This window comes from Cetorhinus maximus, chromosome 27 (genome assembly GCF_964194155.1).
Source record: "Cetorhinus maximus chromosome 27, sCetMax3.hap1.1, whole genome shotgun sequence".
In the NCBI taxonomy this organism is placed as follows: Eukaryota; Metazoa; Chordata; class Chondrichthyes; order Lamniformes; family Cetorhinidae; genus Cetorhinus; species Cetorhinus maximus.
This window is the reverse complement of record NC_135905.1, coordinates 31,376,709-31,486,221: the sequence shown is the minus strand read 5'-3', so window position 1 is coordinate 31,486,221 and position 109,513 is coordinate 31,376,709. Positions and strand designations below refer to the sequence as shown.

The window sequence follows — 109,513 nt, the reverse complement described above, 5'->3', positions numbered from 1 at the left end:
TGCTCTGTTTAGCTCAGTTTGGCTCTGTTTGGCTCTATTTTGCTCTGTTTGGCTCTATTTGGCTATGTTTTGCTCTGTCTGGCTCTGTTCAGCTCCGTTTGGCTCTGTTTTGCTCTGTTTGGCTCTGTTTGCTCTGATTGGCTCCATTTGGCTCTGTTTGGATCTGTTTCGCTCTGTATCACTCTGTTTTGCTCTGTTTGGCTCCGTTTGACTCTGTTTCGCTCTGTTTGCTCTGCTTGGCTCTGTTTTGCTCTGTTTTGCTCTGTTGGGCTCTGTTTGTCTCTGTTTGGCTCTGTTTGGCACTGTTTTACTCTGTAGCACTCTGTTTTGCTCTGTTTGGCTCTGTTCGGCTCTGTTTGGCTCTGTTTGGATCTGTTGTGTGCTCCGTTTTGCTTAGTTTGGCTCTGTTTGGCTCTGTGCGACTCTGTATGGCTCTGTTTGGCTCGGTTTTGCTCTGCTTGGCTCTGTTTGGCTCTGGTTTGCTCTGTTTGGCTCTGTCTGGCTTTGTTTGGCTCGGTTTGGCTCTGTTTTGCTCTGTTTGGTTCTCTTTGGCTCTGTTAGGCTCTGTTTGGCTCTGCTTGGCTCTGTTTTGCTCTGTTTCGCTCTGTTTCGCTCTGGTTGGCTCTGTTCTGCTCTGTTTGGCTCTGTTTGGCTCTGTTTTGTTCTGTCTGGCTCTGTTCGGCTCTGTTTGGCTCTGTTTTGCTCTGTTTGGCTCTCTTTGGCTCTGTTTGGCTCTGTTCTGCTGTGTTTGTCTCTCTTTGGCTCTGTTTGGCTCTGTTTTGCTCTGTTTCGCTCTGTTTTGCTCTGTTTGGCTCTGTTTGGCTCTGTTTGACTCTGTTTGGCTCAGTTTTGCTCTGCTTGGCTCTGTTTCGCTCTGTTTTTGCTCTGTTTGGCTCTGTTCGGCTCTGTTCAGCTCTGTTTTGGCGCTGTTTTGTTCTTTTTGGCTCTGTTTGGCTCTGTTTGGCTCTGTTTGGATCTGTTTCACTCTGTTTAGCTCTGTTTGACTCAGTTTTACTCTGTTCGGCTCTGTTTGGCTCTGTTTTGCTCTCTTTTGCTTTGTTGGCTTTGTTTTGCTCTGTTTCACTCTGTTCGGCTCTGTTTGGCTCTGTTTGGCTCTGATTTGCTCTGTTTGGCTGTATTCGGCTCTGTTTGGCTGTATTCGGCTCTGTTTGACTCTGTTTGGCTCTGTTTGGCTCTGTTCAGCTCTGTTTTGCTCAGTTTTGCTCTGTTTGGCTCTGTTTTGCTCTGTTTGGCTCTGTTTTGCTCTGTTTGTCTCTGTTCGGCTCTGTTTTGCTCTGTTTGGCTCTGTTTGGATCTGTTGTGCTCCGTTTTGCTCAATTTGGCTCTGTTTGGCTCTGTTCGGCTCTGTTTGGCTTTGTTTGGCTCTGATTTGCTCTGTTTGGCTCTGTTTGACTCTGTTGGCTCCGTTTTGCTCTGCTTGGCTCTGTTTGGCTCTGTTTTGCTATGTTTGGCTCTGTTTGGCTAGGTTTGGCTCTGTTTTGCTCAGTTTGGTTCTCTTTGGCTCTGTTAGGCTCTGCTTGGCTCTGTTTTGCTCTGTTTCGCTCTGTTTAGCTCTGTTTGGCTCTGTTTTGCTCTGTTTGGGCTCTGTTGGCTCTGTTTTGCTCTGTCTGGCTCTGTTCGGCTCTGTTTGGCTCTCTTTGGCTCTGTTTGGCTCTGTTCTGCTGTGTTTGTCTCTCTTTGGCTCTGTTTGGCTCTGTTTTGCTCTGTTTCGCTCTGTTTTGCTCTGTTTGGCTCTGTTTGGCTCTGTTTGACTCTGTTTGGCTCAGTTTGCTCTGCTTGGCTCTGTTTCGCTCTGTTTTGCTCTGTTTGGCTCTGTTCGGCTCTGTTCGGCCTCTGTTTTGCTCTGTTTTGCTCTGTTTGGTTCTCTTTGGCTCTGTTTGGCTCTGTTCTGCTGTGTTTGTCTCTCTTTGGCTCTGTCTTGCTCTGTTTCGCTCTGTTTTGCTCTGTTTGGCTCTGTTTGGCTCTGTTTGACTCTGTTTGGCTCAGTTTTGCTCTGCTTGGCTCTGTTTCACTCTGTTTTGCTCTGTTTGGCTCTGTTCAGCTCTGTTCGGCTCTGTTTGGCGCTGTTTGCTCTTTTTGGCTCTGTTTGGCTCTGTTTGGCTCTGTTTGGCTCTGTTTGGATCTGTTTTGCTCTGTTTCGCTCTGTTTTGCTCTGTTTGGACTCAGTTTGACTCTGTTCGGCTCTGTTTGGCTCCGTTTTGCTCTGTTTGGCTCTGTTTTGCTCTGTTTCGCTCTGATTGGCTCTGTTTGGCTCTGATTGGCTCTGTTCGGCTCTGTTTGGCTCTGTTTGGCTCTGATTTGCTCTGTTTGGCTGTATTCAGCTCTGTTTGGCTGTATTCGGCTCTGTTTGGCTCTGTTTGGCTCTGTTTGGCTCTGTTTAGCTCTGTTTTGCTCAGTTTTGCTCTGTTTGGCTCTGTTTTGCTCTGTTTGGCTCTATTTTGCTCTGTTTGGCTCTGTTTGGCTCTGTTTGCTCTGTTTGGCTCTGTTTGGCTCTGTTTTGCTCTGTTGTGCTCTGTTTCGCTCTGTTTGGCTCTGTTTGGCTCTGTTTGGCTCTGTTTTGCTCTGTTTCGCTCTGTTTGGCTCTGTTTGGCTCTGTTCGGCTCAGTTTGGCTCTGTTTCACGCTGTTTTGCTCTGTTTGGCTCTGTTTGGCTCTGTTTGGCTCTGTTTTACTCTGTTTCGCTCTGCTTTGCTCTGTTTGGCTCTGTTCAGCTCTGTTTGGCTCTGTTTGACTCTGTTTTGCTCTGTTTTGCTCTGTTTGGCTCTGTTTTGCTCTGTTTGGCTCTGTTTGGCTCTGTTTTGCTCAGTCTTGCTCTGTTTGGCTCTGTTTTGCTCTGTTTGGCTCTGTTTTGGTCTGTTGGGCTCTGTTTGGCTCTGTTTGGCTTGTGAGTATGAGTTTAAAGCAATGATATGGTTGCCTTACCCTGGCGGCACAGATAAGATCATTCATCTGTTTTCTGCACTGGATGGTCGACGTCTTATGTGCAGCATTGGCACTGACCGTCACTGCCAGCACCTCCCAAGCTGGAGTAGTGAAAGTGATGTGCCTCCTGCAGCCAGAGCAGAAGGAGAGGACATTGCAACAGGCTCCCTTGGCATCCAGAAGGCATCCCAGGGATGCGTCACTGAACCGGAGGGCTGCACTGTTTTGGGGCCATGACTTCACTGGTGCCCTCCTGGGCAGCGAGCATTGAGAAGTGTTCATGCTGCTGCAGTTTAAATATGCTGCCCTGCATGAGGGAGTAGCAAAGTGACGGTGTGGTGGGTAAACCAGAGGCTGCCTGCCGGCAAGACAGCATATTTCCTGTGGCTGCATCATTAATGAGGCAGACATGGGACAAAACAGTGTGAAAACACACCATTGCAGCCAGTGGGCAAAATGACTTTCTCCCCACAAGCTACTGCACTCTGTGCAAATCTGGGTCGATTCTGCCCTTAGCTTTTTTAGTAACCTCCAGGGCAAGGGTGTGAAAAACAAATTTACCTTTTTTCCCTTTTTAAAAATGGCTTGGTGTTGGCTTATTTAAAACTGGCACTTGCAAATATAAATGAGCAATAAAAGTTAACACCTCCAAATTGTCTATGACAGGGTTAATATTCTTGCTTAATGCACTGGTAGAGTTCGCACACTTGGGGCAGAATCTCTGGCTTGGTGAGTGGCGGCGGGGCCCGAACGCCAAGGCGTAAAATGACACACGGTGGCATCGGGCGGGCGTCCAGATGTCACCCCGTGTTATTTGGGTTTTCAGTTCGGCGGGCATGCAGCTGAGTCAGGCCATTTAAAAAGCCAATAAAGCAGTTAGCTGAGCTGCCCGTCCAAGCTTAAGGTTGGCAGGCAGGCGAAGAGCCCAGGCGGCCTTCACATTTTTTATGGAACCTCATCAATGGGCTGGATGAGGCTTCATGAAAGTTTTTAAACTGCTGGAAAAATTTTTAATAAAATTAATGGACATGTCCCAGCTCATGGGACAGATTCATGTGAGGGGACATGTCCCTAAATTTTGTTTATCTTTAATCAATGTCTTATAAGTGAAAGTAATCTGCCTGAGGAACCTCTGTGCCTCAGTGAGATTTCTGCAAGGCACTGTTTGGCTCTGTTTGGCTCTATTTGGCTCTGTTTGGCTCTGTTTGGCTCTGCTAGGCTCTGATTGGCTCTGCCAATCACTGTATGGTTCTGTTTGGCACTGTTTAACTCTGTTTGGCTCTGCCAGGCTCTGTTTGGCTCTTTTTGGTTCCGCCAAGCTCTGTTTGGCTCTGCCAAGCTCTGTTTGGCTCTGTTTGGCTCTGTTTGGCTTCGTCTGGCTCTGTCAGGCTCTGTTTGGCTCTGACAGGCTCTGTTTGGCTCTGTATGTATCTGCCAGGCTGTTTCACTCTATTTGGCTCTGCCAGCCTTTGTTTGCCTTTGTTTGGCTCTGCGTGTATCTGCCAGGCTCTGCTTGGTACTATTTCGCAATGTTTGGCACTGCCAGGCTCTATTTGGCTTTGCCAAGCTCTGTTTAGCACTGTTTGGCTCTGTTTGGCTCTGCCAGGATCTGTTTGGATCTGCCAGACTCTGTTTGGCTTTGCCAAGCTCTGTTTAGCACTGTTTGGCTCTGTTTGGCTCTGTCTGGCTCTTTTTGGCTCTGTTTGGCCCTGCCAGGCTCTGTTTGGCTCTGCCAGCCTCTGTCTGGCTCTGTTTGGATCTGTTTGGCTCTGCCAATCTCTGTTTGGCACAGTTTAGATTGGTTGGGCTCCAGCAGGATCTGTTTGGCTCTGCCAGGCTCTGTTTGGCTCTTTTCGGCTTTGCCAGGCTCTGTTTGGCCCTGCCAGGCTCTTTTTGGCTTTGCCAGGCTCTGTATGGCTCTGTTTGGCTCTGCCAGGCTCGGGTTCACACTGTTTGGCTCTGTTTGGCTCTGCCTGGCTCTGTTTGGTTCTGTTTGGCTCTGTTTGGCTCTGTTTGGCTCAGCCAGGCTCTGTTTTGCTCTGCCAGGCACTGTTTGACTCTGCCAGGACCTGTTTGCCTCTGTTTGGCTCTGCCAGGATCTGCTTGGATCTGCCAGACTCTGTTTGGTGCTGTTTGGCTCTGCCAGGCTCTGTTTGGCTCTGCCAGGTTCTGCAAAACACTGGTTGGCTCCATGTGGCTCTGCCAGGCTCCGGTTGGCTCTGTTTGGCTCTGCCAGGCTCTACTTGGCTCTGTTTGGCTCTGCAAGGATCTGTTTAACTCAGTGTGGCTCAGTCTGGCTCTGGCAGCTTCTGTTAGGCTCTGTCAGTCTATCTCTGACTCTGTTTAGCTCTGCCAGGCTCTACTTTGCTCTGTTTGGCGCTGCAATGATCTGTTTGGCTTAGTTTGGCTCAGCCAGGTTCTGTCATGACCTGTCAGTCTGTCTTTGGTTCTGCATGGTTCTGTTGGCTCTGCCAGGCTCCCATTGGCTCTGTTTTGATCTCCAAGGCTCTGTTTGGCTCTGCCAGGCTCTGTTTGGCTCTGTTTGGCTCTGCAAGGCTCCCTTTGGCTCTGCCAGGCTCTGTTTGGCACTATTTTGCTCTGCCAGGCTCTGTTGGGCTCTGTTTGGTACTGTTTGGCTTTGTTTGGCTCAGTTTGGCTCACCTTGGTTCTGCCATATTCTGTTACGCTCTGTCAGTCTATCTTTGGCTCTGCCAGGCTCTCTTTGGCCCTGCAAGGCTCTGTTTGGCTCTGTTTGGCATTTCCAGGCTCTGTTTGGCTCTGTTTGGCTCTGCCAATCTCTGTGTGGCTCTGCCAGGCTCTGTTTGGATCTGTTTGGCTCAGTTTGTCTCTGTTTGGCTCTGTATGTATCTGCCAGGCTGTTTCACTCTGTTTGGCTCTGCCAGCCTTTGTTTAAAGAGAGCCAAACAGAGCAAAACAGAGCCAAACAGAGCTGAACAGAGCCAGACAGAGCAAAACAGAGCCAAACAGAGCCAAACAGAGCAGAACAGAGCCAAACAGAGCCGAACAGAGCTAAACAGAGCAAAACAGAGCCAAACAGAGCCAAACAGAGCAGAACAGAGCCAAACAGAGCAAAACAGAGCCAAACAGAGCAAAGCAGAGCCAAACTGAGTGAAACAGAGTGAAACAGAGCAAAACAGAGCCAAATAGAGCCAAAGAGAACCAAACAGAGCAAAACAGAGCCAAACAGAAACAAACAGAGCCAAACAGAGCCGAAGAGAGCCAAACAGAGCAAATCACGCACTCACTAGCATCTCACTCACTGCCAGCTCAGGGGACATCACCACTCACTCTCTCACACACACCCTCACATCCCCATCTGGCCTCATATCCTCTGGAGACTGACTCCTCCGCCCTCACCATCTTGAGGCCACTTGCACAGATCAACATGTGACCCCCTGGGATTCTCACCTCTTCCAGAGTCCAGCCCTCACCCTGCAGCCTCTCCCCTTTCCTGAGGACACTTCTCCCCCTCCCTCAAGCAAGCCCTAGCCCTGCAGCCATTGAAAAGTGACTCCCCGCCATACGGCTGGTCTGGTGGATAGAGACATGCCAATGAACCCCTCTGAAAGTGATGTGGTGCTGCCTGCGAAGCCTGGCGCTGATGCCCACAAGTGCTACCCGAAGCAAGGTGGGCAAACAAACCATGAAGTCCCGAGAAAAGTGCAGCCCACCAGGCACACGACGCTTATGTACAGTTTTGAAACATGTCGGTGTGTGTGCCTGGTTGATCCAGCGTTGTGGGGTGATTCTGGTGAGCAGGGCTTATAATGAGATGCTAAAGTATTGAAATTAGACTCCTGACGTGAGGCAGCAGGAAACAGAGTCCGCCATTGGAGGAAACAGTCGCAAACTGGCTTCACAATTTTTGAAACCGATTTTTGGCCTCCTCACATATTGTTCCCCCCTACCCCCACCCGCTATGATGCCCGACACTAATGGGGCCAGAAAATTCTGGCCATGTCTCGCTCACTCTCTCACTTGCACTCTCACATAGACACCAAAACTAGATGAAGATAAAAACAATAATTCTAAAAATGGAATAGACCTCAGTCTTTATTTCAATGCAGGCTTGTTGTTTTTCATAGTCACTTTGTTACATTGTCTGAAGTGAAGGCTTTGAAATTGCAGAGATGGCTTAGCAGTTGCGATGGCTCCCATAGTCAACCTGCAGGAGGTTGGTTTCTCAGGTAAGCTTAAAAATGGAACCAAGTAAGGGGGTGGGGGAGAAGAGGTTTGTTTTTCATCTTTCAAGGAACAGCAATGTGGCCCTTTTTTTAGCATGGCTGATTACAGCAGTTCGATGGCTGTGCTTGTTAGTCCCCCTCTCCCTGTGTGATAAAGTCCTGTCATGGAGTTCTACCTACTTGTAGCAGTTAGCCATATTTTTAACAGGGTAAAGATGGCCACTGTATCATGTGACCCTGTAGCAAATGCCAAACCATCTTCTAAATAAGGCATTCTGATAATTTTAATATAAAAGCAAAATACTGCGGATGCTGGAAATCTAGAACAAAAACAAAAATACCTGGAGAAACTCAGCAGGTCTGACAGCATCTGCAAAGAGGGATACAGTTGACATTTCGAGTCCGTATGACTCTTCATCAGAACTAAAAAATATAGAAATGATAATTTTAATTACAGTCTGAATCCTCCTCCCATTTATGGTGACTATGGTGGCTTTTTACACTTTGAAGTTTCTTATCAGTCAAGGTCTTTGTGTTTGAAGGGAAACCATCAAAGTTAATGGTGTCTATTTACCAGTTTGTCAAGCAGTCATTGAATTCTTGAACAAAAATAAAAATAAAAATACCTGGAAAAACTTAGCAGATCTGACAGCATCTGCGGAGAGGAACACAGTTAATGTTTCGAGTCCATATGACACTTCAACAGAACTAAGTAAAAATAGAAGAGAGATGAAATATAAGCTGGTTATAAGCTGTAGAGAAGTTGCTCGAGTATGTATCACTGCATTTCCTCACACTGAAGACCCCCAAACTGAATGTAATGACTCTCCAACCAAATTGCAGGTGCTTCTTTTAGTTTCAACATCTTGTTACAAGTTGAAATCCAGCACAATGTTTAATTCTCTAAACCAAATTGCTGTGAAATCCAAATGTGTGGAGTTTTTGTTTGCTTGGTGCACATGTCCCCTGTAAGGGAGCGGTTAACTGTTCCTACCTATCTTCGTGTTATCAGAAAATTTAGCTACCATACCTTCAGTTCCTTCATCTAAGTCATTTATATGAATTGTAAAAAGTTGAGAACCCAGCACTGAACCCTGTGGCACACCACTTGTTACATCTTGCCAACCAGAAAAAGACCCTTTTATGCCTACACCCTGTTTCCTGTTAGCTAGCCAATATGCTACCCCGTACACCATGAGCTTTTAGTTTTCACAATAACCTTTGATGTGGTACCTTATCAAATGTATTCTGGAAATCTAAGGACAGAACATCCACCAGTTCCCCTTTATCCACAGCACATGCCACTTCTTCAAAGAACTCCAATAAATTGGTTAAACATGATTTCCCTTTCACAAAACAATGTTGACTCTGCCTGATTACCTTGAATTTTTTCAAGTGCCCTGCTATAACATCTTTAACAATAGCTTCTAACATTTTCCCTATGATATATGTTAAGCCTGTAGTTTCCTGCTTTCTGTCTCCCTCCCTTTTTGAACAAAGCAGTTACATTCGCTATTTTCTAATCTAATAGAACCTTCCCCAAATCTGGGGAATTTTTGAAAATTAAAACCAATGCATCAGCTATCTCACTAGCCACTTCTTTTAAGACCCTCAGATGAAGTCCATCAGGACCCGAGGACTCGTCAGCCCACAGCTCCATCAGTTTGCTCAGTATCACTTCCCTGGTGATTGTAATTTTTTTGAGTTCCTCCCTACCTTTTCCTGATTTACAGCTATTTCTGGGATGTCACTTGTATCCTCTATAGTGAAGACTGATGCAAAATACCTGTTCAATTCATCCACCATCTCCTTATTTTTCATTATCCATTCACCAGACTCACTTTCTATAGGACAATGCTCACTTTGTTAACTCTTTTCTTTTTAAAATATCTATAGAAACTCTTACTATCTGTCTTTATAATTCTAGCTAACTTTCCCTCATATTCTAATTCTTCATTCTTTATCAACCTTTTAGTCATTCTTTGCTGTTTTTTATATTGTGTCCAATCTTCTGACCTGCCACCCACCTTTGTGTAATTATATGTTTCTTCTTTAAGTTTGATACTGTCTTTAACTTATTATTTAACCACAGGTGATGGGTCCTCGATATTCTCATTGGAATATATCTATTCTGTGTAATCTGAAATATCCCCTTAATTGTCTGCCACTGCATCTCTTTTGACCTATCCCTTAACCTAATTTGCCAGTTCGATTTAGCTAGCTTTGCTTTCATGTCCTCATAATTGCCCTTATTTAAGTTTAAAATACTAATCTTGGACCCATTCTTCTCTCCCTCAAGCTGATGTACAATTCAATCATATTATGATCGTTGCTGCCTAGGGATGCCTTCACTATGAGGTAATTAATTAATCCTATCTTGTTGCACAATAGCAGGCCTAGTTTAGCCTGCTCACTGGTTAGCGCTAGAACTTACTGTTCTAAGAAACTATCCCGAAAACATTCTATGAGTTCCTCATCTAGGCTACCGCTGCTCATCTGGTTTTCCCAATCTATATGTAGATTAAAATCCTCCATGATTATTGCTGTACTTTTCTGACAAGGTCTATTATTTTCTCCTTTATACCCTGTCTTATCATATGGTTACTGTTAGTGGGTCTGTACACCACGCCCACAAGTGGCTTCTTGCCTTTTTCATTTCTCATCTCTACCCAAACCACTTCTACATCCTGGCTTCCTGAACTTAGGTCATCTCTCTCTATTGTGCTAATACAGTCCTTAATTAAGAGTGCCACCCCTCCACCTTTTCCTAGCTTCCTGTCCTTCCTAAATTTCATGTGCCCTTCAATATTCAGGCCTAAATCTATGTCATCCTGCAGCCATGTCTCTGGAATGGCTATCAGATCATACCTATGTATTTCTATTAGCACTATCAGTTCATTTGTTTTGTTTTGAATGCTATGTGCATTCAGATACAGAGCCTTTAGTTTTATCCTTTTATTATTTTTGTACCTCTAGCATTATCTGCTGATTTACTCTTAGATTTGTGCTCTCTGTCCCTTCATGGCCTGTTTATCATTTCCCACATCAATACCTTTCTCTGTTGCCTTGTCTCTACTCTTTGAACACATCTTCCCAAATTTGACCCCTTGCCCGCACTATTTAGCTTAAAGCCCTCTACACTTCCCTAGTTATCTGTCTTGCTAGAACACCGGCCCCAGCATGGTTCAGGTGTAGACTATCCCAATGGTACAGCCCCCACATGCCCCAGTACTGGTACCAGTGCTCCACAAACTGGAACCCATTTCTCACATGCCAGTCTTTGAGCCACACACTCAGCTCCCTGATTTTATGTACCCTATGCCAATTTGCACGTGCCTGAGGTAATAATCCATAGATTATTGTGGTTCTGCTTTTTAATTTAGTGTCTAGCTCCTCATACTGGCTATGCAGAGCCTCTTTCCTAATTCTACCTGTGTTGTTGGTGATTACATGGACCACGATGACTGGATCCTCCCCCCCCCTCCCACTGCAAGTTCCTCTCCAGCCCAGAGCAGATGTCCCAAACCCTGTCACCAGGCAGGCAACACAGTTGTCTGGACTCTCACTCTTTGCTACAGAGAACAGTGTCAATCCCCTTCACTATACCATCCTACCACCACATTCCTTTTGCTTCCCCCACTTAAATGGCTTCCTTTACTACAGTGCAGTTGTCAGCCAGCACATCCATCCTGCAGGCCCCACTCTCATCCAAACAAGATGAGACAACCTCCAACCTATCAGACAATTGCAAAGGCTGAGGCTCCTGCACCCCTGCCCTCTGGGTTCCCTTACCTGCCTCACTCACAGTCACACCCTCCTGGCCCTGACAACTGACCAAATCAGAAGACTCTATCCACAGGGGTTTGACTGCCTTCTGGTAGAAAGCATCCAGGTAACTTTCCCCCTTCCTGATGTGTCACAGTGTCTGCAGCTCAGCCTCCAGCTCAATGACCCTGAGCTGAAGCTCCTCAAGCCAGAAACACTTACTACAGATGTGTTTGCCTTGGGTCACACTGGCATCCAGGAGCACCCACATGCTGCATCTGTGACATATCACCCATCTTGCCATCCTTAATGTGTTTTAATTACTTAATTATATTATTCAATTATTTATTTTCCTTTTTTATATATTTTATTAAACTTACCACCAGTTCCTGTATTATCTTAAACCTTAGGAATGGAATAGACCTTAACCACTCACCAGATACTAACCAGATTGCCCTGTAGTAGAATAAGAAGCAATTCACCAGACACTCCCTGTAGTAGAGTAAGAACTAATTCCTTCAGGATGACAAAATTAGAAAAAGCAAAAGGAAAGGAACATCTCCCTCCCCTCCTCACTTAACTTCCCCATTCATCACTCATCAAACTCCCAGGTGTACACTCAGTTCCAAACTGCACTCATTTGCTTCCATAGCACAACCTGGAAAAGTTCAGATACCAGCCGTGGAATTAACTCTGCAAATGGAGCCTAGGATTCAGGTTTGAGTCACCTTCTGACTCCAAATATTTCTGTCTCAGATGCCACACCTGGCAAGTTGAAGTCAGTGCAGCACTCTGTGTTTCCAGATGCACAAGTGAAGCTGCTACAATGTGAAACTAATGAAGGTTCTGGTGCTGAGTATAAAAATTGACACTGACCCTCCAGTGCAGTACTGAGGGAGTGCTGCAGTGTCGGAGGTGCCATTCTTCAGTTGAAATGTTAAACAAAGGCCCCATCTGCCTGCTTGGATGGATGTATCAGATCTCATGGCACTATTTTGAAGAGCAGGGGAGCTCTCTCTGGTGTCCTGGCCAATATTCATCCCTCCACCAACATCACTAAAAACAGGTTATCTGATCATTATCACATCGCTATTTGTGGGAGCTTGCCGTGCACAAATTGGCTGTCATGTTTCCTACATTACAACAGTAATTACACTTTAAACATACTTTGTTGGCTAAAAGTTCTTTGAGACGCTCGGTCTCTACGCAAGGTGCAGTACAAGTGCAAGTCTTTTTTTCCAAAACCAGTTTGGCTTCACTGACCTAAACAATGACGCTCTGAATCCTTCACTATTGATCCAAGTTTGGATTCAAATTCACCCAATCCATGCTCGAACTCCCATAAGTCAGCAGCAAGCTAAGGTAATCAATTGGAAACAAATATCTTTTATGAAGTTTTTTGTGTATCTTTTTGATATATCTGTGTTGTGGATTTGCAACATTGACACTGCTTTGCACAAAATAAGCTACTGGGTATCTACTGCATTGTGTTTTCTGTGACCTGGGGTCACTTGGTAAAATATTTCTAAACAAGTTAGGTGTCCTGTCAAGCGAGGCATAAATGTTAGGAAGCGGGGACGGTCTTTCTGGTGAAGTTGTCAGGTTTGAGGTTATTGTCAGCAATAACCACTAGGGGATGCTGTAGCACTTTGACACTGTTTGAAACATCATGGGCAGAATCTTCTGTTTGGCGAGCGGGGGCGGGGCCTGCACGCCGACACATTAAATGACACGGGGTGAGGTTGGGTGTGTGTCCCAACGTCACCCCACATCATTTAGATTTTCGAGTTGGCTGCGTGCCCTGTCAACAGCCTATTAAGGCCATTAAAAACAAATTGAAACCATTAATGGACCTACCCATTTAACCTTAAGGTTGGCGGGCAGGCCGGGAGCCCTGGCGGGCTTCAGAAAAAGCATCAAACCTCATCCACGGGCGGGACGAGGTTTCATGAGTGATTAAAAAATCTCAGAATATTTCAAAATAAAAGTTATGGACATGTCCCAACTCATGTGACAAAGTCCCATGAGGGGACATGGCAGCAAAAGTTTTCTCTCACCTTTATTTAAAATTTCAATCGGAGATGATCTCCCTGAGGCAGCACATAGCCTCAGGGAGATCTGTGCACTCTTTTGCGCACCTTAATTGGCTCGTCCATGTAAAATGGCGCCGATCAGGGACCCGCCCGCTCCTGCACATCCTCCCCTCCCCCCAGACCGGAGAAACATTTTGCCCATGAAATATGAAACATTTGGTTATCTGATAAATGACCATAATATAACTTTCACTTTTCAATACAAGTACAGTTTTACCCACATATGCAAAATATTCAGTGTCAACAAGTTACCTTTCTGCAGCAGCTGTCAGTTTTTCTGCAATTGATTTTAGTCTTGCATCTGTTGTGATTCCAATCACATATGGGCCCTAACTTCCAAACTCCAGGGAAGAGCATCTGGGGAACACCCCAACAGAAGCCCCCAGATAAGGATTGCACAGGAAGTTCAAACTTCCGACAGGCAATTGCCCTGCAGCAGGAACCATCCAATAATGCAATTTAAATTGCAAACTTCAGATGGTTCCAATTGTCTTAGAGCAATAGTTACCAGATAAAGTTAGAAGAATTAAAACCACTTCTAGATTCTGGGTAACTATAGCAATGATCCACCCCTACCTGCCATGGTCCCCACTAAAAATTCTGTAATCTTGTCCTTGATTCCCTCCCCCTACCCTTGTCTAAGGTTGAACCAGAATGTCTGCAATCCCAACATCAACCCCAAGCTGAACATCTGACTCCATAGCCTCTCCATAACAAAGACCATTTGCTTTCATCTCCATATCATTGCCCACACCAAATTTAGCCAACCTGTGGCTGAAACCCTTACCCATGACTTTGTCACCTATGGACAAGACTATTTACAGTGCTCTTCTGGCTGGGCTCCCAGCTCCCTGTGTAAACTTGAGCCCATCAACTGCATAGTGCCCCTCGAGTCTCATTCATCCATAAGCCATCCCTGCTGGCCTACAATATCTCCTCAAATCAAAAATTCCCATCCTTGTGTTTAAAAACCACCATGGCCTTGCCTCTCAGTTACTCCGTACTTTGTTCAAGCTTTATCCCCTCTCTCCACCCACCACCCACTGCCCAGTCCTCCTCTGACTCAGGCTTGTGCATCCCCTCTGTCCACCGCCCGGTGGGCAGTACCCCATATCCTGCAATCACCTTCCTACAACCTCTCTGCTTCTACATCGCCCTCTCCTGCTTTAAGACTCCTCTTAAAATGTACTTCTTCAATTTGGACACCATTTTGGACACCGTGTTTATTATTTGACTGATTACCCCTCTGTGATATGGCTTGGGACTTTTCTTCTGGATTAAAGATGCTAAAGGTTTATGTGTAACATACTGTCAACTTGAACATCTAAATCAATGTTAACACAATGCGCATTATAATAGTGGCCCGTAACTTCTGGTGGTGTGGCAACCGAGTCAGATTTCCACTCTGCTCCTAGTTTCTTACCTTAAAACGAAGCTGCTCCTACCTTGCCCACCTCAGGCTGGGCAAGACTACTCCAGCCAGTGGGTTCCCATGGGCCACTGTTGAGTACAGGAGAGTCGAAATAAGTAACCCAAACCCCACTTTTTACGCACTAACTATTGTAAACAGGTAAGTTTACAAGTGCAGCCACTTTGACAGGCCAGGGAGAAGGAAAGTGTATTAGGTAAATGGATAGGATTGGGGGCTGCGGGGTGGGGAGGTTGGGGTGGTCTGGCTGCTCCTGAGGTTGGGGCGGAGGTGTGTGGGGGGAACCTGAGAGTTTTGGCGGGCCAGGGGGTAGGGTCAGGGTGGTCAGGTGGGGTTGGGCCTGGGGGAGTCCCATAGGCATTTGGGGGAAGTCCTGTGGGAGTGGGTCAGTTACCCAGAATCTAGAAGTAGTTTTAATTCTTCTAACTTTATCTGGGTAACTATTGCTGTAAGACAGTTGGAACCATCTGAAGTTTGCAATTTAAATTGTTTAATAAATGTTTTATTCTTTGTGTTAAAGGCACACTAGCAGAGCCCTGTGAATGTGTTCAGTAACTGCCCTCTATGGATTCTAAAAAAAAAGAAAAGTCAGGACCTACCAAGCCAGGTTTCAGACTGACTCAGACTTATCCTGTTTTAACATCAGCTGGGATCATAACAACAGCAATTGCACTTGGGAGGCATTGATTGTAAATGCTGTGCTTTGGGACATGATGGCAATATGACAAGGAGTGATTGTATATGAATGAAAACTGCTTCTTCAATGCACCGTGGCTTCACACATTTCGGCACGGTTTCCTTAGGTCTCACCAAGCCACTGGAGGTTGCAGTCTGCGCCACTCTCAGGAGGGGGGGAGGGTGAGTGGGGAGGCAGTGTTTAGGGGGAGGGAGGGGAGTTTTGGAGGGAAGAGGTACAGCGTGGAGGGAAGTGAGGCCGAACAGGATGGAGGGAGAAGACAGCAAAAGCCTTATAGCACCATTGAGTAAGTGAGTAAGCATTTAATCCTGTATCAGCTCCCATCTGAAGGGATGTTGTACAGAGGTGAATAATTGAATATGCCTGTTCTTGGGGGGCCATGAGGGATAATTATCCCCCCATCGGGGGGGTTGTGAAGGGATGGGCGGGAGCGGGCACGAACCCAATCGGCACTCCCGATCGGGTCCGCACCACCATTTGACGTAGGCGGGCCAGTTAAGGCCCACCCAGCGTGACGCTCGCCCAGAAGCGCTGAGCACGCCCTGTGCGGGTGGGGTGGGGGTTGCCTGAGTCAGGACCTGTGCTCTTTCACACACACCTCCCTGAGACACAGATTAGTTTAAATTTTAATCATCTAAATAAAGAAATGTAAACATTTTAAGGCAAGTCCCCTCATGTGACAGTCTCACTTGAGCTGGGACATGTCAATGAATTTTCGATAAAATTTTTATTCAATTTTAAGCACTTCATGAAACCTCATCCCACCCGTGGGTGAGGTTCCATGAAAAATGCGAAGGCCGCCTGGGCTCTTCGCCTGCCCCACCACCAACCTTAAGGTTGGACGGGCAGCTCAGTTTATTTGTTTAATTAGATTTTAACAGGTCTTAATAGGCCCTTGACAGTTCGGCGGGTGCACAGCTGGCTTGGCTGCACACCCACTGAACTGAAAATCTAAATGACGCGCAGTGACATCGGGACGCACGTCCAATATCACCCCAAATCATTTAACGCCTCAGCGAGTGGGTCCGGGGCCTGCTCGCCGAGCCGAAAATTCTGGTCATTGTCTTACATCTGTACTCCTTAACAGCCAAAGAGCATGGTAACAGCGATTTGGGATCAAGCTAATTCTCAATTACCTTTATTATAGAGTGTAAACAGTGATACCTCGAGATACAAACAGGTGAAAACATTGAGGTGTGGCCTTAAAGCAACCAGGGGTAGTTTTATATCTTGGGTAAATGAGTTCGTTGGCCAACTGAATTCTAACTGCACTCCTTCCTATGTTCTCATTAATTGCTGCTTCAATCAATAATGGATGTAAGAATAAACAGTGATGGTTTATTGCGACATAGGGCAGAGCACCAGATCATACGTGCTCACTCAGAAACCTCCAGAACTAGACTTACAGTTCCCAGTTGTACAGTGATTCGTCAGTGCTGTCACATGATCAGTACACTTGCACTCTCTTAAAGGGACAGGGTACCTCACTTTGCCACAAATAGAAACTCTGCACACCCAGCAAATGTAAGTTTTATTTGTGGACACATGTCTATTCCAGATAGATTCTAGGATTCTTCTGTCATTTGCATACACTTCCTGCATTCTCGCTACACTGAATGGTTAACAGAAAACTGCATTCGAGGAAACATCTGTGCCACTAGGAAAGCAAACAACATTTTCTCATGGGCAAAAAGCTTAACTTCATATTTACAGCACAGGAGCAGACCATTCTGCCCAACGGGTCTACGTGCAGTATTTATGTGCTTCATGAGCCTCCTTCCACCTTCATTCATCTCAACTTATCAAATGTCCTAGAATCGTAGGATCTCATGACCCTTCATGTCTGTGCTGACTCTTTGAAAGACTGATAGGATGTTAGCTTTTACCTTGAGGGGGCTGAAGTACAAGATACAGCAGTTGTATAAGATTCTGGTTGGATCTTGTCTGGACGTTCAGTTCTGAGCACCGCACCACCGGAAGCATAAACTGCCCTTGGAGCAGATGCAGTACAGATTCACCATAATGATACCTGGGCTGAAAGGGTTACATTATAATGGCAGATGCAATGCCTGCACTTGTATTCCCTCATATAGAAAATCAGGTGGCAGCAATCTACTTGAGGTGTTTAAGGTGACTAAACAATTTGATAAGGTAAATAGAGAGAAACTAGTTCGAGTGGTCAGGAACAAAAGGGCATAACTTTAAAATGAGAGCCAGGCCATTCAGGGGTGATGTCAGGAAGCACTTTTTCACACAAAGGCTAGTGGAACTCTCTCTGCCAAAATGCTGTTGAGGCTGGGGGTCAATTGAAAAATTAAAAACTGAGACAGATTTTTCTTAGGTAGGATATTAAAAGATATGGAGCAAGGTTGGGTAAATGGAGTTGAGGTACAAATCAGCCTCCATCATCCAATTAAATGGTGGAAAAAGCTCAAGGGGCTGAATGACCTACTCCTGTTGCTATGTCCTTTCCAATGCTCCACAAGTATGTTTCACAATAACACACTAGCATGGTTTAGATCGGGCATTTTTATGCTACTTTTCTGCTTCAGCTTGGTGATGAGTTATTTCGGAGAAAGAATGCAGAGTCCTTCTGCACATTTGTGGCAACTTCCTCATGGCAACTTGTATTTATATGGCACCATTAACATTGTAAAATGTCCCTAGGCGCTTCACAGCTGTCAGTCAGGTGATAGTCTGCACATGCAGAAAAGTTATCATTAAATAAACTACATTTCTGGCCTTTGGACCTCTTTTGGCCTGAAACCATTTGAAGGTTCTCAGTTTTCCTTTACACCAAAAGAAAATAACATGTACATTGTACTTGATATTTTTCTAATCACTGGCACCTTTGTGACCTTGCACTGTTTGTTTCAGATGTTGAAATATAGTTAGATAGCACAAAATAAGGTTACAATTTGACAAGTCGAAGTGCCTTTGAAATATTTTTGCCCCTTCCATTTCCTCACTTTGTGAACAAGCCATAATGTCGGTCAGTGTGCAAAGCCATAATGTCGGTCAGTGTGCAAAGTGACCCAACAAATTCTTGACCTCAAACGAGCGTCTGCCTGAAATGAGGCACTGCCCTGTGATATCAGACACCACTGAGTGCAATCTAAATATAACCTATGTACTAATCAGTTGCTGAAATGTTCCCTACCAAGCACAGTTCATCAATACTGATGCTCCTGGGAATCCTATGAGTATTCGGGAAAATTCCCTCGAAAAGGTAAGACTTTAATCCGCAAGTAAAATTCATGCTTGCATAAAATATATTGCATACAATAATATTTATAACAAATCTTACATCGGCATGCACATATCTCATATTTTATCCCATTACAAGTTCCTATACCTGCCTTACAACAGAAACTGGATTTGTACAATTGTCATGCTGTAAATATACTCTTAAGAAACTGGAGCCTCTACCATCACTATCCAAAGCTCCAGGCTACAACATGCATGTAAGAGTGTATGTTGCCACAGAAACTCAGGCCCCTTGGGGGGCTTGGAGGGGGTGCCAGTTGGCTCAGTTGGTTGGATGGCCGGTATGGCTCAGATAGGTGCCAATAGCATGGAATACAATTCCTGTTCCGGTTAGGGTGGATTCGGGACCTGCTTCCTTGCCCTACCCATGGTGGAGGTTGTGGCACTGTGGGTCAGACCTGTGGTCAGGCAGAGAGACCTCGAGAAGAATAAATGTACTCCTCCACTGATCCTATTAGAAATGTGGATATAAGGGTTAATAATGGGAATATGAAAATATGGAGTGCCAACTGCTGTTCAGTGAGACAGCAGGCTTGCCTCTGAGTTGCAAGATTCCATGTTCAAGACCCACTCCAGAGCTTGAGCAGGAAACTCAAGGCTGACGTTTCTGTGCAGTGCCGAAGGAGTGTTGTACTGTTGGAGGTGCCACCTTTCAGATGAAATGTTAAACTGAGGTCCCATCTGCCTGCTTGGCTGGATGAAAAAGATCTGATGGCAGAAGCTCATTCCTGCATCATCTCATTTCTTCAGCTGCAGCAGGAGAAAGTTATTGAAAACAATTCCTTTTGGAAAGGCCACACCAAGACGCTGTGAAATGTGAAATATTATTAAATTAGTTGCATCTTGAGATCTTTTAAATTGGTTATTTGGAAAGCTAGTCATGTGTTGTACAAACTGGAATTGGCAGCTTGCCGTTTGGTTTTGAGTTGAAATACCAAACATTTGTTGTCATGCAAACCAGATGATAACAAGATCTGGAGAATTATGTCGATGAGACCTGCAGAAATATTCGGATTCTGGCACATGAAATAGCAGCACTGACTATACACTTATACAAAATCCTGGAAAACAGCTTTCACACCAGGACAGCACACTTTGTATAGAGCCATCAAGAGGCTACCACTCACACCTCTCAGTTATAACACTGAGTTCAGAGACTCAAGATTATTCCCTTTGGAAAACATGGAACTGGAAAATGATTTGAGGTTTTGAAAATGATCGAACAATTGAATTTGCATAAGATGACTAAAATGAATAGTGGCAGTCGGAGGTGAGGACATCTGTAACAGACATTCATGACAAGTCAGATTAGATGATAATAGACAATTCGTTCCTCAGAAACTTGCTGCCCTCTGGAACAGACTTCTGATGGGTTTGATAAAAGCTACCGCTTTTTAAAAAGTTTCTGGGGAAGCAAATATTGGGAGGCATTGGTGCTGTATATTTTTCCTTTTTTATTATTTGATGGGATGTGGGCTTCCCTGGCAAGGTCAGCATTTGTTGTCCATCCCTAATTGCCCTTGAACTGAGTGGCTTACTAGATCATTTTAGAGGGCAGTTAAGAGTCAGCCACATTGCTGTGGGTCTGGAGTCACATGTAGGCCAGACCGGGTAAGGATGGCAGATTTCCTTCCCTAAAGGACATTAGTGAACCAGGTGGGTTTTTATGACAATTGATGATAGTTTTAGGTTCACTATTACCAAGACCAGCTTTATATTCCAAATTTATTAATTGAATTCATATTCCACCAGCTGCCATGGTGGGATTTGAACTCAAGTCCCCTTGGCCTCTGGACTATGCCACCACCTCCCCTTATTATTGATTGATGATGTGTCCAGAAAGAGAAGGCTATGGGATAACCTGACAGAGATCTTCAAAATTCTGAAAGGGCGGGAAGAGGTTTCATGAAGGTTTTATTGAATAAATAAAAATTTTTCAAACATGTCATATGTCCCAGTTCATATGACACTGTCACACGAGGGGACATGTGTAAATGATATTTAACTTTCTTTATTTAAAACTTTAAATCTGAACTTAATCTCCCTGAGGCACAGAGCTGCCTCAGGAAGATATCTGCGCTCTTTCACGCGTATACGCAAAAGAGCGCAGACCCTGACTCTCCCTCCTCCCCCCGCCCGCACAGGTAGCACTGAGCGCTACCAGGCGCTCATCACTCTGGGCAGGCCTTAATTGGCCCAACTATGTAAAATGGCGGCGCGCAGCCAATCGTGGGCAGCAATCAGCTCCATGCCCACCCATGCCTGCTTCCGACTGGCCTGCCCAATGGGCAGAAGATTCTGCCCAAGGGCAGCAAATGCATGGGAACGCCACCACCTGGAAGTTCCCCTCCAAGCCACTCACCACCCTGACTTGGAAATATATCGTCATTCCTTCGCTGTCGCTGGGTCAAAATCCTGGAACTTCCTCCCTAACAGCACTGTGGGTGCAGCTAACCCACATGGTCTGCAGCAGTTTAAGAAGGCAGCTTACCACCACCTTCTTGAGAGCAACTAGGGATGGGCAATAAATGTTGACATTGCCAGCGATGCCCACATCTAAAGAATGAATAAAATGCTGTTAGTAAAAGCTACTGAAAGAGAAATAATTACATTCTAAATATAGTGAGTGGGGGAAGACACAAATATTGCTACAGTTGAGTGCTACTAAATATCAGTTCCATTTCTTATATATTGACATGGAAGTGGAAATTTAGTACGAATGGAAAATGATGCAAATTCCACATCCTGAAGTCATTGACCACCAAGAACAGGTTCACTATACACAGCTGAATGGAACATCTGACTAGGCACAGCAGGTATCTAATCCAAAAATCAACACTTTCAATTCTACAATGTGCTCTTTGGAGTCTCTGATCTCTAAGGAAAAGCAAGCTTGGAAATTCGCTGGAGAATAAATGTGGGGTTAGTGGTGTACAAGAGGCAATAGCTAGCAGTATTTCTGCAACACAGAGAAAGGAGGATGCAGCAGAAGATTAAACCACACGAGCAGGGGTTTAAAACATCAATGATTTTAAAAAATTAACATGGTGGGACAATAAAACACCAACAATATAAATGCGGGTGTTTATCTTGAGTTAAGGGCCATATATTTTTACTTACATGTTTCCATAACTTAACATTGATTGCAAAGCTTCAGTGCTATCTAAATGATCTCTTTAATGTATATTCTTTTAATCAATTTAAATAAAACCTCTGTAGACTGACAAATGATAATCTTACTCAGTTTAATTACGTTGTGCACTTGTTGATAAAAGAACACCATATGTGACCTTTATATGAAAACTACTGAACAAGGGTAAATTTATGCCTCGCAAATATTTGTTTATCAATTTATTGCACTTATTCATAGCCAACTTTTGGGGACTGGAAACCTGGAGTTGGGATTGGAAGGAAGCAGATAGCAAGGTCTTGGCATCAATCGTCATTTTTCGAAGAGAGGTCCCGTCTTCTGCCACCCTCTGCATCAAGAAGTATTTCAGAGTCTGGCTCGAATTGTTAGACTATTCTCGCTAGTCCTGGACTCCCCAGCCAGCGCAAGTAGTTTCTCTTCCTCTGTCCTATCTGTTCCCCTTAATAGGAGGGACTTGATCAGATTGTAAGTGATTCCAAACACTCTGCATGATTCCAGATTTTTCTTGCAGTGTGAAGTTGTGAAGGTTTTTTTGAAGTAGTCAGGGTAAGAAAGGGCGTATAACTTGTTTTTATCTCTGTGTATAACTTCGGAAGGCAGGGTACAAGGTAATAAGACAGAATGGAAAGCCAGTAACAGAAGGTTCCTTCAGAATTCAGTCCCACTGAGCATCAGCGCAGTTCCAGAGTGCAGTTCCAATTTAACTGCAGAATGGAGTGATGTGAGGAGGGCATTGCTATTGCTTGGATTTCATATACTGTGGAGTACAACTCCACTATCAGGGCAGATGTAAAAACGTGCTTCAATTAGATTAAAAGTAAATATCATTATCTTTTGCCAGGCCTTCTGTTTCAGACCTTCCCACGCACTCAGTTGTGAATCTTTGGAATTCTCCACCCCAGAGAGTTGTGGATGCTCCATCATTGGATACATTTAAGGTTGGAATAGACAGATTTTTGGTTTCTCAGAGAATCAAGGGGTATGGGGAGTGGGCAGGAAAGTGGAGTTGAAACCCAAGGTCAGCCATGATTGTGTTGAATGGCAGAGCAAGCTCGAATGGTCATATAGTCCACTTCCGCTCCTATTTCTTGTGTTCTTGTGTGCCCCTTCTGATAAATTGGACTGACTGGGACTGGGCAAATTTGATCAAAAATGTAACTACCACTGCTACTGTATAAGTGGGTCTGAATTTATATGATGCAAGTTTCTAATCTCTATTTCCAGCCTAAAATGCCACAGTGGAAGACTTATCCCACCTGGGTTGTCAGGTAACCTCATGAGTGAAATCAAAGGAGATGAAATGAGTTACAGTGGCTTCGGATTCAGAGTGAACAACTAGAGAATCATGCACCTGGAATTTTGAAAGGTAGAAGTGCAATTCCTTTAATGTTTTCCTAATTTTCTTCCATTCAGCTCACCTCATTCATCACTCTTGGCGGGGAGGAAAAATTATCATGTATGTTGTTTATATATAGATTTTTTTTATTCATTCAGGGGATGCAGGCATCATTGGCTAGGCCAGCATTTATTGCCCATCCCTAATTGCCCTTGCTCTGAGGGCATTTAAGAGTCAACCACATTGCTGTGGGTCTGGAGTCACATGTAGGCCAGGTAAGGGTGACAGACTTCCTTTCGTAAAGGACATTAGTGAACCAGGTGGGTTTTTACAACAATGGTTTCATGGTCATCAGACTTTTAATTCCAGATTTTTATTGAATTCAAATCCCACCATCAGCTGTGGCAGGATTTGAACCCAGGTCCGCAGCACATTACCTGGGGTTTACTAGATTACTAGTCCAGCGACAATACCGCTATGCCATTGCCACCCCTAATATATTGATGCTTAATTAATATGACAGGAAGGTGCATTTGAGAATACAGGGAAAAGTTGCCTCTCCACTCTTCTCCTTTTGAGCCAAGGCGACATAAATACAGCCATTGATACTTTGAATGCTATAAAGTGTGGGCTATCAGTGTCTTGGATTCAAACTCTGGCTCCTGGAGGGAGTGTGGTTTTCCAGTGTTGTAGTTAATAGGCCTCATGCTTTAACATAGCCCAAGCCGCCCCTGCCCCAGCAAACAGCCTCTGTGTTCAAGCCTGGGGAGGAAGAACAGTGAAAGTTATTCCATCATTATGACTCATTTCAATACAGTTCAGTACGTATCAAATTGGCAAATGGAAAAAGCTTTGATAGTGTTTATTTTTGGGGTATTTGAGTGGTGATTCAATCATGTTGAAATCCTGTTGAGGGAAAGGTTTACAAGTTGAGCTCTATGAATTAAAGGTGTGATTATGAAGGTCTGAAGAATACTACTTCGTTAGTGAAGGGCCTAGGTTGACAGGTTGGGGGCTGTATCCATGGAAATTCTCATTTGGGAACAGAATCAGTTGGACCATCATTCTCATAGAGTGGAGATCATCATGGAATGAGAAGACTTCAAGTTAAAAAATAAATACATACAAACATAGAAACTAGGAGCAGGAGTAGGCCATTCGGCCCTTCGAACCTGCTCCGCCATTCATTATGATCATGGCTGATCATCTAACTCAATAGCCTGATCCCGCTTTCTCCCCATACCCTTTGATCCCTTTTGCCCCAAGAGCTATATCTAACTCCTTCTTCAAAGCATACAATGTTTTGGTCTCAACTACTTTCTGTGGTAACGAATTCCACAGGCTCACCACTCTCTGGGTGAAGAAATTTCTCCTCATCTCAGTCCTAAATGGTCTACCCCATACCCTCAGACTGTGACCCCTGATTCTGGACTCTCCCACCATCGGGAACATCCTTCCTGCATCTACCCTGTCTAGTCCTGTTAGAATTTTATACGTTTCTATGAGATCCCCCTCATTCTTCTGAACTCCAGCGAATATAATCCTAATCGACTCAATCTCTCCTCATATGTCAGTCCCACCATCCCAGGAATCAGTCGGGTAAACCTTCGCTGTACTCCCTCCATAGCAAGAACATCCTTCCTCAGATAAGGAGACCAAAACTGCACACAATATTGCAGGTGTGGTCTCACCAAGACCCTGTACAATTGCAGGAAGACATCCCTGTTCCTGTACTCGAATCCTCTGGCAATGAAGGCCAACATACTATTTGCCTTCTGTACCGCCTGCTGCACCTGCATGTTTACCTTCAGCGACTGGTGTACGAGGACACCCAGGTCTCGTTGCACATTCACCTCTCTCAATTTATAGCCATTCAGATAATAATCTGCCTTCCTCTTTCTGCTACCAAAATGGATAACCTCACATTTATCCACATTATACTGCATCTGCCATGCATTTGCCCACTCACTCAGCTTGTCCAAATCACACTGAAGCATCTCTGCATCCTCCTCACAGCTCACCCTCCCACCCAGCTTTGTGTCATCTGCAAATTTGGAGATATTACATTTAATTCCCTCATCTAAATCATTAATTTATATTGTGAATAACTGGGGTCCCAGCACCGATCCCTGCGGTACCCCACTAGTCACTGCCTGCCATTCGGAAAAAGACCTGTTTATTCCTACTCTTTGTTTCCTGTCTGCCAACCAGTTTTCTATCCATCTCAATACACTACCCCCAATCCCATGCGCTTTAATTTTACACTCTAATCTCTTATGTGGGACTTTATCGAAAGCCTTCTGAAAGTCCAAATAAACCATATCCACTGGCTCCCCCCATCAACTCTACTAGTTACATCCTTTAAATTTATTTTACAGTAAGTTCTGAAAATTCCTGGAATTTGACACATCACTGGTAATATTTCAGTTAATGCAGCATTTTCCAGTATTCCTATCATGTATTGGGATTCTTCCTGCGTTGCAGGCAGACAAACATTAATTAATATATGAGATAGAAAATTATTTCACTCAGGCACCAGTGGACAATGTGTTAGCAATATCTGATCATTCAGCCAGACACTTCACCATGGTGTTGGTGAAGCTTTGTGTTCACCATTGACCTGTCAGAGAGAATTATAAAAATGAGAACATGGACAGCAAGAGGCAATGGAGCAACAGTAGGTTAGAGAAAGAGACCCCTTTTATGGTTGCCATGTGCCCTACATTACAACAGTGGCTACGCTTTAGAAACTTCATTGGCTGTAAAGCATATTGGGACATCCTGAGATCAGGAAAGGCACTATATAAATGCAAATTCTTCCTTTTGATTTCTCCTTCTATTGCCATTGACAATTATCTTTCATGCCCTTATGTCTGTGACATTTCATTCTATGGATCTGTGTCATAGGCAGGAAGTCAGAGTATCTCATAACATTGTAAAATTGGTGCGAGGTTATAAGTGATAGGCAATGGCTTAACAGATTTTACTGCCATGATAACACTGAAATAGCACTAACAATACACACACAACAGTCAGGATGATGCACCCCTGGTGCTTATGAATGAAAGATCAACAGGGAATATGAGGTGGGGTCACTGAATATACATGGATTGGCAATACTTTCCGACACTCATTGCAAAATGGTTTCCATAAATAACTGAGGGTGTGGCTGCTTTGTCATGTGGAAAGAGATCTGAAAAATTTTGAAGGAGCAATATTTTTGTGAAAAAAAGTTTCAATTGTTTGGCAATATGAAGATCTGTGCGTCATTTTCTTTACAATAATATCCAATGCAAGTAATAGATTCCAGCACTCCTTGTGACATGCGCTATTGCAGAATAGGTCTTGTGGCATCACTCTGTTTCAATCCGGATTCATCGCAGCCTCTTAGAGACTGAGTCATCATGCTGCCCTCCTCTAATCCATAGTTTTTTAACTTCCAATCCTGACATTAAATAATCCTATTCTCTGGTTCCTCCAGTCTTCTCCCCTGTTCTTTTCAACAACAGATTTGTGTTAAGCAAGGGTATTAAGGATTCATAGACAATTACAGCACAAAAGGAGGCCATTCAGCCCATCATGCTAGTGCCTGCTCTTTGAGAGAGCAATCAGGTTTACCCCTCAGTCCCGTAACATTGTTTGTTCCTCATCCTCACATATCTGTCCAACTCTTTTTTGGAATTATTTATGCAATTAGCTTCCATCACCTTTGCAGGTAGAGCACTCCAGATCCCAAGAACTCACTAAGTGAAAAAAATTATCCTCACCTTCCCTCTAGATCATTTGCAAATTATTTTCTTTATTTATTCTTTCACAGGATGTGGGGTGTCACTGGCAAGGCCAACATTTATTGCCCATCCCTAATTGCCCTTGAACTGTGTGGCTTGCCACACCATTTCAGAGGGCAGTTAAGAGTCAACCACATTGCTGTGGGTCTGGAGTCACATATAGTTGAGACCATGTAAGGATAGCAGATTTCCTTCTCTTAAGGACATTAGCAAACCAGATGGTTTTTTACAACAACAGTTTCCTGGTCACCATTACTGAGAAAGATTGTCAATTCCAGATTATTTACAGTTGCTGTGGTGGGATTTGAACCTGTGCCCTCAGAACATTAGCCTGGGTCTCTGGATTACTAGTCCAATTATATTACCATTATGCCACCATCTCCCAGTGACTGCTAGTCGTTGACCAGCAGGAATTGTTTTCTCTATTTGCTCCAAGGAAAGCTCTCATCCTTTTATTCCAGAGCCAAGTTAGGTAGATGGAGTTAACACATAATTTAACTGAATGGCAGAACAGGGTGGAAGGGCTGCATCAACTACTTATATAAATAAAAGCAAAAAACTGCGGATGCTGGAAATCCAAAACAAAAATAAAAATGCCTGGAAAAACTCAGCAGGTCTGACAGCATCTGCGGAGAGGAACACAGTTAACGTTTCAAGTCCCGCATTGGCTACTTCTTTGGTTCTCTGCATGAAGGCAGGTCCTCAGCGATTAGTTGCCAAACCGCAGCAAACTTGCTGTGATTTGTTTTACTACAGTTAGGGGAAGGAGGCCCAAGTCTACCTCAGCTGGAACATGGATCAAATCCCATGCTGTTGGCATTAATCTGAGTCGCACACTAACTGTCCAGCCAACTGTGCAACTGACCCCTCCATCAGGCTGCTCCTGTTCTTATTTGTTATGCTTTTATACCATTACATGCATGAAGTTGAAGACTAATCCCAAAAAATTTCAAATTATGGATTGTTTTTGTCTGTTATGGGAAATTCACTTCAGTGAGAGGCTCCCTTGTGTTTAACCCGGTGATATTTAAATGGAGAGTTTGAGGGAAAGTGGGGATCAGAACTCAACATTTTTGTTAAACACTGGTTTAAGCAAATTGTATCCAGGAGAATGGATGTTCACACGTGATTATGTTATCATTGTGTTGTAGAAATACATTAAAATTAGCATGGCTGTGAAGCAAATAGACACATTGGTTTACAAAACAATGACAAAGGCCCATTGTGTGCTACAAAAATATAAACAGAAAACTGATGATGGAAAAAGTTCACAGGTAAATGATTAAACTAGCGGCGGTTGTTTATTGACTTATGATCGGGTCTCATCCCTATTTTAATTTTCTTGACAGATAATACTTAAGAAGCAGCCCATATACCAAACGATGTAATATACTGTTATGTTCTTTTACTTTAGAAGAGGTAGATTTGGAATAAGGGTGGGAGTGAGAAGGAATTCTTCCCTAGCAGAATATGGGCCTATTTTTAGTCGCAGTTGTAAGAGCTTAACTTAGTTTCACTCTTTTTAACTCCTCGCTCTGGATTTGTTGAACATTGGGGTTATTTATAGGTGATATTTTTGGAATGGGTGTTGGAAACTGTTATAGTCTATGTGCCTTTCAGTGATGCCACAAGTCAACTCTCTACAAAGCTTCTCATTCACAAGACCCATGAGCACATCTTTCTATGGCTGTGTCTGTACTTGAGACATCAGACTGCATAACTTGTACTGCATGGCCCCAACTGAATTCTTGCCCCTCTGCAGAGAGCATCTCACTTCAACATAGACTGAGCTCTGTCATTAGGCAGCACTGTTAGGAGAGCCACACTCTAAAAATATTACAAAAACTGGATAAGCTATAAAGTACCCAGAGGGTTCACAGTTCTTGTTAAGCACATCTTAAACTTAGTTTGACACCAGAAGTTATAAATCATAATGGGACTTTCTCCCTCAACAAGCCCTGCACTGCTCTGTTCTGAAGTCAAATTAAGATATAGTTCTGGAATTAAACAATCATTTTTGCATTGCAATGGATTATACAGGGTAACAGTAGCAATAGATCTCCACCCTTTGTATATTGTATTCTTTTGTTGCTTCCACAGAACAAATAATGTGAACAATAAAGTAATTCCTCGTGGATGAATAAGGTATTTTTTTAAATTAATATTACTTTCAGTGCAGCCAAATCCCATGTTGTGACATGTACAAATCTTTGAAGTTAATGTAAGCAACTCAAACCCGTGGAGGCAATTCCTAAAATGAATTATTTTGCTAACAATAAGACCACTCCTTCAGGAAGAAAATGAAGGATACATGAGTAAGGTTACTTTTACATTATTCAGTCTCTTGCAAAATTGATCCCTGTTCCAGCCATTAATATAATAAATATACAGGGTTAAATAGAAAATGCTGCAATTTCTCAGGCAGCATCTTTGGAGAGAGAAACAGAGTTAACTTTTCAGGTCTGTAACCTTTCATCAGAGCTGGAAATTGTAACATGTTTTAAGTAAATAGAGAGGCAAAGAAAGTGGAGAGAGAGGAAAGGAAGGGGGGAAGGCAGGAGTAATTTAATGAACAGCAGAATCATTACCAGTGAGGTCAGTCGTTATGATCTGAAATTGTTGAATTCATTGTTGAGCCTGGAAGGCTGTAAAAAGCCTAGAGATGGGGTGCCATTCCTCCAGCTTATGTTAAGCTTCATTGAAACAGTGTAGCAGGCCAAGGACAGAGAGGTCAGAGTGGGAGTGAGGTGGAGAGTAAAAATGAGCAGAATCTCGTGGTAACACTTGTGGATTCAACAGAGGTGTTCAGCAAAGTGATCATCCAACCTACATTTGGTCTCCCTATCGTAGAGGATCTTGCATCATGAACAGTGAATATATTAAATTGAAAGAAGTACCTCCTGTACAAGTAAATCACTGTTTTACCTGGACAGTGAGAAGGAAGGAGGTAGGGGCAGGTACTACAAGTCCTGCACTTGCATGAGAAGGTGCCATGGGAAGGGAGGGGATGTTAGACTGAATATAAAAGTGGATCAAGAATAAAACATTCCTTATGAAGACTAAGCGTGATGACTTTTGTGAATTTGTACTGTACATTTTGTGAATTTGTACTATATGTTCCATTTTGCGCATGAATCATGCTTATAGCTCTCTGGATTAACTTTTTCAATTTAGTGTCAATTGAGAGTTTTATGCTGGTTCATCCCATATCCACTCCAATAGGAATAAGGTGGTTACTGTCTAAATGAATCTCACTCAGAAAACTTTACAGACTGGATGCTGTGAGGAAACCCTTTCCTCCCAAAAGTCTGGACTAATTTAAAGTCAGATTCAAAAGTTGGAAGAAGCATATTCTTCTCCTGTCCCGACTATTTCCTTTCCTCAAAAGAAAAGTGTCACTGCTCAGTCTAAATCAGATGCTGCACTGCTTGATTATGGTGGGTGTGTTGTAACACAAAATTCAAGTCCAACCGCTAAGGATGAATTTGTGTTTAACATGACCTGTCCCTTTACTGACACACCATCTCATTGCTGTAAATATGCAGCAGTCATTTACAACTTGCAGATGGTAGGTGCTTATGACTTTGCAAGAGTAGATCAGAAGTAACAACTGACATCCTTTTTTTTTTAACTTTTTAATGTCTGAGGTGTAAAACTTGCAAAAGCATGTTATTCTCTATCTCTAGTTGTCCTGTGATGATGATGGTGGACTTTCTTAACTGCTGTAGTCCTTCTGCTATTGCTACCAGTGGTGGTAAGGAGGGCATTTTTGACCCAGCAACAAGGAAGAAGAGGTGGTATGTGTCCAATTCAGGATGATGTGCTATTTAAAGGGAAACGTGAATGTAATAATGTTCCCATGATCTTTCTGCTGTTACTGTCCTTGTGGTAGAGACTGCAAGGCTGGGAAAAATTACCAAAGCGAGCTCGGTGAGTTGCAGTGCATTCTGCATACTGCAACCAGAGTGTGCCTCTGAAGGAGTCCAATGGTAAGGGAACTAATCCCTCTGGACAAGTGAGGGAATATTCTGCTGGTGATGAGGAAAGTTCGCTGGTAGTCTTTGAAACGTAATTTGGTTTGATCATTGGAGTTATGGTGTGAAAATGACATGTCCCTATACTCCAAAAGCCCAGGATGCACATAGACCCATTTTTTTTATTGGGATCAGTTTTCACATATGCCTGAATTTAAGGGTTCCTGAAACTTGAATTTGAACATCCACCCATGACTGGAAGGGCAATTAATTGCTCCCTGCTTTCATTTTTGATTATATTTTGAACCAATACACCAGGTTATAGTGAGTCATGGATCTGGAGACCCGAATCCCTCTGTCCCCTCCATAGATTCTAGCTTCTTGCTATTTAGATGATATTCCAATTTGTCTTTCTTGGATCCAAAGTGGATGACCTCTCGGTTTCCCACCTCGAACTCCAACTGCCACAATTTTGCTCACTCACTTAAACTATGCCCTTATGTAACTTGTGCAGTACTGAACTATTGGAGGTGCTATCTTCCAGATGAGATAGTAAACCGAGCAAGCAGCGCCCCTTCTACTCCCCCTTTTCGAAGATAAGCAGGGGTGTTCTGTCCTGGGCAAGATTTATCCCTCAATCAACATCAAAAACAATCTTGTGGTTATCACATTGCTGTTTGTGGGAGCTTGCTGTGAGCAAATTGACTGCCCCGTTTCCGACATTACAACACCGGTTACACTTTAAAAAGGAACTAAATTGGCTGTAAGGCGCTCCGGGAAATCCTGTCTTTCCTTTTCCCGCCTATGAAGGATATTATGAATGTATTATCCTGGGCAGCAGGAGGAGGTAATAAGGTGTAGCATCCATAATGCAGCAACTTTTCCATCGAAGTTTCAAAGCATGGAGGCGGCCTCAAGGCAAAAGCAGTATTGTCGTCAAGTGAGTTTAGTCATTTTTTTCCCTCTATAATGACACAATTTCTCTAAGATGACTCAATTCTCTTGGACTTTCAGAACAAGGTCGCTGAACGTCCTTGCGGCACTTTACAGAGTAACAAATACCACAACTAGAACTGAACAGATCCCATGTAAACTTTCCCAATTTGTAGTTTGGTATGTTTGCATTGACGTTGCGGAGGGCGGGTTGTAGCTCAGCAGGAAGGTCAGCTGAACAGATCCACGCCTACCTTGAGAGAGGAGAGAAAAACAGGGCGGATTAAGGAGAAGGAGGAAGGAGATTGCTCACATTTATTTCAGGACAGGGGACGTTTGGCGGGACATTTTGCAGGTAGGTGAAAATGTTCTTGGGATCAGAGTCTGATCTTCTTTAGAAGCCGTGTCCGGCTGGCGCCTGGGTTAAAATGCGCTGAGCTCGGATTCCCTTCTCTCTCTCTCTCTCTGCCTTAAACCTTTTAGCGGAACCGCACAAGCTCTTGCAGATTGTGTTTCTACTGCGGTGGCACTGGGTGGGGTGGCACTGGGTGGGGAGTGGGGGTGGATCTGCGCTGGCCCGGGCCGTTGGTTACAAAGTATCCCAGAGACTGAAACAAACATGAAACTCACAAGGAGCAGAGGACGGGCAAGTTGCCAGATCGCCCCTCGCTGTTGTTTCTTGTTTTGTGTGCACATTGTTTATGTCAAGGGTTTCTTCAAATGCAGAGTCGCTGCACTTTTCTCCTGTGGTGGATTGTCTTTCACTGAATTCTGGATTTCTGGACAGTGTAGTTGAAAGTCCTGTCATGTGCCTGAGTAATCCATTGCATGCGAGTCTGCCTGCTGTGAAAATCGCTGATCTTTTATCATCTGGCCGCAGTCTGGCCCACCTTGAGAACTGATACAAGGCCTGCTGGACGGATGAGAAGTGACCAGTGGGTTTTAGATAAAAGGGAGAGAGAGGGAGGGCTGGAGAGGGGAGTGGGGGGGTGGGGGGGTGCTGTGTACTGGGTACTGGGTAGCTCAGGTACCCTGCAGGTTATCAAAAAGTTATGTCCTTCCTTGAATTATCATCTCCATCTCACATGGGAGATTATGAACCTTTTATAAAACACAAGTCCGGCCTCAAGTGTCCAATTCTAGGCACTATACTTTAGGAAGGATGTGTGAGGCCTTTGGAGAGGGTGCAGAAAAGATTGATGAGAGAGGTTGCAGGGATAACAGACAGAGTTGGATGGATAGATTGGTGAAACTGCGTCTGGTCCCCTTGGAGAAGGGAAGGTCAAGAGGAGATTTGTTAGAGGTGTTCAAAATCACGAGGCATCTAGAGAGGGAGAAACTGGCAGTTCATTGGCAGAAGGCTCAAGACTAGATGACACTGGTTCTTTCACCAATTACGTTAAATCTAAGGTGACATGAGGAAAACCCATTATGTAGCAAGTGTTTACAACCTGGGATGCGCAGCCTGAAGGGGTGGGGGAGGCAGATTCAGTAGTGGCTTTCAAAAGGGAATGAATAGTACCAGAACGGGAAAAATCTGGAGGGTTACGGGGAAAGGATCAGGGAGCAGGACTAGCTAAATGGCTCTTGCAGTTTGCTGACACAGGCTGGATGGGCCAAATAAGCTCCTCATATGTTGTTGCCATTCTATGATGACCTCTGACCTCACATGAGATATCATTATATTTCAAGAGGTGGTTTGTAATATTTTTTAATGCTTTCAATAAGTCTTGGGTTTGACCTTTAAAGGTTTGAAGTAGGTTGTTTCACACAATCTGTTCAAAAGACTGGTTGGGACTAGTGCAGCTTACCCTCGCCTCTGTTCAGAGCAGGTATGAACGAGTTCAAAGCCAAGCTGCAGTCATTAAATTAATGAATCAAGAACCACTTGCCAGGTAGGCAATTCAGCATTTTATAAAATGAGTTTTGAAAAGTGTCAGTTTCAGTGTTGGGTTTAAAAGTTTGGCTCCCTTATAAAATGCACAGCTGAGCTAAGCCATTAGAGGTCTTCCTTCTTAGAAGCTATTATTTACATAGAGCGCTGGTGTGAAGTCCTGTAGCAGCATGCGTGGGAGTTCAAACCTCATGAGGAACAGTTTGGTACAATTTATTTTATAGTTCCCTACAAATTATGGACACTAGACTCTGTGAGCAGCTCAGTATCTCACAACATGGCGATGATTGATAATTCCCTCCTCTCAGGCTCATGATTCATAGCACAAACTGCTTAGTGTTTCTACATGGGATCAGATTTTCCCTTTAGATTTTAATTTTTGTCTGCCCTTGTAGGTTGAACAAAACTATATGAACTGGAACGGCTCTGTTATTGTCCTGAGTTTCTGAAGCAGCCTCACTTAGTTAAACAGGCATGTCTCTTGCGAAGTTACGAGGGCCTTTTTTAAACTCCAGACCCTATGGATTGAATGTTGCTAGTTTGGTTGGCTCTCTTCCCCACCCGCTCACTCCCATCTTTCAGGGAGCAGATGAGCTGTATAGACTCCAGGTGAAATTCCCAATCTGGAATTTCCTGATCTCTGCTAAAGTGAGAATAGGGACGTTACCAATCTTTGGCCTCAACATCGTTGAGAGGGAGGAAATTCAGTCAGGTTTCCTGCTTTTCGATTGATATCCTGCTGCGAAGTATGGATATTTGGATAAGGACAGAGTCTGCTTCAAGTATGACTCCCCTGTACAGTTGATCAACTGTCAACACTCGCTTTGTAATAGTACAGCCACTTGTGTAACATACCAAAGGCTTCCTAATGCCTATCGTGCCATTCTCATTGTAGGTTGATGTGTGTAGGAAGGGAAGAAGATTGGTAGTTTGATGCCTGGTTACATACCCAAAAAGGTAGGGGTTCCTCACTCCCCTAAAATATACTTTATTCATAAAATTTGTAGAAGTCCACTACATAACAGTTCAAATTTTATATTATTTAAATTCCAAACAGATCAGTTTCTATCAATATACAGTAGTACATCAGGTGCCTCACAATACTACCAAGTACAGTTTATATTTATAATGTACATTTACATTTCATGCCAAACATTCTCTGGTGTATACAGCCTGAGGGGTTTTACATGGTTTCCTGCCCCTCAATATACTATGGCAGGAGGGGCCTTTCCATTATATGTTTCATCACACAACTTGCCCACACGTTCCAACCAGCCATCTGTCAACACGTCCATCCTTGTGACGTCCGGCTTTCCTACACCAACTGGAAAGCAAAAAGACTCATTACCCAATTGGATGATGCTTGACTGTCTGCCAAACAGCCTTTTTTTCCCATTTTCGACATTTTTATGTCTTGTCAAGAGAAATGTTCAAAGGAAATTTTAAAGAAACATCTTTTTGAATAGGCCGATGATTTTTTTTCTCCAGGGTCACACACAGCAGTGTCCTGGAGATTGATCTTCAATTCCTGGAGACTCCAGGCCAATCCTGGAGGGTTGGCAACCTTGCCTTTGCAGCGGCTGTCCCAAGCTTTAGTACGTCCCTTAACACATAGAGATCGCATAATGAGCATGCGTTCTAGTCCCTTTAGTGGTCTGACCTAATAACTCCTGTTTTAAATTATGGTCAGCATGAGCATTTAGTTGTATCTTTTACCATTGCCCCTTTTTAATACTCTGATTGTGGCAGTCTTTTTTAAGTAAGTGAAGGTTGGATGTAAATATTAATTTAAAATGCAAATTATAGGTTCCAGCGACGTCACTGGGAATCCTGCCAACTCTTGATTGTAGTGTCCGTGTCAAAAGATATGAAAATTGGCTGTTCAGAAAAGGCTGCAGATGTATTTCCAAGCATTCTGCGTCATGCATCTTGTAATGTGTATTCTCAAATCACTTGCTAGCTGTTTTCTTTACTTTCCCACTGCTTTCTGCATTTCTCCTGAGGCCTACCACTTGCAGAGATACGGTTGATCCCCATACAGAAAGTTGATTATTGATGTAGGGTTCGAAACTGGGGCCTGACCTTTATAGCACATGTATTAACTGGAATAATTCCCGGAGCTACAAATTAGCTTTCGTCACCACCCAGTCTAAGTATATTATACCTGATGGTCACCGACCCACCAGGATAGTCCCTGAGTCCCCTGAAATTAAAGATTAATCTCTGAACACTATCATAGGGGCATTAAAAAAGTTGTTTAATTTTCCATTCTCTTTGAACACTTTAATTAATTATTTAAAAAATTGGAGAAGGGGAAAGGCTGTTTCAGATCTCGTAAAAATGCAAAATCATTTTTGCATTTAAAATGTTTGAAAATGAGCCTCATAATTCACATTTTGATTTGTAATTAAATAAAATGAAACCTGTCTGCAAAGCCACCTCAGTGGAGGGACCTGCAGTCAAACTCCATCAGGATAAGGAGTGATCTGTATTTGTGTTTAAAGTATCATTAGAAGGGAGTTAAGTTAAATGGCACGTTTAATGGAATTGTGATTTGTGCTTTAAATGGTGATGTTTTGGGTCCAGAAGAGTAACAAAATCATAAGAATCTTCCTGTGTTTAGATTTGTTAATGCATAAGAAGGTAAAATAGAAACATTGAAAATAGGAGCAGGAGTAGGCCATTCGGCCCTTCGAGCCTGCTCCACCATTCACTATGATCATGGCTGATCCTCAATCTCAATGCCATACTCACGCTCTCTCTCCATATCCCTTAAGGCCTTTAGAGTCTAGAAATCTATCTATTTCCTTCTTAAATATATTCAGTGACTTGGCCTCCACATTCCTCTGTGGTAGAGAATTCCACAGGTTCACCACCCTCTGAGTGAAGAAATTTCTCCTCATCTCAGTCCTAAATGTATCCTGAGACTGTGACCCCTTGCTCTAGATTCACCAGCCAAAGAAAACATCACCCTTGCATCCAGTCTGTCCAGCCCTGTTAGAATTTTATATGTTTCAATGAGATCCCCTCTCATTCTTTTAAACTCCAGTGAATACAGACCTAGTCAGCCCAATCTCTCCTCATACAACAATCCTGCCATCCCAGGAATTAGCCTGGTGAACCTTCGCTGCACTCCATCTATGGCAAGTATATCCTTTCTGAGGTAAGGAGACCAAAAACACTGCACACGATACTCAAGGCGTAGTCTCACCAAGGCCCTATACAGCTGCAGTAAGACATCCTTACTGCTGAACTCAAATCTGCTTACAATGAAGGCCAACATACCATTTGCCTTCCTAACTGCTTGCTGCACCTGCACGCTTGCTTTTGGTGACTGGTGGACAAGTATATCAATATTTCCCAATCTATCAATAATGAAATTTTTCCACTCAATTAATAATTGTAAAAATAAAATAAGAGACCTTTTTTAAGAAAAAAATTCAGCATTGGTTTTATGTTTTAACTTAAATGATTGACTTTGATCCACAGAATTTAAAACCTTGACCGATATACACAAAGATTGACATCAGCCCAATCTGTAAAATGGCAACGACACTATGTGGGGTACACATAATCCCAATAACTTGCAACTGTATCCCTTACTCCCATTCTAAATAGTTCAGTAAATGGAGAAGGAAGTAGCAATGAAAATAGAAAAAGAACTGAAGGAGCAAATGAGGAGAAAGGATGGCTGATGTGATCTATGCCAGCATTCCCACCAAAAATATCCCAGCTTCCTGAAGTGACTTATTTTTCCCTCTGGTGAAATTCTTTCCTCATGAGCCTTTGATCTGCAGGGATATGGGAATGGCAGTAAAAAAAGATGCTTAAAAAATGAAATGTTTCCTTGCTTGTAATAAGATGAGTAGGAGCTGACTCCTTTGAAAAGTACTTGTGTAAAAATACAGTTTTTCTTTGTTCTCTCTGGCACTGCCTAAGAACAAAATATTTCTGAAAGCCTGTTACTAACGGCCTGGGCCTTAGTTGTGGCTCACACGGGCCTTAACTACGGCTTCTGGCAGAATTGGGAAAGCTGAGAAGCATATTTCAGTGGAAAGAATTCATGTACTTACCACTGACCGACGAACTTGCTAGAAAGCGAGTGGACAGTGAGAGCTCGTATCTGCTAAGAGGCCTTCAAAGCCAACCAATCAGCTGGTCCAGTCAATTTTTCTCTCAATACTTGTTCATGTCTCTTGGTGTTCAGGGGAAGGTGGAGTGTATCCTTATTTAGGAGCACCGGGTGGGGGTTATACTATGTGATTCATCGGTGGATCGTTTTCACCTTCTTCACTCCGGTGGAAGGGATTGCGGGCTTGGAATAGAAGCTGCCTAATGTTCATTTCCATTAAGTTATCTTTCTTCTTAGCAGTGTGGAAATTTCATATCAGAAAATAGTCACCATTCCAAATATGCTTTGGGACGTTAGATAAATTGTGGAAGAATGTTGGGTTTAGTCCCAAATCTCCCTCCGTTCTGAAATACCATTTCTGTCCTGCTTATTTCCATTATGCAAGTAGCTGGTTAAAATGATTTTGTACTTTTATTTTTGGTATATTATCCAGTCAATGGACTGGGCAATGTTTTCATGGAACACAATGATCAAGTAAGTTCCAGGTTTGCCCTGGGCAGCGCTGGTCTCAGCTGGGAAAGAAATTGGCTGCATCACAACTGACCTTGATGTCTCTGAGCAGGGGAAGGGAGAAATATTAGCCAGGGCTCCACCATGGGCCTGGAATCAAAGGGAATTTTAGCCTTTTCATTGCATCTTATGTGATTCTTGTATTATGTGAGCTTTGTGGAGAAGCAGGATATTTTCCAGCCTCCGTACCTCTGGCGTCTTGTCCTTTTCAATCCTCCATTGCTGGCAATACCTTTGGTCATCTGGGTCCCCACCCTGGAATTTGCTCACCCTTTGAGATCCTCTTTGGCCAAGTTTTAGGTCACCTGGGCTAATGTTCCATCCATTGATTTTAGGGTCCTGTTTTCTAGCTGTAAGCAGCTTTACAGTGAAGAACATTTTTTGATGTTGGCGTGACCTTCCTAGTGGCTACTGACTTTGCCATGGTCAAATGTTGGCACAACATCATAGAGTTTAGCTAGAGTAATATCAGAAAGTGCTTTGTGTAGAGATCTGGAACGCCATCCCCCCAAAAAAGCTGAGGCTGGGTGGAAAAATTGAAAATGTCAATACTGAGATTGATCGATGTTTTGTTAGGCAAATGTATTAACGGCTGTGGAATCAAGGCAGGCGAATGGAATTAAGACACAGATCAGCCACAGTCTAATGGAATAGCAGAATAAATGACCTACAGCAGTTCCTATATTTCTTTGCCTGATACAATGAGTGAGATTAATATGTACAAGATGTGTGTGCCAAAGGCAGGAATTTTAATGTATTAAGTATAGATTCCATCCTTCCTTCCTTCCTTCCTTCCTTCCTTCCTTTATGTGTGCTCTGCCTGAAGGTAGCTCCTTGGCTCTTTGTCTGCTGATGCTTCATCCCGAGCTATTTTCCATGGTCAGTGCTGGTTTGTCATTGCCGTCTCCTCTCCGGGGCAGAGCGAGGAGACAGATCCCAAGACTACCTCAGCCAGAATGGAAACAAACCCATGCTGTTGGTGCTAATCAGAACCACACTCTAGTCATCTAGCCAACTGAGCTAACCACCCCCTCCCCATAATGAATAGGTTAACTTGCTTTTTTTTAATAGAGGAGTGATCCCCATTTTCATTGAGTGTGTAGAGAATGCTTCACATAGACTGGAACTCTGCAGTCAAGACTGAATTTAGATGTTGCATTAGCAGCAGCTCATGTGCCTTACATTGACCAAGTGTTGAGTATTAGTGAGGCGGTCAATATAATATATAGTTTAAGAAAAAACAGACCAAAATTAAACCACTGCAAACATGCCAGAATGTTCTGACCTTTGCCACAAGCTTGCAAGAGTGAGTGGAAACTTTAACAGATTGAGTCACTGAAGGAGCCAAGCCATATTTGTCAGACAATTACACATTCAGTCAACTAACCATTGAGCACTGGAGTAATCCCTTGTATGTTTATTTTAATATTGCAAGTATGACTCCTGGCCAGTATCCCACCCCAAGTTTAAAAGTAATTCGACTTCTGCATGAGAAATCCACTCTTTAACACTTTCCCTGGAAAGTTTCATGCATTTTCTCAAAGTTGTGAACAGCATTTGCTTCATTTTTACCTTCTATTGTGGAACCAAACTATTTTTTTTGAGCCTGACACAGTTTTTTTGCCTCTGGGTCAGAAGGATTTGGGAATCTTCAACACTTGATCTAGGTCAGTGGCTTTCAAGTCTTCCGGTGCTGGCGATCGCCTGGAATTACAAGGCTACTCTCCTGGATCCCTGTCCCAACTCTGAAAGATGCTGGCAGCTGCGCAAATGGAAGCCTTGTTAACAATGCAGACAGTGTCTTTTGTTGGTATGCAGGAAAAGAGAGAACTCAACAAATACAGGGGGAAAAAAATTGAGCACCGAATTCTAGTCACTCTCCTTTTGGTGTGTTTTACCCAATTCCTGATTGGTGGAAGTTTAATGGCATTGTTGACATGTTGGAATCCCCTCAGGAACCTGCAAAGGTCTGCACACCATTATTTTGAAAGCCTATGATCCAAGCTGATGTTTCATTGCAGTACTGAAGAAGACATTGTGGTGCAGTACTAGGGGAATGCTGCACTGTCCTCTTGAATGCGCTGGTAGCTGAAGATTCTTCAACATTGTCTGGTAGTTCAAATGAACATTACGGATCTCCTGGCATTACTTTGGAATTCTCAGTGTCCTGGACAACATTCTTCTTTCAACCAATATCATTGACAGATGAACTGGTCATCTATTTTGTGTTTATTTGTGGGATGAATGTTGGCCTTGGTTCAGTGTGTTGCATAAATAAAAGTATAAAGTGATGGAAATACTCAGGAGGTCAGACAGCATCTGTGGAGAAAGAAACGGAGCAATGCCTCAGGTCGATGACCTTTCATTAGAATATTTTGTTCTTGTATTATTCTGTACATGTTTGCCTTTGAGTCAGAAGTTCGTGAGTTCAAATCCCATTCCAGAGACCAGAGTGCAGAAGCAAATTTGGTTAAATTTTCCAGTTCGGGACGAAAGCAGGAAATGACATGGATACAGTCATCAGTGCCTTGGAAAAGAGTTTTTTTCTAAAAAATGTTTTCATGAGGTGTGGGCATCGCTGGCAAAGCCAGTATTTATTGCCATCCCTAATTGCCCTTGAGAAGGTGGTGGTGAGCTGCCCTCTTGAACTGCTGCAGTCCACTTGGTGTAGGTACACCCACAGTGCTGTAAGGAAGGGAGTTCCAGGATTTTTGACCCAGTGAAGGAACGGTGATATAGTTCCAAGTCAGATAGTGTGTGGCTTGAAGAGGAACTTGGAGGTGCTGGTGTTTCCAAACATCTGCTGCCCTTGTCCTTCTAGGTGGTAGAGGTCGTGGGTTTAGAAGGTACTGTTGAAGGATGCTTGGTGAGTTGCCGCAGTGCATCTTGTAGATGGTACACACTGTTGCCACTGTGCATCGGTGGTTGAAAGAGTGAATGTTTAAGGTGGTAGATGGGGTGCCAATTAAATGACCTGCTTTGTCCTGGATGGTGTCGAGCTTCTTGAGTACTGTAGGAGCTGCACTCATCCAGGAAGTGGAGAATATCCCATCACACTCCTGACAGGTGCATTGAGGTTAGGGAGGAAGACCTAAGTAGCAGTGGAAGAAAATGTTCCACGTATCTCTCAAAAAGGCAGTCATAGCCACATCCCATATGGGTTCCCATAGCAACACCATTTATTTGTTAGAAGTGAGGGGCGTCAAAAGAGAAGTTGTTCAATGTGCGAACAAGTTCAGCCAGGATAAGGAGGGTGGTGGTGGACAGGGACTGCTTGGGATCTCCTTGCAGAAGCGGCAGAGAGTTCTCAGTCCATCTGGGTGAAGGATTAGAGAGACTGGGTGACTGGTGAAAAGGAAACCGTTGGAGTCAGGAAATTGTTAAAGTGGCGGACAGCTTGGGAAGGGTAATGGATGTAGATGGGAAGAGATTAGTGTTGAAATTGGAAGAAAAATATTTTGTTGGGCAAGAACTCGGCTGAAAGGATAGGTCAACCAGGGCAATCCTGTTTGGAGGTGGAAGTGGGCTGTGCATGACTGGGGGACATTGAAATTGGAGACGATGGCAGGAGCGATCTCCAGTGAAGATGAAGTCAGTAACAGCCTGGGAAACTATGATTTGATGTTCAGCGGTGGGGGTCATGGTCCAAGTGGAGGGAGGAAGAATTGCAGAGTTAGTGTTCAGTCCATGAAAGGTGGAGGTTGGTTCCACAAACAATAGCATCAGCATTTCATGATAATGTCAGGGTTGGACCTGATAGAATGGACTGCAGCAACTTCAGAGTTTTTCTTTTGATGTACGAAATGGCTGCCACATTAGTCTGCATGAGTAACTCCATTTCAAACTCATTCATTGTGTGGGGGCTCGATATTTTAACAAGTTCAGACGTTACTAAAAGCAAGTGCTTGTAATATTAACCCTTACATGGTGCCGCATGATTTATATTGAGTGAACCTTACACATGAAGCCAGAACTGCCATTTCCAGCACAATGCGTGGCAATGACAATATTTTGACAACAGCTTCCATTTCCTGGCAGCCTGCCCTGTGGTGTGAGGTTTCTCAATGTAAGTAAGGAATCAGGTTACCTAGGAGGACTGCACCTTTTTCAAAGGAGCACTCCTGCACAACTTGGCCTCTGGGTACTTGTATTGCTAGCCTAAGGATTCTAGCAACAAACCATCAGCATAATACAGCTGCATCTATGTAAATGGCAGTTGCTACATTTGCATCTAAATTTGATATAATATTGTTTATCTCCACTTTTTCCTTTTCAGATAAGTGCACCTGCCATTTATACGCAGCAATACATGTTGGTCATTATGTCCTTAATGTTAATACTGTATACTGTATAATCACCAGTTTATGATTCAGTAGTTAATGCCTTCTGGTTAACCTAAGATTGATTAAATGGCAGTTTGTATTGGAGGGAAAATAGAAAGGCTTGCATTTATATAGTGCCTTTCACAACCTTAGGACATCTCATTTTGTAATGTGGTGTTGTTATATGGTAGCACAGCAAGCTCCCACAAACAGTAGTACCGTAGCGGCAAGATAATCAGTTTTTAGCTGTTAGTTGAGCGATAAAGAAAAATACATTTTCATTGAAATTCTGGATCATTCCAGGGATTTTTTTCAAGTTGGGGGCTGAAATCAAGTCTGTTTCTCTCTCCCAAATTGCTGCACGTTTTCTTATTTACCTTGACACAATATGTTTTTTTAATTAGGAAAATGATTTCAAAATGGGGTTGAATTGTTTGTCTTTATTATCCCACACTCTCCCATTTCGCCTACAATCGATCTTTACTGCCCATGTGCAAAGCCAACTCTCAATTGTGAAAATGTGTTTCAGGTTGAAGCAGCCCCACTCTCTGTGCCAAGTTGGCCTGAAGCCGACTCCCAGAAGAAATTACGTTTTTTTTTACCTTTCTTGAGTTCTTTTTTAGTCACCAGACTAAAGTGAAAAGGAAATAAATAAAAGGAAATAATAACAAGGATGACTATTATCAAGAGGAGATGACCCACCCGCTCCCTTGCCTTACTCCGAGGATTCTGGTTAACAGACTGTTTTATCAACGTTGGACAATGTCAATAATGGACATTGTCATTGTCTGAACAATGTTCGATGAAATTGAGATCTCAGCTTTTGAAGTTTGTGGATTGAGTTTTAGAAAATAAGACTTGTTCCGCAGTAAAATCTCGTGTTGTATGGTGGGAGGAGCAGGTTAGAAGTGTGATTGTAGATAATGGTCACTCACTAACTGAAAATGTCCTGCTCTTTAAAGGCCTCCTCTGCTCTATCAGGTGATGTAAAAGATCCCATCACTGTTTTTGAAGAACAGGGGAGCTAGCCCAGGTGTCCTGGACAACATTCATTTATCACTCAACCAACATTCCTTCAAAACAGGTTATTTGGTTATTGTTACATTGCTCTTTGTGGGAGCTTGCAGTACACAAATTAGCTGCTGCATTTCCTACGTTACAACAGTGACTACTCTTCAGAAGCAGGTCATTGGCTTGTCAAGCCTTTCAAACGTCCTGAAGCTTTCGAAATGCAAGTTCTTTCTCTCAGTTTTCTCCTGGTTGTGCCAGTGTAAAAGTGAGAGAGCCTGAGAGGCAAGCGCCAAAGCGAGAGAAGACTAACCGCCAGGAAAAGGAAAGCTGGGAAGTTATGTTGTCTAGTTGCATGGATAGCTCAAGGTTAGCTTAGAGCTTCCTGTCATCTCTTTTCAACTGGGCTTTTTAAAAAGTTTAATTTTAGGTATTTGGGCAGGTTTATTTCTGGCTGTCCTGTGAAGATGATGGAATGAAGGACAGGATGAGACCCCTGCAATTTCAGAAGAACTCTTGGCTCTCCACATTTCACAGTTTTGAAATACGACCATGCACAACCATGCTCCTTCCAGCTAAGTCTATTGTGTTGCTGGCTTGAAGAGGCCAGTCATGGTTGAAAGTCCCACTTGCTCATCACCCTTTCTGCTCATTAACTTACATTTGGCTTCCGATTCATCAACACTTTTTATTATTCGCCTCTTCATGTTCGAATCCCTCCATGGCCTCACCCTGCCTATCTCAGTAACCTCCTCCTGTCTTACAACAATCAGAGAACCCCCTGTTCCTCCTATTCTAGTATCTTGTGTATTCCCCAATTCCTTTACCCCACCATTGGCACCCAGGCCTTCAGCTATCTAGGCACTAGGGAGGGAATTCCCTCCCTAAACCTCTCCTCCTTTAAGCCACTACCTAAAATTTACCAGTTTGTCCAAGTTTCTAGGAAACTGCATTCTGGGGAAGGTTGAAAGCAGCTTTTCAAATTTGAGGGTCAGAATCTTCCATTCTGGAGTCTATGTTCGGTGGTGGGAGCTGAAGTCAGAGTGATTTCTGCTGGGGGTGGGGGTGGGGGAGGGGAGAGAGGGTGCAGGATGACGGACCATGCGCGATCTTGCAGTGGTCAGTTTATTGCCTGTGTATCCGTGCGGAGCGTGGTGAATCTTTTGGCAGGGCGGGCAGGAAGTCGCCATCCCTGCCACTACCTCATGGGTTTGAAGGTCCGGGGGCCATATTTAACACCTGGGCAGCCTGCATTAGCCCTTCCTCCTTTGCCCGGACACTGCTCCACCCTTCCCTACTAACCCTTCCCTACTAACCCTTCCTTCCTTCATTGGTCATCCTCTGCACAACTTGTACTACCAGTCTCAAGCGTAGGTTGGCCTTTACAGATGCTTTCCAAAGAGAACAATGCAGCAACTGTTAACGATGGAAGAAGCCTATCTCACCAGCTGCATCCAACTTAGTGCAGTTGTAAAAGTGAACATTTTAATTTCTCTCTGGAGGGGGATCTTAATTCTGGCAAAGTGGCATTTTAATAAGCATGCATGACTTGCTGACGCATGCAAAAGGGCTTCCCGACATTATTCGTCAGAAAGTTCGACTGGGCCTTTAACGTCCCAAGAATATAATTGCTAAAATTCATCCCGCCGTCGGGAAACTGATTTTTGCCTCAAGCCAAATTAAGTTCCCCCGGCCACCAAGCTTCCCGCTGCTGTTAGGACTGGAAGATTCCGCCCATGGTGAAAAGCAATTATTTATGTTATTGCCCAAAAAACTGATCAGTCGATTTAATTCTTTTCAACTAAAATTCATGGTTACGTGTCAACCTGAAAATGTCATTTTGTTCAATCAGATTATCGTAGATTCACTTTGAAAGTATTTAGTTCCTTTTTAAAAAGTACAATTTTTTAAAAGTATTTTCTGAAGGGAGGAAATTTGGAGGGCTACCTGGAAATGGCTGGGATGTTACTAACTGAGATGCTCTTACAGACAGCCAGCAAGAGTATAGAGGGCTGAATGGCCTCCTTCTGTGCTGTAACTATTGTATGAATGTTCTTTGTTTCATTAAATAGTTTGTAGGTGAATTATGTGGGGTGACACTTGGAACATATATGCTATTTTGGCATGTAGAACTTTTTGTGTTTAAGTCTCCCTCTTGTGAAGAGGCTCTGGGAACATATTTTTGCTGAGGAATATTGATTGAAAGCACATTGTTGTCCGAGTTTACCCATGATCAAGCTGGGCCATTAGTGCTGACTCATCACATACACAAGAGGTCTGCTTGTGTTGGGTTAGTCAGGTTTTCTTTTAGTTTTCCTGTGGCCGCTTTGATTCTGGGTACTTTACTCTGTGACTTTCCTAATGCCAAATGCTTTTCAACACGTATTACTAATAAAACAGTATATATCTCTGTCTCTCACTCCCCATTCTACCCTCTATCTCCATCATCCCCTCCTTCTGTCTCCTCTCTCTAGCTCTCGCCCTGTCATCCCATCTCGCTGTGTCTCATTCTTCCACATCTCTCTCTTTGCCAGTCCTTGATGTAAATAATCAAAATACGGATAAATCTGTATTTAGAATCATCGGATAGTGCAGCACTGAAGAAGGCCATTCGGCCCTTTGAGCCTGTGCCAGCTCTTTCAAAGTGCAAAAGAGTTAGTCCCGCTCCTCTCGCTCTTTCCCCATGCATGTGCCTGTTTTTCTCCCTCAATTCCTTTTAGAAAGCTACGATTAAACCTGTTTCCATCATGCTATCAGGCAGTGCACTCCAAATCCTAACCACTTGTGCATAGAATTGGTAAGTGAAACAATGACTGTAACCAGTTAAACTGGGTTATGGTGATGCTGCACTTGCCCCTCCCCCCATCCAGTAATGTTGAAATGAATGCAGTGTTTGTGATTGAACCATTAACCCACCTTCTATTATTTTCCTGACCTTTACTCTTGGTTTGCCAAGGCAACAGGCTGCTTTTAGCACACATTTGGTGTTTGATCAGCAACAGATGTGGATTAACACAAGTTTGATTTGAGGCTTGCTGTGGTAATTATGGTTTTATCTAATGCGTAACATACCTTTAAGTAGGATGTTTGTTAAGGAAGATCACGTGATCTTTAATACCCATTAGGAGAGTAGCGTGGGCTACCTCTGTAGTTAGTAGTGTAGAGATAGAGTTTGAAGTGAAAGTACACATGTAGTTGCTGTTGAGCACCTTTGTAAATAAACTAGAAGTTTTCCACCTAAGAAGTGTTTGCTGATCAACTCTATCAATAATACCAACTCGGCCACCTCTCACAACAAACCGGTGACGATAATCCACAGGGTCCAACAAACTGGCGACGGGGATAAAACAAGTTTAACAGAAGAAATCAAGTGAAACAAAACCGGCACTGTACCTCGCACAGTTATTGTAAGTAGCAGTTCCATTCGAATTGAAGAAGTGATTCCCTCTCAGGCTGCTGCGATTCAGAAGAACTGATCATTTCAATCCAAGCACGGACATTTGGTCTCATTATATTGAACACCTCACATTCTTTTTCCAAGCGAACGCGATTGTGGGGGAAGAGAAGAGGCGAGCGATCCTCTTAAGCACATGTGGCAATAAAACCTTTGGCTTAATCAAAGTTTGATGGCACCCAGTGCCCCAGATTCGAAAAACTTTGATCAATTGGTGGACCTTGTGAAGGGTCATTATCTACCAAAGCCCTCAGTAATGATATAAAGGTTCAAGCTTAATTCGAGAAATAGAACCCCAGAGAGATAGTTGTATGCTATGTGGCAAGTTTGAAGCAATTAACGGAACATTGTGAGTTTGGTACATCTCTAAACGACATGCCCAGAGATAGTTTAATGAATGAGGATGCGATTCAGTAGAGATTGTTATCTGAAGCAAATTTGGATTTCAAGAAAGCACTAGAGATAGCACTGGCCATGGAGAGTGTAGTAAGAGAGTCAAAAGCCACAGGGCATGCAAAATGGCGCTGTCCTCCACATCAGGCAGGAAACCCCAACCAAAAAGGGCGCGAAAATGCAAGACTCTGCTGAGAAGCGGGAAACAGACCCGCTAGTCGGAAAATTTTTAAAAATGACTTAGCAACAAAAACAAGGAAAAATTTCAATAGAGATGGAAACAAGCAGCCTTTTAACGATTGGCAGTTTTAAAAAAAAAATAGAATGTTTTTACTGTCATAAAAGTGGACACATAATGAGACAGTGCAAGGAAAGAGTTGAGGAAAGAGTCAAGTAGGCTTTCAAACAAAAGAAAAAACTCAGTGAGATCTACAATGTAGAAGAGCCTGAAACAACAAACTCAGAAATTTACTCGTTATTTAATTTGAAGGATGGAAAGACAGAACCAATATATGTAACGGTGAAAGTGAATGGTAGACCTGTTAGAATGGAAGTGGACACAGGAGCTTCCACTACAGTAATTGGGGAACATACCTTCAGATATCTGAATAATGGGGAACATTATTTAGAAGAAATTTAGAAGAAACAACAGTCCAATTAAAAACATATGCGGGTGAGGGCGTTCAAGTCAAAGGCATAATTAGGGTAACTGTCCATTATGGAAGCTAATCAGCAAAGCTACCAGTGTTGGTGTAGAAAGGCAGAGGACCAATCCTCCTCGGGCGAAATTGGCTGAAGGAAATCGATCTTGATTGGTCACTGAGATTCCAAAAGGAAGTTGGAAGTGTTTTTGTTTTGAAAAAGGAGTGTGTAAGGACTCAACAATCTGAAAAAACATAGGCTGTCTTAAGCCAAAACAGGATAGAATGGCGGAAGGAACTCGAAGAGACAATTAATGACAGAGTTCGAGACGAGGTGAGCAACCTTTGAAATAAAAAAGAAAAGCTGCTGAAAGACCTTCACACACTACAAGATCCCCTCGGGCCTAAATTTGCACCTCTGGAAAAGTATGAAGAAAAAAAAGAGAGAATTCAGTGCTTCTCTGAAAAAACCAGGATGATTTGGCAGAGGAAACACAACAATGCTCAATTTTCCACGAGGCAGCAAATAAATAGAAAAAAGAGATGAAAGAGCTGAAGAATCAGCTAGGTGAAGCTGAAGGGGCTTTGGAAGTGAAAGTCGCAGAATTTTCTAAGAAACAGACAGATGATGAAATTTTGGGAGACTCAACCACTGAACTCACTTAAGTCAAGCCTGCATTTAAGAGTAATTAGTAAGGCTAATATGGAAATTGAAAAGAAGGGCGTGATTAAAGTGAGCACTAGAAAGAAGACACAAACACAAATAGGCTTTAATCCTGGCAGCAGTTGAATATAATCTTTTACATAGGCCTGGCAATCAAATAACAAAAGCTGATGCACTCAGTCGTTTGCCTTTACAAGAAAATGACAAGGAAGTGCCAGTTCCCCAGGGACTTGTTTTATTGTTAAATTTCTTAGATTCCTTATCAGTATGTGCTCAGCAGATCATAGACTGGACAGGTCGGGACCCAGTCCTATCTCGAGTATGAGAACCAGTGCTTCATGGTTGGTCACAAGAGCCTGTATCTGATGAAATGTAATCGTACTTTAACCAGCCAGGATGGCATCTTATTGCGGGGAGCGCAAGTGATAGTACTTCCTAAAGGTAAGGGAGCCACCTCTAATTGAACTACACAGCGCACATCCAGGAATATCCTGAATGAAGACCATATCTCACAGCTACCTATGGTGGCCTGGGATGGATGATGAAAGAGTTTAGTGAAGAATTGTGTGCAATGTCAGCAACTGCAAAAGTTGCCTTCAACAGCTCTGTTACACCCTTGGGAGTGGTCAGGAAGGCCATGGATATGATTACACATTGACTATGTGGGACCTTTCATGGGAACAATGTTTCTGCTCATTGTTGATGCCCATTCAAGATCGATGGACATGTGAGGTGAAGTCACCAATGTCTTCTGCTACAATAGAGAAGCTGCGTCAAAATTTTGCCATTAACGGACTACAGGAAGTGAGTGCTGAGTTTCAATGGTTTATCAGCCTCAACGGTATCACTCATGTAAAAACTTCACCGTACCCACCCTTCCTCAAATGGACTGGTTGAAAGTTCGGTTCAAACATTCAAGGCAGGCATGAAGATGCTAACTGGAGATTCCTTAGCAACCAAGTTAGCACGTTTTCTTTTCCATTATAGGATCACCTCTCACACAACAACAGGTGTCACACCTGCGGAGTTATTGATGAAACGCTGTCTCAGGAAGAGATTGAACGTAATAATGCCAAATTTGGAGGGGAAGGTGGAAAGGAATCAGGGAAGCCAGAAAACTAGACACGGCTGGCATAGTTAGTAGATGAAAGTTACCGTGGGAGAGACGGTATAAGTGAAAAACTTTGGAGAAGGACCAACGTGATTACCGGGTGAAATAAGTGGACCTCTATCTTACCACGTAGAGGTGGAAGGCCTACTCATACGGAGACATATGGATCATCTAAGGAGGAGAGAAACAAATCACCAAGAATTGATCAGTGTTCACGACCAGGCCAGCGTTCCCTGTTGAGAGAACAGGAATGTCTGATGTTCCTGTAAGAGTTGAGGATACAGAACTGTAAGGGCCCACCGAAGCACCTGATGTTCAGGCAACTCTGGAAAAGGAGGTTCCTGACAAAGCAACTGAAGCTGTAGAGCTGAGACGCCCTAAGGAAATCCCCAGAAAGACTGAATTTGTAAATTACTTGCCTGTGTAAATATTTTGCTATCTTGAGAAAATAGTACTTGTAAATATAAAATGTATATCTGAGTAAAGGGGGAGGGATGTGGTAATTATGGTTTTATCTAATGTGTAATATACCTTTTTAAGAATGTATGTTTGTTTGTTAAGGAAGATCACATGATCTTTAATAGCCAATAGGAGAGTAGCACAGGCTAGCTCTGTAGATAGTTTGAAGTGAAGGCACACATGTAGTTGCTGTTGAGCATCTTTGTAAATAAATTAGAAGTTTTCCACCTAAAGAAGTGTTTGCTGATCAACTCTATCAATAATACCAACTCAGCCACCTCTCACAACAAACTGGCGATGAGGATCCACAGGATCCAACACTAGCCTAACCTGTTGGAATGGGAATCTCTCTCCCTGTTGGCATTTCTGCTCGAGATGACTTTGGCTAAACTCAATAATCCAGTTTCCTAGAGTTAAGAAAGAAAGACTTGCATTTATATAGTGTCTTTTGTGACTTTGGAAGGTCCAAAAGAGCTTTATAGGCAATTGTACTTTTGAAGTGTGGTCACTGTTGTGATGCAGGAGATATGTGTGCATAACAAAACCCCACAAAAGACAATGTGATAATGCTGTCATAATCTTAGGTGTTAATACAGGACTAAATCCTCTTGAGACAAATTGGCACTAAAATGACAATCTGTAGTTTAAGGAGGGTAGATTACAGGGAGCTTCAAGTAGAATAAATTGCAGGCAGTACAGTGAAGGTTCACTAAATTGGTCCCTGGGATGAGGGGGTTGCCCTATGATGAGAGGCTGAGTAAATTGGGATTATATTCTCTGGAGTTTAGAAGAATGAGGCACGATCTCATTGAAACCTACAAAACTCTGAAGGGGCTTAATAGGGTGGACGCTGAGATGTTGGTCAGGCAATCTAAAACACAGGGACACAGTCTCAAGATAAGGGGCCGATCATTTAAGACTGAGATGAGGAGAAATTTCTTCACGCGGGGGTTGTTAATCTTTGTAATTCTCTACTCCAGAGGCTTGTGGATGCTCCATTGTTGAATACATTTAAGGCTGAGACGGACAGATTTTTGGTGTCTCAGAGGGATTAACTGATATGGGGAATGGGCGGGAAAATAGAGTTGAAGCCCAAGATCAGCCTGATTGTATTGAATGGCAGAGCAGGCTCGATGGGCCATTAGGTCAACTCCTCCTATTTCTTGTGTTCTTATAAAGAACGTATTAGCCAGTCCAACAGTCACATATATAGATTTAGGACCAAACATTAGGAGATGCTTTGGTATTCGGTATGGGTACAAGGAAGGCAAACACATCCCAGAAATGCTTGGGCAGGAAGGTGATATGGAATGTGCTCTCCTCATTCTAATCTGTTCACTGCACCTCTTTCTCCCGACCCCTTCCCCGCTGCTACCATCTCAACATGGTCTCTCGGGCTGGCATCTACTTTGCTATTGGTAGTTAGAGATCTACCCTATGTAAACAAGCACTAAGCTATCTTTACATTATCATATGGATATGTCATAATCTTGCAGTTCCTGGCTGTTATTTGGCTAGGCTGTCAGGGGGTTGCACATGGAATAAATGCTCCTTGCATCAAATAAGCAGTTGACATTTTTGTCCTTCATTTAATCAAGTTTCTCCCAGTCCCCATACTCCAGCTTTGTGGGAAAATCTGGAGGTTTGGCTTGTTTCCAGTTTTCCAGTTCTAGGGCTGTTGGTAAGACAAAATCCAGGCTGTAATCTGAGCAGGTGAGATGGATTCTTATCACAGATTGGCCTCTGCTCTACTCCACTTTGCCTCCAACTTGGGTCCAGATCTGATCTGGCTCAATCGCAGTTGTTGCTGAAGTGAATCACATTGGCCATTCAACTGCACAAAATGTACACGGTTCTTGATTATGAGTGGCTTCTTTAGATTCTGGGGTTACCGCACTTTGTTTAGGGCTAAGCCTCAGTGTGATGTTGGGCAATATTAACAGTCTGAAGCCTCTGTTAAAATGGCAGAGAGAGAAATTTGATTGGAGTATGTTGTGAACAGTTAGATGACAACAGCTTGCATTTACATATTGCCTTTTACATAGTAACCGTCTGAAGGCTCTTGATAGGAGTATAATCAAACAAAATTTGACATCCAACCACATAAGGAGATACTGGGGCAGATGGCCAAAGGTTAGGGCCAAGAGTTAGGCTTTAAGCAGCTTCTTGAAAGAGAAGAGAGGGAGGTGGAGAGGTTTACAGTGGGAATTCCAGAAATTGGGGCCTAGGCAGCTGAAGGCACAGCTACCAATGGTGGAGTGATTAAAATTGGGATGCTTAAGGTGCTAGAATTAGAAGAGCGCAGAGATCTCAGGGGGTTGTGGGGTTGGAGGAGATTACAGAGATAGGGAGCGGCAGGGGCCATGAAGGGATTTGAAAACAAGGATGTGAATTTTAAATTCGAACCAGGAGCCAATATAGGTCAGGGATGAAGCATCAAAGGGATTCGGTGTGGGTTAGGATAAGGGCAGCAAAGTTCTAATTTATGGGGGGTGCAAAGTGGACGGCAAGCAGGACAGCATTGGAATAGTTGAATTTATATGCAAAGGTTTGGATGATGGATCTCAGCAGCAGATGAGCTGAAGCAAGGACAGAGGCAGGTGACATTACGAAGGTGAAAGTTAGCCCTCTTGGTGCTGGAGAAGTTGTACTAGTGCTTCACTCAGTGCCCCATGTTCTCGTAAAGCCTCAAAGCATCCTGGTGAAGAAGCTAATGTTGAAGGACTCATCCACATTTCTTGGCTGTTCCCTGTCTGCAACCTCCCCATGCTCTGGGATTTCTCTCTGCCAATTTTCAGCTCAGACAGTCCATCCTCATACTGCTTCCAGTGATGTCCCTGACCGGCCCTGCTTCTGTCTCATGGTGTAGCTCAGTCAGTAAGCACTCTCACTTCTGTGTCAGAAGGCTGCAGGTTTGGCCCTCACTACAGAGACTTGAGCACAAATTCTAGTCCAGTCTTTTAAAATGTCCAGTCCAGTCTAGTCCAGTACTAAGGGAATGCATATTGTCGGTGCTGTCATCTTTCAGATGAGATGTTAAGAAATGCCGATCTGTCTCTCAGATGGCTGTAAAAGATGCCATGGTGCTATTTTGAAGGGGAACATTGAGGATCGCCCTGGTGTCTAATGCAATATTCATCCTTCAACCAACATCACAAAAACAGATTATCTGATTGCTGTTTGTGGGAGCTTGCTGTGCACAAATTGGCTGCTGTATTTCCTGCATTGCAACAGTAAATGTTCTTTATTGACTGTGAAGCGCTTTGGGACATCTTAAAAGGTTGTGAAAGAAGCTATATAAATGCTTTTTTCTTTCAGACAGTTACTGTAGACAGCTGTGCCACCATGTTGATTTTTTTTTAAAAGGTCTGAATTTACTTTATTTCTCAGATTTAAAAGATGAGTTACCCTGGATACCCGCCCGCACCAGGGGGATACCCGCCCGCACCAGGGGGATACCTGCCTGCACCAGGAGGATACCCGCCCGCACCAGGGGGATACCTGCCCGCACCAGGGGGATACCCGACCGCACCAGGGGGATACCCGCCAGCACCAGGAGGATACCCGCCTGCACCAGGTAAGTTGGCATGGCTCAAATATGTCATGGTTTCCTGTGGGCTGTAAAAGATAGGAAGAAGAGGGTGGTGTGTGGGGGCGGTGGGGGGAGGAGGTTGACAGTGACACCCTTTAGAAATCTCTGCAGGGTGCAAATTTTAAAGAAAGTACACTTCAAATAGACTGGTTTCCAAAAACTCTGAAGTACCTCAAATCACCCTCCAAGGAGCACTGGAGACTACCCAGCCGGGGACCGTGATTCATCATTCCTGAATTAGTTATTCTCTCGTCCATTCGACTCTTAAGTCAACCAGTGGACCATTTGCTCTTAAGCATTTTATTAACTACATGTAAATCCTAAGGAAAAATGGTGGGCATCCTGTAGTCAGTTCCTCCAGCACTGAATCCCTGTGGCTTTTTTTTATTTGACTCACAATTTTGATTTAATGCTTCAAGAGCATTATCTTTTTGCATCGTACAGTGGACTAATCTAATTCTGTCTTTCCATTGGCTCATTTTAAAAATAAATCAATGAGCAATGGTGGCGTGCTAAAGACGTGCTGCCCCAGGTTGAAGGAGTTACTGGATCCGATGTTTACACATTGATTGAAATGTCACACTCTCGAAGGGACCCAGAGATTACCAGTTTTTTTCTCTCCAATTCAGTTAACTGAAATTTAAGTTTGAGTTTAAAGGATGAAAATTTAAGCTGTGTTCCCATCTGTCCCTGTGCAAATGCCTTCAGGATGAATTCTACCCTGTCAGCATTCAGGTCACCCTGGTCATAGTCACTAAGGACCACTTTTGTGATCAGGCAGCATGCTATCTCACCATGACTTTTAACAAAATTGGCCATTCCGTTTATTTTCATCGTGTTTGGATCTGTGATTGAATTGATCAGCATTGATCATATCGAATGTCGGAGCAGGCTTGAAGGGCCGAATGGCCTACTCCTGCTCCTAGTTTCTATGTTTCCTTAACAATTTCAACATCTCCTCCAGCTGTACATCCCCAACACATGCCCTTCATTTGTCTTCTCATCTTTCCATTCTCTGCCTTCCAATTCCACACGTGGTACCAGAATCTTGCAGGACTTGACACTGAACTCTGGAGCCCTCTCACTAAACCACCTCAAATCCTACCTTTGGTCACCTTCCCCAACACCACAATTCAACAATGTTATTGCCTCTGTGAAGCACTTTAAAATTATTTGCTATGTTAAAGAGGCTAAATAAATGAAGGTTGTTATAATGCAAAATGTTGTCTCAGTCATACATGGGAATCTTAAACATTCACCGGAGCAGGCACTTAAGAGCCTCAGTCTTATCTACAGTGTTAAACTGCCAACAATGCAGCACTCCATCGGTATTGCATGTCAACAATGCAGCACTCCATCGGTATTGCATGTCAACAATGCAGCACTCCATCGGTATTGCATGTCAACAATGCAGCACTCCAACGGTATTGCATGTCAACAATGCAGCACTCCATCGGTATTGCATGTCATCAGTGCAGCACTCCATTGGTATTGCATGTCAACAATGCAGCACTCCAACGGTATTGCATGTCAACAATGCAGCACTCCATCGGTATTGCATGTCAACAATGCAGCACTCCATCGGTATTGCATGTCAACAATGCAGCACTCCATCGGTATTGCATGTCAACAATGCAGCACTCCATCGGTATTGCATATCAAGAATGCAGCACTCCATTGGTATTGCATGTCAACAATGCAGCACTCCATTGGTATTGCATGTCAACAATGCAGCACTCCATTGGTATTGCATGTCAACAATGCAGCACTCCGTTGATATTGCATGTCAACAATGCAGCACTCCGTTGATATTGCATGTCAACAATGCAGCACTCCATTATTATTGCATGTCAACAATGCAGCACTCCATTGGTATTTCATGTCAACAATGTAGCACTCCATTGGTATTGCATGTCAACAATGTAGCACTCCATTGGTATTGCATGTCAACAATGCAGCACTCCATTGGTATTTCATGTTAACAATGCAGCACTCCAATGGTATTGCATGTCAACAATGCAGCACTCCATTGGTATTGCATGTCAACAATGTAGCACTCCATTGGTATTTCATGTCAACAATGCTGCACTCTATTGGTATTGCATGTCAACAATGCAGCACTCCATTGGTATTGCATGTCAACAATGTAGCACTCCATTGATATTGCATGTCAACAATGCAGCACTCCATTGGTATTGCATGTCAACAATGTAGCACTCCATTGGTATTGCATGTCAACAATGCAGCACTCCATTGATATTGCATGTCAACAATGCAGCACTCCATCGGTATTGCATGTCAACAATGCAGCACTCCATTGGTATTGCATGTCAACAATGCAGCACTCCATTGGTATTGCATGTCAACAATGCAGCACTCTTGTCAGTATTTCACCCAGGTGTTCAAGGCTTGAAGCCACAGTTTTGTGACTCTGAAATGAGAAAACTGTCAAATGAACGAAGTTAGTTACACTGATATCTCCAAGAAGATTCTGGTAACCCTGTCCTTATGACTACCGCAATCTTGAGCAGTGTTCCATTAAACTCTATAGTGTAGATAATCTAAGGTTTACTTCTGTGTATATGGTGAAGCAACAGTTCCTACCTCTTTGCATCAGAATTAGACTTTGGGTTTGGTGATGAGCAATTCATTGAAAGAAATGCCCACTCTGGAATTTTCTTTCATTTCATGCGTCAGGCTGTTAGTAGTACTGCCCAGTAAGGAGGCCAAGCCTTGGTGCCACTGGGAAAACGTGCCATTTTTCAATTGGCTTTTGACTTCGTTTGTTTTGGTATAAACTGGGTGTACATAGACTTCTGTTGGTTAGTTCATATCCAACTCCCTGACATTTATATTCTAGAGCCTGATGTTGTCCAATCCACAAAACTATGCAGACTTTGATTGAGGTTAGTATTGGCAAATTGGCAGAAAGACTGTGTGAAATCTTTGTCACAATAGATATCTGTGTCTTCCGTTCTTTGGTGGTTCTCAGGGCTGGTGTGTGAGTATTAGGCACCATCGACAAACCTTCAGCCTTGTGGCTTCCGGCCCCACAATTAACTTTCAAAAATTAATATTGTACAGTAGTATGAATTAAAACTCTGCATTTATAATTACAGATTTAAATTACATGAAAAAGGAAATTATTATACTGATTTGTACATTTTAATTGTTTTCATTGTTTCACGGGATATGTATTAGAAGAAATGCACATTATAATATGTAATATAGCCCACAGGATGTAATATTATGTGTTCCTGCAACAGTTACTGGATGATTTTATGTGCAATTTATGCAATAAATAATCATTATGATAGAGTGGGCTAGATTAGGTGGAGGCCCTGTGACACAGTGGATAGTGTCCCTACCTCTGGGACAGAAGCTCTGGGTTCAAGTTCCACTCCAGGAATTGATGGCTGCAAAAAATACGTTCACAACATTGGCAAACAGTTTGATTATCAGCCTGTAAATCCTTCAAATGCACCTGATGGCAGGCAGTAAGAGTGAGAGAGTTTCCTGGTCAGCTGTACTGCAGGAGGCAAGATCAAACCACTGCAGTGCTTTGCCAGGTGTAATCATGGACCAATCCAATGGAAGCCCTTGGTTGCCAGCACCCTCTTAGGGCATGGTACCTGGAGGGAGAGGAGGGCTGGATTAAAATACATTCTTTGAGATTATTTACTGATTCACTGTTTTGGAAAAGCCATGTAGATATACAAGTTTTTGAAACTGTTGCATAAGTAGAATGAGGAATATATGAAAATTTGGGAAAGACTGCAACATAAAAACATGGAAATCTATATGTATGTCAGTATATGTGGGTGTACATCTGGACATTTCACTCCCATTGCTGAAATCTGTTTGTTTATTGATGTAATTCCAAGAATAGTTCCTGCAGTTCTTTGCTGCTCTGGGCAACTGCCTAGTTTGCCAAGTGGTTGCATTGGCCCTGATGGTTCTTGTGGTTTCTTGCTTCGTTTCAGGTGGTAATCCCTGGGGTCCCAATCCTGCTAATCCAACTCTACCCATCGGACTAGATGTTTTTGGAAACATGTCTGCTCAGGCCAATCCCTCCAATTTGACAGGAATGGTAAGTTTATACACATATAGGAACGTGTCGTTAATATTCTGATATAAACCTAGAACAGCTAAAATAAAGTTACAAATGCTGGCAATACTCAGCAGGTCTGGCAGGATTGGTGGATAGAAAAGCAGAGTTTTTGTTTCAACCTGAAATGTTAATTCTGTTTCTCTCTTCACAGATACTCCCTGACCTACTGAGCATTTCCAGCATGTTGTGTTCTCATTTTAGATTCCCAGCGTATCTTCATTTTGTAAAATCAAACTGTGATGAGCCACAGTTTCTGATCCTTCTGTGCAATATATTCATGAAGCATAATCCATTTCAGTCTCCTGTTGTATTATGGAGCTCACTGTCATGGGAACATAGGTCTTTGGAGCCGGAAGGAGGTCATTCAGCCCCTCGAGCCTGCTCCGCCATTCAATAAGGTCATGACTGATCTGGTTGTGGTCTCGAATCCACTTTGCTGTCTGCCCCCCCATAACCTCTGAGTCCATTGTCTATCAAAAATCTGTTTTGAATTTAAAGTTTGAATTCTGAACTTTGGGAATACATTTTTGATTTTCTATAGACAGGGAATTCCTGCTGATGTGCAAGTGGACAGTGGAGGGAAAGAAGCAAACTTGTGGGATAAAGCAACTCCTTCTCACACCCCAGCCTCAGCCTGCGTCACTTATAAACAGGTCACCTGCCTTTCCTCCTGGTCATGTTTTCACAGGAAAAGCTGTGTCCTATGGGACCTGTAAACGTGGGATAGGAGATGGGGCTTGAGGGGAGTGAGGGAGCCGGAAAATGGTGAGGGAACACTCGGGGTGGGGAGGGTGGAGTTCCTACCACCTTCCCCTCACCATGTCATTCTGCCAGTGGTGGAGTAGATGGCGGACAGATTTCTTGTCCAGGGGCTAATTGTCCCAAATAAGTGTCCATTTAAGGGGATCTTCCCACCACCATTGGCATTTTACCAGTGGTGGGCTGGGTGGAGGGGGAACTTTCTACTGCCTGGGGAGAACACTCGGTGAACCCTGTTAGACTCGGAGTGGGAGCACGGATTGGTTTGGGGGTTGTCCTAATCAGGCACTCTGCAGCAGCGGCTGCCCTCGTAGCAACACCTCTCTTACCCTCACCAACAACACCCCCTCACCAGGGCCTTCTGGACTGCCCCAGCGACCCCCGACCCCACTTACCTTGCTGCAAGGGCGACGCCCATCGCTCTCCTGTCAACCAGGTACAATCCTGGCAGCGGCCACCACTCCCTGGTGGCTCTTGCTAGAACTGGAGAGCCGGAGGCCCTTCAGATTGCCTGGCAGCTCACGGAGCTCACGGGATCTCATTCTTTAAAGGGACGGGAGCTCTGACAGCAGAACAAAGCTAGCAGTACGATGGGCCTAAGATCTGGCCGGGAATCCCCCTAAACGGCCGAGGTGAGATTACAGCCAGCTTTCCAAATCCAGCCTGGTAGCAGCAGGACTGAAAGAAGGACAGCAAATTATTGAAAGGGGGTAAAAGAAGTTTTTAAATGAAAAATGCTGATTCCTTGAGGTTACATGGAACAAAGAAACTGGATATTCAGACCAACTAGTCTTTGCTAGTGTTGAAATTGCACACAGATTTCCTCCCTTTTTACCACCTCATCTCAGCTTTTCAGCAAACCTTTCTATTCCCTTTTCTCACGTACTTGTCATAGTTTATTTTTGAAAGCACTTTCATTATTTGCCTCAGCCACTTCCTAGCATAACGAGTTTCACATTCCACCCGCCTATTTCCCGTTTTAGATCTAACCGTCTTGTATTTATAGCCCCTTTGGATCCTCCCTACAGGTTAAAACACTCTCTCCACAGCTACCCTGTCCAAGCCATTTGCAATTTTAAAGATCCCCGTCAGGTGGTTTGTTTATCTGCACTGTGGTTTGTGTAGGAAGATTAACCATATCTAGCCTGTCTATGTGCAACACTGCAATGTATAGCTTTCTGGGGGTGGGGGAACCATGGGTTTCTGTTGACATCAGTTTGATGGGCCGAATGGCCCTTTTCTTCCATACCTTGTGACTTAAAGGACAATGGAAGCCTAGGGAAATAATTTACACTCAGCACTCCACTAGTGTACTCAAGGGGGGAAATAGATAAAATATATTCGTTAACCAGCATAAAATAGTAAATGGGATACAGGTGAGGAAAGTCGTTCAGTCTGTTTTAGTATTTTCATCTGGAAACACATTCTTACAATTCTCTCATAGCAGAATCCACTGTTCATTATACAACTCCATATTTACCTTCTTCAAGCCTCTATATAAACATTCACTTCATGTGTTGATTAAAGTGGAACTACAGACTGCCTAGGGAGCCAGTACAAATATCCAGAACTCCAGCAAAACACACAGGTTGGTATTTGATAGAGGTGATGGGGGGTTTGCCAGCCAGCTGGAGAGCAGGTGAGAGCCCAGTATCGCCCCTTTTCGGGAAGGCCTGATGAATTAAGTGCCAATCAGGTGCTTAACTGATTAAGGACCATGGGGGCAGAGGAATAGACAATAGCTCGAGTTATAGAATACATTCTAAAATGGAGGAAATTAATGTGACTGTCTCCCAATGCTTTTCACTCATGCTTGCCATAGAAATTGGCTTTCATTGTGCATATAAAGATAACCTTTTTGGAAAACTGAAGATGTAAAGCAACCTAATTCAGAGATATTTTGACACTACTGCACCACCTTTGTGGTGGAGCCATCTTAATGGACTCTGGTAAAGACAAGAGTCATTGACACTCAGTGGATGGAAGATGGGCATCAACACACTGACAAGTATAACCATACACCCAGACTTGGTGCAGTCTGTGGGAAATTGCAATGCCCTTTATCACTAGTTTTGAATCAAAGCACGTTTGGACCTTGCTCAAGGAAGTTAACTTTTATGGAAGGCATGAATAAATAGCATTGAGAGGAAATCTCATCTATTTCTTTGCTTTAGAATGTTTCAATTGTATTCTTTAACACAAGATGTTTCCTACTCCTTATTTGAAGGTCTGTGGCGAATCCACAGTCACTGCCATTACTGAGCAGTCTCTTCCAGAGGCGATGAGTCACTCCAAAAAGAAGCACTCCCTGTCATCTGAACCAAATGTAGGCTTTTGCAGCCCCTAATAATGCCCCCTATTCTGCCCCTACCAAACTCAAATAACACCGCAATATGGTTGCCCTCTGAACAAGGGCAATTAGGGATGGGCAATAAATGTTGGCCCAGCCAGCGATGCCCACATCCCACAAACGAATGAAAAAAAACCTGTCCATTTGGGCAGAGTGTAATCTCATTATTATTTAAATAGCCACAAATATTTGGGATGGAGATCATGGAGTTGACTTTTATTTTTGGAGTATGTCTCAAAAAGACCACAAATGATTCATTGTAACTTGGGTCTCTTTAAACCAACCAAAAAACACCATGATGGCAAACAGTACCATTTGGGCTAAACTATCAAACAGCTTTATTCAGAAGTAAAAGTATACTGAAGCAAAATTTGGGGTTGCTCTGCACTCCTTGGTCCAGAATCGCTTCCCCCAACCCCAGATCTAACCTGAATTTCTGTAAAGACAACACTGATTTTGACTTCTGCTCCCAACTCAGTGTTTGGCACCATGAGAGATTAACAAGTTAGGTATGAAGCTGACGGCAATTAGTTTTACTTGAGCAAAATTGGAATGAAATAAGAATCAAAATTGTGATTTAACATCCACAAATCTTAACACTGTTGTCTTCTGTTCTGTTTAGGTTGACAGCCTAACGAACGTGTTAAAACCACATGTTTCTGGACCTCCCAATTTTGGGCCCGGGGGGTTTGGAGCACCTCCCAACCAGCAGCCAACTCAATATGGAATGTATCCACAAGGCCAAGGAAGTCAGCCAGGTGCTCCCTCGTACAATCCAGGATATCCTGGTTCTAACCCAGGCTTTCCGACATCCTCAGGCCCGACAGCAGGCTACCCCTCGGGCCCGACAGCAGGCTACCCCTCGGGCCCGACAGCAGGCTACCCCTCGGGCCCAACTGCAGGCTACCCCTCGGGCCCGACAGCAGGCTACCCCTCGGGCCCAACAGCAGGCTACCCCTCGGGCCCGACACCAGGCTACGGGGCTAGTCCATCTCAAGGTTATACCTCAAACTCTTCAGTTGGTGCAAATGTAACTCCCTCTGTAGCACCAGTAAAGGTATGGAAGACAGTTCATTACATGAATTAGAGTAAACTTGCTTTATCTGCTAAAGTTTAAGATTTGCTAAATCCAATAAAGGAGTTTGTGCCTGAACAACATAAAACTAAAGTGATCCGCCAAATAGCTTTCAGCAAAGGTGTTCTGGAGTAGTCAAAGTGAGCTAGAAAGTAAAGTAACAGTGGGCAAGACAGCGATGGGGGAGGGGGGTGAAGTGCAATTAGGCAGGCATTGAATATAGTGTGCAGGGGACAAGGATGTGTGCAGCACATTGGGGGCAGTGTCAATGAACGTGTCAAGATCCTTATCCATCCTCAGTTGCCCCAGGCAACACTGGCAGAACCCAGACTTTTTAAGGTTAAAAGAAAAATACTGCAGATGCTGGAAATCTGAAACAAAAACAAAAATAGCTGGAAAAACTCAGCAGGTCTGACAGCATCTGCGGAGAGGAACATAGTTAATGTTTCGAGTCCGAATGACTGTTCATCAGAACTAAGGAAAAATAGAAATGAGATGAAATATAAGCTGGTTGAGGGGGTTGAGACAGGTGTAGCTGGATAGAGGGCCAGTGATAGATGGAGGCAAAGAAGAGATTGCCAAAGATGTCATAGACAAAAGGACAAAGGGGTGTTGACGGTGGCGATATTAGCTATGGAACGTGCTAATGGTGAAATTAAGGGTAGAAAGCAGGACGAGCAAGTGACAGATAGCCCTGGTGGGGGTGGGGTAGGGGGAAGGGATCGAAATGGGCCTCCCTCTGGACCATGACCCCACCATTGAACATCAAACCATTGTTTCCAGGACTGTCACTGACCTCATCTCCTCTGGGGATCTTCCCTCCACAGCTTCCAGCCTGACAGTCGCCCAACCTCGGACAGCCCGCTTCTACCTCCTACCCAAAATCCACAAACAGGACTGTCCCGGCAGACCGATCATGTCAGCCTGTTCCTGTCCCATGGAACTCATTTCTTGCTATCTTGACGCCATTCTATCTCCCCTTGTCCAGTCCCTTCCCACCTACATCCGCGATTCCTCTGACACCCTACATCATATCAACAATTTACAGTCCCCTGGCCCCAACCGCCTCCTCTTCACCATGGACGTCCAATCCCTCTACACCTCCATCCCCCACCGGGATGATCTGATGGCTGTCCACTTCTTCCTCGAACAGAGGCCCGAACAATCCCCATCCACCACTACTCTCCTCCGTCTGGCTGAACTTGTTCTCTCACTGAACAATTTCTCCTTTAACTCCTCTCACTTCCTCCAAATAAAAGGCCCCAGCTATGCCTGTCTCTTTATGGGGTATGTGGAACATTCCTTGTTCCAGTCCTACTCCGGCCCCCTCCCACAACTCTTTCTCCGGTACATCGATGATTACTTCGGTGCTGCTTCATACTCTCGTCAGGACCTGGAAAAATTTATCAACTTTGCTTCCAATTTCCACCCCTCCATCATTTTCACATGGTCCATCTCTGACACTTCCCTTCCCGTCCTTGACCTCTCTGTCTCAATTTCTGGTGATAGACTGTCCAGCAATATCCATTACAAGCCTACCGACTCCCACAGCTACCTTGACGACAGCTCCTCACACCCCGCTTCCTGTAAGGACTCCATCCCATTCTCTCAGTTCCTTCACCTCCGTTGCATCTGTTATGATGATGCCAATTTCCAAAACAGTTCCTCTGACATGTCTTCCTTCTTCCTTAACCGAGGTTTTCCACCCACGGTGGTTGACAGGGCCCTCAACCGTGTCCGGCCCATCTCCCACGCATCCACCCTCACACCTTCCTCTCCCTCCCAGAAACATGATAGGGTCCCCCTTATCCTCACTTATCACCCCACCAGCCTCTGCATACAAAGGATCATCCTCCGCCATTTCCGCCAACTCCAGCATGATGCCACCACCAAACACATCTTCCCTTCACCCCCCCTGTCTGCATTCCATAGGGACCGTTCGCTTGGGACACCCTGGTCCATTCCTCCATCACCCCCTACACCTCAACCCCCTCCCACAGCACATCCCCATGCAACCGCAGAAGGTGCAACACCTGCCCCTTTACTTCCCCCCTCCTCACCGTCCAAGGGCCCAAACACTCCTTTCAAGTGAAGCAGCATTTCACTTGCACTTCCCTCAATTTGGTCTACTGCATTCGCTGCTCCCAATGCGGTTTCCTCTACATTGGAGAGACCAAACGCAGACTGGGTGACCACTTTGCGGAACACCTTCGGTCTGTCCGCAAGCATGACCCAGACCTCCCTGTCGCTTGCCATTTCAACACTCCACCCTGCTCTCATACCCACATGTCCGTCCTTGGCCTGCTGCAATGTTCCAGTGAAGCTCAACACAAACTGGAGGAACAGCAGCTCATCTTCCGATTAGGCACTTTACAGCCTTCCGGACTGAATATTGAGTTCAACAACTTCAGATCATGAACTCTCTCCTCCATCCCCACCCTCTTTCCGATCCCCCCTTTTCCAATAATTTATACTTTTTTTATATATATATATATTTTTAATATATATTTTTCTTTTCCCACCCATTTCTATTATTTTTAAATGTATTTCCATTCATTGTTTTATCTCTACCTTTTTAGCCTATTTTGATCCCTTCCCCCTACCCCACCCCCACTAGAGCTATCTGTACCTTGCTCGTCCTGCTTTCTACCCTTAATGTCACCATTAACACATTCCTCAGCTAATATCACCACAGTCAACACCCCTTTGTCCTTTTGTCTATGACATCTTTGGTAATCTCTTCTTTGCCTCCACCTATCACTGGCCCTCTATCCAGCTCCACCTGTCCCGCCCCCCTCAACCAGCTTATATTTCATCTCATTTCTATTTTTCCTTAGTTCTGTTGAAGAGGCATACAGACTCGAAACGTTAATTGTGTTCCTATCCGCAGATGCTGTCAGACTTGCTGAGTTTTTCCAGGTATTTTTGTTTTTGTTCCAGACTTAAGGTTGAAGCCCAGGAGAAATCTCCCTCGCTCAACCAAAGAAAACATGTGGCTGTTTTCTGAATGTGCTGTTCTCTGTAGTCTGGCTATCCTCGCTGCTTTTACAGCAGAAGTCAAATTTATTGCCTTTTTTTTCCCTAAGGTCTAAAGCAATCAAACATTTTGTTTTGTTCACGAGCTATCATTGCAGCCACCTTTGCAACGATTCCGAGCTGACACAAAAATCCTTGTGTGTTCATAGTTCATATCTCTGTCCTGTTTCACACCTGCGATCGAACAGGGTTGTTGTGAATGTGATAACTCATATTACTTAAGATAATGGCTGCTTTCTACATGAAACAGCAACTTGCTTAAGCCGATGGAAAATATCCTAATTTTCTATTTAAATCTTGTTTGGCATTTTACACCCAGGTTTTCTCAGAATTTGAGGTAAGCTTTACAGCCTTTTGGAATTGTCTCCCTCAGGTAACTGCATGCGATGCTGTGTTAGATCAATGATTTTTATAGATAGATACCCTCAGTTACAACACATTAATCTCCAGAAGTTTGTTTTTCAACTAGCCCAGAATCAAAATACTGAAAATCTGAAATAGAATCCTTTCAAAAGAATGTCATAGGTTTCATCAACTGGTTCGTTGAAAAGAACTAAGAGCAGAAAATGCTGGAAGTATTCAGCAGGTCAGGCAGAATCTGTTGAGAAAGAAATTATGTTAATTTTGCAGATTGATGACCTTTCATCTAGAAGAGAGTGTGTTTTGCTGCAAGTGATCTTTTAACGTGTTCATTGAGGCATTTGTGTGAAAAGCATTCAGATGTATTCACCTTTTAGAAAAGAAATGCATAATATATTACAGTGGTGTAATGGTACTATCACTGGACTAGTAATCCAGAGGCCCTGGTTCTAACCCCACCATGTCAATTAGTGGAATTTCAATTCAATTAATAAAAGAAAATGTGGAATATAAAGTCTCAGTAATGATGGCCGTGATAGCTATCATCAATTGTTGTAAAAACTCATCAGGCTCATTAATGTCCTCTAGGGAAGGAAATCTGCCTCCTTACCTGATCTGGATTACATGTGACTCTGGACCCACAGCAATGTGGTTGACTCCTAACTGCCCTCTGAAAGAGCAGTTGGGGATGGGCAACAAATGCTGGCCTTGCTAGCGATGCCCACATCCCATGAAAGAATAAAGAAAAAAATGTATGTTATATTCAAATTCAGATGGCCGAAATGAGATTTGATTCCTTGTTTTTTAATATATCGCTGGGTCCAAACCTCATTTTATCCAAATTCCGGCCACTTAATGGGGGAGCATGAGTTTAGCCAATTGGATTTGAAATAATTTCAAACCTTGCTCACCTTGTAGGGTGTTGTGGGCACCTTGACTTCCACAGTGAATGGGGGCCAAAAACATAAAGCTGGATATATCCCCAATGGCGATGTTGGTTTAGTCAGTGAGTAGTTCAACCACACAGACCAGAGAGGTTCTTTGGCCTATGTTAGATTAACTGATCTCAGTCAGGTTGGCCATGGGCAGGAGATGAGGCAGTTGAGCTCCCATTGTCCATTAGTATAGAAGGGTGACAGGTGGACAAGCTTCCCTTGTTGCCCATCCCTATCTGAAGATGCTGTACAGGAGCAGGATTGGGATAAGCTGTGATGCCAATGTCTTTATCACTTGTCTGACTGTTGAGTTCCTAATGGGGGATATAGTGAATGGCTCATATGGAACTATCCCTTGAGACAGAGTAAATGCTTTCAGGAGAGGATAAAATTGGCAGAGGAGGAGAGGAGGAGGAAAGGGGGAGAAGAGGAGAGGGGGTGAGGGGGAGAGGGGGTGGTGGTGGGCGGTTGGGGGATGATAGCGGAATTGGAGCTATAAACTGATAGTGCCATCAACATGTGTTCAAAAGTAAGCCAAAAATTTCCCACCCCATTTTTTCTAAAACATAATGTGTCAACGTTTAAAAGTATTTATGATCGAAACAATTATTAATTGGCAATATTTAAGAAAACGTAAGACACTTGGCTGCATGTTATACCGATGTGTGGTGTCCTGGCTTCTGTTTGCATGTTGGCTGTCACAGTGGCATTTGCATTGCTACAAATCATTGCACAGCAAATAATCATCACATTTATTGAATATAGTGATTTGGATGTTCCAAATCGTTCCTGATTACTTTTGAAAATCAGTTGACTGGGGAGGAAAGAATTTCTCAGTGAGTGAATGTGGACAACGTGAATTGTCCCTCTTGACTCTGCCCTCCGCCCTCTCACATCTTGGAACTCTTTACACACACACTCCAATGTTTTTCATCCCTGAGTACAAAAGCTAGTTAAAGTTAATTCCGCCCTTGCGCCCGAACTGGGGAACAAGGGGAGGCCATTTAGCTCCTCCATCCTGTTCCACTATTGAATGTGACGTTGGCTGATCTGCAACTTAACTCCGTATACGTGCATTTGCCCCATAACCCTTGATACTTTCAGCTAACAAAAATCTATCTATCTCAGATTTAAAATTAACAATTGATTGAACTTCAGTTGTCAATTTGTGGAGGAAAGTTGCAATTTTCTACCACTCTTTGTGCATGTAGAAACGTTTCCTAATTTCACACCTGCAAGGTTTGGCTCTAATCTTTAGACCATATCCCCTAGTCCTAGACTCCCCAGCCAGAGGAAATAGCTTCTCACCTTCTACCTTATTTGTTCCCCTTAATATCTTGAACACCTTGATTAATCACCCATTAACCTTCTAAATTCCCAGGGAATACAATCCTAGTTTGTCTAATCTCTTAATTTAATCCTTAGAGTCCTTTACTATTTTAGAAAATCTGTGTTGCACTCACTTAAATGCCAATGTATCCTTCCTAAAGTGTGGTGCGTGAATGCAATACTCCAGGGAAGGTTCTGATTGCAACATGGTGATTGCACACCAGCTCTAACGCTCGGGTACAGAACTGACATGAGTAAAGCTTTGCATAATGAGTGGGTGCTTAAATTTCCCAATCTGAATTGGTACATTAACAGCCATTACAATGCAAGGATGTTTGAGTGAATGGTTAATGAGACTTAATGAATTTGAGAACTTTAACCCATGGTACACCGGGTGATGACAAAGTGATGCACGCACTTGTCTACAATGTTGGCATCAGGTTTACCTACCTGCCATCTTAGCTGGAAAAGCAATTGGTGCATGACTGAGACCCAAAGAGGAATAATTCTTACTGGTTATGAATTGTTTAGCTGACAAATATCTTGTGGTCTTTAGCCTGTGAACCGGGCGACTGTAAGAGATGCTGCAGGATTCGATGCCCTGAGGGATGCTGAAGCTCTAAGGAAAGCTATGAAAGGATTTGGTGAGTGAATCTAAATTTGTTTTTATTTAAATTAAGTTTTCTCATTCTGGGAGAAACTGAGAAACTATTCCGCATTGGCAGCTCGGGGCTGGGAAGAGAAGATATCAAGGCATGATGGTGGTTCCTCCTCACTGCTTTTTAATGATCCCTGCTGGGAAGTGCACATGTGTAGACATTGGGTTAGGTGTGATGCCCTCCATGGTTGAAGAAATGTTTATAATTCCTGTTTAAGAAATAACTTATATTTATAACATGCATTATCATGCCTCTCTTGTTTCTAGTCACCTCATCGATAATGATTTGCTTTGAAGTCCACTCACCGTTGTTAAATAGCTCAACAAGGGAGCCATTTTGTGTTTCGCAATATCCCAAACATATAACAAGAAGGCTGATGGGATGGGTCTTTTTTCTTTTTTGGTGGTGGTCTTGGAGGAAAAAGTGCTGGCCAGGATACCGAGGAAATCTCTCTGCTCTTTCAAGAGGGGAGGGATATACTCCTTATTTCCACCACAGCATTAATTCAATGGGCCAAATGGCTTCCTTCTGTGACATTGACTTTCAGCAAGGTCCTTTCTTTCACTGTTTGACTGTCTAAGTGGGCCTAAAGACTGGCTTTAACTAGGCTGCGGGAAACTTCTTTCAGTGGAGGTATTCCACTGCCCACACAAAACTCTAGTGTTCTAATCCCAGCTGATGTTACTACTGGACAAATCAGATCCCAGGGTGGAACCCGGCTTGATAGATCCTAACTTTTATTTTTTATTTAGAAACGTGGAGAGTAGCTACTGAACAGAGTCACAGGAGTCAGCTGATGAACTTTTAACAAAAGAATAAAACATTTATTAAACAAGGAAAGATGAACTATATTACAATACTCCTTCACCTGCAACTATACCTTTACAGATATATACAGATTCATAAAGATAACACAAGTTACAAAAGCTATCTTATACTCTAATGTTCACAGTAAATGCACAGTCCATGTAAACCAATAGCTGACCTGTGTTCAAACACACCACACTCTGAAACAGATGTCACCCCAAACAGATGCTATAGATCCCTCATTAACTCCCCCCAGATGCTTGACACACCATGAGCCAACCCGTCTCACTGAACCCTCTTTCACACGAGGGTTTCCAATCTCCACTCTTGAAGAAACTGCTTTGGAATCTTCTCCCAAATGACGTTTTCTCTCGGATGCCTTCCACAGGTATCCACCTCCAGGGTTTTGAATTCTCCTTCTGATGTTCCTCTTCCGTGGATCGCCACGTGCACTCAGGCTTTGCCTTCCAAGCACTCACTCTCAGATACTCAGCTGTGCCAACAGAACACCACTGCTTCACATAACCATAGTAAGGAGTCACCAACCTTTGGCTGTCTCCTCTGATTTTCAGGCTTCTCGCAAGCCTATTTTGCTTTAAGTCTGCTTCCTGTAGCTTTCTCCCTTTAAGCTTAGAGCTTTCCTCTGTTCCTCACTCTTAACTTCACTTTTCCAGATTCATGTTCTTTTTCGTTGACTAGAAAGTTTTCTTGGGACCCCTCCTTTCTGTCTCACTCCTTGGGTTTGAGACCTTTCCGTTGTTTTGGGAAATCTGCTCTCTCTGAAGTTCCCTCCGCTGTGCCCAGCTTCTCCTGGCTTCTGGTTTCCACTGAACTAAAAAAAAACTGCTGTTCTGCTTCTCCCTGTGCCTGTGGGCACCCTGTTGCTAGGCAACAGCCCAGTTTTTCTACAAATGAGTCACAAAACCTTATTAGAATGTAGGTGTGTACACAAACCTACAAAACTTGCAAGCAACTTTTAAAATGAAATTAAAACTCAAGTTCCCCTCTTCTTAGCACCAATCTAGAAAAACGAATTAAACTTAAAAGTAAAAACTATTCCTAACACCCACAAATACAAATATAACTTAACCTATCTCTAGCTCCTAACGATGGCAAAAAGAAGGGCTGACAGCTAGCTTAGTGTGAAACCACGCATCACAAAAATAGCTTTGTCTTTCAGTTATGATGTGATGTCAGTACCCTTCCCTATCACCACCTTTTCTCAGAATTCATGAAGGGGGTTTTTATTTCGCAAATGTTTGGACTTTTAGTTATTTTTACGTGTTTTCTATGGTGATTGAGGTAACAAATTAGTGCTGAGGAATAGAACACATTCACTTCTATCACATTCACCTCTGACACCAAACCCTTGAAACCAAGCCGTCGTTAACATGAGAGCCTGAAATTCTTCTCCATACTATTTTAACAAAGAAACGGTCCATTAAAACTTACTTCTGCCACATTCTGGTACAGCAGCATGATTTCAAGACACCGGTGTCAGCATCGAGTAAGTGTTTCCTAGGTCAGGGCTGGGTTAGAAGCAGCATCACACCTCCTGCTGGTTCATTCTGACAATGTGCCTTAATCCCAGCCTCTCAAAAATATCACCGACTGTTTTATGTGATATTTCCGTTTCCCCTCTCCCACTCCACAACCCCTGACCAGCCATATTTGTGCACCCTCTAAGTAATGTCATCAATTTGTGCTGAATTAATGGAAGTTTCAGGATTTGCCCCTCTTGCGATTGTATAAACTCAATTGCAGTGAACACTAAATAATTAGCTGGGAGAGGTAGGCCTTCATCCTATCAGATTAGGCGAAATTTGAACTTGGCCTAGAGGTGAAATAGTGCTGAGGTTGGCTATTGTCCCACATTCCCCTTATTTCAGCATTACAAAGATATAGCAGCACAGAAATAGACCAATCACCCAAAAGACCAGGCTTACACTCCACCCAAGCCTCCTGTCATCAGCTCGGTATCTAAACCAATCAATATATCCTTCGATCCCTTTCTCCCTTGTGTTTATCTTGTTTCTCCTTGAATGCATCTCTTTAACCAAAAATCATTGAGAATTGTGTTTATATGATGACCTTTTATTGTACCACACTGGGTCAATTTTGTGAGGCCCAGAACGTATTGGAAAATTGCTGAGAATACAAGTTATAGAGTTGTCATTGAAGAGCTATTTGCATTTACCATGGGTTGCATAATTTAAGCAGCTCAATATTATCCATTTGGCAACAGTATTTCTGATTCATCTGGAATTGTCTATTATGAATAAATTCTAATATACAATTCGATGGGGTTGTTACTGCGGGAGCCACTCTTGATTTTGACCCCTTCTGTTCCTAGGCACGGATGAACAAGCTATCATTGATGTAGTTACTCATCGTTCGAATAAGCAGAGGCAACAGATTGTCCTGTCCTTTAAAACGGCCTATGGAAAGGCAAGTATCTTTGACCATTAGTGGCTGAGTGAAGCCCAAGATGTTTCTTTTTATTTTTTTCTCACTTTTGAGGGGAACTGCATCCAGAAAACCCACTCTTCGTCCCATAATGGAGGTTAAAGGCAAGACTACTTTCAGTCCTGCAATGGACCTCCTTCAGGAGACATTTATTCCTCATGCCACTATTTCAAAGAAGAACAGGGGAGTTCTCCCTGGTTTGGCCAATATTTATCCCTCAACCAACATCGCTAAAGCAGACTATCCAGTCATTGCCACGTTACTGTTTGTGAGACAAATGAGCTGCTGTGTTTCCTACATTTTAACAGTGACTACATTCAAAAGTACTTCATTGGCTGTAAAGTGCTTTGGAGCATCCTGAGGTTATGAAAGGTAATTATATATGAGAGGAGACTGTGGCATCATGGTAATGTTACTGGACTAGTAATCCAGAGGCCCAGGTTAATGTTCTGGGAACAAAGGTTCAAATCCTATTGCGGCAGCTGGTGGAATTGAAAAGCTTGTCTCAGTAATTATGACCATGAAACCAATGTTAATTGTCACAAAATCTCATCGGGTTCACTAATGTCCTTCAGGGAAGGAAATCTGCTGTCTTTACCTGGTCTGGTCTAATGTGACTCCAGATCCACAGCAATGTGATTGAATCTTAACTGCCCCCTGAAATGGTGTGGCAAGCCCCTTGGTTCAAGGGCAATTAGGGATGGGCAACAAATGTGACACCCACATCCCATGAAAAAATACATTTTAAAAAATGAAAAATTAAATTTATAATATATTCTGTATCCCAAGCTTCAAATGCAATGACAAAACATATAACATTTTCTAATAAAGTAAATGTCATTGTGTAGATTATGATGGCTCTGAAAGATAAGTTAATTTCAACATTATAGTTGGAGGGGCAGTGTGGATAAGCAAGGGATGGAGGTAAAGTGTCTAGTTGTAGGTTTGTGTCTCCATGTAGGCCCCAGCTACTAACCTGGTTTAATCCTCAGATTTAGCCTCCTTCTGGGGTCCCCCAGCTCAGTTTTAATCTCTTCCATGTTTTCAAGGTGGTCTCATTGAGGGATTGACAAAATGTTGGGAATACTGAGCACCCTCTCGATGTCAGGGGTGGGGGGGTCCTGCCAGGAGCAATTCCTTACACGTGTGATGACATGGGACCAGCATGAACAGTCTTGTCTGGTCAAGGGGAAGCAGCTGGCTTCCTGCATGTTCAGTCACTGCACTCTTGCTGTGTATTTGATATTTGTCCTTTTCTACTGCAGGATTTGATAAAGGAGCTGAAGTCTGAGTTGTCAGGTAATTTTGAGAAAGCGGTTCTGGCACTGCTGAAGCCCTCCATACATTTTGATGCAATTGAGCTGAAGGAGGCAATCAAGGTGAGTGAGAAGTTGGCATGTAGATCCACATAGCTGCTGACCAGTACAGCAGCAGGCATGTTTTACATAGAATTAACAACACAGAATCAGGCCATTCAGCCCAATTGCTATATGCTCCGCCCAAACCTCCCCCTACCTTAATCTAATCCCATCAACATATCCTTATATTCCTTTCTCACTCATGTATTCACCTAGCTTCCCCTTAATTATATCTATGCTAATTGTCTCAACAACTCCATTTGGTAGCAAGTTCCACATTCTAATCACTCTTTGGGTAAAGTTATTTCTGCAGAATTCCCCAGTGGAATTATTGGCGTGGTATTAGTTTTGTGGCTTAGTTTTGGTCTCCCAGACAAATGGAAATATCTTCTCTGTCTCTACCCCATTGAGCCCCTTTATAGTTTTAAAGGCCTCCACAAGATCACCCCGCTGTCTTTTTTCTAAGCTGATGGTGCAGTGGAAGGATCGATGCAAAGTCCATCTCTAGTTTTTTTTTGGTTTCTTCTTCCTGTTTGTAGTTGATGTGTTTAAAGTCAGCAAATTGTTCAGTTAGAACTGGGCTGTAAAACAATCAAAAGCAGGGCATGTCCATCCTTGGTAATTCAAGCACTGTTTCTGGAGCAACTTTTAATGCTTTCAACCACCCGTGTGTTGTGGCTATTAGGTGCTTATTAACATTGGTGAAAACCTGCTCCAAAGTATTAGTCAGTGTTTGACAAGGCACTACAGAGGTATGACGGTAGGAAAAGTCCTGGGATGAAGGGGTTGACTTATCAAGAACAGCTAAACAGGATAGGCCTTTTATTCATTAGAGTTTAGAAGAATGAGGGGTGATCTTATTGAAACGTACAAGATTCTGAGGGGGCTTGACAGGATAGATTTTGAGAAGGTGTCTCCATTAGAGGGGAATCTCAAACTAGGGGCATAGTTACAGAATAAGGGGACACTCATTTAAAACTGAGACGCGAATGAATTTCTTCTCTCAGAGGGTAGTGAATGTCTGGAATTCTCTACCCCGGAGAGTTGTGGAGGCTAGATCGCTGAAAGTATTTAAAGAGGGGGAGATAGATTTTTGAAATATCGGGGAGTTGAGGGCTATGAGGAGCTGGCACAAAAGAGGAGTTGAGGCCTGGGGCAGATCAGCCATGATCTTATTGAATGGTGGGGCAGGCTTGAGGGGCCGAATGGCCTCCTCCTGCTCCTATTTCTTATGTTCTTATACAGTGTAACACCATGAGCAGGATCAATGTGATCTATTCCAATAATGCCTGATGGTGTTGCAAGAAGTTTTACTTGTAAAAGTATCCAGTAAGACACCTTTCTCTCTCTTCTCCAACACTTTATAAAACGTTTCTTCCTTTCACAGAACTATGGAATGGTTACAGCACAGAAGGAGACCATTCTTTACTTTGTGTCAGTGTCAGCTCTGTAAGAGCAACTCAGCGAGTTTTCTCTTCTGATAAATATCCGATATCCTTTTGAAAGCCACGATTGAACCTGCCTCCCAATCACTCTCGGTCAGTGCGTTCCAGTGCACGCTTGCTGCGTGTAAATAAATTTTCCTCACTTTGCCTTTGGTTATTTTGCCATTTGCCTTAAATCAGTGTTCTCACATCCTTCTGTGGGATCCTTCCTAGCGTCAGTCAATAGATAGGGACTTGCCAGGGCAAACAAATCCAGAGCTCGCTGGATGAAAAAGGAGAGTGAAATTAAGATAAAGAAAAAGCGTGCTTATGACAGGTGTCAGGTAGAAAATACGATTGAGAACCAAATGGAATACAGAAAGTTCAGAGGGCAGGTGAAAAAGTAAATGAGAGATGCAAAGAGGGGTTATGAGAAAAGACTGGCAGCCAACATAAAGGGGAATCCCCAAGTCTCCTATCAGCACACAAATAGTAAGATGGTGATAGAAGGAGGAGTCAGGTTGAATCGGGACCAAAATGGGGATTTACACACAGGGAGCATGGCTGAGGTGTTAAATAAATACTTTGCATCTGCCTTTACCAAGGAAGCAGATGCTACCGAGGCCACGGTGACAGAGGAGGAAAATCTGTCACTAGAAGGGTTCAAAATTGATAAGGAGGAAGTGTTCAATAAACTGTCGGTACTTAAAGTTGACAAGGAAGTAAGAGAGGAAATTGCAGGGGCACTGGCCATAATCTCTCAGTCTTCCCTAGTCTCAGGGGAGGTGCCAGAGGACTGGAGAATTGCAAACATCACGCACCTGTTCCAAAAAAGGTTGTAAGGATAAGCCCAGCAATTACAGACCAGTCAGTTTAACTTCAGTGGGAAGCTTCTTGAAACAGTTATTCAGGATAGAATTAGTAGTCACGTGGAAAAATGTGGGTTGATTAGGAAGAGCCAGCATGGATTTCCAAAGGGGAAATCATGTTTAACTAACTTGCTGGAGGTTTTTGAAGGGGTAACAGAAAGGGTTGATCAGCGTAATGCTGTTGATGTGGTGTACATGGGCTTCCAAAAGGCATTCGATACGGTGCCACACAACAGACTTGTGAAAAAAGTTATAGCCCATGGAATAAAAGGGACGATAGCAACATGGATACAAAATTGGCTGAGTAATAGGAAACAGAGGGTAATGGTCAATGGGTATTTTTCAGGCTGGAGGACAGTTTTAGCGGAGCTCCTCAGGGTCGGTATTGGGACCCTTGCTTTTCCTGATATATATTAATGATCTAGATCTTTGTGCGCAGGGGACAATATCAAAGTTTGTGGATGATACGAAACTTGGAAGCATTATAAACTGTGGGGAGGACAGTGTAGAACTTCAAAAGGACATAGACAAATTGGTGGAGTAGGCAAATTGGTGGCAGATGAAGTATAATGCAGAGAAGTGTGAGGTGATGCATTTTGGTAGGAAGAACATGGAGAGACAATATAAAATAAGGGGTACAATTCTTAAGGGTGTGCAGGAGCAGTGGGACCTGGGTGTATATGTGCATAGATCATTGAAGGTAGCAAGACAGATGGAGAGAGCAGTTAATAAAGCATACAGTATCCTAGGCTTTATTAATAGGGGCATAAAGTACAAAAGCAGGGAGATTATGATGACCTTATACAAGACATTTGTTAGACCTCATCTGGAGTATTGTGTACAGTTCTGGGAGCCAAACTATAGGAGGAATGTGAACACATTGGAGAAAGTGCAGACGAGGTTTACAAGAATGGTTCCAGGGATGAGAAACTTCAGTTATGAAGATAGATTGAAGAGGTTTGGACTGTTCTTCTTGGAGGGAAGAAGGCTAAGAGGAGATTTGATAGAGATGTTCAAAATCATGAGGGGGCTGAATAGAGTAGATAGGAAGAAACTGTTCCCACTCGTAAAAGGAACGAGAGAGCACAGATTTAAAGTGATTTGCGAAAGAAGCAAATGTGATGTAAAAAAACTTTTTCACACAGCGAGTGTTTCGATTCTGGAATGTACTACCTGGAAGTGTGTGGAGGCAGTTACAATCAAGGCATTCGAGGGCATAGATGATTATTTGAATAGAAACAATGTGCAAGGGTACGGGGAAAAGGCAGGAGAATGGCACTAAGTCACAATGCTCACTCAGTGAGCCAGCCCAGACATATCACAGAATCACACAGTGCAGAAGAGGCTCTTGATGGGCTGAATGGCTGCCTCCTGCACTGTAACCACTCTGAGATTCAATGTTTCTTGCATCCTAAGAACCGTTTAAAATAAAGCCCAAATTTTTCTGTCAGCTCTGAGACCTTACGACAGGAGCGCACAATACAGATGATTACCGAGTTGTTGTGTAATCTTGCCTGTAGAAGGGACACACTCAGAACGGGTAGGGAAGTGGTAGGAGTGTTGCGGGAATCCTAACCCCCCCACTCATCTCTTACTATCCACACAAATTCTCATGGATAATTGATTCCACTGTGTTTATTTTTTTTAAAAGGGAAGAATCTTGATTATTTTTCTTTCGAATTCAGGGCGCTGGTACAGATGAGCAGTGTCTGATCGAGATCTTGGCGTCTCGCTCCAATGCAGATATCCACTCTATCAACAGCGCTTACAAAGCAGGTAAGATGTGACCAGCACTGTGTCTGATTTACACCTTTCCTGTCTGAGTTGGTGACAAAACCAAAGGTGTTTTTGTGGGTTCTCTGTACCAAAGCTCCTTAGACAGCACCTTCCAAACCCACGACTGCTACCATCTAGAAGGACAAGGGCAGCAGACACGTGGGAACACCGCCGCCTGGAAGTTCCCTTCTAAGTCACTCACCATCCTGACTTGGAAATATATCGCCGTTCCTTCACTGTCACTGGGCCAAAATCCTGGAACTCCCTCCCTAACAGCACTGTTGGTGTACCTACACCACATGGACGGCAGCGATTCAAGAAGGCAGCTCACCACCACCTTCTCAAGGGCAATTAGGGTTGGACAATAAATGCTGACCTAGCCAACAATGCCCACCTATAAACAATAGGTAATGGATGGGCATTTCGGATCTTTGCCTTGAATGCTTGTGTATTGGCTGTCAAATTGGACTGGTCTCCACTGGCCTGTGTAGTTTTATGAGTTTGCACTGTCCAGGCTTGTACCTGAAGGAGGACCACATGCATTAATTACCAAAGGACTGATAGCACCATACTTCCAATGAGAGGAATGTACTCTTCTGGGAACTGAAGCTGCTGGTAACTCCTTATACAATTGCAACTCTCTTTCAAAAGGCAGACATGCATTGATAGAATACAGTATCATACGTTTTACAAATACCCCAAAACATCCAAAGAACATTTGAAGCGCATCTTGTGCCAATGGGTCTTTATATAATGCAATTAATGACCAGTTAATCTGCTTCTTATGGAGGTAGTTGAAATAGAAACGTTGATTAGGGGGCATCAGAAAACTCTCAGCTCTGCTTTAATTATGCCCAAACCGCTAAAAAAGGTACATGGTGTCAGTTTAGCATTTCTTCCAAAGGACAGCACCTGCAACAATGCAGCACTCCCTCAGTCCTGCACTGGCATGTCAGCCTAGAATAAAAACCACCCGTTGGAGGCAGAGTTCAAGCTTAATGGGCAAAATTTTTCACTTGGCGCGCGCCCGACACGCTTGAGTGTAAAATAGCGCATGATAATGTCGGGTGAGGGTCCCGACTTCATCGCATACTCACGCGATATTTCACTCGGGCACACACGGGTGCCGGAGCCACGCCCACCATTAATTAAGAGGCCAGTTAAGTCCATTAAAAAGCTATTGACGCTGATTTTTCATGCCTGTGCGATTTCACGCTCATCGCATGGGCAAAACGGGCAGGCAGCTGACCGACAATTTCAAAAACCTCATCCACAGGCGGGATAAAAAGGGTCAGCAGCATTGCCAGTGTGAGTAATGAGGAATTTAGTAGATAGTTTGCTGCTGGTGACTGGTGTATGGCAGCTTCATCTCTGTTCGGGGCTCATTGTTAGCATTTCCAGGCTTTATTTTCAGGACTCCTTGGTGTCTCCAAGGACCCTGGAGAATTCGGACCATGTGGACCCTTCCAGGTATCAGACAGTCTTCCCTTACCCTGGGATGGGGATTGTGCTCTCTGCTGGAGGAACCTCCCCTGAGGAGGAAGAGAGGGGCAGAAGGGAGAGGAGGGCAGGTGTCCCAATGCAACTTCCAGGGGAGGGACCTTTGGGAGGAGAGGGGCAGACACAAGGGGCACTGGGCCAGCAGGTAGTCCAAGGCAGAAGGGGCTGCAGAAGCCGCCACTATCCCGCTGGCAGGGTTTACAGGGGGTGATGCAGCTACCTCAACATGTCCGAGGTGCAATGCTGAAGGAGGCTCCACCTCTCAGGGGAGACAGTGACCTCCATCTGTCAGATGATCAGCCCTGAGATCAGCTCTGACTGTGTGGGTGGACACCCCATGCCAGTGGCTCTGAAGGTCACAGTGGCCCTCAACTTCTTTGCCCCTGGCTCTTTCCAGGGGTCAGTGAGGATCTGTGTGGAGTCTCCCAATCAGCTGTCCACAGTTGTGTGAAGCTGGTGACAGAAGCTCTGTTCAGGTGGGGATTGACTTTCATTCATTACCGTGCAGACAAGGCCAGCCAGGCTGAGCGAGCCAGAGGCTTTGCAGCGATTGCTGGGTTCCCCCATGTCCAGGGTGCCATCGACTGCACACATGTGGGCATCAAGGCGCCAGCGGGTCAGTCTGGTGCCTTCATCAACAGGAAGGGCTTCCACTCCATGAACGTGCAGATAGTGTGTGACCATAGGATGCAGATTCTGCAAGTCTGTGCAAGGTACCCTGGCAGCTCCAATGACACTTACATCCTGAGACACTCCCAGGTGCCGAGGTTATTCAGTGCTTCAGGCTGACTGGATGGATGACTGCTGGGTGACTAGGGTTATCCCTTGAAAAGGTGGCTTATGACGCCTCTCCACCACCCAAGAACAGCGGCAGAGCAGCAGTATAACAGGAGCCTCCACAAGGGCAGTGATAGAGAGGACCATAGGTCTCTTCCGATGCCTGGGCCATTCAGGGGGAGCACTACAATACCCCTCCCAGAGCGGGTGTCACTGACAGTGGTTGCATTGCTGTACTCTCCACAATCTGGCACTGGCAAGGGGAGTCCCACTGGAGGAAGAGGATCTTGAGGCAGCTGCACAGGCCCCAGAGGATGAATCCAGTGGTGAGTCAGGAGAGGAGCACGGTGAGGAGAACGCTGAGGGAAAGCAGACCTCAGTAACCTCCAGGGAGGCAGGGATGCCAGGGACACCTTGATCTAACGCTCCTTCAGCTAGGCTGCCAAATAAGCGCTACCACCTCACGCTAGGGCTGCCTCCTCCATCCCGGGTGTCAGAAATGCCCCTTTCATTTGACCCCAAAGTCCACTCAGTGCCTGTGTAATAAAGTTTCGAGCCACCCACGCCCAGCATTACAGACTGGCCTACCCTGCACCACATTAAATCAAAAAGGTAAAGCATACTCAGGCCATTATGACAAAAGAAAATTTATCTCATGTTAACGGTCAAAACAAATTAACAGAACCTTGGCTAAAAGGTAGAGGTAAAACAATGGATGCAAATACATTTAAAAATGTATTTTCATCCATTGTTTTATCTCCACCTTTTAGCCTATTTTGATCCCTTCCCCTCACCCCACCCCCACTAGGGCTATCTGTACCTTGCTCGTCCTGCTTTCTACCCTTAATGTCACCTATTAGCACATTCCTTAGATAATATCACCACCTTCAACACCTCTTTGTCCTCTTGTCTGTGACATCTTTTGGTTATCTCCACCTATCACTGGCCCTCTATCCAGCTCTACCTATCCCCCCCCCCCTTAAACCAGCTTATATTTCACCTCTTTTCTATTTTTCCTTAGTTCTGTTGAAGAGTCATACGGACTCGAAACGTTAACTGTGTTCCTCTCCGCAGATGCTGTCAGACCTGCTGAGTTTTTCCAGCTAGTTTTGCTTTTGTTTTGGATTTCCAGCATCCGCAGTTTTTTGCTTTTAATAGAACCTTCCCTGGTCTTCAACCCCAGACCAGTTAAAATAAACAAAACATTTCACAACAGAAGATCACCCGTGACCAGTCCATCTTGTGTTTATGGTGCCTTAACCTTATGTTTGTGAGTGTTTTGTCTCGGTGTTCCCCCCTCACTGGCAGCGGCGTTGGAGACAGCTGCTGACTCTGCTGTCCTGTTGGCCGTGAGGACCTTGGCGATCGTCCTCTGGCCATGGAGCCTGTGCTGGCCCCGCCTGGGAGGGAGCGGCCAGTTCAACGGTTGGCAACTCCCCAGTCACTGGAGCCTCATCAGAAGCCATGGTCAGTGGCAGAGGGGCAGAGGAGCTGCTGCCATCATCCAGAGCACCCTGAGAGGAGCCGGCAGAGACGACAGGCAGCTCGTGTGCCAATGTGAAGTCGCTCTGGACCTTGCTGCTCACCATTGGTGGAAGGGCACCTAGCAGGGATACTGGGTGCCTCATCCATTTCCCACACTGACACTGACCACCTGAGGTCCTAGCGCAACCCCAGGAACCCCTGATCCTGTTCCTGGAGCTGCCTCTCCATGAGAGTCGCCACTCTCTCAATGGAGGGGGCAGTGCGCTCAGCCATGAGGATCAACACAGTGCTGATGGTCCGCATGGATTCCTCCATAACGGAGACCATGGCACCCAGACCCTCATGGATCTCCGCCAGATCCTCCCGCACATCCCGCTGGACATCCAGTATCTGCCACCTAAAGGGTGACTCCAGAGGCTCATCATCTGCCCACCTGAGCATTGTCCTGGTCCCCGGCAGTCCTCTAACTGCCAGCACCCTGGGCACTCTCTGCCTCCACCTGCACCTCAAGCGAGTGTGAAGTGCCCTCACCGCTGTGCACCTGCATTCTATCCAAAGATCTAACACCCACTGAGGTGCTGGTATCTGCGTTGGTGCCTGGTTCAGAGAGCGGGTGTGATGCAGGTGCATCTGGAGTCTGATGTTCCTCTGGCATCAGGGGTGGCTCTTTGGGATATTGCGACTGGGTGCATGCTGGCAAACCTAAGGGAGAACAACGCCATGTCATTAGTTAAAGTCACCACACTGTCACTGTGCATGCCTGGTACCCTGGTGAGACAATGGAGATCTGCATCATGGTGCCATCATCTTTCAATGATCAGTGGGGGATCCAGTTTTCAGGCTCCCATCAATGAAGAGACTACACAAGAATGTTTGCATCATCTGAACATCTCACCTCTGTGACCTTCGTCTGACACCCCAGCCTCTCCATGGCCGAGGTGCTTGGCGCCTCTCCAACTCCGAGGCGTCCTGCTCATGTGTATTAGGATTAGGAGGTTAACGGGGCCTCTGCCTGTCCGTGACCTTTCAATGTTGTTATGGGCCATCTTCCCCTGAAAGGACAGAGGAGAATTGATCGCTGACCGGGGTCTGTGGGCTGACCGCGGTCGGAGGCTGACCGGGGTCTGTGGGCTGTTTCCTGGCCATTCCCAGGCCCGCCCGCCAGCCTCAAAATTCTGTTCAACGTCTGGGTGAAATTTCTGATGCACTTTGAGAAATCCTCAGCTAAAAACATGCCAGGCTCCCCTGTGCTGATTGTTCATTAGGAACCTTGAACTGTTGCTCATTTTTGGCTTCACTTGCCAAAGGAACAATTGTGATGTTCGATATGAACTGAGTTGCATCCGCTTAGCAAACCTTTAATAGACATGGGGGCACGCACAAGCAAACTGTCTTCCGCTGAACAAACTTCTCTCTAACCACTGATGTCTTCTTCAATGCCTGGATCAGTCCTGGCTGTTTCCACAGCAACCATGATAACATCTCTTTGCTCCCTTACCCACTCCCTCCACTGCCACCACCATAACTACAGAGGGGATTGCACAGTTACTAACTGAATGAATAACTCTGACATTTCACAAGTGCGTCTCCCACAACACTGATCAGCCCCATCTAGAACAAAGCAGCCTGCTGATTGGCTCCCCATTCACCACCTTAAACATTCACTCTCTCCACCACCGAAGCACACTAGCAGCAGTGTGTGTACCATCTACAAGGTGCACTGCAGAAACTCATCAAGGCTCCTGCGACTGCACCTTCCAAACCTACGACCACTACCATCTAGAAGGACAAGGGCAGCAGACACACAGGAACACCTCCACTTGTTAGTTCCCCTCCAAGTCACTCACCATCCTAACTTGGAAATATATCATCGTTCCTTCACTGTCGCTGGGTCAAAATCCTGGAACTCCCTCCCTAACAGCACTGTGGGTGTACCTACACCACATGGACTGCAGCAGCTCAAGAAGGCAGCTCACCACCACCTTCTCAAGGGCAATTAGGGTTGGGCAATAAATGCTGGCCTAGCCAACAATGCCCACCTATAAACAAATTTTTTTAAAAATAACTGAGGAGATTGTTTCTGAAGTGCAGATACTTATATAGCTCTGAGGGATAGGACAGTTATCCTGTCTTTCTTTAATTTTGTTTTTGAATGTCTTACTGGTGGGCAGAGGAACTACTAAAATAAATGAGAAGGAGATACCCTTTATTGGTAGAATACAAATAGTCATTCTACTGAATTCAGAACCCAGTTGTCATGACAGAGTACAGAAACAACCTGCTCTCTATTGGCATGCACATTTTGGGGGCAGTGGGGAGGTTGTTGCTGTCTCTAAGTTTAAAATTAGGTTATACATACTACTCTCCATGTAAATTCACAGTTGCCAATATCTTCTGTTTCCTGGCTGCAAATTTAACTCTTGTGGGCAGGGGTCATACATGGCACTCTGCTCCAGCTTCTTTAAGGTAAAATGAGACATGAGCTCTCTCTCTCTCTCTCTCTCTCTTACTCTTTCTCTCTCTTTTTTCTATCTCTCTCTCCCTCTCTCTCCTCAACATGTTTAATTGAGCTCTGCTTTGTCTATCAAGTGCACAGGAGCTCCAACGCATCCTTTTGTACACTTTCTTTTTTGAAGTTGACTTCATGGTACAGTTATATGTTGCTAGACCCCTGCCCACAGCCCCCTGCCCTCCCCACAAAGGGGACACTCTGTTCAGGAGTCAAGTCTTGGGACCCAATACTGGAGTTGAACTGTTTTCTTTCTTGTGTCACATGAAGTGGAAGCAACTTTGCTGTTACACCAGTTGTCTGAAAATCGCAGAAAACTGGTGCGTTCTTAAAGGCTCCAAATTAAGCTGCTGACAAATCCTCACTGGTTTGAGTTTCTCTTTGCCGGATGGGGAGTGTGCACATGCTCCCTGTAGCAACGTTTCCTACTTACCCCAAGTCCAGAGACCTTAGCAGCAAGGTGGCAAAAGTCAAGACACAGCACAGACAAACCAACCCTGTCCCATAATCAAGAGACAAACTCCTTAAAAAAAAAATCAAGAGAGAGGGTTTGAAAATCACGAGTTGCTGGGTTTCTTTTCCAGATATAAACCAATATAGATTGACAGTTGGCTTATAAAGCTCATTAGTAACTTATTTAATCTCCTCTGACAGGTCTTTACAAAAGCTATATTAGTGTATCTGGAAATGTTTTACAAATTTTGTTTTTAAATCCTACCTATTATCTCTGCATGTGTTAGAGAATGCCCTCCCAGTACAGTAAAATGATTAAGCACAGCATGTTACAGGCCATTCAGCCCACTGTTCTGGCTCTTTGGTAGAGCAATCCAACTAGCCTCTTTTCCCCTGCTCTTTCCCCATAGCCCTGTAAATTTTTCTTCCAGAATTCATCCAATTCCTTTCTTGAAGGTTATTATTGTATTTGCTTCCATCAGCCTTTTCAGGCAATGTATTCCAAATCATGATTATAATTCATGATGGAGAAATAAATAGAAGGACTAATGCCACTCTTGTCATATGATTCCAGTCTTACTAAGAACTGAGGCTCTGCCATTGTGTCTAGATTGGATTAAAGCCTAGGATCCAGAGGTAAATGACCAAAGTCTAACCTATTGCACAAACCAGCTTCCTTACATTTTAAAAACTTTGCTATCTGATCAAAATTGTATCTAAAGTTAGAAAGGTGGAATACTCCCAACTCAATGATTCCCACTCATTTCTCTGTGTTGATGAATTGCATTCTTTCTTTTTAAAAAAAAAAGCAGTAGGACGGATCCTATTGCACTGTGTCGTGAGGTGATTCAGTGTAGCTTTCAAATGTGAATTGGATAAGTACTTGATGGGGGAAATTATGGAGGGCTATTGGGAATGAGCAGGGGAGTGGGACTAGTTGGTAACTTTTTCAGAGAGTCAGCACAGACATGATGGGCTGGATGTGCTGGGTGATTCCACTTGCCAATACTCTTCGGTGCTGCCCCCCCTTTTTAGCCAAAAGCAGCACTGCTGAGCGAGTCACTGATGCTGTTTCTTTATTCAGTCACATTATTAATGATGTAAGCATTTGATACAAGGTACATCTCTCATCACCCCACTTTCCAATCTTCCCCTACTAACTGTTCCCTCAGGAATCACTTGATAAATCCAGATTGCTCCTTGTCTCGATCATTGCAGCCTCTATAAAGCCGGGGCATTCTCTGTAGTCTGACACTGACCTCAAGAAGCAGCGCGTGATGTTTGCAAACATTTTGTTTCCTTTGTGGATTTTGTTATAACTCAAATAAAAGGAAGCCGTCCTACTTCACCTCCCCTCCCCATTTCTTCCTACCTGTCCCCAAAATAAAACAAAACCATTGGGTCCGACAGCAGAAGAGCCTTAGGAAACTGTAAATCCTGAGACTTCAGAGCCCTCTCACAAGATTGGATTAATTATACTGAGAGATTCTTTCTATTCTTTTTATGGGGTGTGGGTGTCACTGGCAAGGCCAGCATTTGTTGCCCATCCCTAATTGCCCTTGATCTGAGTGACTTGCTAGGCCATTTCAGGGGGCAGTTAAGAGTCAACCACATTGCTGTGGGTCAGGAGTTACATGTAGGCCAGACCGGGTGAGGATGGCAGATTTCCTTCCTTTAAAGGGAGGACGTTAGTGAGCCCAATGGGTTTTTATGACCCTTACCGAGACCAGCTTTATTTTCCAGATTTTATTCATTGAATTTAAATTCCACCAGCTGCCATGGTGAGATTTGAACACTTGTCCCCAGTCCAATGACATTACCACTATACCACCACCTCCCCCTATTTGTCTCCCTCATAATTTCACGAGGCTCGGGATCTCTGCAAGTGAATGCAGCATTGCTGGTGGAGTTTAACGGGCTATCAGTTTACCAACACAGTAAAACTCCCACCCTTTCTCCGGCCTGGAATGCCCGACACGTTTTAAAGCCAAATGGAACCGAATGAGGAGAGTTCCAGTTCACATTGTGGTAGGTCTATCCCTCCAATCCCCATTGATAAACCAAACTGAGTGGCCATTCATTGGTGCTATAAACCTGACTGGTTTGGGGATGGGATGATCAAGTCTGTTACAGGGGACTGACTGGTTTCCAAGCTAAAGTGAGAAATAAAAGCAGAGAGTGCTGGAAACACTCAGCCGGTCAGCCAGCATCTGTGGAGAAAGAAAAATGAGTTCACGTTTCAGATTGGTGACCCTTCCACGGAGAAGGTTAATGGCTGTTCTGACCAAAGGTCACCTATCTGAAACATTAAATACTTTCTGGTGAAAGGTCACGGTCTAAGATCCTGTGTGATACTGAACATGCTTGTTTTTTTGCAGAGTTTAAAAAGACCCTGGAGCAGGACATCAAGAGTGACACATCGGGACACTTTGAGAGACTGCTGGTCTCCCTCATTCAGGTAAATTGGAAAGGAAATGGAAATAGTTCTGCTCCTGCTTTGATTTCTCAGTGTGTCCGTCCTTTAAGCAGAGCACACTCATTTACAATAACAACAGCCTGCATTTATATAGTACTTTTAATATAGTAAAACATCCCAAGGGGTTTCACAGGAGTGCTTATTGGACAAAATTTGGCACCGAGTCATAGAAGGAGATATTTAGATAAAAGCAAAAAACTGCGGATGCTGGAAATCGAAAACAAAAACAAAAATACCTAGAAAAACTCAGCAGGTCTGGCAGCATCTGTGGAAGGGAGCACAGTTAACGTTTCGAGTCATGCGGACTGGAAATGTTAACTCTAATCCCTTCCACAGATGCTGCCAGACCTGCTGAGTTTTTCCAGGTCTTTTTCTTTTTGTTAAGGAGATATTTAGGTTGGTGACCAAATGGAACCAAATCTTTTTCACCAAACTAATCAGCCATGCGCAGTACCTATCTCACCATTTTACTGAATGTAACTGTACCTGAATGGAATGGATTTTATGCTTAATGGCAGGGTAAGAGAGGTGAAGAGGAAATGCTCCCCACCCTGTCACATCATGTTCAATCAAGCGTCGGCCGGCCAATTAGCAGCCGGCTGCCAATTAGAGTGACGCAGGGAAGTTCTGCAGAAAATTGGACATCTAGGTTGGGACGTCTGGTGGCAGAGAGGTCAGGCCGTAAACTGGGAGACAGTCCCGATCACCAGTTTAAAGTCCGGCTGTCCTCTTGCTCTCCCCTGAATTGTTCCGTCAGCCTCTAGGACCTGAACAAATCAAGAATGCCAACAACCAAGTGCTACCACCTTCACCAGCGGACTCCCCTGCTACACGTACCCATCGACCCATTTGCAGACTCTTCCATGTGTCCTTGTGCCAGCCTCGCACACCTGGCATAACTCACTCCCAACATTTTTCCCCATGTGCCTCCCATAAAAATGGAGCGGGCCATGAAAAATTGCAGTCTATTACCTTCTTAACAAGCTTAATAGCTCGATAACTGCGGACTTCCGATTTCGGGATCCGCTCACTTTCGGCATTATTAATAACTGGCGGGATGGTCAACCTGATGTCACCATGCCATATCTTACATAGGCCCTGGGGGGGCGTGGGGTGGGAAGCCCACCTGGTTTTCCTCCATAAAACCCAACCCTATGTTTCCTAGTAAGATTAAATATTTTGGACTCTTATAATTGTCACACTGACTGTAACTCTGTATCCCCAACTTGCCTTCCAATTCTTCCTTTTTTATCACCCTCCCTGGTATCAGGGTCCTACCAGAGATAGTACATGTGTCATTCATTTTCACAGTCATTCTGGCCAACAGCTTAATTAGAACTGATAAATTATATTTCACGTGTGGAGTCAGTGTCACGATTATAAGCTTGGATGAACGAGACATGGCTTTAGGCTCAATTACTTTTTACCTGGATATTTGCAAAATTCCCGTCAACTCTGATCAGATACAGAAAAATATCTCAACATTCTGTAAAGCAGGGAGAAAAATAGTGGGCATGGGGCAGGAGTGGAAAAGGGGGACAGCAGAGGGGTGAATTCACACCACAGTTAAAGAAAGAAAAAGTAGCATTTTTATAGATAGCCCAAAGTACTTTACAGCCAATGGCGCACTTTTGAACAACAGTTACAATTGTAATGTAGGAAATGGGGCAGCCAGTTTGCACACAGCTAGCTCCTACAAACGGCAATGTGATGACCAATGTGATGTACTCTAGCGATGTTGATTAAGGAATAAATATTGACCAGGACACCAGGAGCCTCCTGCTCTTCATCAGAATAATGCCATGTGACCTTTAACATCCACCTGAGAGAATCTCATATCCCAAAGATGACACCTCTGGCAGTGCAGCACTCCCTCACTTGGGAGTGTCAGCCTAGATTTTTGTGTTCAAGTCACTGGAGTGGGGCTTGAACCCACAACCCTCTGACTCAAGGCAAGTGCTACCCACTGAGCCATAGCTGAAAAGGGTTGAGTTATGAGGAGTTAAAACTGTTATACGAAGAGAAAGGTTAAGATGAAACTGTTGAAAGAAGAGAGAGGTGGCATGAGAGGCATCATAGAGTGAAGCAGAGGGATAGAAGAACAAGTCATGGGACTGGATTATAATTACTTTCGCAGAATCCTGTCCTTCCAAAGTTTCAGGTATACAAACGTTTACACAAAACACATCAAGTTTTATTTGAAGAAGAAAACTGTTAATTTTGAACCAGATGTCATCTATCCCCCCTTGGAGAGATTTACATAGGGCTATTTTGAGACTCAGCAGCCTATACTCAATGAGTCCATTGCGTTGTTGCAGTATGAAGCAGCAACTCTACTTGCCCTCACTCAATTGCTCCCTCCACCAAAGAGTTAATGGGATCTGGGTTGGAAGCCAGAGTATGGCTCTAACCAGACATGTCTTTAACACACGCATGAATCAGAAGTAACTCTGTATTTTCGATGACCATTGATTCCTTTTGCCATTTCCAGGGTAACAGAGATGAAAGCCAAAACGTGGATATAACGCTTGTTAAAAAGGATGCTCAGGTAAGTCGTAGATTTTTTTATTTATGCGTTCATGGGATGAATGGTGGCTAGGCCAGCATTTACTGTTCATCCCTAAATGTCCTTGAGGAGATGGTGGTGAGCCGCTGCCTTGAACTGCTGCAGTCCATGTGTTGTAGGAACAGTAGCAGTAGAATATATTGTTATTCATCACCTTACCAAAATCCTAATTGGCGTGGATAACAGTGGGAGTTTTGGAGCAGCCTGTACCCACTGGGCCTGTTACATGGCAATAGCATCAACACAACATTTTGGAATGTTGTCTCCTCCGTACGCAGTGATGTGGTTGCCACGCCACTTCTGTTTTTGAGCTTAATTTTTAAACCTGCAAGGTAACACGGCTTTTATAAACACTGTGGAGACTGTGTTATTGCCCAGTCATGTAAACAGGGGGAAAGAAATGTCTCCGTTAATCAAGTTGAAACCTATGGGTTTGCCTTGTGAATTTGCTCATTGCTCACTGAATAACAATGGGTGTACTTCTCAAGTGACCTGAGAAACTTGTTTGTGCTGCTGATTTTGGAGTTTAAGTCATGGGATTTTTATAACCAGACTAAAGAGGCGGTGTACATCAAGGGAAGTAAAGTTGGGCAATTTAGTTCATAGTGGATCCTGATGCAAAATTATCAATAATTCAGTAATAATTGTCAGTCTAACTCTGATGTCATGAAGGCAGGAATGGGACACACACACTGGGGACCAATAATGGGTGTACTGCTTAGAACAGAGCTACTGTGAGTTTAATATTAAACAACATTGTTCAGGTCATATAAATGGAGCTTTATATAAGAACATAAGAAATAGGAGTAGACTACATTGTCCCTCAATTCTGCTCCGCCATTCACTCATATCCAGGCTCATCTTCTACATCAACTCCATTTTCTTGTCCTAGTTTTGCATCTCTTCATTCCGTTAGTGCCCAACAATCTTTTCTATTTCACACTCTGCAGTAACCTGTACCATACCTGATCTAGAAGCATTTGATACTGGCAAAGGATGATTTATTCCCAGTACTTGCTCAACTTGTGAAAACAAATAAAATGAACCATGAAAAGGAGATGACAGTTAACTTTGTTTTTGTCCCTCTCTGATACAGAGAAACTGCTCTGAAGCATTTGCAGTGATGAAGTTACAAGATTGTTAATGGAAAGATCTCAGTCTACATGTGTTCATCCTGCACTCTCTCTTTCACTGAACAACAATTAATCTGTTAGTGACCTTAGGGTTAATTTGTAACCATTTGACTATTTGGCACTTCCTATTTGGCAGAATGTATTCAATTCTAGCTGGTAAAATAAATGCTCTTGTCATTGTAAAAGTCCTTAGGTTTACCAGGAGCTGCTCCAGAATGATTTCTTAGTCTCTGTGTATAATACATTTATATACAATAAGTCCTCACTTAAAGTTGTAATTGCGTTCCTGAAAATCCTGATTTTAAGTGAGCCACATTTTCCTGTTAAAATCAATGTAACCGCTGTAGTTAGGTTCTGCAGGACTTTCCTCATCAGAAAAAAACATAAACATTATACCCTTTAAGCTGAAATACTTTGCACTGCTAAATTTCTTTATTGGTAAATGAAATAACTTTAAGAATAAAATAAACTTAAAAAGATTTTTAAAAATAAGGTAACTTTCTACTTAGGGTATCTCCCACTTGCTGCTGACCCTGCTCAGCACACATCCCGCTCCCCGACTCCTTCTTTTCCCGACCCTCTGACATGTGACCTCTCGCGCTCCCTAACCCACCCTCTCACCAAGCCTCCCACTCCCCAACTCTCCAGTTCGCTGCTTCCCCCTCCTGAACCTGCGTACCCCTTCAAGGAAGGTTCTAAATTCAGATCCGATCCAAAACCAGAGCTCCAGGCTTGTGAATGTGCAGCCCCTGAGAGTGTAAAAATGCTGAGCTGGGGTTTTAATGCTCTCATTTGTCACTTCCCTCTCCTGAACCCTTGCTGTGGGCGACGAGAGGCAGGAGGGACAGCTTTGACTTCTGCCTCTCACCGCTCATCTCTCAGGCTCATGGCCTCAGCGAGGATTCGGGATAGGGGAGTGAGAGGTTTGGCCTGAGCGAGGATTGGTGAGTGGGTGGGTTAGGTAGCAAGAGAGGCTGCAAGTTGGAGGGTTGGCAGTGAGAGAAAGGGTCAGCGGGAGAGGCTGCTTCAAAATGGCGCCGGTTGTGGATGTGGGCTCCGCTGTCTAGGGCTGCATTTATTGCCCATTCCTAACTACCCTTGAGAAGGTGGTGGTGAGCCATCTTCTTGAACCACTGCAGTCCGTGTGACATCGGTACATCCGGAGTGCTAACAGGGAGTTCCAGAATTTTGACCCAGGTCACACAGCCCTACATCAGAATAGTGGAAAATGACATTAAAACAAAACTCACAATGCTAAGTGAGAATAACGGCCCCATTAACTAACCAAGGGTAAAGCAAAACAACATTAGACAGCGACTTACTGTAATTAAGTTTGATGGTATCTAACACCCTTTAGATGACAGAATATTAAAGGGTAGCAGTGGAATTGAGGAGCGGAGAATCAATTCCAGGTTAATTGCTGCTGTTGAGAGAAGATTACAGATTGTATTGGAGCAGGAAACTTACAAACATCCACAGAATCTTCCCTCACTGACCGCAACTGAACTGAGAGGAGACTTTGTGGCCTTGGAGAGAGCCCGAACTAAGACAAATTTACTGTAGTAACAGGAAGAATATATTGTGTGTGTTGTTACGTAATAAAACACTGCTCCCATTGTAAAATGGCAGAGCCTTTGCTGTACCCCTGAGCATTGCCATGGGATGCCAGTTTGCAATATTTTAAGCAGCATGAACCTTTTAATTACTAGGTTTAATTATTTTTGAATGTGAAAAGTCCCTGCTAGCAAATTGCCGTTTGTCAGAAACTATATTTGCATTTTTCAGGTTAGAACCTTGTCTAAGCAACAGTAAGGGAAATAGAAGCTTACTTGAAACACTGCCAAGCATACCTTTGGCTGCCACCATAGCTTGTTTACTGTGTTAATAATGGCTGCGTCTTCAAGTCCATTCCAAGACTGGCTCATTTGATTACGATGGAGAAAGTGTCTTTGGCTTTAGTGATGCCTGAATATTTAAAGACTTTCGAGCGCCGTATCATTAAAAATGTTCAAGGCTGCTGCAGTCAGAATGAGAACATAACTGGGTAGCCTGCTTTCTGGAGAAACTGACTGACCTCCAGAGCTAAAGCAAGCCTCGAAACAGGAAGTCTGGCAGAGACCCAAGTCAGACACTCCCACTCTAAGAATGTAGCCAAGGTTTCACATCCAAGTTCAAGTGCATAGATTTGCATGAATTTATTCCATCCCCAAATTTAGTTCTGGGATGAAGGGGGATGAAGGGGGATACGGGGGGGGGTGGGGGGGTGGGGTGGTATAAGAGACGTTTCTAGAAACTACAGCCACACTTTATAGGCCTGGCTGAAGAAACTACCTTTTAAAACAAAACCTGGAAGAGTTCCATTTTAATAAGACATTTTTAGTCAGCAGAATTCCCCGATTAAACGTGGAATCCTGAATTGTCCCATTAAATGTGAAATAAAACCGCACCGACGATTGGAGGAGATGCAGTAATGGATTTTCTTTCCCTCCAGCACTTCCACGTTCTAATAACTAAGCCACGAGGGTTTATGCCTGTGTTTTGGCACATGAATGTTTTACACTGTGAGATGTGTCGAGGGGCCCTGCAACTTCCATCCCTGTTGCTCTAGGGTGTAAGAAGTAGTTGCTGTTATTTTAAGGGGATGATTCGGGCACATGGTGAGAACAATTACTAAAGCAGTCCTGTGCCATCCCTGTTGAAAGCCCTGCTCTTTATTGCCCATCCCCAGTTGCCCTAAGTTTGTTACAACTGGGCAGCTACAAGACAAGCACATTGGTGTGAACTTGAACCAAATGTCGACCAGAATGGATTAGGGAAGGAAACCCGCTATCCTTAAGGATAATCGTGACTGGTTAGACTCATTTTGGTGTGTATCGTAACATTTTCCCCAGTAATTGACATGCTTAGTAACAAAATACCCAAATAAGTATTGACAAATTTGATACGTTGAATTCAGAAAGCAAGACCAGAAATGAATTTTGAGATTTTGATGGTGTAGTGGTTTCTTGCTTTGAAGGTCTAATAGAATGTTCTCTTCTCAACCTCAGGATTTATATAATGCAGGAGAAGGGCGTATGGGAACAGATGAGTCGAAGTTTAATGCCATCCTGTGTGCAAGGAATAGATCCCACCTGAAAGCAGGTAATCGTGTCATCCTGACTGCTGTCATGAAAAATATACTTTTCAGTAAATCCTCAGGCAGCCCTATTCACATTAGGTTATATCAGTTCTTCCCCATTGCATAACTTGAGCCATCTAGAGTCAAGCAGAGTACTCTTGCATTTGTAAAAACATTAGAAAACAGGAGCAGGAGTAGACCATATGCCCTCTTGAGCCTGTACCATTCAATAAGAACATAAGAGCATAAGAAATAGGAGCAGAAGTAGGCCATTTGGCCCCTTAAGCCTACCCCGCCATTCAATAAGATCATGGCTGATCTTCTGCCTCACTCCAATTACCCGCTTACTCCCCATATCCATTCCTGAGAGATCAAAAATGAGTCTATCTCAGCCTTTAATATACTTAACTGTGGAGCATCCACAACCCTCTCGGGTAGAGACTTCCAAAGATTCATGACCCTCTGGATGAAGAAATTTCTCCTCATTTCAGTCCTTAATGGTCAACCCTTCCCTATCCAGGGGAAACAGCCTCTCGGTGTCTACCCTGTAAAATTCTTTCAGAATTTTATATGTTTCAAGATGTGTGTCATTGGTCATTATGAATACTAACAGGGGAGATGGTGGCGTGGGACTAGTAATCCAAAGACCCAGGTTCAAATCCCACACCGTAGCTGATAGAATTTAAATTCAATTAATATAATCAGGAATAGTGCCAGTAATGGTGACCATGACAGCTATCATCAATTGTGAACCCATCTGGGTCACTGATGTCCTTTAGGGAAAGAAATCTGCCATTCTTACCTGGTCTGGCCTACATGTGACTTCAGGCCCAAAGAAATGTGGTTGACTCTTAACTGCCCTTTTTTTACATGGGATGTGGGTATCACTGGCAACACTAGCATTTGTTACTCATTCCTAATTGCCCTTAACTGCCCTTTGAAAAAAGAAAATCATTGTCCTCCAGAAATAGAATATTAAGACTTTTTTAATGACTAAACGGTCTGTTTTCTATTTCAGTGTTTGAGGAGTATCGGCAGGTTTGTAAATACGATATTGAGAAGACAATCAGCCGGGAGATGTCTGGGAACCTTGAGAGGGGCATGTTGGCAGTAGGTGAGACATCCTATTGTGTATGTGTATATGTTCAGAAATGCTGCCATTTAAGTTTGGAGCAGGAGAAAAAGGTTTAATTGCAGATTGTTCTGTTGAGGTAGTTTGATTGGGAACTATTACAGTCTCATTGAACACGCAGTTGATGATATAGAAGTTCCTGACTGTAGCCATTAATGGTGCCACAGTAATGTAAGCATTGGAAAGAAGATATAATGCTTCCCATATCTGGGACATTCTTCGTGGTTTAGCAATTACTTGTGAAGTGTCAAGAGTTGTCATTGTAGGCAAATACAGCAACCAATTTGCACACAGCAAGGCCGCGCAAAGAAGAATGAGAAATGACTGGGCAATCTGTTTTGGGTGGAGTTAGCAAGGGATAAATGTTGGCCAAGGTATATGGAGTTAGTTGGCAGATCAGCAGTGACCTCACTGAATGATGGAACAGGCTCGATGGGCTAAATGGCTCATTCCTGTTCTTATGTCCCTAAGACACCTCCCATGCCCCTCCTCAAATAGTGACTTGGGAGTCTTTTACATCGCTGAAAAGCAGCAGGCAGTTTTAACATCTCTGAAAGTCCTCTGATGGGGCAAGACTCTCTCAGGACTGCACTGACCTTGCAGCCCAGGTGATACCTTTAAGTCATCAAGTGTGGCTTTGAACCTACAGGCTCAGAGGTGAGAGTTGCTGTCACTTGAGCCAAGCTGCCATTTGTTGAAACACAGCTAGAAATTTTTCATTTTGTTTATAAGAGCGATCTTATTGAAAGTACAAGGTGGTAGTGGATTCTATTTTTGAGACTAATGGCGAAGACTCCATGATCCCAAGAAGAGAGAACTACGAGCAGGGCCCATCAAGCCTGCTCTGCCATTCAGTGTGATCGTGGCTGATCTTGGGCTTCAACTCCATTCTCCCACCTGTTCCCCATATCCCTTTAATTCCCTGAGAGACCAAAAATCTGTCTATCCCAGCCTTAAACGTATTCAACGATGGAGCATCCACAATCCTCTGGGGTAGAGATTCCAAAGATTCACAACCCTCTGAGTGAAGAAATTTCTCTTCATCTCAGTCCTAAATGATCAGCCCCTTATCCTGAGATTGTGACCCTGTGTTTTAGATTCCCTGACCAGCAGAAACAATCTCTCAGTGTCCACCCTATCAAACCCCTTCAGAATTTGGTACATTTCAATGAGATCGCCTCTCATGCTTCTACACTCCAGAGAATATAAGCCCGATTTACTCAACCTCTCATTGTAGGACATGCTGTTCATCCCAGGAACCAATATAGTGAACCTTCACTGTATCGCCTCCAATGCAAGTATATCCTTCCATAAATGTGGAGACCAAAACTGTACACATTATTCCAGATGCGGCCTCACCAAAACTCTGTACAACTGTAGCAGGAGTTCTTTATTCTTGTACTCTAATCCCCCTCCAATAAAGGCTAAAATCCCATTTTAGAATGAAGAGTATGGAAAGCCCCATTTTCTAGTTAAAGAAGGGGAAAGTTAAGGAGGGATTGAAGAACAGGATGTCAAAATATTATTTATTGATGTGCACATAATGCACATGTGTTTCCTCTTCTGATGCTTTCCAGATTGTAAGTTTGAGGGTTAGTACAGTGAAGCGTGGTCGTTCAGTATCTGTGCGTGTATGTGTGTGCGCGCGCAAGTGCAATAGACAGGTTCAAAGGAGTATTCCCCTTGTGAAAGAGTATTTGCCAAATGCAGCACATGGGAAGTAATTTATGATTGAAATGTAGTCTGTGCCCACACATTTGGTTTGTACTGCCTGGGCAAAATTCTCCACCAACAGCACAGCATCATAAATGCCACTCACCACCCCTGGTGAAATGACCTGGATTACACTGAGTTACAGACATGTTGACACACTAAAGACCGCCCCTCTCCCCCAGCCTGCTGAAAGCAAATGCTTTTTCATGAGCATTCTATCTTTTGGCTTCCCTTATTAAATTGGGTTTGGTGTTTCATTGATCCCACTCCACACAGCTTTTCTCTGACGGTCTTGAAGTGACTCTCCTCCTGCTGCTGCTGCCTATATCCACCCTCTGAACTGCCTGCATTTCATGCTCAGAGTCTCTGTTCCGTGCACCGCATGTGTTCTCATTTCACGATGATTTGGATTGTTTCCATCTGAGGATTCTTAACGGTTGTCTGACCCAGCAGCTTCTCGCAAGGCTAAAGATTGTTGTCGATAATATTTGTATGCAACCATACAACAGATTGTTATCTTGCAATGGGGTAGCCCCTCTGTTATGCTAGCATGGAAAGGACTTTGTTACAAGGTGTTCATCAGATAACCCTGCCAACGTACTTTCTAGTTCTAAGTCTCTATTTTAGTGTAAGATTTAAAATGTAAATTCACTTGTTGTAAACAAGTATCGCCATATCTTGTGACAGGTGAAAGGAAACTGTGGTGACTGAGGTTTGTTTGCGCTGTTCTCCAGGGTCTGTGCTCATGCGGCTATGCTCGTGAATCTTTCTCACAGTTGGCTTGCTGAGCCAGCACATAATGACGTGCTGCCCTTACCTCTATAGGCAGTGGACAGATAAAATGCATTAGTGGTGCCTTCTGCCACCTGAACAGGTTAAAGCAAGTAACTTTGACACGTTTAAAGAGGCAACTGGAAGAGGAAGAAACAACAAGAGAGATTTGGAAGCAGTAATTCAAGTAGGAGCAGCCTTTTGTGTACTAGAAAGACCAGCTGGGCCAAATGGCCTGTTTCTGTACCGCAGGTTCCCTGTAACCCTAAGTAAGTCACGGCAGCAAGCTGCGAATGGAACAGCACAGAGTGAAACTCTTTATATAGGCTTAATGGAATTATCTGCGGTTCTGGCTGCTCGAGAAATTCCAGCAATGTTCTCCTTCTCTTTGCACCAGAAATAACACTTTCCCTCCACTCTGTACCTCCCCCTTTTAATATGGAGGGTCCTGACCAGGCAAGCTGCTCCACCTAGCGGTATGCCCTAAACTTGCAGTGTTTTTCAACTAATAGAGGTGACAATTGAGTTTCTGATTGTCCTGTGCACAATCCCATTACTGTCTTATTAAAATAAAGCTGCTTTACTGTCTGCTATTGGGTTAGTTGGAACTTGAGGCATCTTATCCTAGGTTACTTTTGGCCTTTTTTTTTAAACTGCTCCTTCCCCTGCATTGCCCCTCTTTCATAAAAGTAAGTTTTGCATTTATATGGTGCATTTAACAACCTCAGGACATCCAAAGTGCTTTACAGCCAATGAAACGCTTTTTAAAGCCTGGTTACTATTGTAATGTAGGAAATGTGGCAGTCAACTTGCGCACAGCAAGCTCCCAGAAACAGCATTGTGACAATGACCAGTGGATTTGTTTCACCGCTGTTTCTGTAATCCTGCAGTGCCGTGTTAGCCTTAGATCTTCACAGAAGCTGGAGCTTAAATGTGTAAACTCAGACTGAGCAAGTCAGAACATTGTGTTCTTTCACAGGGTGGTTGTTGCATTTTGAGTTCTCACTTTTAACACAGGAAAATACCCCAGGGAACTTCACAAAACGGGAGTATGGAGAAAAATGATGGCAGGGATGGCAGAAAGCACAGCTGAAAGGGAGGCCTCTGGAGCTGGGGAGAGAGATGGCGCAAATCAATAGGGTCTTGTAAGAGAATATCAGTGTACAGGAACAAGATGGCTGAAGGCTTTATTACTGATGATGCAAGGAAGGCTGGGTACTGCAGACCGGACTCACGACATGGCAAACAGTGAGGCTGTGAAGGGACTTGTAAATAAGAATGAGGATTTCTGTGTGAATAGTCTGTTTGGAAGAATAGCGCTCTATGCTAATCCCAGCAAAAGAGGCAATGCAGATTTACCACAATTAGCATCAAGAGCTCTTTTGCCTGGTTCAGACTGGGCACAGACTGTATGCAAGGAATCATGGAGTGAATATTTAATTGCCAGGTGCAACACTCCAACATACTTCCTGTACTCAAGCAAAGTTGAGTCTCCTCAGTCCTGATGAATGTTTCTCTTCTCAAAATATTGGTGAAGCTTGTCGATGAACATTGGGCATTTTCAGGAATTCTTCACACCCTTCGCAACATAACCCTTCAATCGTTTCTATATGTCCTTCGAATGTTTTAGCCTTATGGTAAAATGAGGAACCCTGTCCCTTTTAAGAGAATGCAAGTGTACTATCATGTGACAGTACTGATGAATCACTGTATAGCGTGGGGAACTGGGAAGTCTAGTTCTGGAGGTTTCTGAGTGAGCACATGTGATCTGGTGCTTTGCCCTATGCCTCAATAAACCATCACTGTTTACTCTTACATCAGTCTCTCCTTGTTATTGATTGAAAGCAGCAATTGAGGAGAAGATAGGAAGGCATGCAGTTGGAGTTCGGTTGGCCAAATAACTCTTGCCCAAGACATAAAAAGCCTGTACCTCTTTAGAGATGGGCTGATGCATTACGTTGTCTGTCAATGGCCAGCATTATTAAAGAGGTACATTAACACTTGGTTGCTGCTGAGAATCTTGGTTTCTAACTTGAACTGTGTTCTTATTGTGTGTGTGTGTGTGTGTGTGCGTGTTCATGGATCATACTATAGCAGTATAATTTTTGTACTGGCAATGGCTAATATGTAACTAATGTTCATTTCACAGTGAAATGTCTGAGAAATACTCCGGCCTTTTTTGCTGAAAGACTCTACAAGTCAATGAAGGTAAAGTTTAATGTCGTTATTTATTTTGCTGGGCTGGTTGAGGTACTGTTCATGCCAAATCCATACTGATTGTCCGTTCGACTAATATGATTGATTCTCTCCTCTAACCTCTTTGCAATATTGGAGTATGGTGGTGATACTTCACCCATTCACTCTTTCAAAAAATAGTGACTGAGCTTCCCTATGTTGAGTTGTGTAGTTTCCCTGGTTGTTCTGCTGAAGTTTGTATGGCTGGGGTTTGATGCAGTAAAGTCAAACCAGTTGTTCCAGTTTATGTGGTGGCTTGGACTACTCAGTTTAAAGAGTGGCCTTAGGCAGCTGTAGCCCAGACTGTGCGAATCCCAGTGTAATCAGTGCTGAAATGAAGTTCGGCCATTGACCAGCCCGTGCAATGTGGAAGCTATCTGCTTCTCCATAGGGAGCAGAGCAGAGGGAAAATGAGCTTTGCTTGTGCATCTCTGAACTGGTTTCAACACAGGTTCAGCTGAGGCCTGTGAAGCACAGTGACCAGCTACCCTGTCAATCAGAGAAGGGTGTTTGGACCAAAGGTTCTTGAAGTTATGAAGAGAAAAGAAGCACTACACAAAGATGTGAAAGAAACATGTTTGAAAATTGTATGTACTTTCTTTACCCAAATTTAAAATTCACCACCTAAAGCCCTCCAGGAACCCTGCATTCCTCCAAATCCAGCCTCTTGTATATCCCCCATTCCTTTCACACTACCATTGGCTACCAGACGTTAAGACATGTAGGCTCCAAGCTCGAATTCCTTCCCAAGTTAGAGTTACTGACCAGGGGAAAGAGCTTCATCCCAATTTATTTGAGCATTTGTAAAGGGTAACCTGTGTTAATATTTTGAATGCAAACCTTTGGTCAGAACTGAAAACTGGAAGATAAGCAAATGTTTTCAGGCAGGAAGGGGGAAGGGCAAGAAAAATCATGTCGGAATATTTTTGCATTAAGACAAAGCTATTTTTCCCAATTAAATTTTCCCCTCTCCTGTGTGCCTTGTGCCATTAATGCTTGGTGAACCAATACACAATTGTAACTTGGTGGAATTAAAAGAGAAAATACTGAAAACACGAGGCAGGTCTTGGCAGTATGTTCAAAGAAATAAAAGGCAGTGCTTGGACTTTTTATCTTAGCCTCTGTCTGTCTCCTCAGTAAAATATCCGGCTATTTTGGGCAGCGTATTACTTATTGCTCACTGTCAGGCTAATTTTCTGATTGTCCTCTTGAGGTTAGCATGGTCTGATCATGTCATTCACGTTGTGATTTAGGTAAGGAATTTACAGAGAAGGAAAAGCTTCAGTCGCCTATATTAATTAACCATTAGGTTGACCCCAGTGTTCAGTCAAGCTGAGGACACACCACTAACATGAAATTTAATCAAACTAAACTAAACTTTTAATTTAATTTATAGTCACTTGTAGGACAGAAGTTGAGTATTACTGAAAAAAAAGAGACATCCTGTTGAAGCTTCTCGTTTTGCACTCACCAGGACCGATGCAAGAATGCCAAATTTCAAAGGGAGCAACAATTTAAACTGCAGGGCAAAAGGGGTGCTGATTGGTTGGCAAGTTGAGTCTTGTTGAGGTGTTGCCATGGAGAATGCACCAGGGAACTATTGTCCTCCACGTTATTGTTTAATTCAAAAAAGGTGCAATGCCTGGACATGTCCCTGCATATGAATATATGTAGCTTCCACCAATTGCAAATGAGCCACATTGCAAGGCTGACTGATGATCTTAAATTGGTTGTTAGTGCAATTCTTAGCAAACTCAAGATTGTTCAACAAGTGCTGTCCAATTGCAGAATCATGTCTAATGTTCGATATTCTGGCCTTTGGTGCGCGCGATCGGTGGGAGTGGTCGAGAAACAGGTCCCCGGCCGCAAATTCATGCTAGCTGGCCAATTAACGGCCGGCCAGCGTGAAACACGCGCTGAAAGGGCCAGTGCTGCTGGGGTGAGGGCGGGAAGAGGGCAGGCAGTGACATTTCTGGTGGTGTGGGTGAGCGCTATGAGAAATCTCCCTGAAGGCAGACCGCTGCCTTGGAGCTGCAAGCCTGAAAATGATCAAATAAAGGTTTAAAAAGCTGCAAAAAAAATGTCCATGCATCACAATCAGGCACCTGAAAATATAGCTGGTAAAAGTGCTGTCCACAGGTAATTATTTTTATTTTATTTCATAGCAGAGAATTCATCCCACTCTTGGATGAGGTTTGATGAAAAATGCAAAGGCTGCATGGCCAATTTCCCCCATCCGCCAGTCGTAAGGTTGGACAGACCATGAAGACAATTGCCCCATTAATGGACTGAATTGCCCTCTTAATTGTCAGCTGGCACGCGTCTGACTTTGACGTGTGCCCGCCAACCGAAATATCATGCAGTGCGCAATGACATCAGGACGATTGCCCAACGTCGTCTTGCACAATTTTATGCCCGATCGTGTCGGGCCCGCGCCTGCCTGTGGGACATAAACTTCTGCCGTATGTTCTGAGTTGAGGACGATCAGTACTTTGCCTATGGCGGACAGCTGAATGCACGCGCTGTTTGATATGATCCTCCAGTTATTGGGACGTGCAGCCTAGGTTACTTGGCATTTAACTTGTCACATTATGATCGGTGTAGATGAGATTTTGTAAAAAAGTTTTCAAGATTCTTTGTCACATCCTGTGGTTTAAAAAGAGCCATCAATTGAGTAGCACGTCACCATCTTCCCTGTCCGTGACTGTCCCATCATTGCAGCTGGTGGGAAGAACTGGGCGATGGAGGAATTTGGAATAGCTGTGGTGGGGAATGAGAATCAAACAGCCAGGAGCTAGGCATTCACGATGGTGTGATTAGTAAGAAAGGAAAGGTCCTTGTATCTCACATGTTAACACATCAGTTTTTCCTGTTTTCCATTTAGGGTTTGGGGACAGATGACAGAACACTGATTCGCATCATGGTGTCTCGTTGCGAGGTCGACATGTTAGATATTCGGGCTGAGTTCAAGAGGACATATGGGCAGTCGCTGTACTCATTCATATCGGTAACTATCCCCTCTTCACCCTTTACCAGTGATATGGGCTCAAACAGCAAGTGCAGAAATTAAGGAGGTTTCTCCAGCTCTATGTTCACTGCTCAACATTACTCTCAACAATCAGCTCATGCTGCAGAACACAGTGGCTATTGTATATTGGCTGGTCCCAGTTTGTTTGTGAAATTAAGTCAGGAGTAGGCACACAATCCTTGATGAAGGTCCTTTTATCTTTTGCTTTCACTCCTGAAAGCTCAGGCAGCCTTGGTCCTTTCCATTTGTTCTGCATGGGCAGCAAACCCCCCCTCCCCAACCCCCCTCACCCCCACACCAGTTCTGTCACCACTCTGTGCTAAGTTAACCCTACAGGAGGTATGCAATTGAACTCTAGGTTAGGGAGAGGGGAAAAGATAAACAAAACTGCCAGTATTCCCATTGTTGATCGCTTTTCGGTGATCTCTGTTGGGAATGACAGGCGACGGAAGAATTCACTGTGAGGCTCTCCAATGTTGAATAGCCAGCCGACTTCCTATCCAGGCAAACCCATGAAGAATGGGCGCATGGGGGAGGTTCTGTAGGATAGGGATACCTGTGGAATCGTAATCCAGCCACAGCCAGCATTTCCATGATAGGAAAAGAGAATCAGGTGACCTGTTGGTTTTTCTTTAGGAGTGTACAATGGTTAAATAGGATAGACGTAGAGAGGATGTTTCCACTTGCTGTTTTTATTTGTTCACGGGATGTGGGTGTCACTGACGAGGCCTGCATACATTGCCCATCCATAATGACCCTCGAGAAGGTGGTGGTGAGCTGCTACCCTGACCCAGCGACAGTGAAGGAACAGCGATATATTTCCAAGTCAGGATGGTGTTTGACTTGAAGGGGGACTTGCAGGTGATGGTTCCCATGTGTTTGCAGGGAATATTTGGGGGCAGGTGGGAGATCAAAACTAGGAGCCATAAATATAAAATAGTCACTAATAAATCCAATAAGGAATTCAAGACAAGCTTCTTTACCAAGAGAATGGTGAGAATATGGAACGTGCTACCAAAAGGAGTATTGAGGCAAATAGTGTATTAAGGGAAACCTGGGTAAACACATGAGGGAGAAAGGAATAGAAAAATATGCTGAAGGGGGCAAGAAGAATAAGGGTACGAGAAGGCTCGATTGAGCAAAAACACAGGCCATAGACCAGGTGGGTCAAATGGCCTTTTTCTGTGCTGTACATTTTATGAAACAAATATGGGAAATTTGATAGTGAGTGCTGGAAGTCTTGCTAGTATTTTGGTGAGTGGGAGGCCAACATTTCAGACACATCAAAAACAGAAATACCTGGAAAAACTCAGCAGGTCTGGCAGCATCGGCGGAGAAGAACAAAGTTGACGTTTCGAGTCCTCGTGACCCTTCAACAGAACTAAGTAAAAATAGGAGAGGGGTGAAATATAAGCTGGTTTAAGGTGGGGGGAGAAGTGGGGGAGGGGGGTGGTTGTAGGGATAAGCAAGCAGTGATAGGATTTCAGACATATCCATGTGTAAATTTCACGTGCAGACCTTCTATTGGACAACAATCAAGTGTGGGAACCAGTTTTGGTGAGACTGCATTTTGGAGTACTGTGTGCTGTTTGGTCTCCAGATTTAAAAAAGGATACACTTGCATTGGAGGTGGTAGAGCAAAGATTCACTAAATTGGTCCCTCGGATGAGGGAGTTGTCCTACAATGAGAAAGTGAATAAGTTGGATTATATTCTCTGGGGTTTAGAAGAATGAGAGGCAATCTCATTGAAATGTACAAGATTCTGAAGGGGTTTGATAGGGTGGACGCAGAGAGATTGTTTCCGCTGGTTGGGGAATCTAAAACACGGGGGCACAGTCTCAGGATAAGGGGCCGATCATTTAGGACTGAGTTGAGAAGGAATTTCTTCACTCAGAGGGTTGCAAATCTTTGGAATTCTCTATCCCAGGGGGCTGTGGATACTCCATCGCTGAATACAGCCGTGATCGTATTGAATAGTGGAGCATACTCAATGGGCCATGTGGTCTACTCCTACTCCTATTTCTTATGTTCTTAACCCTGGCCTACCCTTGACTCAGGCACTAAAGCCTATGGTTCTACATGGAGTTAGCTCATGGTCTCATTGAATGAAAAGGATAATAAATGGCCCCCTCTTATTTCCATGTTCAGCATTGCCTCTGCTGAAATCTTGGTACTGGGAGTCAAAACTGGCTCTGTGCTGGTCTGGATAGCCCAGCTAACCATTGGATTAGTGCCAAGCCTTCCATTCAGTGTAAACCAGCAGTGATAAAATAGGACATTATCTGCATTTAAAATGCTGTGACAAAGAGGTGCTGGGGTGGCTTATTGTGCTTTGCTGTTTAGCTTAATTATCTGATCTTTCCTTCTCATCAGAGGTCTCTCTTGTTCCTTTTATTACCAGGACGACACCTCTGGAGATTACAGGAAGCTCCTTTTGCAGCTGTGTGGCTCAAATGACTAAGAAGGAAGCAAATGTCTGAGGTGGCGGAGAGTCTGATGCAGTTTCTCCAAATGAAAAGCTTGACCCGTCAAAGCATAAAAGCTTCCGTCTCTTCCTTATATTGATTTATTCTGTTATGTATTGGCTTGTAAATGTAATCCAATTTTAGCAGCATTTTCAAGTACATTTGTTCTGCTAAGGTTTATGAGTAAGTGCATTTTCACTTTCCAGGGCATTTTATAACCATCGGGACTGTTATTAACTCCCATTTACACCTTTGAGTTTCTCAATAAGTAAAATACTCCAGCTGTCAAAAATCACACGTGTAGTTGCCTCAGAGAAATTGAACTTAACAAATTGCTTTAAGAGAGCTGAATGGTCTGTATTTTATAAATGCTTTTTCTAAAGCTGGTTGCAGATTAAACTAGGCTGCCATTGTTGTGCCTTCCTGTTCAGAGATTCTAATGTAACAGACAGCAAGAAATTCCTACAGTTTCCTAACATTCTTCACTCAAGTGCACAAGGCTGATTTTTGATTTTAGAAGCTGCACTGTTTGCAGAATTGGAACACACCAAGAACTTTGCATCCTCAGTGTGATTGCCACCATTTGCAATCGAGCCAAAATGGACCTGTTTGTTCAATCCAAGGGCAGAAACCTGCTGTCTGAAGCATCATTTATTTGCCCAGAAACAAGAGTTTGCAGCAATGACATACAGGCCAAGCCTACCTGTACTTGTTCCGATGCCAACAGAAAGATTTGTTTCACGAACCTACAGTTACGGGTTTGGCTTCCTGACCAATGACCCCTCATCCTGCTGGGATTTCTCACAATGCAGCAGGAACACCAGGGATGGGAGGTTAACAGTTACGCAAACCTGGCTGGCTCTTCTTGCTGAAAGTTCATTATTAATGGTGAAGGAGGGTGTCTGAAAGTAAGGGCCCTTGAAAGAAGGGCTAAAATATGTCATGTGCTAAAAATTTAAATGAAACAAAAATAAATGCTATGTAATCAATTCAAAACCATGTTTGGTCAAATCATTCCAGATTCATTACAATATCAGTTCATCTTAGGATGTGTATTTCTTCTGAGATGGAAGTGTGTGCATTTTGCCTTGCTGCAGTGACTCTGAATTCAAGGTGAACTCGATGTATATCTGCTCCAAATTATATAAAGAAAGACTGGTGTTTATATAGGTGCTTTTCACGATCAATAAATATCACAAAATCAATGAAGTACTTTTGAAGTGTAGTCACTGTTGTAATGTAGGAAATGGCAGCTCCCACTAACAGCAATTTGATATTGACCAGGTAATCTGTCTTTGTGTTGTTGATTGAGGATGAATATTGGCCAGGACACTGAGAAGAACTCCCCTAGTCATCTTCAAAGTTGTGCCATGGGATCTTTAACATTCACTTGAGCAGGCAGATGGGATCTCAAGTTAACCTTTTATCAAAAGACAGTGACTTCAACTGTGCAGCACTCCCTCTGTTCTGCACTGGAGTTTCAGAGCTGATTTTTGTGCTTAAGCCTGAGAGTGGGACTTGAACCCGAACCTTGTGAATCAGCAGTGAAACTGCTACCAACTGAGCTACATCTGGTTGATGGTGTGATTATGCTTGGAGATTGTAACATGTGGGTACCTTTACAGAATTTTCTCAACATTGGTGCCATAATAGTTCTCTTCCTTTCTAATCTCTTCTAGCTACTTTCTCTCTCTCTCTCTCATCTCTCCTTTGTCATTCTCTGGTCTTATTACTGTAAAACAAGGGGAAGCAGTGTTCATTTGGCAGCCGACATTGCAAACAGAGGCACAACAAGCTGGACACAACTTCCAGCTCAATATTCTGCAATTCCTAGAACCTATGGAGTCTGTGACACCTGCTTACAGGGACAGAAAGCTAGCGGTCATGCATTGCTGCCACTTGGCTGTGTTTAACCAGACTGTTTTCCTTCCATGAATAATACAGTAGCTCTTTCACTTGTACAAGTGTATTTTTGCTAGGTGCACAAATTGATCATGTTGTGTGAATGTCTAATCACCTTTGTGCCTACATTAATAACCTTATAATTGCACTAGGAGGTGCCATTCTGTATGGCAACAGTGACAACATTGCATTGGCTATAAGTGCTTAGGAGGTCCTGAGGTGATGCAAAGTGCTATATAAATGCAAGATTTTCAAGTCTTAAAATGGGTAAATCTTAAGACTTGCACTCTTCTTACTGACCTCCTTTGTCTCCTGTTCTGCAGCTCTGAGAAGCACTAATTTATAAAAGTATCTCCAATGTCACCAGGCTGAAATTGTGTGTGCTGGGTACAGGGGGCTTTCATTGCGCACTCCCCCACGCCTGCGCAGACTTCAGCACTCACCCTCTTCCCACCCCCACCCCAGCAGCGCTGGCCCTTTCAGCGCGTGTTTCACGCTGGCCGGCCGTTAATTGGCCAGCCAGCATGAAATCGTGGTCGGGGGCTGATCGCAGGTGGTGGGCTCCTTCCCAGTCGTTCCTGGGCCCACCCACCCACCCACCCCTGCCCACCCGCCCACACCCACCCACCCGACGACCTCAAAATCCTGCCCATAAACTAGTACCACTCTTCAAAATTCAGATAAACTAAAAAAGTTAAATGATGGTATCACTTGATCCTTTCCGATATACATGCCTACATAATATCTCCCACAATAGTGACAAAACTTCAAAAGTACTTAATTGGCTGTAAAGCACTTCGGGACATCCAGGAGGTCATGTAAAGGCACCACCTAAATGCAAATCTTTCAATAATATCTTTATAATACACCCTGGAGTTTCAGAACTGTTTAAACTTTGTTGCCAAACAAGAACACACACACATGGATAGAATTTTGTCTTCGCTGCCTGACCAGTTATCTAATGGGGGGATTGCACGGCCTTTATTAAACCCCTGTGACCTACATTCTACTTGGAATCAGTTGATGGAAGACAGGCAGGTTCTATAAAGAGCTGGCACTCTACTGGTCTGGGAAGCAATGACGAAAATCTACCCTGTGCTCTCTTCTTGTCAGTTAGCCAGCTGCTGTACCACACATGGTCTTATGTTATATATTGCTTTTCACAAGTTCTTATGTTTGTCTGATAGTGGTCCACTCAAAACATTGTAGCAATGTTTCTTTAACAGATGGTGATAAGCTTCGAGATTGAGATAACATTCCTACAGCGTTGGTGTTCTGGAATTGTACATTGTGCTCTTATAGTTTCAATCTCATGACTTCCATGGCACTTCCTTATTAAAAGGCTAACATTTTTTGTGCAACTTTAAGGGCAAAAGCCATTTGCAAATCACAGGGGCCTGCAAAGCACATATACAGTGTTCTCACTATCTTACAATGCAAGAAGCTGAGAAATCTCTGGAACAGTTTATATTTCCAGCAGGACACCCAAAGTGGTGGGAAGAATTTTAACTTTCTACTTGACAGAAACTGGGCAAGGGGACAATTATAAGGGAATGGAGTTACCCATTAGTCTCCTGGTCTGATCCTGAAGGCTACAATTTTAAGTGGGGAACCCCAGGGATACCTGCCTGAAACCAGTGTGATCCTTGTTTAAAGATGCGGTCAGCCGCAGATGACATTATCTGCAATCCTCGGGCCTACTTGGACAAGCTCACTTGGCTTCTACACCATCCTAAGTCTGTCAGGAACAGGAAACAAGGCCTGGAGAGCCCCAGAAAGGCAGGTTTCTTTCATTTCTTTTCTGTTCCCTTGCGAGTTAGCAGGAACAGGAAGAACTTCCTCTTCTTTGGCCCTCCATTGTTCACAACTCTTTCAACTCTTTCTGTCTCTTTCAACCTCCTCAGCACCAACAGTTCCTTTAACCAGTTATTCATTATTTCCCAACATCTGCCCCTGGTACAGTTCTCACCGTGTGTCACAGAGTGCACATGGCACCCACCACTGATCCTCTCACATTCTAACTTCTGGGCAAACAACCTTTTACATTTATACATTCGCAGGATGTAGGCAACACTGGGAAGATATTTAACCGCCACACCTACATGGTGGTGGTAATGGGTCACTGCAATTGCTGCAGTTCTCTTGGTAATGTTTCGCAATGGTCTTTTGCAACTGAACGGCTTGTTAAGGCCACTCAACTAATTCTGATCTCTTGTACATCCTGTCTTTCTGCGTTCCTCACTTGCTGGATAAATTTTCCGCCATCTAGAGCTTGTTCCTAAACCTCTCTGTTTTGCTTATTCCTCTCCAAGATCATGCTTTGGTCACCATGTTCAAAACCATGAGGGGAGAAACTATTCCCGTTGATGGAAGGATCACGAACCAGAGGACACTGATTTCAGGTGATTGGCAAAAGCAACAATGTTGGTATGAGAGAAAAAAAAACTTTTTTTATGCAGTAAGTGGTTAGGGTCTGGAATGCACTGCCTGAGAGTGTGGTGGAGGCAGGTTCAATCATGGCTTTCAAAAGAGGATTAAATCTTTATCTGAAGGGAAAAAAAATTGCGTGGCTATGGGAAAGAGGCAGGGGAATGGGACTAGGTGAGTTGCTCTTGCAGAGGGCTGGCACGGCCAGGAAGGGCCAAGTGGCCTCCTTCTGTACTGTAACCATTAATTCTATAGCGTTAATTCTTCTCCTGCACTCAGTGTTTTGTCTGCTTTGTGGTACATCGTTGCTGGGAGGGCCAGATTTAGGGTTCAGGCCAAGGAGTGTTTTTTTATACAGAAGGCAATCACGGTTGGAACAAGTTGCCTAAAGGGGTTGAGGCTGCAAAACTGTATTGGCTGGACGGCTGGTTTGTAATGCAGAGTGATGCCAACAGTGCAGGTTCAATTCCCATACCAGCTGAGGTCATCACCTTTGCCCCTCGCCTGAGGTATGGTGACCCTCAGGTTAAGTTCACCGCCAATCATATCTCTCTGATGAGAGCGAGCCTATGGTCCTCTGGGACTACGGCAACTTTCACATCATGTGCCAGTGAGACTTGGGTCACCTGCCAAAGGCACCTTCTGCTTTAGTTGTGTTGGCATCACACCCTAATATCAGTGTCTGGCCAACATTTATGTGGATAGCACTAGCTAAAGGAGGCATCACCTGTCTAAATGGAAGTCCTGA

The 109,513-nt window shown here is 43.8% G+C and overlaps 1 protein-coding gene across 1 annotated transcript; it reads left to right on the top strand.

Annotated features, from left to right (window-relative positions):
- Positions 1 to 31,795: 31,795 nt before the first annotated feature.
- On the top strand, positions 31,796 to 105,432 carry LOC144668697 (annexin A4-like). The gene is made up of 15 exons (XM_078531025.1): positions 31,796 to 31,935; positions 53,559 to 53,745; positions 57,744 to 57,850; positions 61,603 to 62,037; positions 68,272 to 68,359; positions 71,535 to 71,629; positions 72,913 to 73,026; positions 76,984 to 77,074; positions 86,177 to 86,256; positions 88,766 to 88,822; positions 93,021 to 93,114; positions 94,110 to 94,205; positions 98,857 to 98,915; positions 101,827 to 101,949; positions 104,373 to 105,432. Exons 2-15 carry the CDS (start codon positions 53,568 to 53,570, stop codon positions 104,430 to 104,432), a joined length of 1,677 nt encoding a protein of 558 aa, XP_078387151.1. The 5' UTR covers positions 31,796 to 31,935; positions 53,559 to 53,567; the 3' UTR covers positions 104,433 to 105,432.
- Positions 105,433 to 109,513: the final 4,081 nt, after the last annotated feature.

What these genes read in the sequence shown, in the direction of transcription:
- LOC144668697 (XM_078531025.1), top strand. Translation starts at nt 53,568, where the DNA reads ATGAGTTACCCTGGATACCCGCCCGCACCAGGGGGATACCCGCCCGCA. An exon ending in AGCTGAAGGAGGCAATCAAG is followed by an intron (nt 73,027 to 76,983) that starts GTGAGTGAGAAG and finishes TTTCGAATTCAG; the next exon opens with GGCGCTGGTACAGATGAGCA. An exon ending in CGCTGTACTCATTCATATCG is followed by an intron (nt 101,950 to 104,372) that starts GTAACTATCCCC and finishes TTTTATTACCAG; the next exon opens with GACGACACCTCTGGAGATTA.